This window comes from Leptosomus discolor, chromosome 10 (genome assembly GCF_034619465.1).
Source record: "Leptosomus discolor isolate bLepDis1 chromosome 10, bLepDis1.hap2, whole genome shotgun sequence".
In the NCBI taxonomy this organism is placed as follows: Eukaryota; Metazoa; Chordata; class Aves; order Leptosomiformes; family Leptosomidae; genus Leptosomus; species Leptosomus discolor.
This window is the reverse complement of record NC_141400.1, coordinates 8,927,013-9,071,191: the sequence shown is the minus strand read 5'-3', so window position 1 is coordinate 9,071,191 and position 144,179 is coordinate 8,927,013. Positions and strand designations below refer to the sequence as shown.

The following is a 144,179-nucleotide window of genomic DNA, read 5'->3' as shown; positions in this document are numbered from 1 at the left end:
AACAAGCATTTTATTGTTTAGGGACTGATGACATGAAACCAGATGAATTTCTACGGCCAGTGTTAGGCTGGAGATTGAACTCAATGATCTAATTGTCCATCTGCCCATTAAAAGTATGATTCTATAAAAACACAAGATGTTTTTCAAAGAGAGTTAAACAGCCACTGTTTGAGAGCAGCTGTAAAGGGCTCTCATCCTATCACTCTGAAGAGATCAATCAAACAAAAGGGGCAAGAGACCATCTTTTATGCTGCACCCCAAACACCTCCCTAGGTGAAGATGAATCCGGAGCTGATGCCTCTGAAACTAACCTCCTCTGCATTTCACAGATACCAGGACTGAACCCTAATTTTCTGGTTTTGTTTTAAACCACAGCATAAGGTAGTGTTTGCTGTTAATAAAAACCAAAGTGCAACAAGCTTCAGCAGTTCATTGCAGTAATTCATCCCGAATGGTGGATGCTCCTAGGTTAGCGCAGACCCAAAAGCATTACAAAATGAGCCTTCCTCATGAGAGTCCAAAACTCCCTGTCCCAGAAAGTGGGGTCCAACCAGGAATGGTCGTCTCCTCCCTGAAAACTCTTCTCAGCAAACTGGTATACACTTGAGAATGGAATGGGAAAAGTTGATATAATCGAGTTTCCATTAACGGAATGTTAACCTCCTTGCTCATCAGAAAGAATGTGGATCATGACTTTATAAATACATGTCTGTAATTATAATCATAATGCTTTACAAAAAAGAACAACCATTCTGGCTGGAAATTAGCCATAAATTTCTGCACAAACCTGAAATCTATTTTAAGTAAAGTGCAGTATGTGATCTAACAAACGTCAGTTTGGTACATGCCTGCAAGAAGTCAGATATAAATTTGGGTAATGCTTTCAAGTAGTCATTTACTAGAATTGAATAGAATATAAAAAACTGGGGGAAAAAAGCAAACTTTCCCTGGGACTGACCACAATCCCAGCTCATTAAATCCTCATTTTTTTTTAATGTAATGTTTTTTCTTATTATTTATCTTCATTTCATAACAGAACACTTGTTCTCATGAAAACATAACTTTGTTCTCACACCCTTTCACAGTTCATGCCAAACTTTTTTTCTGACATATTTAGTTTTGTTGGTATTCCACTACAACTTAGAAAAAGTAGTTACTGAATAACATGAGGGAGCCATAAACTTTAGCACAAGATGATCGCAATGCCAACGAGTTATCTGTAGGATCTGTTACAAAGTTAGCTGAGCTTCTGACCATTTAAAAATAACCACTGATGAAACTAACACAAACACAGCATACATTTACTGTTCGCAGAAAATCTTCAAAATTTAGACAGGGAAACGACCTCAGATTTACAAGCACTTTCTCACAGTGCAGACCTTCGATTCTTACAAAATGTAGTAACCAGGTATACTCATGTTTGTAACTTAGAACAGACGTATTGGTGTTCACAATTTATACCAATTAGAACAGTTATTCTTTTGTGGAACCACCACTAAAAAGATGTACTTTGGGAAAAGAAGTGGTTAAAACCTAGCTGACGATTTCCAACAACAAAACTTCAGCTCTGCGTAGCAAACTCTGAGCTCTGTAAGTTAGTTGAAGAGCATCATTTTCAACACTCCCAAGGCCAGACACTAAGAAGGAATCTCAGAGAACCTCAGTTGTCACTACATTTCCCAGTGTTGTTAGTTCTTCTCGTTCCAGTTTGATGAATTTAGACTCTTTTTATTTGTTTAAAATCTGTAAATAAGTAAAACTTCACCCACGCAATATGCAATACCCATGAGATATAACTGAGGCTAGCGATTGAAGATAAGCAAATCTAACCAATATATCATTGCTGACCTCCCATACATTAAAAAAAACAAAAACAAAACCAAACAACCACAAATCAAAACAAACCCAAGAAACTTCCAGAGACTTTAAAAGATGCTTACTTTACCATTCCAGAGTTCTTTCTAAATATAGTTTTAGGTCACTTCATAGCACCAAAAGGAAAAGCAGCAATGAAGGTACCTCAAGAGTTATCTTGTGTACCTATGTACATTAAGTACATAGCGCCAGGTTATGTTTCCCTGATTTGCACAGCGTAGTGATGCAAAACCGTTGTGCAACTGGAGGGACATGAATTATTGTTTCTATTCAGAAATAAATACAGGGGGACTGAGCCAAGCTCTCATTGCCAAGTACTGCTGATCCATACCAAACTTGAAGTCTTCACTCTCCTTTTTAGTCCCCATCTTTATCTGAACCCAGAAGATGAATAAAAACTATTCATTTCTCTAAAATTTGATGTTTAAAATTCAAGTCTCATTCTTGTGTCTCAGCCCATTTCTAATTAATATCTGTTTTACTGTTTTCATGTTTTCCATTTCACTGAGCAAAACAGACCTCTGATCTGTCCATCTTCTTCCTGAAACAGTTATGAAGCTGAAAAACAATATGATCCTCTCATTTATTCAGTCACCCAAAAAATGATAGCCCTGCACTCTGTCTTTAAACTATCATTGAATTTTATTCTGGTTGGAACATTTTAATGATAACAGATATTGAGATTCCTATAATCAGTGAATATTCATTAATGCAAAATCACATAGCAATTCCTTACAATTATATGAAGCACTGACCATTGAAGGAAACGATAATTAAAGTTACTAAAATTAATTAGAAGGGAAGATAGTAATTAAATACCAGTTGCTGGAATGTAAAACTGCTCTGAAATTAAATAATATGGATGGCTCCTCCAGAAAGGGGAATGTTGGTAACATTTCTTTCCTTATGGATATTAAAAATTTAAGCTAAATGGTTAGATTTTTAATACAAATACTTGAATAAAATTCTTTACTCAACAAAGTTTTTCTAAGATGATTATCCTGCTATTTTTCAAGTCTTTCCTTTACAAGAGAGACTACTGCATTAACAAGCCTAGTAAAATTTCATGGTCTTACCATGGGCTGCAAAAGTAACAATACAGTGGTAGAGTTGGTGCTGAAAGCAAAGCAATTTCTCAGTGAACTGCTCCTTTTTTCAAATTAAGTGGTAACAACTAATAATCTTATCTTCATCTCACCAGATTTACTGCAGCAAAGATCTGTTTTCATTTCCTCAGTAAACATCCCCAGTAAACACTCACAGTCATAGGCTATCTTTGCCAGTCTCCCTCTGGTTCAGTAAATAAATTTTCTTGTAGCATACAAAAGCTCAGGCTGCAGCAGTGGACAGAGAGCTTCTCCATGCTAAAGGGAGGGAAGGGCAGGCAATTCTGATGGGAGGAAATCCAAGGACAACTCCCAGGCACAAGAGTAACTAGAGCTAGATTTCTCCACTTTGCTGAGAGCGCAAGCTAAAATTTGCCGGCTCTTAGTGGGCAACCTCCATCCACTGATGCAGATCTCTAATGTTCTCCTCCACATCAGGCACCATTTGCTCTCCTGAATGTTTTTGCAAGGTAGTTTTATTTTCAATTTGGATCTGCTCAACAGAAGATTCAGTCCCGTATATATTATAAGGAATTTTAGATCACTACTTTTAAAAAACATGAGTGCTTCCTTGTTTGTGATTCCAACTGACAAGTTACTCCTAGCTATCAGAAAACTCTGCACTCCATTCTGAACCTCTGAGAAGAAAGAGGTGTATAAACAGAAGCTATGTAAAGCATTTTATCTTCCTGGTTATAAAAGAGTCGGTCTGCTAATTTTCAAGAAAAGACATCCCATAGTTGCATAGACTAAACCAGTAACTTTCATATAAAACCAGGAATTAACTGTCTTCTAAGACTTTCTACATTGATGTTAACTACCTGTAACATAAACATAAAAATATGAAACTCATTATGCTGCAGTGCCATGAAAGACTGAAGTGTATCTTTATGATTAACAAAATCACTTTAATGTTATTCTTGTGACTACTGATGGAAACACTGATTCACTGTCCATTGTGAAAATAATATTGGAAAAACATTCCTGTTCAGAGGATAAAAAAAACTTTCCCCCTTCAATCTCTTTCTCAGCCTGGAGTAAAAGAAAAATAAAATAAATAATACAACCGTCAACTAACCACGCTGCACAACAAAGCTTAGGATTTGTGTTTGGCTCCTGTATCAATACACTGGAAGATCCGGTCTGTGCTATGGATCACTCAGAAGCTAGAAAACACACGACTCGGAGACACAGAACAAATAGGCATTAATATTGAAATTAGTACAGGTCTAGTTTGACGAGTTTTGTTGCAATTTCTTGGGGAATAAGAATTTTGAGTGATACAACTTTTGGAATAAACTGATGCAAACTTGTCTGAAGTCCTCACTGAGCCACAAAACATTTTAAGGGGAACATTGTATGTCAGCACCTTTAATTTCTTCATCAATGAGAACACGAGGAGTGCTATATAGTCCAAAAGCCACTTTGGTACTGTGTGTGTTGCTGTTTTAGACCCAGAAGTGCACACAGCTAAGGCAGAAACTAACTCATCAAATAGCCAAAGATGTTCACGGGAGCCCTCCACGAGTGGCTGGTCATCTTAAGTAACAGCACAGTATCTCGGGTTTTGTTTCTCAGTCGGATTGGTAAATGCACAGGCAAAAGCAGTAAAATGGAGGCTGGGCTGATGAGGACCAATGGGCAGGTTTGAACAGCTATAGAGAAGTTTGTGGAACAGCTTTATCTATTCTGTGCTCACATCCTTATCTGTTCCTTATCTCTGACTTGTCCTCTCACTCGAGCTTTAGAATTTGCACGCAGATCTTCCCACCACTCCTTGTCTCCCAGGGCTTTCTCCTTCCTCATCTCTTGCTCCTCCCAAAAAAAGCGCAATGCTCTCATCCTGTCCGGCATCCCCTCACTTGAAGCAAGGCAGAAGCAAAGCAGAGCTCTGCTTCCTTGGAAGAATCAAGCACAACCAGCCTGTGTACAGAGTGCTTCCAAGGGGAAGCTCAAGTCAAACCATAACAGCATTATATAGCTGTCCTGGGAATGATTTTGTGACACACACAACCATTACCCCTGCTGTCACACTTACCAGCTGACCAATGGCTTCTGAAAGCCTGAAGAAAAATGCTAAGCCTAACCTTGTTCAGAAATAATCAATTTCAGTAGGGTTATGTCCACAAATTACTCTGAAAGAAACCAAATGCTCACCAAATTATGTGTGTTTCATTGGGATTTCTTCAATAGGTCTAGTTGCCTTTTAAACTTCCTTACTTCGGCTAGATTTGAATGTATTTCCAAGACTGACTCTCTCTTCTTAGCAATGCTATAACTTCAGAAAAATTATCAGGAAGGAAAAAGCAGCCCTTGCATTGGATGGATTATACACGGAATTTTATGTGGAAGGAGGAAGAAATTGCTCATTTTGAAACCAGAAATCCCTAGCACTTTTCCAGGCAAGATTGCTGTACTTACTGAGATTACATGTCCATGTTTATAGTACTTCACCAGCAAATCAGCTTGACATAAGCCTGAAATTACACATCTGAAAGTATGTCCCCTCTTCACAGTAACCACTATTATCTTGCAGCCAATGAAAAGGCATTCAGACACTATAGGCAGTTGTGGTTACCTTGCCCTGGAATATCAGCTTGAAGAACAAAACATGGTCAGAAGTTTGCTTGGCTTCTAGATGCTAATCCAAAGCCTTTGGAAGCGCAGCTGGCATCTTATTGTTTTGGAAGACAGATTGCGCTCATACTCCCTTACCAAAACTGAATTCTGACCACTTTGTAGCATACTCTCTGCTGAATGTCAGGCTGTGAAGAACAATCAATTTTTCTGAAAGTTAAATGCGCACAGCAGACTTCAGAAAAGCTTTTACTGTGACTGGCATATGTTGCAAATCCACTGTTTTTGCTTTAAAGTCAGTAAAACATGTTCAATAGATTCAATGGCAGATGATATGCCATCCTTAATACTAAATTACTATGAAAAAATGTTTCATCATCATTAAAGATGGATTTCCTGTAGTCTGATATTGAAAACATCTTAGCTACCGGAATCAAATGATTTCTAGTATTATACCAAACATTTTGGCAGGATCCTTTCTCTCCTAGGAGAAGAGAGATTCTATTAGCTATGTTCTTGATTATCTTATATTCTTCCTTTTTGGAAAATTACGTGTATCCCAGTTTATGGAAAAGATCTTCAGTGAAACCCAGTGGCTCCTATAGCAGTGGAAACATCCTGGCTTGAAATAAGACTGAGTGATAATATACTCTTACTGTAGACCCTAAAGCTGATGTAACAATGCTGTAAAAAAGTAGTCTTGCTAGTAATATGTCATAACAAATGCTCATTTTTTGAGCCTATTAACTTACATTTTTCCCATTGGCTTAGACTGTTTCATTCTTTGGAGAAGATAAATTAGTGCCTATGAAAACAAAAGCAAATAAATGTTCATGTGGTACTTTGCCAATAAATCTTTCCTACTAGGCTTTGTATTTCTGCAAGTAACTTATTTAGAATATCTAGCATGGTCATAATACATCTGACTCAGAATATTGAATAATATTCTTGATTAGTTTGAAAACCAAACTAATTCTTTCTGTGACGTTTCCCCCATCCAGTCCCATGACCTCATCCTGATATTCAAAACAATATTTTCCCACAGGTCAGGGGACACAAAAATAAGTATATTTCCACAGACGCAAGTTGAAACCATTTCAATGATTATACCTCACTTTAGAGACATGCTCCAACAGAAGCTTGCACTGATCACTAGAACAAAGCAAAAACACTCTAGCTGTTTTCAGCTGTTGGAAGAACAAATGCAAACCCACACCTTAGGTTAACTGTAGCAGCAGATATAGGGAAACACCTAGTGAAACTATAGTTTAAAAAAAGCTTTTGACTCTTCAGGTGACTTTCTTACGTTATTTCTAGCAGCTAACCCTCTGATACCTTATTCAAGTTTGGGTAAAGAAAAGGCTAAAATTACTAACCATTTTCTTGTAATGATCAAAAGTGTTTCAAACACAGCTAAGTTTTAAAAGCAGGTATTTTACTCTTTGGCTCATTTGTTAGACACAACACACTTTGCATGTAGTAAAACTGCAAAAGTTCTCTCTTCGTGACATTTGCATTGAATCCAATTGTTTTACCAAGCTAACAGATGATTTTCCTGTTCAGCTCTGTCAAAAGCACGATGATGTGAAAAATAAAATGAGATCATGTTCCCTGTCATAAGCAGTGAGCCCTCTTTCTGTCAAGGGGTGAAGGTTTGGAAGCAGTAGTCCCCAGAAACACATCATCAGCAAAGCTTCTGTAGGTCCCTTGATGCCACTAAGTCCAAGAAATAGCATTTAGGCAATGAACTTCCACAAAGGTCATGAGATATCTGTGGGTTTACAGGCCAAAGCCAGCTTCTCTTCCTATTCAACAAGGGTCGAGCAGATCCCAAAGGAAATGACTGACATGTGTTGCCTGGAGCTATTTACTTGTACTATTAATCCACCTCGAGCTGTAGCCTTTCTCCCACATAGCCTCCCAATTTAATACAGAATTTTTATAGTATTTTAACCACTAAGGATTTCGTTCATTCAAATAAAGCCAGCCTGAGGGCAGACCACTCTGCTGGATAAGGAAGAAGCATCCACTAACTCTTAGCCACAAACAGGAACAGAGTTAATAGTTCTACTTTCTTCCACTTAGATTTCTTTTAAAAACCTAGGCACTGCTGGTCCCTGGGAGTTTGCCATTTTAGGCGTAGTGGCAAACACACAAAGGAAAGGCAGCCACTACATAAAAGGTTCTAGCAGAGTAGCAACAAATTAGTAAAAAAACCTCCCTGGTTGCATTCCTTGATAGCTTTGAAAACTAGCAAGCTTCCTGCAGCAAACTTGTCCTATCCACACTAGCTCAGGCCCACCAGAGCCAGTAAGTCCCTCTGCTGCCTGCAGTAAGCATCACAGTAGCCCCTAATCATCATCTCCAGCATCCATTGTTCCAGGAAAGGGTCTTTCTGAACACAGCACCTACATAAAGTGAGATTAGCTTTCTAAGACCTACATCTGTAACATGTAAAATACTTTGAATACACTCAGTGCTCTCAAATCGGAATATCAACAATAGACAAGACTTACCCTTCCCCATGAGAAAGCACATCCACCCAGCCCCAGATTCAGCCTGCTAACAGTTAACACCGCCTCAGGTACTAGACTGATAATTGGCTCCTCAGGTGGAGTGAATTTGAGGAAAATCTTTCCTGACCTCTGATTGTTGGGCTGTGGTGTAAGCCAGGAGGGTTTGTAGCCTTTCAAACCTCTGCTTTTTCATTCCAGCATCTACTATCACTTCCTCATTTCCTATTTTCATTATATTCCATTTACAAACATTGGCTAAACTCTCATCCATGCTGCTTTTATGCATTTTGAAAATGTGAAAATCGCATATGGGAACAACAGTGAGTGTCTGCTCTCAGCCTTCTCCTCAGTTTCTTGTTACCTGTAGAAGAGAATCCCATTTCTTGCTGTCACTCTCAGACCCTTAGTTTTGTCACCAGTGGTGTCAGCACAAAACTTGGGGATGTTCTGGCACTCTGAGAGCTTCACTTCACATCCTTTGACACAGATGCTAATGTACCACTCTGAAAAGCTGCACGCCTACTGAACTGAAGTACAGAGAAATGTGGTGACTTTCCTCAGAGCTGCAAACAGCATCACAGTTTACACTATAGGTTGGATCCCAGACCTGACTCCCAGTCCTTCATGATAATTAGTAGTCTACTTTTCCTCAGCTTATCATATATACACTGAAGATCAAATTTAAATTGAATTCATTTCGAATGCCAAGTGAAACTCCTAAAGGTTAGAAATGCTACATGTATTGAAGTTGGAGCTTTTTCTTTCTTTCTTGATTAATTTTGAAAATTGAAGGAGACAAGGGTATACACTAAAAGTAAATGCAATTGCTGCCACACGAATATGATAGACTGATAACTCTTCCTATGACTGCTGGAACTGCATACGTAATACAGATACATTAAAGGGGAAACATCCCACCTCACCCGCCTTAATTTGTTCCTGCTAGGAACCCCTGCTTCAGGTGGTGTGCCAAAGTGCAAAAGTGGGAGGCTGGGAATGCAGTGGGTGTATACTGCTGGTAAGACTATCTAAATCAGGTCTGGGCTTTCTCTGCCCTTGTACCCCTCACTGCAATTTGTACCACTGCTGATCTCAGGGGAGGGGGACCCAAGTCTGTGTCTAGTTTCAGTGTTTGTAGTTATCAGCCTGCCAATATCCTCCTGGAAATCTTAAGTGAGAGAAAGGAATTTGTGGGTCTTTTACTGTTAGTAACACAGCCAAACCAGAACTGCCTAGATGGTGGAAGGATGCAAGGGCTTTTCACCCTGCTGAATATCAAGCCTCATCTGCAAACAGTGGAGATGTTAGAAAACCTTTTAAAAATAAATCAGTTTGCAAAAATATTTCTGTAATCAAGACTGTCAGAGACTTAGATGCTGACAGTATGCTGTAGCACTGCCTCAGGAAGATGGCTGGAGAGCACTGGTGAGTAATTGTACAGCAAGGAGCAGTCACCCAGCCTGTCCAGCATGTACCTGGGGATGCACATGAACACATGCCACAGTGTAATCCACTCTGCTGACAGATACAGATCTAGTTATGTGCTAGAGACAGCACCTTGGGCCCTCAGCAAAGAAGCCAGCACCGAAAAACTTGTAGGACACCAAAGGAGTTTCCATGGGTTACTCTTTCCCATGCCCCCATTGCAGGCCTGCTCTGGAGAGTCCTCAAGATGAAGGGCAGCCAGCAGCATAGCTGTCACTTGGCTCAGTTGCTTTGGGAGACCCAGTCCAGTTTAGACACTGGGTGGAGTCTGAGTATAACCTGGGCACTTCTGTTTACAGAGAGAAAAATATACCCTCTCCCCCAAACTGCAGTCCTGCATCACCAATATACTGTCTGCCTGTAACACTGACTCTTACTTCTGTCATTTTCTGAAAGTCCCAAAATCTTGCAATCTTTTTCACTTTTCCCAGATACTGTCTTGGCATCAGCACAAGATTTCAGTGTGCTGAAATTTCATTTATCTTTCTTAACTGATCAACAGTGGATAACAAATGTTGTTCCTCACAATTGGCTAAAATTCTGCACTATATTCTCACTTGTAAAACAAGCATTTAACTGCATTAGTATTCTTCTGGCCTTATGTCATGGTGCTGAGAAAGAAGGTCCTATTTTAGGAAGAGGAAATTTGCAATGAACTTCAAGCTATTCTGACCGCAAATTTGTAGAATGGTTATAGCTCTATGCAACCACAAAACATTAACTAAGTTTATTTTAATAAAATGTTCATTAAATTGCTATTAGATATAACCCAGAACATCCATACCCCTGTCAAAATATCTGCAATAAGTCTGCTGAAAACTCCTCTAAGTAAAAACCCATCATGCTCATTATTCAATCCATAAATGTCTAAATAAAGAGTGGAGGAGAATGATGAATCAGAAACAGAAGTCTGTTGATATAGCAGTGCACAAGCTGTGAGTTGCACCAGCAGTCTCCTCATCAAATGTAAATCACTGCTGTGTTAAAGCAGCTTGATGTAGCCATGACTTGACTGAAGTAATAAGAAAGAAAACAGTAGTCATTACAGCACAGAATGGGTAAAACACATGAATGAAACAATGTCTAGAGAAGTTCAACCTCAGGGGTGTAATAAACTTGAACTAATTTCATTAAACAGAGTTTGAAGCTCTAGGAAAGGAAGCAAGAGACAGTTTCTAAGTTACAAGAACAGAAGGTTGAAATGACACTGTCTTTTTTTTTTTTTTTTCTGGCACCAGTTCTTAAAACAACCTCAGTTTCTGCCAGTGTGTCCACATGAGCTCAGAAAGCTGTCATGGCCTCTCCACTCCATACTCTGATACCAGCACTTCTAGCTCTCCCAGTTCTAGGATGTGTTGAGTCTCTGATGATTTCATTCAAAGTGCATCTGATTTTCTTGGCTGCCACCACATCAGCGTGCTCACAGACTCAGACCGAGAGGCCCAGGGCTCATATTTTTTCCTCGGTAGCTGCAGAGTTTGGCACACCCTGATCTGGCCTACACATATACAGGCAGCCATGGGAATGCATACTACTTGGGATGAGACACAGGTGACATTTTCAGAGGATCAAGTCCTTCAGGGCACTGACCTATGTGAATGCCAAACTCTTCTCCATCCAGATGTTCTGTATCAAAAGTGCTACGTTTGTATCTTAAAAGCCTGGGAATCAGAAAGCAGAATGCCTTTGCAGGGTACCTCTCCCAGCAGCATTGGCAAAGCTCTTGAAAATACTTCTCATTTTTGGCTGGCCTTTCTCAGCAGCAATACAGGTCAACCAGCTGAAAACCCCCCAGCCAGATTCAAGTAGCATTCTTAGCAAAACCCTCTGAAATGTGGGATGGCTCATGCACAAAACAAGCAAAAAGCAGTCTGCATCATATCCTTTGGATGAACACGAGCGAAGCAGACCATTTTGGAGATATCTAGTCTAGTATAACTTCTGATTCTGTCAAACCAAGTAGGTCAACAGCATGTCTCCAGATGACATGACATGTTATCATAGCTTAAACCTCCATGAAACATGGGACAGCTGGCATAATGCTTAAGAAAAATAAATATGGCATGAAATGCTAACATTGCTGCTTACCCAAGAACATTAATAATGCTTTGTACATATTCTTCCAGGTCTAGGAGGCAGGAAACATATATGTGTATCTGTTAAAGGATGAAAGTATAAACTCAGTAACAAGAACTTAGCAGGGATGACGGAACAGAGCAACAGGATAGGGAACAGACTTTCAGTATTCATTAAATGCTGCACTGCAAAATTAAACTGAAAGCATTTTGAGATACAGAAAAGAAGCTACCACATATATGGCGTAGTATAATGTTACATCTGAACGTTGCTTGCAATTCTTTACACTCATTATCATATCTACTTTCACATAGAGTAATCTCATTTCCTTGACATCTATAAGAACACTGAGAAGCACTTGTTCATTCATACAGATTCTTTTTTGCTTGTAACCTGTCTATGTGGTATTTAGAAGCAATATTGAAATCATCATATACAAATAAAATACTGCATCTGCTTACTGATGGGCATAAAGAGATGAACAACACAGGTTCCAAAATCATCTTCTGATTAAGAATGCTTCCTATTCAGGAAGCTGTATAGAAGGTGACTCTAGTCAGAACGCGAGGTTTACATATAATAAAATTATACCATGATGTTCTTTAATTTGTCTAATACAATTTTATAAAAGATTTTATTGGTAGAACCTATACCTGCCATATTTAATATATAGTATTCCAGCTAGTCAATTGCACTCACATAGGTGGCAAGGAAGAATGAAGGAATAAAGCAGACTTCCATATGACATGGATGATAGTCATAAGAAAATAGCTTTATTATTTACTACCAGTTGTGAAAAGACTCCATCATTTATGATTATTAATTTCATGGAACTTACCCTCATTCTACCAACTAAACTTGCTCTTTCCAGATAAGGCCACAAGAAAAGCAGCTAACAAGTAACAACCACACCTTTCTCCTTAAAATGCATTTCACATGTAACTGTTATACTAAGGTATTTTTAGGGTATGGAGGGATAACATTTGTGAGTAGAACAGTAACAAATGCGGGCCAATTATTTAGTTGAAGATAGTGTGTTCAATTAACTAATTTCATATATACAGGACCAATTGTTTTCAATAAACAAGCAAAACTCATTTACTGTAGAAAACTATTCTTTTTCTAGGATGTGCAAGTACACAAATAAGATCTATTTTTCCTATGAAACTGTTTTCAGCTAACAAATAAAAGATCAAAGACGCATAAGAAAGCCTTGTGTCTTCTGAAATGAAGGTTGAGTCTGATTTATGGAAAGTGTGGCTATATACAAAAGGAAAAAAAAACCATTGAAATGAGTGTAATGACAGCATCACAACAAAAATTAAATAGCTGATAAAAAAAGTTCTGCAGTGAAACTTTTTCTTTCTGACCTCTTTAGTTCTATTTGTGCAATAAATTAAAACATTAATTCCGTTCAATTTCCATTTACTTACAGGGCCAGCATTTTACCTGGAAAACTGGCGTTAGATTATGCAGTTAGAAAAGTTCTAAGAAAAACAAAGAATGTATTTTATGATGAGTGTCTATAACCCCAAGATTAAGGAACATACAGAGTGGCATAAATTCTCTAAATACATCTCTACATCTCAAAGCAAAATTAACACTATGGAATAGTACTGCTATTTGTAAGAATGTCAGGAACTGAAGCCACATCTTGTCATTTTTGGAAGATCATTTTGGGTCAGACTGCTCTAAATCATCACTGCCACAGCTCTGTATCTCCATGTCCACGTGGACAGCAGCTAAGGAAACTTTCAGCTAAACTTTCACTCACCAAACAGGGAAGAGCAGTACCCGACTGAGAACTCCAGCACTCATCTCAGCAGTTTAGTCAGTCCAACTCCAAATAAATGCCAAGGAGAATTTTACTAAAGTATTGTTACTCTTAATTTCACTTGAATAGAATAAATAACAAGGCAATCAAAATAAGTCCATAATGCTATCCTAAGAGCCTCTATTCCTGTCTGTGTCCCTGCATATTACTTCCTTCCGAAACCTGTAACAACATCAGGCTAATGCAGTCCTATGTATTCAGGATATATGTTTAATTTGGCTTTTTTCACTAGCATGACTAAAAAGCTCCACTCTCAAAGATATTTATTGAACATGTATGTTTTGTGAATATATCCTTATTAATGTTTGCAAAATACTTTCAGACTCTTGACTAATAATGGCAAATAAGAATTTGGGAAATGCAGAGCTTCAGAAAATTGGAATATGCTTTAAGTCCTGAAAATTTAATGAGGTTCTTTATTACCACTTACCAAAACCTCAAAATCAATCAGGTTCATTGTACAATATTTAATGATCTTCTATGCTACCGTTTTTTAATGCAAGTTCAGACATGGATCTGCAAGTTATATGGTGTTTCTGCTTTCTACTTCTCCATTTATAATAAGGGACTTTTTAGACAAATATCCCACTGCTCTTAATTTGCTGAAGACATGAATTCAGTTGCTTCCTCTGGGGCTTCTCTTGCTACTGCAAGAATAGTGCCTGGACCACCATTTAATGGATGATGGAAGATCACACTGAAGGTATTAGAGGCATAGATGTCAGACCTCCAGCAACAGCAAAACATATTAACTGTCCGTCTGAAGTTTCCCACCTGAGGAGTAAGGGTTGCTGTCAAACACTACCCCGCAGTGGGAGTTTCTAAGCCTCCCGCCCAGTAGGCTTCGCCCATTACAATCCCCCTCACCCTGTTACTTCCCCTCGATGCTTTCCACAGCCCAGGGCTTTGCCTCACTTGGAGGTAGCAGCTCCTTCTCAAAATACAGCAGACACATCAGGACAATCCTTATGGCAACCTAATGGCAAACCCCTGTGCACTAGCAGTGACCTCCACTCCAACCCTTGCCATGATCACGGATCAGCAGCCTCCACCATCTCTGGAAGTCCCCAACAGCTCCCTTCCAGTACACACCCTCCCATATTCCTGGGGACATCTAGCTATTAACCAAGCTCTAGGATTTCTTCAGTCTAAAAGGAAAAAAAAGCCCTAGTTTTCACCTTCCTCCAGGTACAGCTAAATGCTAAGCTACCCTTTATCTACTTGCCACTCCAACATTTAGCCAATCCTTCCGCCAAGCATGCTGGAGACTGCATCTACTAGCCAGGTACCCAACTAAAAGCGTCCAAAGAACCGTTCCAGCCAGGAAAAGGCAGGCAAAAAGAAGAAAACTGATGTAAGGAAATATGAGAGCCATACGAGTGAGCAGCTGGATGCCCCACTTTGAGACAAGTAGAAGAGGAATTTGAATGCTGGCTTACCCGTAATTCAGATGAATAACTTTGTCACAGAGCTTTCTCATGATAGGCCTTTATCTCTCTGATACTGATCAGAACTTCCACCCTGACACATAACAGTAAGTAAAAGTTTAGCAAAATCTTCATGTTCCTATGGAAAGTTTGTATTACAAAGAATTAAAAAGAATTTGTAAAGATTTCAAAGAATTTGTGCTGAAAATCTGTTTCACTGGAAAATTCTGATCAGCATCTCTAAAATGTTTGCTTACCAGAGCCACAGTTTAAGCTTCAGACATATGGAAACCTCTTGTGGTACAATCCATCAGTAAGCAGTGAAAAAAATAGCTATTATCCCCTACTTGGGAGCTACCTTCATTTTTTCTAGTGGCAGTTTACATTCATCATGCAGCTGCTGCAAGCGAGACTTGCAGTTTGAGACGCACCATATATTCGGCAGCACTGAGATCACAGTGACGTGCAAAGCAAGGCAAGAGAATCACCCCTTCATCCATTCCAAAAATACTCTGTTACAGCCAGCAAGAGCGCACGCTGCAGCCGATCTGTTCACCACCAAAAAGACCCAAGTTGTATTTCCAACCGCTCCATTTTTCCAAGACTGCAGGACATCACAGAGACAGGTACATCACTAAAGTTCTCAGTTGCTCATTTATTTTTAAACATTGATGTTATTTCTCTCCGTAATAGCCTCAGAGTCACACAATAAACAGGCACTCACCCTGTTAGTATGCGTAAAAGGCTACAGAGGCTCTGTGAAAAATTCACTCTAGCAGAAGCAGACACAGGAATCATGATTGTAAGTATAAACAGAAAAAAATCACACTTGTACTAAAGTGGGTCTGAATATATGTATAGATATAGATATGCATGTGGGAAGGGGGAAATCTTGGGTGTTCACAGAATCATATTTTCCTTCCAGCTAGTAATAGCATCTTTCTGATATATCGCTTTTCAGCTAAATGTCTGAAGGTGTTTCACTTAAAAGATAGGCATCACCATTTCCTTGTGAAAGGCAGAGAAACTCAGGCATTGGGAGAGTGCATGACTTGTCTAAATTCACTCAGCAACCCACTAGAAGAGCTCAGACTACAATTACCATCTCCTCACGCTCAGGCCAGTGCCCTACCTACAGCAACACTACTTCTCCACACCAGACCCCAGAGGTGGGCTGTATCAGAGAATTAGTCTGATCAGAAGAGACCGCAGTCCGAAGGCTGAGGAATGGTGTTGTGACATTTGTGATATTCTTAATGTACATTTTACAGCTATTAATGTGATAATGCCTTTCTGTTACATATATGCTCAGGTGAATGATTCACATAAAATCGTGCGAGTCTTTGTTTTCATCAAATAACATGCATGACAGGGACTTTTCTCTCCTTCATCAGCTCTGGAGAAGCCTATTTTCTGCAGTTTGTTTATGATCACAGTCAAGATGAGAGTGACAGACATATTACATTGAGGCAGTTTGATTTTATCCTTATAATTGTAAATACTTTTTGTCCCTGAATATATATCAATACATATATGGTAATATCACACTCTGAGGTGGTAGTACTGAAGACAAACAGTCACAAAGATGAGATGCACACCATAGTATTATTCTGAACACTCCCCAGATTTGTAGCTGTTTCTATTCTAGACATCTACTGCTCTGCTTAGATGGAAATAAAGGCAACAAGTGAAATAAAACATTTTCTTCAATGTATATTCCAAAAAGTCTTCCAGGGCTCCACAGAGTTAAAACTGTCTTAGCTTTTTCGCAGTTTTACTATCATAACGTGCTCGTTTAATTTGTGATTGAAATAGCACTTTCAAGTTACCATTATTCATTACTTCAGCTTCTTCTACATTTTCATTTGTCCTCCTGCAACTCTCCATTGAGTTTGCTTAGGCTATAAATAAAGATCTCTTGGGACCCTGGATCTTGCCTTCTGAACAAAAATTTCAGTGACTCATTCGCATACATATTTTCTTCCATTATCTTCATCATGGGCAAATGTTCATGCTCATTCCAAAAGGTCAGAAGGAAAGAAGCTGTGACTAGCTTCCCGTCAGAAGTAGGTCAGAATGCTCTTTTCTTAGATGTCCTTAAACAAAGGTGAGTTATCTTTTAACCTGAGACTGTTGGAGTAGTTGCTGGTTACACCTAAATCTCCTTAAGCCACAGAGATGCTGGGTGATTCCTACCCAAAAAAAGGAAAGCTACTAATCAGAAGAGTGGTGCCAGACTGCCTGACAAGTCTAATGACTTCATTTGGCATCACTAACTTGTAAGCTAGTCGACGCCTTATTAAATTGTTTTTTCTAATGGATATGTATGGTGCTGGAGTCAAGAATGTCATTCTTAAATACAACAAATATTAACCTCAGTAATAGACTTGGAATGGACAAAGTCTGCAGATGCACTGCCTTGGAGGGGACACAAATTATCCAAAAGACACTCCATACATCAGCTCAACAGATTATTTCTAAAGGATAATTTCCTATTTGTTTGAAAGGTGTTTTGTACAATTAAAAAACTCAGGGACCAGAAATCATTGGCAATATCTCAAAACATGAATTTCTGAGGATGCTATCAAGTGTATAGCCCTTTTTCATACATTGCAAGGTTCTGTACCCACTGGTGCATTCAGCTTTTCCAAAAGGCTCACATTGTATGTCCCTCCACGTACTTCTGACAGATTTGTGCAGACAGTTTCACTCACAGAGCTCTCAGGTCTTTCTCTGATCTTTCCCTGGACACAGTTACCCAGAGTCCTCCTTTGTCATTTAGTTCTTTACACCAAACACTAGCAAGATAATGAGATGTTCGTCAGGACAGATGGTTACAACTGATTGTGTATCACGCATGCCTGATGGGGGACAGCTTGTAGAATGATCTTGCAAAAACTCTCTGAAACTATTCCTGATGGGTCAAAACTGCTGCCTTTAGCTCACTTCTATTTCTGACTCACAGTGACTTCTGACACTTTCAAGACTATCTCTTGCATTGAGCATGTGAAAAATGTGAATTCCATCAAGATCCTACTTATTATCTCAGTTAAGCAACAGCTTGAAGCAGCTGCATTCTGCAGCACCACACTGCTTTGCTTTTGGTAAAGGAAGCCAAGAGTAGATACTCGTGCGGTTATAGGCCTTTTCAGGAAAAGGCCCTTATCTTGTATGCCTGGTGTTACAACTGTATTGTTTATGTAAGAAAGTGACAAATCGATAACTGTGTTTACCTTTAATAAATTATTGATAGCTCTGTGAGGAATCTAGAGCGCTACTGAACTATACACTCTCTGCTCTACTCTAAGCTCTACATTGCTGCCAGTAAATATCCAGGTTATGGTCAAGGTGCTGGTTACAGACTATAAAGTTCTTAATAGCTTGAATACCATCAGCTTTCCTTCCCTGTTCTATTGTACAATCTGCATTTAGTGCTAGAATGCTGGGAATTCAGAGGGTCTGGGACATAGGATCAGGCTGCTCACAGGAGCCAGCCATCCTGCCTGGTGGCATGAGCCAGAGTTGTCGACTGGAGCATTGTTCATGCTTCTGGCTAATGATCAGACAGTTTTTCTCCTATTGGAGAGTATTTCTTGTTGCTGCCTGGTTTTAGTTGCTGATGCTAAAAAGGATTGTAAAGCATGAGCTCTGTGTAATGGTGAATGCTTCTGACTCCAAATTATGTATAATAAATCCGGGCACTGCACTGGTAGGTACAACGTACCTACACAATCCATAATAAACACTTAGACTGCTTAGGCACCTGTCGAAGTAGTTAAACAATTAAAGTGAGACCTGTAAAGGAGGTTTGTGGGTTTTCCTCTTTCTCTGCTTTGCAATATGGAGGGATCAGGCGATTTCCCTGGTTTCAACCCATTTATGCAACGATTCTAAAACCATGCGCACTCTCCCGATTTGCACTGCTACAGGACATGTGCGGATAAGCAGCAGCCAGATCTTGCATGTCCCCCTGTTAAACCACAGGAACATGAAAGCAGCAGGGTTTATTTTAGTTCTACAAAATAAAGCTGTTCTCATTGTTCTCTTACACTACCATCAACTATTAGACAACACACGATGCAGTTCACTTTTATATCTAATGCACACTTAATTAGAATCAAATAGAGTTAGATCTTTCTCAGTTGCTTTAATAGTAGATAAAATTATTCCAGATCTTGACAGGAAAAAGACAAGAAATTGATGTTTCCTTTCATCTAATTTTTCTCTGGAGAAATAAAGAATGGTTACAGATTTTTATGGCTACTCACAAGAACAAAATATGCAAAAAGTAGCAGATTCATGAATATTTAACATTAATTCAAAGAAGAGTTCAGTGTTCATTTTAACAGAAAATACAAACCAAATTTTTTCTTTTCTTTGAAGTTCTCCCAGTTCCACCTGTAAGTATGTGTTCTAGCTACTGAGCACTCGACTGTCACTGAGGCACCACATAATACTGAAAAATTCATTTATTTCTCCTCTCACACTCATCTCTAAAAGGAGGGGCAGCATGCACTTTTATTTGCTCTGAGTGGTGTGAAACTACTAGGGCTTATTTTAAAGTATTCTAAGGTCTTAATATGCATTCAAAACACCATTGAGAAGGAGGAGAATATGTAACACTTAAATACCTGGCTCACAACCTGAGTCTTAATAAAGTACTATGAAAGAAGGAACACTTTGATTCACTACTTAAGCAGGAGTCTCTAATTGTCCTTGTAAGAATAGACGTAAAAAAGACAGTTTGTCTCAGCAAGTTCCAGACTACAGAATGGTGCAAATTTTCTTCCTCCTGCTTAGATTAACAAGCTATTAGGAGTGGCACATCCGAAGATATGAAAGAAGTCACTGTTACAGTTCTTTTTGCTATGTTTGCTAAGAAGGTCTCTTTCTTTCATTCCCTCCTTGTGTAGTAAAAAGGTCTTTGTCCTTTACTTCTTTATTACCTTAATGTTTTCAACACTGGACCAAAGAAGCTTTCTGTCCATTTGCTATCCTTCTCCAAGCAACTCTGCCAATTAACATTATCATTTTTACAGCCACAAGTTCAGCAAAGGAAAGACTATATAACTATTGAGACATGAAGGAGAAATATAAGTTTCCAGCTTCTCTAGGTTTTTTAGCTAGAGCAGGGAACCAATAAGACAGGAAGCCTAGACTTGCTTCCTTTTCTCAGAGATATCCGTATTTTAACAAAACTAGAAGTCAAAAATACTTCAAGAATAGAACAATGGCTTGATTACAATAAATACATCCTGGAATATATCTAAATACCAACTTATGAAAAGGAACAGATCAAATTAGATGATAAATTGACATGGATTTCTTTGAATGAAGATCTAGGGTCTATATTTTAAGGCCTGTATTATTGCAAACATAAAACTCAGTCACTGACTCGCCCAGGCATTTTCATCAAGGCCAAACATCAGAATGGATTGGTATATCACCACAGCAAGACAAATTTCAGTATTTATCAGCAGTGAGTCCCCATCCACTTACTGGCAATAAGATATTTATGCTGCAACTGCAAATTCTGAATGTCATAAAGATGTAATGAAGGACCATGCACACCACAATCAGAACTTAATGAAATGAAGAGTCATAAAAAATAAGTTTCTGTTATTTTTTTAAAAAAGAAACATTGGTCTTTCACAAAAATATCCCAACCTGTAAAATTCAAGTTTAGATTTCAAATGCCCCAGTACTTTGTGACTCAAATTGCTATGACCTGCTAGAGGCAGAATAAACCATCTGGATATTTAAAAACGAAGGGAGGGCTATCATCAGGCTCAGAAGTTATCTCGGCTGTCATGCACAGATCAGGGGGGAAGTTGTCAGAAGTTTCTAAGGGCCAATAAGGTATCCTGGTGCTTAAAGATGAAGGTCAAAAATATAAAGACAGCTCAATTCCCTCTCAGTGCAACTACAGCATTGAGCCAGCAGAGATATCTTTGAAAAAATCTCTTTCCCAACCACATTTCTGTTTTGTTAAAAGTATTACTCTAGGCTCAGCACCCAATTAATAGAACAGTTCAGAAGAAGGCACAGAAATGAGACTAATTACTTATGACATAATCTGCCAGTATGGGAAGCTTCTATTCAGCCTGAATTTACCTTCGAGTTTATTTCTTGAGGCATGGAGATTTATAACACTGCGGTCATCTTAGCTAGTTTATGAGTAATTGTTTCGTTAGCCACATAAATGTCTAATCTACTTCTAATCTTGCACAGCTCTTGGCACAATGTTATTTTATGACAGTGAGTAACATGAGTTATGTGTTGTGTTCAAAATGTTTTTCTTCTTTCAACATTTAATTACTGTCCTTTTAATGTCACAGGAAATATTTTAAATGAAGACTAGTCCATTTAATATAAATAAATATATCCAGTCATGTGCCTTTTTTAAAGAAGACTGTACAATCTTTACTAATTTTAATTTTTATGATCTATAACAGATTATAATATGGAGATTAAAACCTCAAGTTCATTCCATTGTAATTCTGTTCTAAAAGAGTCAAGTTACGGGATAGCTTAAATGCATAGAAAAGGAAAGGATTCTTTCAGGAGAGCCTGGTATCCTCATCCTGCCTCACCACCACAATTCACCTGCTTTACCTAGGAAGCCCAAGCCAGCATCTGACAAGCCCTCTTGTTCACCAGTAGGACTTAATGAGAGGTGAAGGTGCTCAGAGCCTTGCAGAACAATTCAAATAAAGTGTGGCAACTTTCTAAATAAATCATGATGGCATTTATCATGGTGACTTCTGGGCAAGCATGGACAGACCTGTCTCACTCATACTTCACCTTGGCCAGGCTTTAGCTGCCTCTCTGAGAAGCCACATAGTTGTCTCTCTGAGGTCATTATTCAGGCTAAAAAGCCTTTCTAGGAGAAGCAGTGCCCTAGTTCAGCTATCACAGCTGTTCCACTGCTCGGCTGAGCAGGCCAACAGTCAGCCCATGAAAAACACAAGAGTTGAAACTCATCCGGTTCCCATAAATGTCCCTTTACTGGATTAAAATTCTGAAAGATTGCACATGTCAAAGATTTCACCAAGGTTTAGGACTCATCTCCATCTGGGATCAAGAAGAAATCCTCTTTACTCAGTGCAGCTTAGCACGGCGTTGTAAGGGATTTACAATTCCTTTTGGACAACTTCTGTCCAGGTTATCATTGCAGATGGGTTACAGGTCGGCCGTGATCAACCAGCACACTTTTGCTACAGGTCTATTTTATTACACTCACCAAAGACAAAATCACTCCTTTTGTAATAACTTCCTCATAACTCTGTGTTCTGCTGTGTTTTATTTAAAGTGTGAGTCCTTCAAATGGCCCAAGCTTTCCAGTCACCTGTATGCCAAGTGATGTGTGTCATTAGCTGGCAACTGACTTACAGCCAGAGTTTCTTTCAGGCTCCTGATCCATGCCAAATTTTGTAGTATATAATGTTTAGACTGCTGGAGCTTAGATTCATTCTTAGTTTACAAATCAATAGGTTTATGAAAGTTTCTAAACATACTTCAAAAGGTCACAGCTAGGATTGACAGAAAATCTGACTATTATGGAAGGATGAAATATGAGAAAAAAGGAAAGAAAATATGACTTCTGATCAGCCAAAGCATCAATCATTATTAGAAACTCATTACAGGGAGCATTGTGTACCCTGCACTGCCAATTAGCCGGTATCCACCATGGCAAGTCCATGGCCTTAAGTAAAGCTATTTAATGTAGCCAGCGTTTGATCCCTGTGAAAATGGCTCCTGAAGACAGGTAACGCACTTTCATCTCCCACTGCCCAGTGAGAATTCTTAGATTATCCCAGTGGTTTGAGAAGGCAAATAAGCACCTAACTAACTAGTAGAGTCTCGTGGAATTAGAGAGAGGTTCCTGAAACCTCACACACATATTCCTTTCACCCCTTTTAATTTCAAGGCATAGTTAATAAGAACTGTGGTCTCTATTTTGGAGTGGAGGCTGTTTTTCCTACAAGGCATACATATTTCAAGCGACAATTGAGACGGCACAAGAAAACCCTTTGAAAAATTTCCCTTTCTCCTCCTGCATTTACGGCTTTAATCCATTTTGTTCAGGTTATCCACACTGCAGTATAATTGCAACTAAGTGACCAAATTTCTAGATAGAGAAGAAAAGAGGAAACCAATCAAGACCGCACATTGTACAACCAGAGCAATACAGTGCAGGGGAAGCTCTATCACACCAGCTCACCAAGGACAGGGCCTTTTTGCAAGCACCTTTACATCGATATTCTGTGACAGATTTTCAATGTTTCACATTCACACAAAAAACGAGTACAACACTATAATCCTGCAGGTGCGAGACACAGCTTCATGGCTTTTTCTTATTTTTAGTAAGACATCCTATGCTTTATATGAGTAACTTATTAACTTTTTTTTTTTACTGCATTATTTTCCAATAGCTCTGTGATCCCCCCATAGTTTGCAATCAGCTTCAAGCCAGCACGACTTCCTGGAAAAAGTCAAAGGAGACTCAATAAAATGAAATTTTCTTCCATCACAAGAATCTCTTTTTATGCTTCCAGAAATGTGCTATTGTTCAATGCCAGTAGGTAGAAATGCTTAAGAAGAGACCTGCAATTTATAAAAGAACCACATGACTGACTGTTCCTATAGAAATATTTTAGGTTTGTTTTTTTTTTTTTTTTTTTGCAATAGGGATGTTACAGGACAGAACCATGTGTTCAGTTTCACTGATAGTCCCAGTGCAAACACAAGCAGAAAATAAGTTGTCTGCATGAATTGATAAGAGTGTCATAAATAATAAGAAAATTATATCCTGTACACCAGCCTGCCAGCAGATCATGAAGAAAAGTCAGGACTTAACGAGTTCTCACTTTTTTTCTCACCCTCTGGTGATATTTGTCTGATACTTATCTAACTCTGTAATAGTTACTTCTCCAGCAGTTTTAGTCCTCTCCTGGGAAGATGCCAATAGTATTACCTTGGAGCAGGGAGAAATGTCGAGGGTTTTCTTTCTGAAGATCAGCAACCAAATGACCAGTTCAAGCAGCCTGAAGGAGCCTATTTACAGCTGTTCATTGGTGCTACTGGCTAAGTGATGCTTTGTTTTTGTAGCAGGAGAGTGTGCAGGCTAGAGCTGCTTCTGGAGCTTCAGGAAGATAAGAGACCATCTTCTGAGTAGTATTGCTCTGCCCTCTCCTTTCTCCCTAACTCCAGGGAGCGGAGGGCAGGTGGCAAAAGAGAGCAAATGGTCATGGACCACGTGGTCAAAACATGGAGGTAGATAAACAGAAAAAATGCATTGTTTAAATAAAGCATAGAGAAAAGGCAGAGAGACTCAGATGTAGCATCTCGTTACTCTTGTTTTGGGGAGGATGAAACAGATTGCAGTCATCTGTGCTTCCTGGATCCTACAGTAATACTATATGTGATACACAAATTCCACATAAACATCAGGAAAAACATTTTCCCTGTGAGGGTGACAGAGCACTGACACAGGCTGCCCAGAGAGGTTGTGGAGTCTCCTTCTCTGGAGACATTCAACACCCGCCGGGACGCGTTCCTGTGTGATCTACTCTAGGTGGTCCTGCTCTGGCAGGGGGGATGGACTAGATGATCTTTCAGGGTCCCTTCCAACCCCTAACGTTCTGTGATTCTGCGAAAGAAAAACAGATCCTGGAGCCTGCTGAGATTAGCAGGTCCTTCCCCTGTGGGTGTGTTTAATGCATTGCTAAGTGTGTGCTTGGTGAAAGACAGGTAAGAGTCTCAAAGTAGAAGACACAAAACAGTATCTGTCCGTCTAAATCTCCTCCCCTCAGTGCACCTGCAGAATGACAGCAACATGAGCCGTGTGACAGGATGGCAGCCTGAGGGGACCCTGGGCATGAAACAGGCCCCACCGTTTCTGATGAAGTGCAGTTTGCATTAGAAGAGCAGCATCCCCCAAAACTGCCTGAGACCTATAACACCTGGGTTTGTCTTACAGAGGATGTAATTTGCAGCACTGTAATTTCCACAGTGGCATGTCTTTTTTTTTCTTCTTTTAATTCAATTGCTCATTGACATTTTTGTAGATTGGCAGCATTAAGTGGGTCCATCAGCTTCCCAAGCATTTTTAAACTGAAAACTACACACAGAGACATGCACTCCTTCCTCCTGCTGCTGGAGAGAGACGCTGTGTTATTTTCCTTCTCTTTAAGGCAGGGACATACTTTTTCCAGACTTCCAAATACTGATTTTTTACCAGACCTAAATACATAGTCCATTACACTCTGCCTAAAAAAGTTGAACTGACATCATCCTCATGCAGTCTGTTTATGAGATGGGGCCTATATCAGTAACTGGTAATTCTGGGAGTCTTCAGCACAGCTCTGGCAGAAATGCACAGCTAAAGGAGTGTGAGAAAAAACAGCTTTTAGTGTGGGAAATGGGCCTGCAAAACCTAAATGTGGAAGAAGATTTAAGAGCCAGTGACAACATAAAAAGCAGAGTATTTTAGTTAATTGACTACATTTTACTTAGAAAATGCTCTTTAAATTCTATTTACATAAAAATGACAAGCACTGAATCACTGCAGGAAAAAAGATTATTCAAAATTGGAAATGTTTGCAGTCTTCTTTTGGCAAGTTCAAGCTAATAACCTTAGCTTTTAATACAATCCTATGATACATATTTCTTACTCTGAATATAAACCCACGAGTTTTTAAACATAATTACTGGACAATTGAAAATTACCATTTTAAATATATTTTTTCTCTTCTTATCATGGAAATCAACCCTTTCCCAAGGCTCAGGGTTTGTGTTCACCGGAAACTAGCTTCCAGTTAATGATGAAATGTAAGGAAATGATAATCTTGTATATTTCCAATGTCCCTGGAAATTTTTCACAAATCTGTCTAAGCCAAAGAGGTTTTCTATGAAGAAGAAAAATTTGCTTATCAGCAGTTATAGAATGAAAGCAAGAAATTTTGTGGATCACACTGTCTGTAGATTTTAAGTGTTTTCCAGTGATCCTTAGAGAAAGACAGAAGACTTCAGAAAGAACACTTGTACCAAAACAGTAGTAACATTTTGCATCATCTGCAATTAATAAAACAAGGAATAAAATAAGTGTAGCTATATAACTAACATCGAAATTTCTAACAAAAACAGACAAGAGTTTCATCTTTTTATCAGTATATTGTTAATGACTGACACCATCTACAAAGCAGCTGTATTTATGAAGAAAATAATCTAGTGCCAAACAATCAGTCTCACATTTTCTCTGAGCTGCAGCTACATTTTATGCATCACATGAGTCTACATACCCATCCACAAGCATATGAAAAACCTTCCCCAAGCCCGCCTCCTCAGTCTACTTGGGAATGTTTTAGTATCAAAGACAGTGACAGAGAAGTGAGATATTTCTAAAGCTGCATCCAATGCCTTCCGCATTGCTTCTTGCTTTTCATACTTCTTTCACGGGAAGAAGGCTTTCTGGTTTGTGTTGGTATGACAAGAACACTTGTAGCAATTATTATATCATGTTCACAATACTGTTGAATTCAGAGGGAACAAGCTAAACTATTTCTGATAATATAGCCTTGTTTTTCTTCAGTCATACCCATTATTTTTATTTCTGTGAGTTATCAAGGTTTCTAATTAAATCAAATAATTAAGAGGAATTATATAAAACTGTATGTAGATACACTCATTTAAATTTTATATCAGTTCATATTCCCATGCCCCATTAGTAGCAGGCTGTGTTGCAAAAGTGCTCTGGGAAGAGCTTCTGCCATGTTTCTGAAATCAGATCAAAAAGCCAGTACATATTTTTAACATCACTTTGTAAAAGAAAAGTAAAAGGAACACAGCTCTTTACAAAACTGAGCCATGACAATAGGACTCCTTTTGCATCATTTATCCGATATAGCAACATACATTTTAAAAATTCATTGAATTTTTGAACCAGTTCAAATTTTGAACTAGTCTCAGAACACATAGAATCACAGAATGGTTTGGGTTGGAAGGGACCTTGAAGATCACCTAGTTCCAACCCCCCTGCCATGGGCAGGAACACCTTCCACTAGACCAGGTTGCTCCCAGCCCCATCCAGCCTGGCCTTGAACACTGCCAGGGAGGGGGCAGCCACAGCTGCTCTGGGCAACTTGTGCCAGTGTCTCACCATGTTTCCTCAAATGTATGTTCTGCGTCCAGTTTTCTGCTGCTTCAGCAAGCTCTCAGCAGAAGTACACTGAATAGCTAAAGGGCATCCTGTCTTGCTGTACATCATTATTGAAATAATATTGAGTAGAATCTCCAGGCTATTAGATTTACTTTTTCATTGAAAACTGTGATTCATCAGAATAAAAGTGGCTCTGCGATTGATACTATCCGCACTTCTCCAATCAGATGTTTTCAACTGCGCCAAGTTGAAGTGCTACCTTGAACTTGGCAGAAAAAGTAGCCTCTTTTTCATGGTACCTATTCTATCATTCATCCAAAGGCAGATAAATAGTTAACATTCATGTCTGGGTTTCAGTACACTCTGCTTTATTATAACACCTGCCACTGAAGATCTCAAAGCAATTTGTGAACATTAATCAGCTGAGCCTCATGACTATTCAGCCAGTATGTTATTACACAGACCGGTAAACAGAGATGTGAAAACATTCTCAGTAGGGCTGTAAGAGATGAGCAGTAGCTTTATCGTCTTCTTTGTGTGCTAGAACAGGACTTTTCTCTCTCTTGTTTCATTTAGAGGCGCACAGAAAGCAGCACAGCTAGGGGAGCAGATTGGTCCCAGTACTCCTGCCAGTAAAAGATACTGAGCAAACAAACACGTGTTTTAGTCTGACCACTACTAGCTAGAATCCCTATTCCCTTCCCTTCTGCCCTTTCCTGCCACCACTGTTGGCACAATATCCTGGACCTTGCCAGCAAGGTGGAACCAGCTGAATCCTGGAAGTGGCTGTTGAAAGGCTATTGAAAGATCTGGTTCCTCAGGGCTACAAAATCTTAAGTTAGCGCGGCCAAAGCCAGGGAGGAGTTACAGGCCGCTGTTATTCTTTGCAGGGTGGGCATGCCCCACGTGTTGCTAGCTAAAGAACTGAAAGTACCCCAGTTTACTCCTTCACTGATATTTTCTTATCCAGCCTCTCCACAATTTGCAGTGATCGTATTTTCATATATGCCAAAGGCTGAAACATCACTATGTCCTAGTAGTGAAACATCACTATGGACCTAATGATCTAACCAAACTAGTTCTAAACGATTTAGCTCAAGCACCAAGAGTGGGAAGATGCAGTCTTCACTGTAGGCTATGCAATCCCCTCAGGACACCCAGGCAAGCAGCTACTCCTGCTGCCCTTTGCACTACCACACAGAGCTGTAATCACACCGCCCGACAGCTGGGTCTGCACCTTCACAACAGGAGAGAGCCCCTTGCCTGAGGAATTAATAGTTTAAACAGACAAGGCAAAGAAACAAAATCAGAAATCGCAAACAAAACTGAGAGTGGCTATGTGGAGTCAAGCAGGAATGGTAAGTGTGAAGGAAACATGTCCAAAATCAAAGGCTGTTAACTGTTTTCATTAGCAATGAAAGCTCTGCCTTGGAGAGAGCAGAGGCAGAAAAGCTGAGGCTAAGCTCATAAATTGAGTGTTTGTTCCTCTTCCCTTCAGTGCCTCCATGACATGTTAACATGTCATTCTTGTAAATGTTTCAAAGAAGTTTTTGAATGATACTGCTTTGCTATAGTCGCTGCTGTTGGGGAGGGCTATACAAACATCTGCCACACATTCCTCAATAAAATTCAACCAGAGCTTTTGTTTACATGGTTTGTCCTTTAAACCAGCACTCAGCTGCAACTTTCAGCTATAGCTGCCTTATTAAAAATGAAGCTTTTATTTTAAACACAGTACATTTTGTAACAGGAAAATCAATATACAGTAACCCAGAGTACTGCAGACAACAGCTGTAGGACATAATCTGATGACAGAAAGTTGAGAACAGTATTTTGGCAGTTATATGTTCAGCTAATGCTTCACTTTTTGTTTTTAATGGCACGAAGCTGTAAAGATCTGAGATTTCTCCCCACCTGGCGACCCAAAGCTACACAAAATGAAGAAGCCAAGAAATCACAGTTTTCAACATTAAAGGCTATTGTCTAAAAAACAAATCAGTTGTTACTTACTTTTTCCTTTATAGTACTGTAAGAGGATAGTTCTTCCCAGAGCTACAATGAGTTAACAACAGTCTCAGTGATCTCACAGCCCTTAGAAAAGATATAGGAAGATACTTAAGCATAAAGAGTACCTTAAAAAGACTACTAAATATTTTTCAGTGTCTTCACTTTGGCTGTGGGTAATGGTGCTCAGCTCTGTTCAAGGCTGGGACTCATATTGCACCTATGCTTAGAAAAGTTACATAGGTAGAAAAGAGGAGATGAAGCCACAGATGTGCCTGGTACACATAGAACAAACATAAAGATCTTAATAGAGAATTTGGTTTTGATCATTTGTTGCTTTTTCTTTACTAACAGAAACTTTACAATTAGAAACAAACTACTCCATGTATGTTTTTATGCTACCATTAAATACCGAATATAAACTAGGGATTTTTAGAACCTACCTATTTGTCCTTAGAAGGTGGGAGATATTTGTTCTCTAAAATGGCATGTGATTCACTTTGATTACAAAACAAACTCCAAAACATTTCTTCGGTGAGCAAAAGGCAAAGGGCACTAGATCATTTTGTACTGAAATTGCTTTTTTACCACATCCCACCGAATATATTTTTCTCAGATAATGAAATTGTTTTTTTAAAGGTTTCCAATCCAGATTTATGTGGCAAATGCTTTAATTAAGATTGATATATTCCATTTGTTTAGCTTTCAGACTTTGATACGGAAGCTTTAACCTGAACTGCATTGCCCTCTAGCGCTGTGACGGGGCCGGCCGCAGTGATGTCACTAGCACATGCAGTGTGAGCACCGGCAGCCAGTTCATGCTGAGCTGCCTAAATGCTGACAAACCCTTCTTGGAGACGCATGTCACAGCAGCTAGACAGGGGCATCCTTCCAACAGAACCACAAATGCACAAGGGAAAACAGTAAACCTGTCTCTTATTTCAGGGACGTCATGATCGAAACAGCTATTTTCAAGCTCCAGCCAAGACTTCTGCCTGCTAATTTCTGTTTAAACGAGTTCGTATGAGAAATTAAGCAAGTTTGAACAGCCTATTCCTTCTGACAGGCTTCAGAGGACTTCACGCTGTGCAAGCTCTACGTGCTCGTAGCTGACAGCTTGCGGGGGAGATGAGTTCTCAACCTAAAACTGGCCGGGGCTTTGCAGCAACTTCTTTGGTAGAGGGATAACTTTCAACTGAACCCAAACCATCTGCGTATTATGCAAGGGATCCAGTCATAAGTTGCTATGGAGGATGATTTTTAAGATGAATACCTACCTTGGTGATAAATCAAATTCATCAATACCTGGATATTTGAAAGTGTCTGCATTAAATAATGGCAATCTTTCTGCAAACAGCTCCAATGAGACAGCAAGCAATCTGGATTCACCTGCCTTGGATACCAGTAGGGCAATAATTGTGGGGCTTATCCTAGGTGCCTTTATACTCTTTGCTATTATAGGTAATATCTTGGTAATTCTCTCTGTTGCCTGCAATAGACATTTAAGAATCCCTACAAACTATTTCATAATTAACCTCGCAATAGCAGATTTGTTGCTGAGTTTTACTGTCCTTCCATTCTCTGCTACACTGGAAATCCTTGGCTACTGGGTTTTGGGGAGGATATTTTGTGATATCTGGGCAGCAGTTGATGTGCTATGCTGTACAGCTTCCATTTTAAGTCTATGTGCAATTTCTATAGATAGATATATAGGAGTACGTTATTCTCTCCAGTATCCGACTTTGGTAACAAGAAGAAGGGCAATTTTAGCTCTCCTAGGTGTCTGGGTCCTTTCCATGGTGATTTCTATTGGGCCTCTTTTGGGCTGGAAAGAACCAGCACCCAAGGACGATAAAGAGTGCCGTATCACTGAAGAACCATTCTATGCTTTGTTTTCTTCCTTGGGGTCATTTTACATTCCTTTAATCGTCATCCTCGTGATGTACTGTCGGGTCTACATAGTGGCAAAAAGGACTACTAAAAACTTGGAAGCTGGGGTTATGAAAGAAATGTCCAACTCCAAGGAGCTGACTTTACGGATTCATTACAGGAACATTCATGAGGACACATTAAACAACACCAAACCCAAGGGTCACAATCCCAGGAACTCCTTAGCTTTCAAACTTTTTAAATTCTCTAGAGAAAAGAAGGCAGCCAAGACGTTGGGAATCGTGGTTGGCATGTTCATCTTGTGTTGGCTACCTTTCTTCATTGTTCTGCCGCTAGGTAAGTTGGTAATCAAGGGATTGCGAGGGGAGGGGGAGGAAGAGGGTTGGTTGTTTACTACAAAAATACCTTAGAAAAAAAACAGACGAACGATAAGTAGGTATCATTTTGAGAACTGCAGTGAGTAGATGAAAAGAAGGGAAGTAATTTACTTCTGAATTACTTCAAAGAGTCATGCTAAAACTTTGTAAAGTGTGCAGCCTGCAGAAAGTCTGCTCATCTGGTAGTCCTCAGTGATGGGGCAGATGTCAAATCAGGGGGCAATATCTTCAGAGTTTATATATTAAATCCCCCTTTATGGTCTTTGTTTGAAGTAAATTAGGTTTCACAAACATTTTTATAGGATACTTTAACAAAAATCTAGATAAGAACACAAAAAGGGTTTCAGCACTGAAATGTCCTTGGTTTAGTTTGCTGTTAGATGTTCAGACCTCATATATATAACACAGTAGGTCTTTTGGCATTATTAGGTGTCTTAAATGGAAACGAACCTGCTGTAATGATGAGATGCAAAACTCCCCTGAGCTTTAGGAAGCTGAAAAAGTTCTAGTTCTCGGTTCAAACATCACTGATCAAATCTCAAAAGCAAACACACGAAGCCCACTGATCCCCACAGATCATTGGTTTCAATAGGTTTTGGTTCAGGCATTTCAGGAGATGGCCATGTGAGATTTTGGCAGCCACTGTGCTCACTTTCAACTTTAAAATATTATTAAAGCATTTGATGCAGCCCTTTGTTTGCTTTTTTGATTTGCTCTGTGTCCCCAAGTCCTTGTGAAATTTGCTTGAATTGTCTTTAATACTAGCATTAGCTCTGAAGTGGAGTATCTCAAGACATTGAATTACTAAGCTCTCAAAAATATCTGTCCAAATTTAATTTATCTGAGACACAGACAATCTGGCAGCCTAAATATGGAACGAGATGGAAAAAGAAAAGGGAGAAAAAGACTTTATTAACATTCTGTATTTGTATTTACTTCGTTAGCCTACAAAAACATTTCTAATTGAGTGGTAGGCAAGTATTTTTAGAGACTGTTGTAGCAAACAAACTGAGTTCAGCAACCTAGTCTTGGTGAAGTGTTAAAAAATTATAATTTCAGTGAAAGTGTAATGTTATTTAGACTAGAATCTTTACCGCAAGACAACTACTTAGGCTATGGCAGGGCAACTTTATAATCTCTAGCTTACTGTATCATAAACTTAAAAATCTTTATGATTCAAGATCTGCATAAAGCTAATATTAAGGATGTGAAAAATTCCAAACAGAAGGAAAATTGTGAGCAAAGTTCTTTTTGGCTACTGAAGTTTAAGTCCATGTGCCAGCTCTTAAAGAAAGTTTATAACAGAGCAAGTTTCCAACTATTGAAAAAATATATACCTGTGGATAGAAATATATTTTCACTGTATGGTACAAGTAGTAGTACTAGATATGTAGCTAGTAAGTCACGATCCCCTGACAAAGTAGATTCCCTCCTTGATTTTGAATTATTGAATGAACTTTGGAGAAAAAAAGCAAATGTGCAGTAGAGCACATCCTTAGGTAGCAGAAGCCAGTATAGCTCCTGACACTGTTCAACGAACACAGATGCAGAGCAGTCCATTAAAAACATTATGGTCACAGGGCAGAGGCAATGTGAGAAACAATAAAGTTTCTCGAAAGAGTGTCATTTTTCCCTTCAAGAAGTTATTTCAAAACTCCTGGACTTTCCTGGGAGGTTTAATGAGTCATTGCTTAAGACACCCGAGTGGAAAATTCATTGCTTGTCACAATACAAATTTCTCTCTCATAGAAATTGTGTGCAAGGCATTGGTGAGGTGACAGGCTGAGAGGCTCCACCACAGCACACTGTGTGCTGGCAGAGGTACTGAGTGGGCTGAGGGGCTAAACCCACTGCTGTGGGCTCTGACCCAACGCAGACTGAGTGCCTGTAACCCCCAGCACGCTCGCTTCAGCGCTGTGAGCGCTTGGTGCCCCGCAGAGCTGAGGTTCAGAAAGAGTTGCCATTGTGTCAGAAAAATAAAAAACCAGCATCTTGGTGTTGCAATATAGACTGCTGGCTCTCCTGTCTGTCTAGAAATCCTTTCAGGGACCCAGCTCCTAACGGACAGCCTTTAGTCTAAGAAAGGCAGAAAAAAGGCACACATATCCAATAGAGTATCCAAATGCATCTAAATAACAAGCACTTAAATTTATTCAGCACACTACAGAACCTTGCACTTTTCATCTCTGTGTATCAGTTAACTAACGATGTTAGGCATGACTAAAGCACTGCTCACTAAAACAGGTGTGGAAAAGACCTTTTCCTGACACGCAGCCATTCTTAAGTGCAGAAGAGGGTAAAGCAGTGGAGAGACTTCTTAAGGACCTTGCTGTGCGCTGCATTCTTCATAGAATCATAGAAGGCATTGGGTTGGAAGGGACCTCTAAAGGTCATCTAGTCCAACCCCCCCTACAATAAGCAGGGACATCTCTAACTAGGTCAGGTTGCTCAGAGCCCCATCAAGCCTCACCTTGAATGTCACCAGGGATGGGGCTTCCACTGCCTCTCTGGGCAACCCGTTCCAGTGATCCACCACCCTCATATTAGAGAACTTTTTCCTCATGTCCAACCTAAATCTACCCTTTTCTAGCTTAAAACCTTTACCCCTCGTCCTATCGCTACAGACCCTTGTGAACAGTTCTTGCCTTCTTGTAGGACAATCTCAGGTGCTGGAAGGCCGCTATAAGGTCACCTCGGAGCCTTCTTTTCTCCTGGCTGAACAACCCCAACTCTCTCAGCCTGTCTTCACTGGAGAGGTGCTCCAGCCCTCTGGTCATTTTCATGACCCTCCTCTGGACCTGCTCCAACAGGTCCATGTCCTTCTTGTATTGAGGGCTCCAGAGATGGACACAGTACTCCAGGTGGGGTCTCACCAGGGCAGAGTAAAGGGGGAGCATTACCTTTCCTGATCTGCTGGCCACACTTCTCTTGATGCAGCCCAGAAATCTTTTGCTTTGTGTCTTGAAGTCACAAAATTAAATGGTACAAAAAGCACACAGTGGTACGAAACCAATTTCAGTGACAATCAAACCATAGAATCCAAAAGGTACTGATGATTCACAAAACTCTCCATAGGTGCCCTGAGCTGCTTTAATCACAGCCCACTGGCTCATCATTGCAGGACTGCAAACTACAATACCTTTTCTGCTACTGAGTCCAGACTAGATACTTACCTTCACTATACTGGAACAATAGGCTTCTTCCTCAGCCTGTATTTTTCACGCCTTATATCTGCACCATTACCCCAATAATATCCTCACATCCACATCTTTACTATTTGATTTTGCTCCCTGTTTCACTCAGTAATGCTGTGACTCTGTAGAACGGCATTAGCAGAACCGGTCTGGATTTCTGAGGATCCAACCACAAAACATTTGACAAGTCGGTAAACATTATTTCTGCAATACCCCAAAACCATGTCTTAACGAATCTGCTCATATGTAGAGGAGTTTCCTTCATGTTAAAAGCATTCTCAGGTCTTCTACTAGTTTCCCAGACATAATCATAATTCTTTCACTCTGGCATTTCAATACATTCTGCAGCTACCCATTTTGATAGCCCAGACAAAGGATTATTGCATGAGGTGGCAGATATATACTGGGAACTGATGCAGTGCTGAAAGCAGGGATATTGCTTGAATAAATATTCCATGACAAAGGCAAAAAAATAATATTAACACTTACAGAGTGTTTTTCAAGCAAGAATCAAAAGGCTTTGCAAAGAAAGCTCTCTGACAGAGCTCTGTATACAGCTACGGAGAGGAATTATGGCGCTGACACTATGATGTACTGAGCACCGTGAAATGATCAGCACGAAGAATGACCCACAATCTCTCTTTGCAGGACTGAACCATGCTGCCTTTAGCGTTACTGCAGCAAAACTGGTATCAAAGAGAATCATGTGAGAAATTTGTTTTTATTCCAGTAGCTACCAGATAGTCTTTCCAGATAGCAACAGAGCCTCAGAATATCCTTGTTGTGCACATTCAAAGATGCTCAATGGGTTTGTAAACAGGTGTGTTGCCACTCAAAATTTATTGTGGTACAGAATAAAAAAGAAAATGAAGACGTGCATTTTGAAACAATGTCTTGTGCCATAAATTCAGTGACTTAGCTTTGACAAGTAAGTAACTTGCTTTTTTAAAATAAAAGTTTCTTCTCTTCCCCCTCATACAAATCCTTTCTCAGGCATCAGGACTATATTAAGTATGCACTGCTGAAAAATGCTCAGTAAAATAGATTACTTTTATCTAAAGACTAGAGCACTGCAGAAATAAAACTCCCTCCTTTAAACAAAGGAATATGCATTTTTTTGCCAATACCTTTATTTAAAAAATTAATCCAAAACAAAGGTTCATATGTTTCCCCCTGGCTGCCAGGTAAAAGTTTAGTCTGACTCCTGTTAACTGAGATACCAGAATGGGCTTGCCAGTCTTCTCCCAGACACCCACATCCACACATCCCCAGCAAAGGGAAAACTCACCACCTCCAGTACTTTAACCAAAGCCTATTAACTTTCCCCGCCCATTGCTTAACTCCAGTGGAGATCAGCAGAGCTTTATTCACTTTCCAGTTCAGAGCCTAACTCCCCCTGCTCCCACAAAACCTGTGACCTTATCCACTGAAATCAGAAACAAAACTCTAGTAACTTAATTGTAACTTAAGGTCCCAAGAGCCTCATAATGAAGATACAACTGTTTTGACTATCCTTAAATATTAAGCTTTTGAAACCTCTCTATAAAATTATAAAAAAGAACATAAAAATACTCCGCATACTACAGGTCAGCCAATACAAAATTATTCTTAAAATAAAAAGTTATTCAAGTACAGTATGTAGATTTATGTTACATCAGCCCAACCTCTGCATCTCTGCACCAAGAATATCAAATTAGGCCACTTAGTTTCCCATGGGAAACACTTCAAGGCATGAGGTCCAGTGCTGTCCGTGCTACTGGGTCCTGCTTTCTGCAAGGCTTTAGGCCTAGTCTGTCTTTCATCTCATTTTGGTCTTGCCCTCTCTTCCCCTCTCTAACTAGCCTAGCTGTCTAGATTTGATGCCCTCAAGTTAATAGTTACACAGAATTTGGACAAATTAATAATATATGTGGCAACCTGACCCTCTGCCCAGTTGCAGGTCAATCTTTGGTACAATGTTCAATTGCACTGGTGATAGCAGGAACCTGCTCCTCCTATTTTCTAGCCAATTCCTGTAAAACTAAACATCATAGGGGTATTTCTTCACCAGCAAAGCACGTTTTGTCACACATGGAGGACTAGATTATTTCAAGATGATTCATTTTACTACTAAAATAGCCTCCCTTAAGCCCTGGTTTAAGCCGTTTGGTTTGCAAAGGATGCCAATTATCAGTTACTTACAGACTTCTATTTTTTAGAACAATTTTGTTATCAAAGCAATGAAACTGCGCAAATTCTGGGGTTCTTCCTACATAGGCTTTTCATTTGCAGGTCAGAGGAACAAACGGAGATCTTAAAGTGTATGGTCTTACAAATACAAAAAGCAATACAGAAAAAATACAAAGAAATCAACTCATATTGACTACTCAACCTCAGGGATTGCAGCAACTCCTATCTCAGGTGATCAGAAAGCTCCAAGGAAAAAAAAAATTCAGGACTGAGCCACTGGGCAGCAGTAGGAAATCTCAAAACTACTGAAATTAAAGACAGGAGAGAAGTGATAATTTCAGAGGAAACCCTGCTTTCAGCACCCAGCAAAGCAGTGGACACAACGTCCTTACGCCAAAGGCACTCGCAAACACACGTGCTATTGCTCAGGTCGGTAGTCATGTTGAAAGCGCTGAGTGAAGTTATACATGTGCATATGGTCCTAAAGCACTGAGGCCATACCTCAGGATCTCAGCTCCATCTTCTCTAGTGTACCTATCTATGAAATACAGACATGATCAAAAAGTGATGATTTTTTTAATATCTTCACTAAAGTCTTTCTCCACAGCCCACTACAGGACTTTGAGCTATTTTATCATAGAATGCATTGGGCTGGAAGGGACACCCAAAGGTCATCTAGTCCAATAAGCGATACCTAGAAACCGAAAAGCAATAACCATCCGTCTCTAAGTTAACAACAGAGAAAAAATATAACAGAAGTTCATACAACAACTTTGTAGCTGTGTTATTCAACTCCTTGTTAGAGTCCTATTATTTACCAACAATGTCCAAGACAGACTGCTTCAGTTATAGAAGCGAGGAAGGGAAAAAAGACACCAAAGCATGCCCAGTAATTGAAGATACAGAAGTATAATAAATGAAATGTCAGTAGACTTAGATTAGCTTTTCTAGGCTCCCTTAATCAGCTAATCCTTTGCAAAACAAGCATAAGCTTGGCCCATATTCCTTCTAGTTAGCAAGCTGCAAAAGTCTCTAACTGTTTTGGACAAAGTAATAATAACAATAATATCATGTCTCTGTCCCTATCTTACTAAAATCCTCTTTTATGTGAGGGCAACGCAATTTAAACACAAGTGAATTCTCTCCACGTTGTGAGTCATCATAGCTATTCTGGACTAAGAGGTGGTAGACTAGTATCACAGACTCACAGAATGGTGGTGGTTGGAAGGGACCTCTGGAGATCACTGAGTCCAACCCCCTGCTAAAGCAGGTTCACCTACAGCAGGTCGCACAGGGTCGTGTCCAGGCGGGTTTTGAATATCTCCAGGGAAGGAGACTCCACAACCTCCCTGGGCAGCCTGTGCCAGTGCTCTGCCACCCTCAGAATGAATTTTTTCCTCATGTTCAGGCAGAACTTCCTGTGCTCCAGTTTGTGCCTGTTGCCCCTTGTCCTGTCACTGGGCACCACTGAGAAGAGCCTGGCCCCATCCTCTTGACACCCGCCCTTTAGATATTTATAAGCCTTGGTAAGGTCCCCCCTCAGTCTTCTCCAAGCTAAAGAGCTCCAGGTCTCTCAGCCTTTCCTCGTAAGAGAGATGTTCCAGTCCCCTCATCATCTTCATAGCCCTAGTAGTATATACAAGGATACATACGGTTTGTGTCCAAAATATAAGTTCTTGATGGAATTTTTTCATATCTCATGTATTTTCCATATCTTGTATCTCCATATTTTGTTATTTAAGATACACTCAGAATTTTTGCTAATATGACAACTATGGATGAGGCATGAAAAAACCTTAATCCCATTGCTTTTTTTTATTGTTCTTTTTTAAACTACAGCTTTCCTCTTTCTTTTTTTTTTCTGGGCAAACAAAGCTCATGTTTTTCTTTTCCAAATGGTCTGTTGTACCATAAGTTTTTTAAAATAATTTTCAACTTTCAGTGCTTTAAACATCAACATCATCTTTTATATGATGCTGTGGAAGGACGGTCATGGACTTCAGACCAGAGCAGGAATTCTGGAAACTTCTGCCTACCAATCAGAGACAATCTTACTATGGCAGGAGTGCCAATGTTAGTATCTCTGTGGTTAAATATGTCAGCACTGTTCCTTTAAAAACGCAAATATAGCTCTCTGCTTTGCAATTGCTTGTAATACAAGAAGGTGTAGTTACCAAAGCTCTGGGTTTTAGTAAAAAGATCTGATCCCTATCTGTACTACAACTTCCATCAGCAAAGCTTCAAGGGAGGTAAAGTCCTGGTTTCATTTTGGCCATTCTAGGTAAGTCTCTATTTTTGGAGTCTTTAAAAGGCTCTCAAATTTGAGCCATTATGAATGAAGTTCATGCAGGTCTCACAGAAATGATTTGTTTGTCTGAAATATGAGGAACCCTTTATCAGAGACAGATAGTGTGGATGATAAGAAATCATTAATTTTATTTAGGATAAGAAAACAGAAACAATAATTTTTCTCAGCCTATGAGACAGAAAGGAGAATGTTTTCCTTAGGCTTTGCTCTTACTCAATAACATATCCATAGGGGGATGTACTCTTTAGGGTCAGATTCTGCATTTGTGTATGTCGGCGACATTCATTTGCCTGCTTAAGAAATTGTCTACACAGGCTCAGGCCTTAGATTGGTAGGAGTTACTGAGTTTAGCTAATACCAATAATATATTGGTTTGCAGACATTCATTTTCCTGTTTGAACAGGATGGAGGCATGAGTATAAACCGCTTTTACCCTATCAGGACAGTTAGGGGAGATTTCTCTGTGTCACTTCCTTAACTCAACTGGAAAACAGGGAAATGAAAGCCTCAGGGGCTGAGGACCAGTTGAACGATACTTTCATCACCACTCACAAGTGGTTGCTCACCGTAGGGCCAGAAGGCTCCAGCAAAAAGAACCCCACAACTGCGGTAGGTAGGCAGTTCTAGGACACAAATTCCTCACAACCAGATGACTTTCCTAGTAGCTGGCCTAGATCCTTGGACATACACATAACTTACCTATTAATACAATGAAGAATGAGAACTGCTGTACTTGCAACAGCATCGTATTTGGATTTGTATTTCTCCCACATTATTTTCTGCAATATCATTGTCTACTCAGTTATTTCTTGTTTGATACTCCTCCTTCCTCAACAGCACAGTGCTCTCCCCCAGCACACACACACAGAGGTTACCCACAAACACAGGAGTGCCGCTGTGCACCATGTTGGTGACTGCTGGCTTACTGTGATTCCCACGGTGTCCCCCAGCCTGGCAGCCCGGGCACCACTGGGAGATGCAGCCCAAGGCATCCCACAGAGACACCAACATGCTCGACAACCATAACCAAATACTAGCCATCATTACTTGCTTGTAGTAGTTATAATTTAACCATCTTTCCTTTCATTTTCTTTATTTTATTTTATTCTATTGATTTTGGATGCTCTTCCTATTTCTCAAGGTCTTTTTTCACTGCTATCCTAACCCTCTTCTCTAGAAGGCCTGCAGTCCCTCCCAGCTTGATCAACTCTTAATTTTATAACCATACTCTCTATTTCATCCTCTACTGTTTGTAACTGTGAGGGTTTTCCCATATTAAATAAGTCCAGAGAACTGTAAACAAACACTGAATGCTGGAAGGAAAGAAATCAGGAGCTTTAGAAGTCCAATTAGCTTTAAAACCTTGGCATGCTGACTCGGTAAAAAGGACTGCAGAAAGCTTAAATGAAAGATGAATACATCCTTTCCGCATTCTTTAAACTCATATTCATAACAACTCTGGTCAGAGGCAGCTTATTACTTTTACAGGGAGAATTTTATTAGCTATATGCATGGAGCATTTGAGCTTTCCCTGTTCGTTAGGAAGCGGCCATCACTCAGCCATTAGCCGCTACCAGAAGTTACGGGTGCAGCAGGAATCACAGCATGAAGCGCAGGGGTGAAGCAGAGGTTCCCAGCCAGGCCATTGGCAGCCATCTACTGCCTAGCACTGGGAAAGTCTCTCACTGAGCACATCGCAAATCTGATCAAGTCACTTTTCATCGGAAGGCTGAGTTCCATCATAAAACAAATTTCTTGCAAAACAATACTCATTTTTGCAAAAGAGAGATTGAGACAGAGTTTGATATTGTTGAAGCTTCCTGTTTTTCATGTTTCAGAACTCATTTGTTATCATTTTGTATTTTGCAATGCTTTTCATCTGTACAACAGTCTTTAAAACATTGGAATTTTCCCTCATGTGGAATGTTGAAAAGTTCAGATTTAACTCCAGTCAGAAATATTCCAATTACTCCATACCAAAGTGGAAGCATTCTCTCCTCTGAATGCAGGAGGATATGTTTGCCTTCCAAGGTTATCTTAACTATTTAAATTTGACGAGACTCTACAAAAAAACTTCCAAATACTTATTACCGATTCTCTATTTCTGGTTTATGGTATTCAAACAAGAACGTGGTTTTCTCTCTGGAACCTCCCCACTCTGTTTCAAGTTTTGAAACACTTCATTTTCTACTTGTTATGAGTAAAGACAAGTAGTTTCAAATTTTATGGCTTTTCTTTAATCTTAAGACAATGACAAAAACTTGTGCAGTGAAGCTCTCCTTCTACCCTGTTACTGCTTCACAACATATTTTATTGTAGCTAGTTTGCTATTACTGGAACATCAACTGACACACAGTGAACTACTTAAACAACTCCAGACCATTTTGTTTCAATAAAAACAAATGTTGTATTTGTTCCAGTAAACAGGAACACACACTCATCCTAGGTTGGCTCTCATCTAAGCAAAATTGGATTTAGAAGATTTTGAAATGTGATTTTTTGTAACGGGCAGAAAACATGGAACCTGATAAATCAAAATTCATCCACAGAGACTTTTTCTCCTTAAATCCAGGAAATTCACAATACTCCTGCCCAATTATTATATAATCTAAGTATCAAATACTTGATTCTGAAAAGAACTGATTCTATGAGTAATTTAGATAAATTGATATAAAATACACAGCCTAATAAAAATGGATGTTTAATTATTAGAAAGTCAATTATCACAACACAAAGTGATTGGGAAAGAGATTAGCAGTTGGAGTTAAAAACTAAATAAGACAAAAGGAGTAGAAATAAATATTTAAACATTAAGAGGAAGAAAGGAAATACGTAAGTGAACATGTCTGGACAGAGATATTAAAATGAAGGCAGACAGTGAAGGAGAATGTGATTAATTTTAGATTAAAAAATCATTAAGAGTTTAAAATTTTCCTCCCACTGGGTACAAATAAAAATATATGTCATTCTTGAAATTACATACACAGAGAATACCCTCTCCCATGAAGCTGACTCACACAAACATTAATATAGGATGTAAAACTACGCCAATGGCCCTGTCAGATGTGAGCTGCAGGTCATTGGGCTGTGTAACAGGAACGGAATCAGTAGCTGGAGCGAAGTGATTGGGCAGTTTTAGTCCACACTCATTAGACAGTGTCTGGAGTACTGCATCCATGCAAGGAAGACGACGACGAACTGGAGTGAGTCCAGTGGAGGCAACCAAAGCGATCACAAGGCTGGAGCACATTGTGTGAGGAGAGGATCAAGGAACAGGGCTTCTTCAGCCTGTAGAAAGGAAAGCTTCAGAGGACCTAATGCAGTGTTGACCCTGCTTTGAGCAGGGGGCTGACAAGAGACCCCACAACATCCCTTCCCACTGCACTAATTCTGTGATTCTACTAAGTTCTTGGCTTTCAGTCCCACCACGTATAAATATATATATATTCTTTGCATGAAGGATGAAGGGAGGAAATGAAACCACACAATGGAACCCAGTGATATTTCACAAATGACTGTCATCACGAACGACCCTTGGTCACTTATACATAGTTGTTTATTTCCTCTGTGTGGCTGAGAGTAGCACACAGAGCAGAATGGCACAGAGATATCAAAGGCACTTTCAAAAGTTTTAGCTCATAAACTTTATCTTACATGTTATTTTTCAGATTTAATCTCCAGCTAATTACTATAGTATCAAGAACTACCTTGCATATGCACACAAATGGAGTAGCAAGCTTTCTCCCTTCTCCTGGAAGTAGTTTGAGAGGTTTTGTCTGGTTGGTTGGTTGCACTGGCGGGTCTAATTTTGATGCAAAGTTCTTTCTTCCATAATGTGCAAGTGGAAACTCAAACACATCCTCTGTATTACACTTTTGTCGAGAAGCTTGCCAACTATTACATTAAGGATCCTTAAATAGAAGGTCTTAACTTTCCCATCCTCCTTTCTCTACGAGTACAGCCATCAGTTGTGAGACGTAGCAAAGGAGCAGATATTTAGATGGAAGAAAAATAACAGAGCAGGAAAGACTATGAGAGTAGTGTGTGTGTGTGTGAGTGTGTTTCTCCTCTGCAGAGGGCTACAACAAAACCTCCTTCAGTGAAGGGTTTTCCTTAATCAAGAGTATTGGGATTAAGCCAGTCCAGATTTTCCTGCTGCTCACTCTGCTATTTTAAGGATGCTTCCAAAGTCCACTGAAGTCCTTATGAGCCTTTACAAAGACTTTCAAAGACTCCCACTGACTCCAGTGGACTCTGACTTTTAAAGTCTCAGTGATGTTTTGGCCAGATATTCTGCAGAATATGAGAAGACAATTAATATGGCAACTTGTTTCCCACAATGTTCCCTAATTTTATTGAGGGTGCTTCATTTACTTTCTGTGTAATAAAGCATTCATTTTAAAGAACCAGGCCGAATGTAAATGAAATTAGCTTTTTCTAAATAAAATACTTCTTAATTCCTTTTTATGATATTTGCTGTTGCTCAGTGTATTTCCAAACTGAATAGCTCTATGAAGTCTTGTGAGCATGGTCAAAAAACAATCAAAACTGACCAAGTTGATTGAGTTTCTGAGATATTTCCTGTTCTCCATTTGTGCTGGACACAGGCTTTGCAAAAACTTCATTGGTGTCAATGGTGTAATCAGAGGTAAGATTGTGGTGCTACATTTAATAAATCACAGTGTTTAGTGCAGAAAAAAAATCACAGAGAATAGAAAATATACATTCCCTTAGAGCGAAGCTGTTAAACATGAAGCATCAGGAGAGCAATCAGTTTGAGTAGGGAAGTCACTCTGGCTAGCCCCGTCACAAATAAATCACTGAGGAGATAATCATATGTAAATTTTCCAGCCATTTTGAAAAGCAACCTAAATCAGGACAGGGAAATATTTAATCTGTTTATCAGACTGCAATGGGAAAGTAGTTGGAGATTAGGGGAGGAAACATGAGCCTGATGTTTAGAGAGTGTGTCTAGTAGGCTTAGCTTTATCATTTTATCAAAGTACCAAAATAGCCTGCAGTTGTTTGCTCCTGACAGGTTAATTATGAGGAAAAGCATGTGTGCAGCTAAATAAAAGGTATTGTTGTTAATTCCAAGAACAAGGTAGGGAAAACAGTAATGTTAAAAATATACAAGCTAATCAAAATATTTTTCATATCTTTATATGGTGAAAGGCAGCAGAGTTGTGCATAACGGACTCAAGCTGCGCCAGCGTAGGTTTAGGCTTGACATTAGGAAAAATTTTTTCACTGAAAGGGTTGTCAGGCATTGGAACAGGCTGCCCAGGGAGGTGGCTGAGTCACCATCCCTTTATGTGTTTAAAGGTTGTTTAGATGTGGTGCTCGGCGATATGCTTTAGGGGTGTGCTTGGTAGAGTAGGGTTGATGGTTGGACTCGATGATCTCAAAGGTCTTTTCCAACCTGAATGATTCTGATTCTCTGATAACAGTCACCAAACTAAACCATACTTAGAAGCACACAGCATGTATGGTGACATCCATCTAAACCATCTTCTGGATAATAAAGAACAGCTTTTCTTCTCTCTCTGTAGAAAACTCAGGCTGGGATGCCACCCAGTGAGGAAGGACTGAACACAAAACCTCGGAAATTTTCCATGCCCTGAAGAGAATAAGCGTCCAAATAAGTATCCGTCAGACATTCTGTTTTTCTAACAGTTAATCCTCAACCTAAATAATGGATATATTTACCAAGGGAATCTAAGACTACAGTGTCAGTGGGATTCCAGTGCTGCAGATGTAAAACTCTGCTGGGCTGCCAAAACTTAAGCCATAAAGTTTTCCTGATGAACACAGTTATATTCCGCAGAGTTAACCAGAGAAAGAAGGACTAGAAGGGATTCGAAGAGGTCATTCAGGGCATCCTCCAACCGAAAGGCTGGGTCAGCTATACATAAATCAGTAGATGTGTGTCTACTTTTTAAGGGCCTCCAGGACTGGATTTTCACATCCTTCTCGGGCAGTATGTTCCAGAATTTTCCTGTCTTGGAAGACAGAACGTGTTTCCCAATCCTTAATCTCAGTCTGTCTTGCTGCAATTCAAATCACTGTGCTTCATATATTTGCCACTGTGGACACGGAAAACAATTTAATTTCCTTCTTCTTTGCAGGTAACTTTTATGTTTCTAAAGACAAATTGTCATGTCTTTCCTCAGTCCTTTTTCCTTCACCATGATGAAAGTTGTATCACAAAACTACTACACTTCAGAGCATCTGTAGCTTTTGGTGGTGAAGGATCCCTTCATTGGCCATGGATCCCTTCATAGGTGGAGTCCTGCTAGTCATGGCCTATAGCTTCTGCAGGACCAGCAGTGTATCTGATCACATTCGTATTCTTGAATTCTACTTTTTCTTAGGTGGTGGCGAATGTAGCAGGACCCACCAAACACACTACTTGAATGCACCGTACTACCCACTGTGAGTTGTAGCGGTTAAGAGAGTTGTGCCAGGTCTCACAGTTCTCTTCCTGGTAAAACAAAAACTTTCTTACTGGTGAAAATCATTTAGCACATGACCTTCAGCTGATTCCTTTTACCTTCCCCCAGTTCAGATTGCCCACTGGTAAAACCAGAAGGACAGTACGAAGCCAGGATGACTGCCAGATGAAATGTGCTATCTGAGAGCAACTGAGTTGTGCTCCTATATATGAACTTATTCTCACTGGGACTGAACCTCTCTTATTGCTTGGGCCTTCTTGGAATTATAATCTACCACCAGATTTTTGAAAAAATCTAGGAAGTAATAGCACACTATACCATAGCAAAAATTCATGGATGGAATCCATCTCCCTTCAGAACGGTTCCATATACATATATACACACACATATATAAAGAAGGGTAGAGGAGTTAAGAAGAATTCTATCCAGTTTTAATACATCAGTCTGAAATAAGAGCAATTAACACACTAGTCTACAAACCAATGGCTTATTTATCAAACTAATATTTTTTGTTCAGAAAAGCATACTTCCTCACCTTCTTGTAAAAACTCTATCTACCAGTTTGTGTATAATTTAAGAGCCAAGCAACACTTGCATTATACTGTTTGTAGAACCAGGAAGAAGTGGAGAATAAAGTAGTGTTTAATGATCAGTGTTTTCATTAACACTTATTCCCGAATTTCTTAGTTTGTAAACTTTTCTACTATTGTAGCTAAACGCTGATCTTTATTTTTAAATCACACTACCACATAACTTTTCAAACTGATCTGTTTCCCCATTTTCTGTTAATGACTCAGCTAGGGTTATGATAGCTTTTAAATGACCGATCGGGGCTCAGTGACTTTTCTAGAATCAGGCCTGAACAGAAGGTGCCTCCATCAGTCAGGGCTGCTATGAGGAAATTCTCTGCTCTTTCGTGTTACTGCCCTTTAATGTAAAAGAGCTTTGAAAATGCTTGCTGCTGCTGCTGAAAATGGCCTGCTGTCATTTTTTTCAAATGGCATTTGAAAAACAGATAGTCATGGAAGATAAGCATAAGCTCCTTACTTCTTTTCCTTAAGGAACACACACCTCTTGAAGCAGTTTCCAAAGATCAGCGATCTTTCAGCACTCAGCTTTTTACCTTTTTCCCAACTTGGTCTCTTAGTCTTTACTGTACGTAGTTATATTTTATTCATGTGCAATATAGATTACACAAGCACAACTCATTTATCTGCATTGGTTCTCAATTTTCTTTTTTATAGCTTGGCTCATTTTATTTGTCCTTAGAGAATTTCACAAAAATTGTCAGTAAACTTCCTTAATATTTTTTTTTTAATTATTGAAAATTATACCGTAGCATTTACTCTGTCCATATTTAACCTGCCTAAAAATATTTAAATCTGGTAGAGGAATGTCCTGTAGACTTTCAATTGTTACAGTACAAGAGGAAGGCAAGCCAACTGATCTGGAAAAATTCACCACTGCTAATTCAACATTCACACATAAGAAAAAATGGGAGCTCTTTAGCCACTTCACGAGGTTTACTGGGCTTTAAGAGCTAAAAATCATTTATATTTTAAGCAAGCTCCAGAAAACAATTCAAGAAATTTATCAGTATGAGCTCCAAAAGTTCCTTGTTGTACATAACAATGCTTTGTACTTATTTTGTAAAGTCACAAAGCTTCTCTTTTCCCTAAACTCTAGGGAAAATATTAGCAATTATTATTTACAAAATGAATCCTGAATGGTTTGCAACTGTGCATGTAGGAGATTTTGGAACATTTTCCTCATCTTAGCTGCAGTTAGAAACTTAGATCAGCTTTTCCTAAAGCTTTATAAGAATTTGACACCTATTTAACAGCTTATTCCATAGAATCACATGAATTGTTGCTGGATCTTTCATCAGAGTATGTAACACTCACAAGATAGTTTTAAGTGCTTGCATTGATTTGACTTACCTGTTAGAAATTTATCAAATACAATTCATAGTTTCTCTGATGTTAGACATGTTGTACTCTCTACTTTCTGTAGTATCGATCAGGACAGATGTAGGATCTCCATCAGATGGACAGAAGAGGCATTGGTCAAACCCTCCAAATCATTAGCAGCAACAAAGCAGTAAGGGACATGGGTTCAACTTACAAGAGCCTTGCACATGGAGGAGAAAGTCAGTAAAGTGCAGGAGCCATGAAATAAATCCTATGAACCTTGTAATTTAAAACCTCCATTTTACCCCTAAGGGCTAGCATGTTGCTTAGCTCCAAGACAGTAGGTAGAGCTAGTGCTAGCTGGCACTAGCCCAAACCACTGCCATGGAAAAAATCTATTATTCTGGATTCACAGGATCTTTCCTGACTCCTATTGCCCAAGTGAGGGGGAGGAAGAGTCTCTCCAGGAGCTGATGCCATCTCAGTGTCTTATTTTCTCTTCTGAGCCAGCTCAGGGACTAGCTGACACACTGAGGAAGGCAGTGGATGTGAGGAATGACACATACTTACCTCCCTTTGGCTTTCTTGTGAGCTAAGGAGACTCAGACCCTATAGTCAGCACCAGGCCAGCATTGTCATCTACATAACCAGTGATATCTGCTGTAGCACATAAAAGCTATTTACTCAAGAAACTAGGAAGTGCTTTTGCATAGTTTTGAGACCCAAGTCATGGCCTCTACATTGCTATGAGATGGGAAACATGCCTAGAATCATATCCCTCCCCACTAAGGCATCCTGGCAGTCACAACTGACTCAGCTGCTTTCACAGGCCAGGGAATCTGAAACCACACCAGCGTAAAAGGTCGCTTTTCTCAGAGATGTGACATTCAGGCTTGGATGTCACCTTTCACTTGAAAAACTCTTCAAAACTAACTCCAGTTCTTGGCATAAGAATTCTCTCCTGATTCCCCGCTCTTTGATTACTTGAGCCAGACACAAAGGTATTTTCCAACTGGGTAACTGTTGAATGCCGGTTTTGCTTTAAAAATGCCATACATTCTTTTATAAAGCCCTATTTGCTAAATTTAGGTGATCAATTGCATGGTTTTAATACTAAAAGTACATCAAATTGATTTCCCAGTATGACTGTTTCATTCGGGCAGCCTCTTTAGGGAAATTATTTGGTTGTGAACGGAAGAGGAAGTATTCATAAAATAACCCCTTTGGGTTACACCATTTTTCTGAATGTGTGAGATATGGGAAGTACAACAATTAACTTCAGGCTTCAAGAGGTTTGTACCATCACAATAATCTAGATAAAAGGGGTGATGTTCAGGAGCTGCCAGAGAATGTATTAGAAGTTATAAGGTATGTCTGAACACACTCCTTCTGAGAAGCCTAGGAACAGTTAGATCTTTTTCTTCAAAAATGACATTCAAAAGGTTTGAAGACAGCACAACCTTATTCCATATGTGCATTGTGCAACAGCTTGGACAGCAGAGGTTTGATCTTTCATTGGGATCAACAGATGTTAGTGCAACAGATGTGTACATATAAACACAGGACTGCTTTTTATTTTTTAATTCTATATTATGTGCTCCCTTAGCTTTCAGATGGTGGAAAGCATTTCCTTATTAGCTTTAAAAATAACAAAAATAACATCTTATTAGCAAAAGACCAAAAATGAAAGCAACATGCATTAAAGATTTCTGATAAACAGATTCTAACAGTGATCTGATGGGACATTTACTCTTCCTAAAGGCAGAAAAACCAATTGTCTCAGATATTGTCTCTGCTTGTTTCTTCTGGACAGGATCACTGTTTTCAGCTCTGAAGCCCCCTGAAACGATCTTCAAGGTGATTTTTTGGCTTGGCTACTTTAACAGCTGCTTGAATCCAATCATCTACCCTTGCTCAAGCAAAGAGTTCAAGAGGGCTTTTATACAGATCCTAAAATGCCAGTGCCACCGTCGAAAGCAGTTGGGGTGGTGGGCATACAGCTACAGAAACTGGAATCGGTGCTCCTTTGAACACCCCAGGAAAGACTCTCTGGAAGACAGCGGGAGTTTCCTAAGTGGCAGTCAGAGGACACTATCTTCAGCATCTCCCAGCCCTGGCTACCTGAGCAAAATCACTCACCCACATATGGAGATGTGCACATTCCAGGAATGGAAAAACTCCAGCTCTTTCCTGAGCCCCTTACAGGAAGGCAGCAGACAGAAGGACCCATGCCAGTTCTTCACCTTCAATCTCTCAACAGAGCGCAATGGATATGTTCCTGCTGGCAGCCAGGCTTCCAGCAATGGGGACCATGAGGCCATCTGTGACACACTGAATGGCAAAACTGACTGTAGAGCAAACCTGACGCTGGAATGAGCAGATTCGAAACGGTCTGTTCTCTTTGTACACCAACCTGTTTGATGTTCAGCCCAGGGGAAGAAATGGACCTTTGCACAGGTTCTCAGTGTAGCGCTAGAAGGAAGCCAGGGAGGAACAGGCAGATCTGTGTCACACGAGCGGTAAGGGCAGGGGCTAACCAAACTCCCCGTCGATTGCCGCAGATGCTACTGAAGCAAAAACAGAATGCAGGGAAAGTGTCGCATAAACCCAGGGAAGTGCATATCCAATTATTTAGCTGTTGTGGAAGTGCTGTGGAACAGCCAAACACATATGTATATAGAAAGAATGTAGAAATATGGGGGTGGGTGGGGGAAATGTGTATGAATGTGTGTGTGTACCTGTGTGCTAGCTGCATGTATGGATGCCTGAGAGTGGAAGTGAGCAATGCAGAGTTGTTTGTACCTCTCCAGGGTACTAGCTGCCGCTGGTTTTGCCTGTAAATTCTCATTGTTGTTGTACTTCACTGTACATTAGCACTTTAGAAATGGAAAACAATGTCGAAGATTAAAGTAATTTCGCAACAATTTAAACACTTGCACCTATTACTATAGGTCTGGAATTCAGCCAAGTTTCCTTATCACAATTTTCACTTTTTTCGCTTCAAAACCACTCACAGCGGTTGTTTGCCATTGTAACTCCCGGGATGCTCTTGAATCTCTCTGCAGTTGCTTCCATTCCATGATTCCCTTATCACCAACATATGTTACTCCTCTATCCTTCACCATGTTCTTTTTCGAAAGTTTGAAAATCCAGCAATGATGAGAGCTCATCATCTACATTTCAGCACATTAGTAAGTGTTCTGTAAACATACAAGCTACCAGAGGATCTGATTTCTAAAAGCAACACTCATAAATCACTCCAAATAACTATAAACGGTATTGTGGACACAGCACAAAAGAGGACTGAACCCAGCTTTAGGACAAATATGCTGAGCCCCTGCTTCTTTCAGCACACTTCGGAAATAGTATTGCACATTTAGAGGCTTTTGCTTTGCCACTCAGATAAGAAGACAAAGAGTCAAAACAACGGAGTAGTTAAGTTTCACTGTCATTAGTATTTTTCAGCTCAGTAATATAGTACTGCAACAGAATTCCTGAGAATACCTTCTAGGACATTTTAGGTCATGTTTGGAAGGTATTTTCATCTCTTGCAATTAAGTGGGAATCACGAAACTAATGACTGACTTTTTTACACGGAGTAGTACAAACCATGATAATTGGTATTTACTCCTTCCTCAGAGACTTTCCTTATTAGGAATTTTAGTGGCTTTTTTTAAAGCTTGAAACAGAGAATGAATCATAAACAGATGTACTAAAACCACTTAGGGCCAATTTACAATGCTAGGTCCCAAGGGACAGCCATTTCTTTTTGTTCCCTTAAATGTGCACTCTCTCATTAAGTTGATAGGAATGGATGTGGCTTGGGTTAGATGAAATATCCCCCAGCTCAGTGAGCAACGACAGGAAAGTCATGTTCCAAGGTCTTCCCATGGTCCTATTTTATAGTAAGAATCACATGAGTATGTTTTAAGTCTTATCCAGATCAAAGTTATGGCCAATCTCCTATTTTAATAATTCCATTTTGATTGTGGGGAAGTCCATAATTTCCTCTTAAAAGGACAAAGCTTATAAAATTTAAAACTATTCTAAAACAGAAAACCAAACTCTTGTTGCACATATATTGAGGTTGCCATACAGAATATTCTACCTATCTGTGATACACTAGTATGAAGCTAACCTCTTTGGGCCTCTACATGAGAACTGTATTTCTAACCTACTGTTACAATTTTTGGAGGGAGCGTACAGTACCCTGTCAAACACTTTTGGATTTTGTGAAGCTTCTTCAAAATTACTGTTAATTGGAAATAAATTTGTTTAATCCAACCACCTGCCAGCACACTTCAGCTAAATTTTGAGTCACACATGATTTGTACACTATAAAGTAAATCCAAGCACTGTTATCCATATTTGAGAATTTCTAAGCGATACTGCAAGGTTTCAGAATAATATCATTCTATTGCTCTAAAGCCTTTAACTATGTAGCTCTCAGAGACTGATAATTCTTTTAATTAGTTTCTAGCCTTAACAAAGGCTGTGTGATCTCTGATTATCATTTAAGCTCCTTAAACAATGACATAATTCTCTAATTACCTGTGAAATCAGATAGGGGTTTATCCCATACTGAAGTGATCTCTGAGTATGTATCATCTTTGTATATTTTTACATGTAATGTTACAAAAACTGCAAGGAAAGCTGCCTTACTGCCTTTTTTAAATCTAGAAAAAGAGAATTTCAGGCATTTTAGTACTGAGAAAACAGCTTTCTCTAAACAGCCTTCTCACTGTAATTGATCAGGAGGAGAAGATATGCATTAAGATCAAGCTAGTCCATGTCATTTAGAATATCCAGTGCCTCTAACCTTATGAACCGTACACCAAAATCCTCAGAGAGCCAAAAACCCCAAGACAAACATCCATAAGCCTTAAAGAGTGGAGAGGAGAACGCATTCCACAGGCAAACAGTAATATTTTTCCCCAAGAGTTACACTGCTGTTCTGTAAGCTTGAGCTGGGAAGGCTGCTGAACGCTGCAGGGACAGCAACACGGACTCAGTCCACCCCTGCTAACTTGCCACAGCACTGCTGCTCATCCCGTGTCCTACCTAGTGTGGGAGGCACATTGGAACTGCATGCAAACCATATGCGGCTCATGAGCCACAGGATCCCCACCCTGTAGTGCTTCCCTTCCTCAAGTCCAAGCCCTGCAAGTATGTTAAGGGCAGCCGCCCTGGGGACTAGGTTACGCTGCCTTGCCAAGAAAACAGAAAACTAAGAGAATCGCTGCTTCAGAATTTCTGATACTAGGGAAAACAATAAGGGGAAAAAAGTTTATTCATCATGTTGAAGTTGGAAAACAAGGAGTTGGAAATAATCACAGGCAATCAAAAGAAATACACTCTGTTATTTCTAAAATGGACATTTACATCAGACCCATTTTTCATAGCATATTCATTAGGTCACGTCCTAAGGGATCATCTCATACAATCCCTAGCGTCAGACAGATGAAGTAACGACAAACTGTAGGCTCCAGCACAGCAACCAGTATAACAGAAAGAAGTGAGAACAAGTTCAGGCAATACCTGAGATATACTTCAGATATAATTTTAACAAACTGTGTCTCATTCTTCATCAGTACCCTATTAAATTTTAAGACTGGAGAGCCTACAACTTGTAGCTGTGACAATGTAAGATGAAAGTATTCCTAATATTTCTCAAAGATACATTCCTCTTCTCCAAGCTTTTTTCCGGGTCATGTACATATCTTGTCATGCCAGGCTCTCCAGAGCCATGCATGCTATTACATGACTTCCCAAAAACAAATAGATGACTGCTTTTCTTCTAAGCTCTTTACTTTTTGTGTCACGAATTCCCATTTTTGCAGGGTCCCATACAACCTTTTCTCACACTCAGCAACAACGTAGCAGTGGGGTGCCACTCATGCAAGTATGCTGAACTATGTAAGACTTCAAAAGAGTCACGTCACATCGGCTCATAAGTTGCCAACAATACCTATTTCACCTCCAGCCATAGCTTCAATGAAGGTACAGGCAATAAAACTGATTGTAAAAATGGAAAAAAAAAAAAATACATGGATCTGAAAGATGGATGACAAAGATTACAGAGGAGAAAGTCTGAGAAGCCACTTTCAAATATGAAACCTTTGCAAGGCCACCAGACTTGTCCAGAACAAATCTATTCTAAATCTTTATTTTTATCGCTGGAATCTTCTATAACCTCCACCATGCAAAGCCAGCGCGAATGAGGCCGTACAAATCACCCTCTTCCCTTTGTTAGACCTTCACTTGTTGCAATGTTTTCCTTTAAAGGAAAAACAATTTGCGTCAGGGCATCATCACCAAACCCTGTGGGACAAGCCCATACTAGCCCATTTTTCTAGTACAGCCAAAATTAATTTGACAAGCACAACACCCACAACCTAGTGAAATGGCAGCTGGCACACGATGGTGGTCTATCAGACGCAGCTATACTCCATCATGCATATTTTTAATGCATATTAACAGACCTTCTGATGAACCCATTTTGTGGGCAAATAGATTTGCCTCTGAAGAGGAGCTGCTGCCATTTAGCACAGAAGGTGTTCATAAAACACCGTGAATGTCTCCAGGTTAAGCTACTGTGTGGAGCTTAATCACTAACTAGGGGCTTGTACAAAGCCATTCAGTTGAGAGGCACAGCTGTAATGGCTCACAGAGTATTGTTACAGCCCAGCTGCACATAAATTAAACCTATTAGGCTTCAACACACTCAGCTATCACAGAAGTGCTTCTTATTTTTGACAAGAGTTATGGTAAAATCAATCCAACTGAATGAGACTGAAACTCTAAAGCATTCTACGTTCTTTACTCTTTGGAAATGCAGTTTTCTGTTATCTTTCCAAATGTGACAGGGAGAGAAGCGTGGACATTAATATTGTATAGTGCAGCTCTAGTTTGGAAAATGTAAAAATAGCAACTTTCTATTCAACAGATGTGCTCTCTGCTCTCAGCTTCTGTGCTTGACTTTCACCTGATACAAACGAGCATAATATTGCACAACACAGGAGATGATAAACTGCAGCAGCTATGGTATGAAAGTATGGGTATTTTAACAACTGCTTATTCCTGGCTGTGGCCACAAACTAACCAGCTCATTCCCACAAGAATAAACTGGATTCTGTTTTGATACACTCAACAACAGATAGGCCTACCTTTTTTTCCAAACCATGCTGGCAGTGCTATGGCTCACATACTTTGTAGGGCAGAACATGGCATCACGGGGATGATGCATCAGGCAAAGAAACACCACTTTCATCCTGAAGTGCTAAAAAAGAAATATTTCAGAATATGAAGACACATCATGCTAGTTTCAGTCACTTTAATGGAACTAAAAAACATTTCCACTGACTATGACTTCTTTGGGACTGGAAGGGGAATTAGTTACCTTCCCCATGAAGCATGTTACTTGTGCAAAAGGTAAGTCATGATTGCCAAGATCAGTAAAAACACCTGAAGCAGTAAAATCATGGTCAGGGCACTAACCCAGGAAAATTCCAGCCTCTACCTTAACTGTTTTTGTTTCACCTCCAGGCTGTATAATAATTGCACAGAATAGAGAATAGTACTCCTCCCTTTCAGATGGCTGTGCACAGCACTACGGCATCACATTCCCTCCACCTTCCACAATGCATCTTGAGGTCCCAGCTATACAGTGGCATGCCTTCTACAGCAATCATCCACCAAAACTATTTCTCTAGGGTTTAAGGCAGTCCCTAGAGTGAAGAGAAAACTGAACCCACGAGTTCCTCTTACAGAATGACTGCTATGCCAGTTGCCATTCTGTAACTGCTGGGCCTTCTCTGGGTTTTTTTAAAAGACTGAGCTTTATTCTTCCCTTCAAAGAGCAGCTGAAAGTGCCTATTCTCAGCAGATATATCTGGACTTTGGATACCAAGTATTTGAAGACACCTTCCTGGAGCATACAGCAGGGTCTTTGGACAGGTCCTTTCTTTCAGAATGCCTTCCTAGGACATGCCAGCAGGCAGCTTTCAGCTTAGGTTCTCCCAGGTAGTCTGTGTTAGATCCCATTGTCAAACACCTAACTCTCTCCATGCGTTGCACACAATCCACAGGCAACAATATGTTGTCTTTTGTTATCACCCTAGATAACCCTTATTTATGCAGGCATATTTTTTTCTTTTATCAAATATTTTTCCACATATTTGTCTTATAAGAATTTAATACGTTCTAGCAGACCTATGTATAGCATTCAGTGGATATGTTAAGTATGAAAGAAAACCTCCAAAGGCTCACAGAAGAAAGGGGAACAGCTATTTTACATATAAGTGGCTCACTGGAGCCATCTGCTCAGCTGACATTACAAGCAGACAGAAATTATATATCTTCTTAAGTTCTCTCTATCCATCACTTACTATTTTAAGTTTGCATACTTATACAGACAAACAACTCTAAACTCCCTCATTATTCTCTTGGGATGTGTAATTATTGGTTTGTCTATGAAATGGAAGAGAAATTTCTCTCTGAACACATAGTAATCAAAGCATCATTAACTGTGCTTTCTGTGCTAAAGTGTACAGAATTTTTTTACTCCATTCTCCTGCCTCTGTAGAGATATTTGTGCCAGCCAGCTGAGAACGAGCGCAATGTTTGAAAGGCTTCAACAAAGTTCATACATAATGGACAGTGTGTAACATTTTCTGGGAAACAGAGAATGCAATCTAGATATAAAAATAGATGTGGCTTAGTCTATTCATAGAAAATTCTAGACTCAGGAACAGAGACCTTATTCCAATATATTACGCAAAGCTGCTTTCACCTTTAATTGTTGATAAATATATGAAAATATATAAAAGTTTGTCAATAACATATTGCTCATTAACTTGCATGAATCTTTACCCTGGTATTTTAAAGAAATGAGGCTCACACAATCATTGTCTGTCCTTCCATCTGTCAGCTTCCATTTTCATCCTCTTATTGGCCTTTGAAACTCTTCGTCGATTTCTACCAAATTGAACAAGAAGTTAAATTAAGAAAGATAATCAATTCTGTATTATGAAAATTTGTGGCTGAATAGAGGGAAGGGACCCAAATTAGCGCCTCCTCTCAGGCAAAGACCTTTGTAAGTCTGTCCCTTGACAAAATTCAAAGCCTACTGGCTACTAAACTGGTTATGTGCTGACTAACTAGTCAGCATATACATAGCCCAGAGGCAGCTAAACCACACGCTCCTATTTGCCTGATAAGACAGGGCAATGTGGAACAGGGCATGTGGGAGGACAACATGGAAGACAAACGAGGGTGCAGAAAATACCAAGTGAAATGGAGAAGTGTGAAGAGATAAAGTTTGCAAATACATAAATCAGCCTTTATTCATCCATTAACAACTTTTTATACAATGTTTATCTGATTGGTTTATAACTAAAATGAGGAGATAAGCAAATCCTCCCTGTACAGAAAAGTAAGGCTATCATGTCAATTTATGTCACTACAACATGGACAGATGCATCTTCATTCCTCTGATCTCTTGCCTTGGTTGTAAAAGCATAAGGTTACGTCCAGTTTATACTCAGTTGTAATCTATGGTTTGGCTTTTTCCTAGAATATCCATAATTTCAGGAATATCATATTCTAATTTGAGTACATAGTCACAAGAAGTCTAATCTGAAACATTTTTTTCTGCTTTTTAGTCACTCACAATGATAATGACAATTTTAATACGCTTATTGCCAACTTTAATCAAGCACTAGCTTAATGTTAAAGTTGTATTTTTTTATTGATTCCTGTAACCAGTGAACTCCATAGAGATTACAAACATGTCTCAGCCACTTCACTTTTCCATTAGCATCGCTGAGGATGTAAGTTTGAAACCAGCCCAAGAAGCATCATGCCCCAAATGCAAGTCACTGGTAGGGCACGCAATCCCACCAGATGAATCAGTGACTTCACTACAGCAAATCCTACTTTAGATACACTAATGATGTGAATTGGCACTGTTTTGAGCTCAGATGAGACAAATTCATTTACACTGGCTGAACAATGAGCATCCTGCCTGTACAAAATATGTAAAGAGTGATAAAGGCAAAGAATAATCTTAATTAACAGGCTGGACCCTTATTTTATACCCTGTAAACTTGAGTCAAACTGATGAAAACAATGGAATGCTTGAAAAAATACTGGGATAGGGTCGTTCAGATATGTGAAAGGCAACAGGGAAAGGAAATCTGGTGTTGTTACTGGAAATTCCTTATGTCAAAATGTATTAGCTTGACCAATGAAGGACATGCTCCCTATCTACTAATTCCCATAAACTTTATAGGACTCCAGCCAAGATACGGAGAAAAAGAGAATGAATGTTCAAAATTAATAAGAATCCTTCATAACTTCTTTAATAAGTCAATCTAAAAAGCAGATGTAGTAAAACTTTAATTTATAGCTGTGATTAAAAAGCCTTTAATTGCCTATTTCACAATTTCCTTTAGAATGTTCTTTGGGAAGTGCAATAATTTGATTCCACTGAGAATTGTGTGCAAATGTTTAATTTAGCAAAGAAACTGAACTTTACATGACCTCTGAAAAATGGTAATTATTTTTTCTTTGCTTGATTTGTTGAGCTTTGGTTTCTTCACTGTGAAGATCAAAAATGCTGTCCTAAAAAGTAAATTTAGCATATGCTCTGGAGCCTGAGGTAATTATGGAACAGTTCATCCCTCTTCTTCTAGTCCTGGAGTCCAGTCCTGCAGTATTGTAAGACAGGGCAGCTTCAGCCCTGATTTCAATAAGAACTGGATCAGTTTCAAAAAGAAAGGAATGGGGACCTGGCTTTGAAAATCCAACATCGCCATCTATTGGATTTCTGTTCCGCGTGAGATTATCATAAACACTCTAATCCAGCTAAGAGTTCCCTGGATTTTCCACACCACAAAGTCAGCCTCTTTAACAGTAAATCAGAAAGACTTTTTCTTAAGGCAGCAAGAGAACTCAGATATCCTATCTTCAATTTCAATGAAGTCTCTTCCAGAAGTGATGTGTTCCCAAAGCTCAGTTTGTTTTGTTGAATCATTTCTTTTTTACAATAAAATCCATGAAGTAAAACTGACTGGCAAGCTTACAGAAAAAGAAGTTAACTAACTAACCTTCTGCCGTAAATATCAGTAGTTAAGAAAGTCTACAGACAGCAAAATTCAAATGCATATCCTCATAGTCTCTGGCTGTTTCAATCCCAGGTTTTGGTTCTGTCTGCCAGCAAAATTCAAACCTCCATTCAGGCTCGGATTTGAAATATCTTAACACCTGTAATAATTGAAACCAGAATGTTATGTGAGACTAAACAAGTTTAGGATCATGCCAAAGTAACATGGGAAAACCCACATATTCCTCAGATATATAAACATGAAATGTTCATCAGGGGAGCTCAGAACTGGAATAACTCACAGTTCATAGAAACATTTAGAAAAACAATGCAACTTTCTGGAATGAAATATTAGAAATTTGTTATCCACAAAGACAAATGAAGTATGTGGGTATCGCAAGTCTGCAGGAGGGACTGCAAGCTTTAACAAGCAAAGAGTTGCTTTTATTTATTGCAAGACCCAGGATGTTTTAAGGATGATTTTTTTCAAAATGCAGACACATCTTTTCTTATGCTCAGCTTTTTCATATAAATCAAGCAAATGAGCAAACACATGAAATTCAGCAGTAAAGTATCACCCAATGTGTCCCTGAAATCACTTTAATTACGCACACAAATTAGATGTCTAATTGTGTGCAGAGTTGTCTTAAAACTGTGGCCATAAATACTGAAGCTACAAACTCCCAGCGTGGGATTTAGTTGCCACGTATTGTTCTCGGGAGTTTGTTCAGCATACGATCAGCTGGCCTGTAATATTTAAACTATTGTATGTCTATTGTTACATTTCAAGAACATTTTATACTTGGAAATATGAGGAATTCTCATTGTTTTTGGTCGTGTTAGAAGATGTCTTAGTGAACCCAAGGGTATTAGGCTATGAATTTCCATAACTTTATTAAAAGACAAGGGTCATTTCACCAACTGCTAATTAGGCATTGCTGCAAAACAGGGAGTAACTATTACGAATTTTAAAAATATGTGCTTTTAACAAGCTGAATAAAATACCCTGCTCCTCCCAGTTGCCCTCTTGTCTTCTATAATTGTAGGAAGTCAAAATCTAAGTTTATCTTGAAAGTAGTATGAGAAAGTATTTTTATGCAATTTAGTAGAAAACTTCCATGTCAGAAAAAAAAAAAAGAATGTAAGTCGTCTTTCACATTAGTCCTCTCTCTATTTCTTTCAGAACTACTGAGAAAGCTAGAGTCCACACAGCATTCTTCACCTCCTGCAGCCTTTCTTTTGGCACGCTACATTGTACTTGAGTCTGTTGATCATGCCAGATAACATCATCCTCATCATCAAGCTGTGGGTTTGGGAAGAAACAGGAAAAATTCAGAAGGGTAAAGTAGTTCTTGCTGGAGCAAAGTTTTGAGATACAGACTCTTTCTCTGACTTTACCTCTTCAAGTTATGCCTGGCTCAATAAAAGTGTTGCAGTATTAAAGTGCTCTGCTTGAGGTACTCTGTGGCCCTGGACTCTGCTGCGTGCTTCCTCAGAGAGGTAAACCCGTTCAAAACAGGGAGTAAATTTCAACAGTACAAGCTAAGGCTTCCACCACTGAACTCTTATCCAAACATATCTACTTATTCAGGATTATATGTTCTTGATTTTTTTTCAACAGGTGTTCACTAAAACAAACATCAATGCTTTGAAAAATCCCTTAGCACCAAGAAGATTAAACAAACGATACAGAGTTTTCATTTTTTGTTTATACACAATCTTCATCTATTCATACATTTCCACTTACAGCAATGAATTAGAGGTTCTAAAAGACTGATTAAAGCAGTTCTGTGTTTGAACAAGTAAGATTTAGTGGTAAAAACTGGCAACTGCCCTATAACATCCAGGGTAAGTGTTTCTTACTAAAATGCCTATGTTTGAAAATACTGTAAGACAACTTGTTCTTGTATTTTCCAAACATAAAGTGACCCATCAACACAACACTGCTGTAAGGAAAGTTTAAGCGTAAAGAAGAGAAAGTGAGACATACAGACAGTAAGTCATGGAATCACAGAATCCTAGGTTGGAAGGGACCTCAAGGATCACCCGGTCCAACGTTTCTTGGCAAAGCATGGCTACACAAGATGGCCCAGCACCCTGTCCAGCTGGATCGTAAAAGTGTCCAGTGCTGAGGAATCCACCACTTCCCTGGGGAGATTATTCCAACGCCTGATTGTTCTTGTGGTGAAAAATTTTCCCCTTGTGTCTAATCTCCCCAGGAGTAACTTGTGCCCATTACCCCTCGTCTTTTCCATGTGACTCCTTGTAAAAAGGGAGTCTCCATCTTTGTAGCCCCAAGTCAGCATTTAGGAACCTTAAAGACAGAAGTCACACCCATTGACTACATTGATACTAATGAGTGGTTAGAAAGTCTCTGCCTCTTCATTTGCTAGCTGGAGGACCGGTCCCCTGATGGTGGGCAGAGCACCTCCGGTTCTCCTGCTGGGTCTCTATTCCCCGAATACTAGCGAAGCTTTTGGGATTTTACTTCATAGTGGCACTGAGGAGCAGTTCCACAGGAGAGAGATTCAGAGCCTTTCACTCAGCTGCAGCTTGCTCAGGGCTAACCTCAGGGGGAACCAACAATCCTAAACAGCAGCCATGAGACTCAGAGGTCACTCTGCTAAAAAGGACATCCCCATCTTTAATAAAGTGGGACCATGGGAAAGCTTGTCCTTCTTGCTAGATCTAGGGTAAAGATTCATAAAGGGATAATCACGCCTAAATGAGAATCGGGGACCGGGGTTATGGGGATTTGCATCTTTTCCCCTATGTTGTGTTGGGAGAAACAAAATGCTGGACAGACTCCAGTTATAAAGTTCAGGGAGACCCAAAGTGTTTCCAGATCAGGGGAGATGCAGGCAGAAAATTTATATGGTAAAATTTGCTAATTTTTCTCATGCTTCTTCCTATGAAGTCAATAAGATGGTGTGTTTCACCAAAGTTGAAGAACTCTATTTAAAAATGTGATGATAAGGAAAAATTGTCAGTCATTGTGGAATAGTAATCCCATGGGATGGGAGCCAAAGGCGGCAGACAGATTTTGGATGGTGCGCAACAGGGCTGGCCAGGGACTGGAATTGGGAACCACAGCATTCCTGAAAAGCAAACGTTCCTTGTCCTGGCTCCCACTAAGTCTGGAGCTGTGTGGAAGCTAGAAACTCCTGCCTCACAAGGAGGCAAGGTAGTATCTTGCCACTGATAAGCAGCAGCTCAAAACTTCTAAGCTTCCTAGAGAGCTTTTGCTGGCAAATAAACTTGCTTTTAGAAAAATTAAAATAAAGGCTAGCATACCACCCTGGATGGGTTGCTCACCCCTGATGTCCAGTATTATTTTACCAGTTCAGCTCCTTCTGGGGATGAAACACTGTGACTTACTCAAACCCCTGTGCTCTTTGCACAGCCAGAGGAGATTTAAACAGCATTTCGGCAAATTCAAACCTGCATGGATTGGTTTTGTACCACAGCTGTATTTTCCTCCTCCCTTTCAAATGACATGATATTTAACAGGACAGTGTGAAGGTTCGGAAATATTTTCTCTAAGTCAGAATAAATTACACAGTGCTAGCAGAACAGCAGAAAGGCGCATTTTTGTGGGCTAAATCATAGCAGCTGCGATGTTGCAGAATGCTGAATCTACTTTTTTATCCAGAGAGAGAGGGAGAAAAATCAGCCACAAGCTCCTGTTTGCTTTCATTGTAACTAGCCGTGCTCTTGCCAACTTACTGCAAAGTGTTCGAATCTCTCATTAATGTCCACATCCATCACTGGCACCAACAGATTCAGTCATCAGAAATGTTCATTCAGAAGCAGTGATCAAACAAATTAAGACCAAAAATTAATTTGGCATCCAAATCTTCATACCCCAACTTTGAAATGCCAAACTTCCCACAGGCCTTTTGGGCTTCAGTCAAAGCCTGGAAATGCCAATTAGAAGAAGTTCAGAAGTCAGGACACATCTCAAAATATTTCTAAAGACGCACCTCCTTCTCAGCACCCTCGTGTGGGATAGATACACTTCAGTCCACTAATGGAGTTCTGCCAGATTTAATACTTCCTTGATATCTTAACAATGGTGGCTGGTAACTTCAAAAGAGCTGACAGCTTTAACAGTCAGTGTATTTCCCCACAGTATGAGGGGAAAGAAGAAAGAGAATCACCCTCTCAATAAACAATTGATTACCTTCTGTTTTTAAGAACCCATGTTCTCTGAGGACAATCCTTGACCATGTCCTACTGATCAGAACAGTTTCTACCCAACCTGAATCTGGAACAGCCTATAAACTGCAGGGGCTTTTTGGCTGATGTTGGTTTTTCATACTGGGTTTTTTTTTTTTCCTTAAATTAGAGCATATAAGAACTTTAGAGGAACACTTGAAACCTTATCCTTCATCAGAACTTGCTTACTGAAAAGCTGTTTAGAGCAAGGAAAACCTCCTAAGAATATGCCTTAGCTGCCTCATGGCTTGGCAGTGATTTTCAATAAAAAGGCACTGCTTCACATGCCTTTGACTTCAAAACCCGTGAAAATTCAGTTTTGTTCCAAAATCTGGGGATTAACATTTGCGGGGTACACAAGGAATGTATTTAAAACAAGATAAAAGGGAGTTTTACTCCAGTGCTTGATTAGATAGAACTGTTTTCACATATCACTGGAACAGAAAAAACAAAACTGAAGTCTGTACTGGAAACAAGCAATTCCTGGTCCCTTAGAGGTGACACAGCAACCACGCCACGCTGGTCACTCAACTAGATAAGCGAACCGCAAGTTCTGAAGCACTGCAGGCATCAGAACCTGAACCAACATCACCGGTTTGCTGTAGCAGAGATGATCCCTCCTTTTGTCCATCTACAAAGACTTCCCCATTACCTTATCTTTTTCCAGCTGATCATGTTTTCACCTCGATTTACCTTTCCAAACCAGGTGGTATCTGCCCGAGATCGCACCTCTCCCCTTGCCCACCCGCCCCGCCCCTAGCTGTGCCCTGTGCGTCTGCATTTACCCCCCGCCACCCCTCAGCCGCTCCCCGGCGAGCCTGGGCAGCGTCCTTACCGCGGGCGGCGACGGCCCGAGCAGGGCTCTGCCACCCCAGAGACTGCCCACAGCTCTAACGGCGCCTGACGCCCGGAGGAGGCCCTGGGGCGGCAGCCCCCCGCCTCGCCGCGTCCTCAGAGCCACCCTGCGCCCAGCCCAGCAGGGGCCCGGCCCTGCGGCAGCGCTAGTTCCAAGGTGTAACTTCTCACCTTGCAGCGCGCCCCAACAACAACTGACCCCTTTTCGGCTGAGCTATGCAACCGGCCCGCCTTAAAACAACTCAACCGCAGCGCCCCACGCACACGCGAGGGCGGCCGCGGGCAGAGCAAGACGGAGGCACCGTCCCTCCTCCCTTCCCGCCCTCTGCCTGAGGGGAGCCCACGCCCCACCGGCGCGAGGCGCCCCAACGCCGCGCCTCACGGCGCAAGACTGCAAATCCCAGCAGCCTGCGCGCAGCCCCCTCCTATTGGTCGGTGGCGGCAGGAAGTGAGGTGTGGGGTGAAGGGTGAGAGGCAGGAGGCGAGCGGCGGCCGGAAGGGAGGGCGCAGGTCTCTGTCCGGGCTGGGGGCGCGCTGGGGTGGGCCCGGACGGGGGGCGGGGGGGCGGCGGGGAGGAGGTGTCATGGGGGGCGCTGGCGGTATCCGGGCCCTTATCCCAGGGGGCGGGATAGGGCTGGGGTGACAGAGCCGGGAATGGCTGCCCAGGGCCTGGCTCGGGGGGGGTTGTGGTGGGGCTGAAAGGGAGCGCGGTGCCGGCGGGGCCCGGGGCTGGGGGCAGCTGCACGCAGTCTGCAGGGGGCCGGGATGGGCGAGGGGGTGCTGGGGCCTGTGGGTAGGCAGGTGTGTGACCTCAGTCCCACTGCAAAGGAAAAGCAGTGTCATAGTGCCGTGCTGCGCCGGTCCTGAGCTTGTGGTTTAACGTCTTTATGGGAACAGTGAACTGGGCCCAGGCCGCTGTTCAGTGCGTAGAAGAAGCATTTGTAAGTTGCTCCCTCCCCTGAGAGATAATATCTCCCATCAGGTGATGTGAAGAGTACTTCTAAGTACTTTAGAGATTCATTTGCTCACAAGGCACTTATATATTCTGCTTATTGAGGGTTATTTCTTTCTCGTTTCTAAAAACCTAACCCCTCCAAGGAGTCCAACATGGAAGAGTTTAAAGATGCAAGTCCACCTGAAAAGTTACTTGATCACTTAAAGCTTTCTGATGAAAAGTCTTCAGAGACTGGCCCTAAAGATGCACAGAATTCCCAAAACATTGAAAGTGGATGTACGCCATCTTCAGCCAAAGACCCCACAACAGCAGATGAGTGTTTTCATGACTGTCATGACTCCTTTGAGGCAAAAGCAGCTGGGCTGGATGATGAAGGGAACTTACAGAATGATGAGAATAGCTCAAGGAAGCAGACAGAACTAGATGAAGAATACTTACTAGAACTAGAAAAAGATATGCCCGAGGAAGAAAAACAGGTAATGCAAAGTACCAATGTAAAAAGGTGTATTTTCAGGGTCACATTTCTGAATGGTCTGTGGGTGGAATGAAAATGGACCTTTAAAACTGTCTTAAGTTTCTAGTTTTACTGTTCTTAATTTCATTTGTTCCTTTAGGTAACAAATATTTTTGCTTGCTTTCCTTGCCGTTCTTAATCATCACATTCCGTTGCAGATTTTTGTCTAATTTCACTAATGTGAAAGGTTACTTTGACTCAAGAGAGATTATAAGAAACAAAAATCTCCCTGTTTCACATTAGTTAGTTTGTGTTCATTCATTGTTTTCACCTGATTAACTGCAAGGTGCTTTCCAAAACTCAGAGCAGGTTTCAGGATAGTTTTTGTATCTGAAAGGCTAGTTTATGTAATACAACTAATTTGGATTAAATTTGAAAGTATTCCTATAGATTACTTAAACTTTAATCAAACAGAACACATTAAGTGTTGGTTTTGTTTACATTCAGTTGGTTACATTGGGCAAAGTGTTTGGATAACAAACTGGATAATGTGGTGAGGAGTAACGAAACAGGTCTCAAGGGAAGTCCAGCAGCCTCTGTAACGGTGTTTACTCCCCTGTAAGTCACTGTGAACTGTTTTTTTTTGACCCTCAGTCAGTGGTGTCATAGAATTATAGAATCATAGAATCATTTCGGTTGGAAAAGACCTTTAAGATCATCAGGTCCAACAATTACAACCGTTTTCAGGGTTCTAAGATGGTGGTTAGAAAAAAAGAACTTATTTTTGTTCTAATTTTGAGAAGACTTGTTAGATCACTTTCAGAGCTAGACTCCATTCGCTTGAGTAACGTGGTGAATTTCTGCTGGTAATTAGGTTCTCATAGCAAGTGGTGGAAGGCTTTCTACTGATTTATGGATTTATTTTTTTCCTCATTTTTTTCAACTTTAGTTTGCAAGTGCTGGGGGAGTAAAGGTACTAAACTAAAATCTGTGTCCCAACACACAGCTCTAGTAATTTTTTTAACTTTTATTTGAACACTCTATTTTTGACAAGTTTTATAGCTTGGCCTCTTGAACAGATCGTGTTTCAAAGAACTGATGATCCAGCCTCTTAAAATCTGATTGAATTATCCAAGTGAGCGGTTTCTTGTACTGAAAATTGAAATAGTGATGAAAAGTACTACTGTATTCTTTGGCAGTCGGGGAAAACATGGACGTATTCTGACGTAACTTAGGGAAGGGAAGACTTCAGCGAACTTTATTTTATAGACCTGTAGGCATGAGTTAGATCTTATTTTAATAAAGGAAATGGAATCCTTACTGGAAAGCTAGCTGCACAATTTGGATCATAGGTAACACTGAATAACTGATGATGATGGGGGAAGGAGAGAGTGGAGTAAGGAATGGCAGCTGACAAGAGAAGGTAGACACCATCCTAGGAAAGCATTACTTCACAGGGGAAGGTAGTATATTGTGTAGCTGTATAGATTTTATTCTGGAAACTCACAAATCACCGGGAGCAGTAGAAGAAAATACTACTGTAGCGGACAAGTACTGCTAAAATGAGGCATTTGATGAAAGAGAAGCAATGAAGGGTCAAATTATTTTTTTTTTTAAATGCTTAAAATATTATGAATGTTTCAGTGAATTTATAGGGGCTTATTACTCTTTTGTACAGGCAGGCTGATCTTTTCTAATTCAACTGACTTGGTAAAGCTGGACCACACAGTTCTTAACTGTTAGCTAGCTCCGCTTGTGTTGTATAAGTGAATAAATGCTGGCTATGCATGGCCCCAAAAGGTTGTAAGGAGGCGGGTGCTTGGCAGTAATTGGACCATGCCATAGTCTTACTGTCAACTACTGTGAATAGAGAATGAGGGGCAGAAATATGCAGAGCTAAGATGCCAGAGGCAACCAAACATCTAAATTGTTTGTTACAAATCAGTATACAGACATTAAATCAAGTTGTGGCTCAAATGGTTCCCTTGCTGGTAGGGTGGGATTTCTGACCAAAATGCATCAGTGAAAACAAAAAGATAGTTTTTTATCTGTAGTACAGATCGTCGTGCTAATGTAGAAGTTCTTGAGGTGGAAAAGCGATATGGGACTAGTGGGGAAGGAGAACATGGAATATAATCTCCTTGTAGTAGGAACAAGACTAGATGTTAACACTTGTCTGATGGTTGTCTGGTGCATCCTTTGCCCCCAAAAGAAAAAACATCACATTGTCCTTGTATCTTTTCCTGTTTAGAACAAACAGTCCCCTTTTCTACTTGTATTTGTTGCTTCTACAACAAGTAGCGTTGTCATCATGAGTCACGATGAGGCTTCTGCAGCAGCCTACAACTTGAAGGCAGCTTGAGAGTTTCATAGACAAAATGCTAAAAATTCTGTCCTGTAATTAAGCTCTAGAAAGAGCAGCAGGCCTGGAAATTAAATGGCTTGGTTTTAGTGCTGCTCTTGTTTCTGTTGTATTGTTGGGTTAGAAGTTCATTTTGCACATCAATTTTTGCCTTCTGTAAAATGAGCAAAAAATCATGAATGTGGAATACTTGCATTCAGCTTTGTGCAACTCCCTTGACGGGTGCTATGGGAGTACAAAACAATGCCTGTTTACAGCTGGAAAGACTTCCTTAGAGAAAGTATTAAGACAGCTGCAGTCCTCATCTTTCTGTGGGTCTGTTTCCAGTGGTATTGAGCAATTGAGCCCTTCAGCTTGGTTTATGATTGTACCTAACTAAATGGAAGGATTCCATCTCTTAGTATCACCATAACTATTAGATTGGCAATATTTATGTTGTGACCTTTGTTTATGTTCCATAGAGAGCTTTCTAAGTGGATTATATAAGCAGTTTTTAAAACACAGCTATTATTTTCTCTTAACGAAATATTGTTGGTATCGCTTACAAGCAAAGCCTGAGAAATCCAGGAACCAGAGAGGAATTAGAAGCTTACAGCAGTTGTTATAACTATTGAGGTAGCCCTTTTGCATGATCTTACCCTGCATCACCTTACATTGTCTGTGTAGTAAAACCATGGGGATGTGTCATTCCTGGATTGCCACTCCAGCTGTCCTCATAGTACTTGGAACTGATGGCTACAAATTTTATTTTATTTTTATTTTAAAAGGTTAACTTTCTATGTATTTTGATTATGAAAAGAATCTGTTATGTGGTGCGTCCTTTAAAAAAAAAATACTGCAGTTGTGATCTGAAAACAGCTGCTGTAGATCCATTTATTCAGAGTTTTTCAAACATTTTAAACTTCCTGCCAATTACAGAAAAGGTTGTTTTTGAGAAGGGCAACATGGGTTTGGTTTTTTTTTGGGGTTTTTTTTTGTTTGGTTTTTTTTTTTTTTTGTAGGATAAAATGAGGCAGAAATATTCAGAACTTGTTTATTTGGCTGTTTAGGTTGTGCCCAGACACCCAGCAGCAGTGCTGTGTTTGCTACGTAGGCTGTCCTTGATCAGTTATTCTCAGCCCCCTGCTGCCTCTTCATTGTGCTGGCACACCTCTCTGTGTGAATGTGCAGTGAACCAGTTATGGGGAATGATTCAGATGAAAAACAATGCTGTATGTTTAGATCAAGGGCAGTGCTGGTAAAAGTAGGCATCAAATGGCAGCCTTGTGATGGCACACAGGGGTAGATGGATTTTCTTCAATTAGACGACTTGCCTAAAGAAAAACTTCCTATGAACTGTGGTTGCAGCACCAACCATAAACTGTGCACTCAAGTTGTAAGGAGAGCTGGATGTTAGCCCTGCTCAAAACAAATTTATGGAGCTACACCTTCATAGTTGTTTGTTTTTCTTAAACTAAGCCCATTGTTATGTTTTAGCAGCTCTAATAAATGAGTTCTTTTGAGCGATGCCCTCCAATAACTAGGCTGTAGAAAAGAAAGTCTCTAATTTATTCCGGAGATGCAAAGACAGATTCTAGTCATTGCTCTGTGTATTTATGTATGTCCTACGTGCAAGCTTTCATGGTAGCAGCTCTGAGCAGAAATTCTCACCCATGCAGAAGCTGCTGCAGAGATCAAAGTGAAGGAGCAAGTGGCTGTGTATTTTCTCTCAATTATATTTCAAGAGATCCATACAGTGAGATTTCTAATTTTAAGCAACAGGAATTACTTCCAGGGAAACAGTACTGGTACTGTAAGAAGTCTTCTCTGCACAATGAAGCAGAATAAGAACTTGAAGGGATATTCAGACACAAACCTGCAAGAAGTATTCTTAAAAACAGATGTAGCGTAGAGCCTGGTAGCTTGCCTGGACTTGCAGCTTTGAGTTTTTTAAGAATTAAGCAGCCTGAAACAAAATTCACTTTTATAAGGTTTTGTTGTTGTTATTTCAGAAGCATGCTGATTGCTGCCTCAGCAGAGGCCCTGAGCAGTAAATTGCTTTTGATGCATTACAAACAGATTTTTCTGGTTAGTTGTCATTGACAGTGATGGCTTTGACGTTGGTCTAGTCTGCAGGATTAATCAGAAGACACCCAACAGCTGTTACATGGTAATTGTTTCAGTCTGACCCGGTCCTCTTCTGGAGAGACACCCATTAATTATGAGTTTATCCAACAGCAAGATTCTGAATCCCTCATGCTCTTCCATCATGACAGATGTTGTCTTGTTCTTTGGGCCTTGTCTGGCAAAGACTTAAGCACCTGGTCTAGTAACCTCTTATTTTGGATATAGAACACTGCTTTCTAGCTGCTGTAAAACCCTGGAATGAATATCAAATATTCCTCAAAAGCGATTCCCTTCTTTGGGCTGTTGCGTGCGCGTTAGAGCTACAGCTGGCTGTGATCATGGTGCCTTCTATTTTAACACTAGGCAGTGTGTCAGCGCGATGAGGAGCACCGCTGTGGTAGAGGAGGTTCTTGATTAGTATCTCGTTAGCAGCTCTGTAAGAATTAACTGAAACTGATCTTTGGGAAACAGTATTTTGGAGTTATACCTGAGATTTTTTTCAGTTCTGGGCTAAACAGTAAAACTTCCTTTTTTTTTCTTTTCTGTTTTCTCGAGAAGTTCTAGGATGTGTTAGAGAACACTGTCTTTTTCAATACATTTCTTTAAACTGCTCCCCTCCTCACCCTTCTTTCCCTGTGCTTAAGGTTAGTCCTATTGTTCTTCCATAATTTATGGCTTCTGCATAGAATTTGCTTTTCCAGGGACTGAAGAACTGATCTGGGATTTCTTCTGAGGTGGCTTCTCAGGTGCAGCCATTCATTTCAGCATTTGGTGTTTTCCTAGTTCCATTTGTCCAATGTAGTAACCTTGAGTCTGTCAAAGTTGCTGTTTTTTCAATAGTATTTACAAAATTTAAAGTACAAGATAGAAGATGGGATACAGTGAAGCGAGTCCTCAGGTGTTGATCACTTAGAGGTGGTTTCAGAACTCTTTCCAGGAAGAATTACGTGGTTGAACCAAAAAAAATCCAGATTATTAATACATGAGACAATTCAACTGACTGCACAGCAGTAGAACTTATTACATAAATTACTGACAAATACCTATAAGGAATATGTCTGTTGTTAATTCTTAGCAGCATTCAAAATTATTTTTTTATAGTAATAAAACTTGCATGAAATTGGGTTTTGAAGGTTTCACAATGCAATCCTGTGAAATATAGTAAAAGGTGATCCCCTCATTCAAATGACCTACTTTAATAACCTGAGTCATGTGTACAGTACAGCACCAATACTAAATAAGCCATTGTTTTGGTCAAATTGGAGGAAAAGATGGATTGCTAGACTAAAACTGCCCTGTCTTATTGCTTCAAAGTAGAACAAAACATCCTGTTGTATTTTCTGAGTTAATCAAGGCTTGGACAAGTACATTTGAGAAGTATATCTGTATCTCCTAGAGCAATTAATTCCAAAGGCTGGTAGGAAGAACCTGGATAAAATCTGGAGTTATAACCCCCCTCTGTCATTTATAGTTCTTTGAGTTATGTTTTTAAACAGACATAAAAGTCTGCTCAATGGCAGTTTAATAGAAAGAGTGAAAAAGTATACTTTCATCTTTCTTTCAGTTCTGCTATCTGATTTTAGTCTTATATTCATTTTTGCATTTCTCTGGAAGATGCTGATACTGTCAAATTGAGACCTTTTTGACTTGTGGTGATGGATTAAGTGGTCAGCTCCACTTTCCTGCCTGAGGTTGTTGCCTCTGGAACAGGAACGACTGGATGGCATGTATTGTCACTCAGTCTGGCATGTTAACTTAAACTGACTGTCCAGGATGGATGTGACCTATTGTCTCTGGAAGCGCTGCTTATAATTTCAAGAAAAGGTAGTGATTTGGCAGTGGAAAGACTAATATGTCTTTACCATGAAGTTCACCCATAAGCAGGGATTGGGCAGAGTCTAGCAATGGTTATTACTCTACCTCTTGAGTGGAGCAGGCAGACTTGACACAGTTTTTGAGTGGCAACTCTAGCAAGATTTGAAAAAGGATTTTTTTTGGGGGGTGACTACAACCTTAAATTGAAATTCAACTCCTTGGGTGCATGGTACAGCAATAGCTTCACAAAACTGCAGGGGGAAGCAGATGACTACTAACTGATGACTTAGAAATAGAATTGGTATTTGAAGCTGAAAAGTATATTCCTTATCTGTTTAAATTCCTTGCTTCTGTGCACCCTTTGAACTCCAGTAGCTTTAAATTGACAGCTACTTGGTGACCTTACAAAAGGGTATGTGAGATGCAGATGTGCATTGTCACACTGTGTAAGTAGCCTTGCAGAGGAGAGAGAGTACACATTTGCTGCTCTTGACAAAACTAGAGCCAAGAACGGTTCCCTAGCAAAGTTAAATCAATTGATCAAATAAAATGGATAGGAACAGCCAGAGGAAGCGTAGTTGGAAGCATTACAAATTGAGGGTGTTTGTCCTTCAGCTCTCACCAGCTATATTTAAAGGATTTCACTTCCAATACTTTTATTATATTGGTTCCTTCCAAAAGAAACAGTGAAAATGTGTAGGTTGCTTACTTCTCTAATAGTAGAATAATGCTTTAATGCTTTTATTTTTAACCCCGAGGTTTTTGGCAGAGTAGCTGACATCCAGGGACTGTATTTGATGGCCCGGCTTTTGAATTGTTGTACTTTGCTGTCAAAAGGCCAAGCTGTCTTTTCTCGTTACTTCAGATCAGGCCTTAATCTTCAGTACTTCTTGCTTGCCAGGCAGGTTTATTTTAAGATCCTAATTTCTTCAGAATATGGACAACTGTAATTCAGTATCCAAATCTGTAAACATTTCCAATTGGATCCTCTAAGAATCATGTTACTGGTTAAATGTAGTTATTTCTTATAATTTTTCTTTTACTTTGTACTTCAAAAACGAATGCCTGCCACTTGGAATTTGTTGTCTTTGTGTTAATAAAATTTGCAAAAAACAAACCTTAAGATTTGCTGACCTTGAATAGCAGAAAATCCTAATGGAGTGTAAGTTGGGGAAGTTGTGCCTGACCCCAATGTTGGATATGAGCAACCTCAGGGAATGTAGTGGGTCAAGATATCTTTTCCTTAGGCAGAGCATTCTAGGAGTTCAGTCTGACCTACTTCCCTTGCTGAGGAAAGGGTAGCCTGCCCTGCAGCTACTTAAATCTTTTTCTGAAAAATGAGTGGGTGGGGACAGTGAAATGACAGTGTGCAAGATTTGTCCCAAGGACAAGTCACTTGCAATTTTTTCACTCTGGGCTGATATGATCACAATAAACTGATGACCAGTCTATTTACAATTGTCCATCAAAGCTGGAAATATAGCATGCTGAGTGAAGAGGTTATGTCTCCTAACAGCAGTTTAGTTTTTGATTGTTCTGGGTTTTTTTCCCCTGAATTTGAATAGAAGACAGATTCTAACAGCATCCATTGCAGCAGTCCTTTCAGGTTAAATGTAAATTCATCCAAAGTAGTTGACTTTCCACTGCTTTTATGTTAGGATTTTCTGTTAAAGAAATGTATATATGGAGGAATAAATGATGTATTTACTTCACAAATACAGAGGTGCTTTAGATGGCAGTGTGCTTAGGACGTGATGTGGTAATACATATGCTTTTACATTTTGTGGAGAAGCCAGAGGAATTTGCTTTTAGGATGGTCTGCTACTGTATATCGCTTATGGGTCACACTTGAAGTGCAAACCCAGGATGATGTAAGAGGTGCCCTATAGGCTTTACCCTTTTGAAAAATACTGTGAAAACTTGTGCAGTTTGGAACTTAGGGACAGCCTGAAACCTGTAATAGAGGGATGTCTTAAAAATAGTGATCGAGCTATAACAGAAATACTGGTTTTGAAGCAGGACTGCATTGCTGCTTTCCAGGGAGCTGAGTAAGCTGCAAACCCATATATGGTGTTCTTGACAATGCTGCTGGCTTCTGAAACATGCTTAGACAACACCTTTTCTGGTCAAATAGTCAGAAGTGACCACAAGACTGTCACTGACACTCGTATGTCTGTAAGAGTTATGTGACTAATAGTCCTCTGTGCTTCAAGGCTGTGCAGTTTGCTTCCCAGGCAAGAGGACGTACCAAGGAACAGGCTTTTGGAGGAGGAGAGTTGTATGAATCATCAGCTTCCCAGTGTGACAGTCCTTAAACTCTTCAGTTACTCAGAACTTTCATCTGGCCGTGTTTCCCCAGTGAACATGGCCATACACCCGCCTTGGTTGGTCTTCTGTGCTGTTGAGAGTCTATGTCACAATCCTCTTGGCTGCCTGAGAAGGAATCTCACAATTGGAGATTTTTTTTTGTTTCTTTTACTCTTTTTTTTTTTTTTTTTAATATAAAGCTTATTCTCCTGAACCTTTCTTGCTGCAAAACACTTTTTATATTAATATTTAATACTTAACTGGGGTAAACATGTCATATTTTGTAATAATTTTAATAAAATGAAACGAAATAATGATAATACCGTAAAGCTTTTCATCCAGTATTCCTTGATTTTAGGGTTTCTGTGTCAGGAGTACTGTGACCGTGCTGTAGTTCTCATTTTATATGAAAAAAATTCTTTTGTATTGTAGAATTTTAACTCTATCTTATGCAACAGTGAATCAGTTAATGGCACTTAAAGGCCAGTTCTAAATAGGTCATGAGCAACGAAGTCAGTAGGGCTAGTGTTTCAAGCATTCTGTTCTCGAATGAGGGTTGTCTGTGTAGATCTTTCATGTTTTCCAGTAGGATCATCATCTCCAAACCTGTTCTGTGCTGAAATCTGGCTGCATTGTTCACTGGTATCAAAATTACTTCTGTTGGGCTTTCAATCTATATGCATTCAAGATGTTTTCAAAATTTCTTTCTGTGGAGGGCCAGCTGTGTGCATGGCAGTGACCTTGCTGGAGGTGTTGTGTGTGGTGCTTTGAAAGTGTGGTTCAGCTCACAAATGTAGTTATGTGCTTCCTGTGCTGAACAGCAGAATCCTGCGTATACGCAAAGAATTCGTGCTTTTAATGTGGCTTGTACCTTAAATGCTTAAATTTGTTTGTATGCTTGTATTTAGAAAGCACCAGCTGGCTTGTGTACATTGGTGCAAGTGAGGTTGAGGAAGGGCTTGTGTAGGTTTCCATCCTGGAAGAAAGCCAGTTTCTAAAGACCTGTGTTTTGTTTGGGTTCTTTAAAACATGAGGAGCAGTGAGTATTAGAAAACATATTTAATAGATGATAGGAAAAACTTAGTGATCTAGGCATCTATTGGAAGGGTCAGATTATATTTTACTGCATGATTTTGTGTGTCACAACTGAATGCCATTCCCATGACCCTAGTTTTCAGAGTCTGCAATCTGGTTTTACTAAGATGGTGACAATGGTCAGGTGAATTGCTTTCCAAAACCAGTAAAAGCAAGAGGAGAGAACCACTGACTTTGTATTGTTTGTCAGCTGCTTGACATAGCTGGGAGATGGTGCAGCGCTCCACAAAGAGTACTATATTTAGCTGTTTCCAAGGAGATGTTCTGTGCGATATTGATAATCGCATTAATCCTTGATTTACACAATCTGCAGGAAAGGCAACTGCTCCTTTTCCTGGAGTTGGCTTTTTAATTGCTCAATGATCTATAACTTACAGACACCTTGATTTAAGTCCTTTGTGTATGCATATGTGTTGGGGGCAAAATCAGTGGTCAAATGATCATTTTTCTACCATAGAAATGATTCGTGAACTTGAGCATTGCTTCCTGATGTTAGTGTCTTTCTTACACTGCTTTGTTTTTACTTCTGTGAGGTATGTCCGCATGTGAAAGGTTTCCACTGTAAATAGGTTGAAGAGACGGCTTGGTGACACCCTGTGTTTTCTGTGTCAAAGGCTAAGAGCATTCATGTCAACTTCACTGGTGCCAAGAGTACTGTTAACATATTCATGGTTGAAAACACAACTCTGCTCAGCACGTGCAATTTTCACTGTATAACAGAATAATCTTCCTGTCTCTGGGTCTGATGGTTTAGTCACTCTCTGCATAAGAAATCTTTCAGGGTGGTATTGTCCATGGAGCTGTTTCTAACGCAGTCAGCTCAACGTGCTTTGTCCATCTCTGAAACTATGAATTTCTGAGGTGGAATTATTTCAAGCAAAACTTTGAGACTTTATATCTAAAATATATTCTACATAGTTGACCTGCACTGGTTGAATAAAATTGAGTCAGAAAGGAGGCGCAAACAGCCAGCTAAAAAGCTAAAGTATTAGTTTAAACCATGTAATTCACTATTAATGCTCTTTCTGCATACTGTTGTCCATTAACTGGAGCTTTTTAGTTGCCTTGTTATACTCTAGTGTTTCATGGATGTATAATGTATATCATGTCACAATGACTACAAGCAAGTGATCTTGGTACTAGTTAAAATTCTTCAGGTTGGATTTTTTTCTCATTTCCATTCATACTTTATTTGGAACTGCAGCTGACCTACTTGTTCATTTCAATTAAATACTTTGAGACATTGTCTTTTCTTTTGTAGAAAAGAAGAAAGGAGAGCACAACGTTGAAGGAGAAAGGAAATGAGCAGTTCAAGAAAGGAGGTGGGTTGACAATCTTTTAACACATTATGGATGTTAGAGAATCTTAAATTAATACTTAGCCATCATGGTGATATTGCAAAAAAAAACCATAGGAAGATCTCACACCTATCATTGTTCAAATTTACTGTCTCTATCCATTTTTCATCTAGCTATAGAGAGCAGAAGGAGATAGCAGACCTCCTTAAGATTTAAGTTTAAATGATGAAGACTTGGATTACTAAAGCAGGATTCTCATGGAAGCGAAGTGTTTAAATCCAAGAACATGATACAGAATTGACTGCCTTCCAAGTGCCATGGTTTCTTTTACTAATTAAGGAAGGCTTCTGCTGGGCTCTGAGTTTTGCTTATGCGTGTGCTTAGAATTGATGCAGGACTCGGTGGCTCGGTAGATCTCTCATACCTTTGCACATTTGCATGTTTCTTTTTATCCATGGACTCTATCTGTTACACATTTTATTCATGTATATGTGTTTAGGTGTATATACAGACATACATATGCATACATATGTGTACATCTATGTGCACTTACATGTCCATCTATATACATATATGCATGCATGTATATACATATGTGTATATAGAGATGTACACACATACATGTGTGTGTATATCTAGAGATATACACGTACATACACATACATATATTAAAAAAGTAATAATCTAGAGGAATATCTTAACAGAACTCTTGGCACAAGTGAGGTTGACGTGAATGCTCTTAGCCTTTGACATAGAAAACACAGACCTTTCACTCTGCCCTGGTGAGGCCGCATCTGCAGTACTGTGTCCAGTTCTGGGCTCCCCAGTTCAAGAGAGACAGGGAACTACTGGAGAGAGTACAGTGCAGGGCCATGAAGATGATGAGGGGACTGGAACATCTCTCCTATGAGGAAAGGCTGAGAGACCTGGGGCTCTTTAGCTTGGAGAAGAGAAGACAGAGAGGGGACCTTATCAACACTTATAAATATCTAAAGGGCGGGTGTCAAGAGGATGGGGCCAGGCTCTTCTCAGTGGTGCCCAGTGACAGGACAAGGAGTACCAGGAATAAACTGGAGCACAGGAAGTTCCACCTCAACATAAGGAGAAACTTTGAGGGTGGCAGAGCACTGGAACAGGCTACCCAGGGAGGTTGTGGAGTCTCCTTCCCTGGAGATATTCAGAACCCTTCTGGACACGATCCTGTGCGACCTGCTGTAGGTGAACCTGCTTTAGCAGGGAGTTGGACTCAGTGATCTCCAGAGGTCCGTTCCAACCACCACCATTCTGTGATTCTGTATGATTTCTAGCTTATGCCAGAACTGGACATTTCTGAACATAGTTAATACATAACAACAGGGTTGAGGTCAGTAATAAATAACTGTACCAGTGCTTTAATTAAAAAACATAAAGGGAGAAGTGATTTTGACACCTACCTTTTGTTTAATGTTCTGGTGAATCCTGCAGAGGTTTCACAAAGAAGCCAGGAAATGCAGATTCATGCTTTCCTCAGTCAGCAGGGACACAAAACAAGTAACTTCCCAGAAATATACCCTGATAACCAGACAGTGGCCTTCCTGTTGGAGGTCTCTTATTGTGTGCTAAGAAGGCAAGATTCCTGGGGAATGATTCAGGCAAGCATCAGAGCAGGCAGAAGGGAACTGCTCGGACTGTGAAAGCAGCAAGCCTGTAATGTTGGCTGAATCATTCTTATTCTGAAGTCTCATCCATAGCCTTTTCTTGACAAATTCTTTGGCAGAACTTTTCAGTGTGCCTGTGCCTGCCAAAGTGCTTACTAATCAGAAATACACAACTTTTTAAGCACCTGGATGGTCACCCGCTAATGTGCACAGAAAGAATTGCTCTGTTTTGAGGACAGTGCACTTGTCAGCTGGCAGGGCATTGTTCAGTCAGTATAGGGCCTTTTCAGTCTTGACTCTACCTTTATTAGAAAATGAATAACTTGATAATCCCGTGTGGTTTACCATTGGTCCTTGCGTTAGACCAGACGTGATGGCGGATGGCCTTCGAGTGATAATGCCTTTGTGGTGACGACCTTTAAGTCGGGTATTGAAGGTGATGTGTCAAATAAAATATCTCCATAGCTGCTTTGAACAGGCACCAATGCAGTGATGTGTTTCAGCACATGCTTCCTTTCAGGATTCGCTTAACCTAAAGTGATTCTACTTCTAAGGCTGGTACTCAAATAAATGAAATCATTTCAGGGATGAGAATTATATGCACATCATGCTGCTCTTGTTACATTAAGTTCCAGACTATATTTCTGCTTTTACAAGGGTGTTGATTTTAAAATAATTGTCATTGATCTGTGTACTGCTGAGCAGCTGAGAGCAGCTACTGGTTTAATATTGCATTACATATTGATAAATGTTTCCAAAGAAATCTTAGCCATGTGGTTCACTGACTGTACGGTTTTGCTTTTCTTTGCTGTTGCATCTGCAGACTATGGAGAGGCAGAAGACTCTTACACGAAGGCTCTCCAGATTTGTCCAGCCTGCTTCCAAAAAGATAGGGCTGTTTTATTTTCAAACAGAGCTGCTGCAAAAATGAAACAGGTGAATATTCTTTTTATTTTCTGAAACAGCATGTATCCATTATATGACAAATGCAATAATGAAGCCGTTAGGAGTGCATAAAGGAGGGCAAAGGAATAAAGCTGTTTGCAGGTTTTGCTGCTTGCTCAGTCTGTCATGCTTCCAGCAGAAATGCTGGTGTGCTCGGTTTTACTGAGGGTGAATACAAACCTGAAAGTTGCAGTTGGAACAGCTGTTCAAACTTGCTCTGCTGCATTATGTTTAAAACTCTTCTCTCATTCTCTCTATTTTAATGAAATTCAAAGTTCATGTGGAACAGATGTTTTTAAGCATGTTTAGTGTATGCAGACCATGTGTTAGAATGTTTTGAATTGTAGCTAGTTAGGGGTTTTTCTAAAAGCCTGGATTGTCATATACTTGTCTTCATTTAATTGGCTCAAATGCTTTGGGGCATAAGCAGGACTTCCTAACTATGGCTTTATTAATTCCGTTAGTCTGCTTCCGTCACAGTTGCTGTACAGTAGGACAGGCCTATATAGTAGGGCACAGTCTGGAGAGGATGGCTGCAGCTTGCTTCATGTGTTTTCTGTTCCTTGACCAGGGACAGGTGCCCAGCTGTTATCAGAGTCAGCAGTATACTTGTGTAGCATGGAAGGCGTAGAATCCAGTCTGTCTGAACAGAAACTTTCACTTCTTTAGAAAGGGGAAATGCTAAGAATTCAGGAGAAATACTCCCTATTTCTACCTTTGTTTTTAACATTACATTATTATAGAAAAATAGCACAGTAACTCCTGTCCTCAGTTTTCCCTCCTGCAAAGGGAATTTTCTTGCAGTTTTCCTCCAATATTGAGACAGATGCAGCTCTGTTTAGAAATGTACCTTGCAGCCATATTTAGGCGTAAATAAGTTTTTACTCGGCGTAGAGCGTTCTTGTTAGGCTAGGGTTATCTAACTGGCTGTGGGGATACTGAATTGTTTGAGCAGACAAGGAAAAAAAGTTAATAAAATCTGTAATAACAGATACTGGAACCTTTCAAATATGAAAGCTGTAAACTGATTAACCTCCTCATAATCCAGATGTTAATTTTTCATATCATTGGGAAAGTAATTCAGTAGTCCCCAAAGGAGCCCAAGTTGATAAAAGAACTGTGCACAAACCAGTGTATCTCACGGGTACAGATCAGTGGAACCTGACAGACCACTACATTACTCTGAAGATAGATTCATATTGTTAACAACTTCCCAATTAAGTTTGTTCTTCCGTACCGGCTTTGCACTACAATAAAAGCTCGAGAGGCATCTTCTCTGAGACAGCTTCTGTTTTATGGAGGAGAAAATTGTTCTTTGGGTGTAGAAAGATTACTACTACTTAGATCAACAATACCAGCACAGAACAGCCTGATTTTTTAAATTTTTTTAAAACCCTTTTAGTTTGGATGAAACAGGATCTGTGTCTCAGCTCCTTTGCTTTTTTTCTTGTATCATTGTAAGCAGATTGCCTGGTTCTCATCTTCTTACTATGGCTGTCTGGGTGCACTAAAATCTTCTGGAGGTCTCATGCATTGTCCTTCATAGAGAAAGCTTTATTAGGCTAAAGGCAGTATCTGCTTTCCGCATGTCGTAGCTCGTACGGACGAGAATTTATCTGGGACTCGTGGGAACCATCTATTCCAGCCCCGTAACTGACAAAGGTAGAAGCGCTGTAGCTGGGTTAAGCCAAGGCCTGCAGATGTGACTCAGCCTTTTGCCTGCAGCTCGCTGCCGCTGCTCAGTACAGAGCCATTGGCTGGGCAGCCATGCAGTCTGAACCCTGCCAGCCTTCGCCGTAGAGAGGAAGCTAATCACTGGTAAAGAGCTTTTCATCAGAAGCAATGGTATGAAAAGCCTTGATTACATGAGCATCCCAGTTCCTTGGAATGCCAGACAGACCTTTTTGCTTGCAAGAGTAAATATCAGTTTCCCAAGAAATGTGACTTAAATATAACACGAGTGGTTTGTGTTCTAGGACAAGACGGAAGCTGCCCTAAGTGACTGCAGCAAAGGTATGGCTTTTTTTTTTCTGTGCTGCTCTTGTGCCAGTTCTTTCATGCATAAATTATGCCGTTTAGTGCCTTACTGCAGAGCTGGAATTTTCTGCTTAAGGGACTTTAAAGAGTTTAAAGAAAAGCTGTGATAGAAGACACCTGAATCTATAATAATTTACATTATTTATTTTTTTAATGTCTATCCATCTTTTCCTGTCTGTAATAATTCACTTTCTATACTCTTGTGCTAATAAAGCTGCTGTTTATACTTCTTTGTAATAGAAAAATCTTTTTATCATGGAAGCTGTTCCGTTACACCTACTGTTTTAAACCCACTTCCACCTGCCATTCCCCAAAAAATCTTGGTTTAATCCCGGATTCCAAAGAACCGTGGGGCCTTGTAGAATTAAAAGTGTTATCAAGTCCCTTTTATGCAAGGCTTTTGCTTTGTCACGAGGGCTTACGCTCTCCCGTTCTTGGCCTGCATAGTTTTCTCTGCAACTTCTGGTGAAATCATTTCTGCTGTGCATTGCTTTATTGCTTCCACCCACTCACCCGTGCTCGAGTATTTGTTAAACTCCCCATGACAGCTGGTGAAAAAAGTCCAAATTACCAATGAGAAAACTAATCCAATGGCTGCGTGCCAGTACTGCTTGTACAGTAAATATGAGTTTGTACAAGGTAAGAGTATTCTGGAAGGTAACAAATTCTAGCTGGCCTCTGTCACTTGTTTTGGGGGTGGTGCACTTTGAAAAAACACTTCTGCTAATTTTGTAGTGGCTGAAAGGGAATCAGTCTGCTCTGCAGCAGTGAGACTTAAACCTACCATCGCTTGACACTCCCCAGGGACTTGGCTTACAAACTGCAATGCAACACTGGAAGCACAGCAGAGCAATTCACACTAACCTGCAACTTGCTGACTGTAGCATTGTCTTTGTCCTTCCAGGACATAGACAAGAAATAAGGTGGAATATTTAGCTAGATAATCCTAGCTTTAATTGGCCCGAGAACCATTTTAATGGGTTAGTGATTATAAAATGGGCAGTCTTTTGTACTCCCTCTTTCTATGATGAAAAATGGATGAAGAAATTCTTGAGAAATTACCATTTGCAGGTTACTGTTAAGTTTAGCGTACAGTCTTAACTGCCTCTGTAAACATGGTCATGGCTGCCATGGGAATAAGGAGAGGAAAAGCTTAAATTTGATCAGTAACGCCCCTCTGCTAACTCGTAGAGCTACTATAACCATTTCTGGATTCCCAACCCAATTTTGACTGCTTGATACTAAATTCAGAACACCAGTAGGTCTCCTGGAGTTTGTCTGAAGTTGAACTGAGATAAGCAGAGAAATGCTTATTTTCCCTGCTATGTATATCTTTAGCGTATCTAACTTCAGCTGTAAGGTAATCATGTACTCTTATTAAATATACAGAAGCTGAAAAACATCTTACAGGTCCTTTAAAGCATCACTTGAATCTCTGCATATACACTATTGCAAAATTAAATGTTTGTACATTATGAATCACTTCTCTCTGTGATGGATTGTGGATGTGAAATGAAATATGATAATTTGCATTAGACTTTCACAGGCAGATGTGTGCCTTTTCTGAACTATGACCTAGCTTTTAAACTATGACTCTGCTTGATTCTAAGCTACACTATAAAGATAACTAATAAGAATTTAATACACAGTTAAGAATTAATTTAAGGGGTGTAGAAATGTTTCCAGTGAAATACTGTGCTTTGTTTTGTTTTCTAGCAGTGGAATTAGATCCTAACTATATTAGAGCTTTGCTGAGGAGAGCAGAACTATATGAAAAAACAGAAAAACTAGATGAAGCTCTGGAAGATTATAAGGCTGTCTTAGAAAAAGACCCATCGGTTCATCAAGCCAGAGAAGCTTGCATGGTAAGTCTTTCTAGTATACCTTGGCTAACTTTAAAGCGAGGCCTTTTCTTTGCTGTTCTAAATATTCAATGCTGTTTATGTGAGCAGCTTCATGTGCAGTGGTGATAACTTTTTTTCTGAGTCTGAAGATGTAGTGGTTTTCTCACTTTTTTTTCAGTCTGAAAATGTAGTGGGGTTGGACTAGATGACCTCTTAAGGTCCCTTCCAACCCAAACTATTCTGTGATTCTATGGTTCTCATTGGTTTTACGAAGGAAGATTACAGGAACTGCCACAACTTCCATGACAAGTCTCAGGTCCTTAAAGCACAGACCTGATACCTCTGTAAAATGAGTGAAAGTAAACATGTGTGCTGAGCTGTAAGCCCCTAATTACATGTTTAGCTGTTGAATAGCGCACACGCACACACTTCATTCTAGTTCTCTGATTGAGGCTGTTAATTGTATTTATGCATGGGCTAGAAAAGGTTGCCTGAACTACTGCTGCATTTTAGTAGTCATCGTTTCAATTCGGATCTGCAATTTGGAGATCGGAATACAAGCACCCTATAATACAGTTCTTGCTAGCTGCTTAATTAGTGGGAGTCTGGTTTCCTTTCAGTAGAATTATTTTTCTGATTGGTAAATTTGCACTTGAATGCCTTTATGGCATAATTATAAAATAATTACTTTTTTGATTACTTGATTATATCACTTTGAGAATGGCAAAGAGACGGGATTCTATCAGTTTGTATCTATGTTTGTATCTACTTTAAAATGTCGATATTTTTGCTCCTTGATTTAGCTGTTTTATGTGTTTGTTCTTTCCTATGCGTTGTGTGTGTATTGGCCACTTTGAGTTATTTTACAAGTAGTGCCTGAAGTCTGCTATTAATCTTCAAAAATTTAGCCTTTCACTTGAAGAAAAAGGCACCTTGTGGTTGCAAACAGCACTCTTCTGATTCAGTTCCTTTCTTTGTTCTAAAAAAAAAATAAAAAATTCTGCAGTTTACCATGTTCCTGTCTCCACTTTCACCACTTTCAATGAAATTACAAATATTTCAGGATTAAACATTTCTTGAGAATCTCTGCCATATCTCTAACTGTAAGGAAGTGCTTCAAAAGCTTCCTTGCCCTTTAGGATGTGTCAGCTTGAATGAAAAAAGGTAAACCCCTAGCACTTCCTGAAATCCTGATCTAACATGTAAATAATCCCTGCTCAATGGGGATTTAAAGTGACTGCCACAGCCTGCTGATTAGAGGTTTTAAGTAACTCTTTGTGTAAAATACCAGCAGGAAGTGATTTTTTTAGTGATATTTAGTATGTTAATGCTCATTGTGGAAAACAGCTGTGGATCTGACAAGTTCAAGGGTCTTTTCACAAGGGTAGCAAGGAGGGAAATTTATTTTGTGCAGAAAGCTCCTCTTACAGGCTGCTTGCTGCTCTTGTTTTTGAAAAGAGGTTATGAAGACTGTGTTGAAAGGACAAATGTGGTAGAGATGTAGCCAGACACTGTGTGGTTTTGAAGGAGCATGTGCCAATGAAAGGTAGCCACTATAAAAAGTACAGTGGTGGTCACTTTTTATCAAAGTCGGAGCTTCAGGTCATGGTAGGTAAATAGTTTGCAAGCACCAGAGAGCCTGGAAAGAGCTGACCATCTTCTGCAGGGGAAACAACAGCCTCACTACTCTTTACTTCCATTTTAAGGTGAACGGATGCAATTTAAAAACATAATTCTTACTTGGGCACCCAAATCTTTATGGCCAATACTTGACTTTATTTATATGAGGTTAAATTTTCAAAGGGCATCATTATTTTAGTTCAGCTTCACATCAGTGAACCTGCCATGTATTCTGCCCCATAAATTAAAATCATTTGCTTCCCCCCACAAAGTTATCTCTAAAACCACTTTAAATATGTCAATGCAGAAATATTTTTGAAAGGCTTAGGTTTAATTGTTTTAACTCTCCATTTGGGAAAATAAATCATTAGTAGTGATTCCCCCCCACCCCCCTTTCCCTGTACTATGGTGTTGAAAGTGACAGATTAGAAACTGCTTTTATAGCATATTAGACAAGAAGCCTTGCCTGAAATTACTTCCTTTGGGACTAGATCAGTTGCACTGATGGCAGAAAAATATTCTGCTTAACTGTGTAACTCCTGTTAGTGGTAAGGGTATGGTTTCACAAAACAGCTGAACTGACCTGCTAACTACCTGCAGCTTACAAAGCTGTCCAGTTGCTCTCTTTGTGCTAGCACTGGTACTAGCTCATGTCCGACCTTGGGGATGGCTGGTTCTATATGTGAATCTGACAGACAACTAACTCTGCTAAAGGGAAAACTAGCAACAAGCCAGCAAGCAAAAAGCCTCAAAGTAAATACTTTTGTATTGCCTTGGCCTTTTGCAGTCAGACAAGTCCTACTGCAAATGCTAGTTGAGAAGGAAAGAAGATGTGGTCAAGGCAGTGCAGGAATTGGGGCCGTCCCTTTTGGCAGCACCCGCTGACAAGGTCAGTTTACTGTACTGTGAAACAACCGGCTGATGCTTGTTGCATGCATCTGGTTGAGAGCAGGAGAGCACTTTATCACCTAGCTCTTGGCAATGGCTTAATAAATGACAAGCTTGTCAAACATCGTTACTGCATGGGTAGTGAATGTGATGGGTCCATCACAGTCTAGAGAAGAGTATTTGTGTTGGCCTTGTGTATAATCTCTTAGCTGAGACTATGGTTTATTTGATCCAGGAATTCAGCCAAGGAGTCTGCTGAAGGAAGCGACGGAGTTGGCGTTTCTGTAGCTTGTAGTCTTTTAGCATTGGTCTAGCTCCAGAGTGAGGCCTAGTGTGATCTAGCCAGTCACTTGGTAAAATAGCATTAGTGTATAAAGGAGTGCATTTCAGCAGCTTGTCATACAAAGAACTGTGAAAATCAGATTGTTACGAACCACCAGTCAGGACTCCATAGATTATAGAACCACAGGACAGTTTGGGTTGGAAAGGACCTTAAAGACCATCTAGTTCCAACCCCCCTGCCATGGGCAGGGACACCTCCCACCAGACCAGGTTGCTCCCAGCCCCATCCAGCCTGGCCTTGAGCACTGCCAGGGAGGGGGCAGCCACAGCTGCTCTGGGCAGCCTGTGCCAGTGCCTCACCACCCTCACAGTGAAGAACTTCTTCCCAGTATCTAAGACTTGGGAACGCTGTCAGTAGTTGGTACAAAACGTATGGAGTTCAAAATAGATATATTTTAGCTGATTGGAATGCCCTGAAAGTATAGATACTGTGCTGTTTACCTCTTGCAAAACAATTTTCTTTCAGTGAGTATGCCTCCGATAACCTCACAGAAGAGCCCTTGCTCAGTAACCAGTGGAGATTTGGGCTACAAGATAATCATAAACAGCGCTGCTGTTCTTCCTTGACCCTTTCTCAGGAATGTTTTAGAACGATCTGTAATTTATTCTTAATTTTTGTAGCTAGGAAGTACCGAGGTTGACTGTTACATGTACCTTCTGCTCCTTGACCTCATTTTACTAGGCAGAGGCTTTAGGCTCACATGTGGTGCAGAACACATTGTACAAAATGCCCTTAATTTACACTGCAGTGGGATTTAGGACATTCTGCCCTGAGTTGGTCCTGTTCTTTGTCAAGTTTCAGGGTAAAAGCAATCTTTTGAGACTGAAGCTTAAAACTCCTCTCTTGAAAAATTGTTAAGTAAAATCTGACAGCTAGTTTTACACTTTTAAAAATATTCATAATAAAGCTCTAAATTTCATAATAATAAAAAAACCCAATTCCAGTTGTAACGTTGACTCCGCATATATGGTTAACATATCTAATATGTAGGAGACTAAAAAGACTTTGCTGTAGTGTAAGGTAAAGTGCATTACTCTTTGCAGAAATATCGCAGCATTTTTTCCCCCTCACTGGTAACGAAAATGATGTTTCAGAGAATCTGAAAATTAGCTCCATTCAGTGTTCGAGCAAATGCTTCTCCTTCCTATACATGGAAAATATTTCACATACTGCTTTAGGGAATGTCATGATCTTGTTAAATGACAGTTTACAAATATTAAATACACAGTAGTTCTTTGCTTTGATTCCTGATTTGGTAGCTGCTGTAAAATTTCAGTACTGTTTCTATTTCAGGAATACAGTGCTAGTGTTTTGATTTATATCCTAGTGTCACACACTTTAGTTGTCTTTGACATCTTCAATGCCAAATCAAAAAGTTTGAAATGATAATGTTTTGTGGTCAAATAATCCCTATTGATGCTTTCCCATAAAATGTTTAATTATATGGTATCAATCTTCAGGTTTTCTTTTTTAGCAGGTGTGTAACAGTGTTGAGTGAATTTTAGCTTCAACGCAGTTTTTGAGGGATTGGCAGGCCAGATAAACTTATTTACTGGAAGAAGCTGTACTTTGAGATAAGTATTATAGACACCAGAGGTAAATAGCTGTCCTTACAGACACGTTTCTATAGATAACTAACCTTGCAAATACATTTCTGGAGTGAGAAATGCTGAGTCTTTGGAACAGTAGTATTCAGATAGACAAAATATGGAGCATGTATTTCAGATCAAGGATTTGTGTCTTCATTTCCTACGAAAGCCTCATATCCAAATGTGAGACACGCATGCTATATATGCCAAACTCATCCAAGGTTCAGCAAATCCAAACTGAATTTAGAGCCTGGGGATATCCACACATGTTTTCCTGCAGGCAGCTTAGGTCCAGATCTGCACCCAACTTAATAAGCCCCTCTGGGTCAGCAGGAGTCAGATGAGGTCTGACTGGGCTAATTAGATCTGGCTCACTGATGGTGATGCTGGGCCTGGGCTGGTTTCAAGCTTAGCCATCCATGTGTATCTGCATTCTCTTCCTTAGTACTCATTTTTCTGGTCTTTTTCTGGGGTATACCACCTCTCTTCCCCATCACTGTAGCAAATGAACAGTATTTGCCTGTGTTCATTCACCAGCGCATCCTGCATTGAAGAGGAGTAGCCAAGCAGCCTTGTCAATGGGCTTTTTCTTGAGGTGAACATCTAATTTCACTGTGGCAATGGTATCAGGATGACAAACCTATCCATGATGACTGGAGCTGTAAATGACAGGAAGGAACAAGATTAGGAAATGAATTCTTTAACTATGTTCAGAAGCCAATTACCCCAAGGGAAGTGTATCGGGAGTGAATTCCACACCTGTTACCAGAGTCTGCGACTGTAATTAATTTACTGATAGTGCCATTACAGCAGATCTGTCTTATTTGCTCTGACCTCCACGAGAAGAGACAGCATAGTTATGCATATAATTGCATGCTGAACTGCCAGAATTATACACTAATAAGCGTAGCATAAAAGCTTGAAATAGTACTTCTGAAAAATACAGAGGTACAAAAAGTGACTGTCATTCGTAATGTATTTTGTTTTAATGTTGTATTTAACTGATGTATAGAAAATGCAAAATTTAAATGATACAGTGGGAAATTTAGTTGTAGTGAAAATAAAGTTCTAATTAAAAATTATCATTACAACCATATAGCAAAACACCAACACTCTGTAAGGGTGGAAGGTGTCACAGCTGTTCTGGGCATAAATGGGAGTCTCGAATCGTTAGGAATGCGTAGAGCATGCACTTGTATAATGCTCGTTAGAAAAGTGGTAAGTTAGTTTGTGAAGGTGCAACAGATCTGAACAGTGGTGCTGGTTCTGAGAAGGGAAGAAGCACGGTAATGAAGCGTTCCTTGGACTAGCACCTCGCTCAGGAGGAACTGTTGGAGTTTCCTCCCGGTGCTGAGCTGCCAGATCAAGGCCCTCATTTATAATACCCTTGCCTCCTTAGAACCGTATTGCGTAATAAGGTGCTGCTCATTAAACTATGTCCTGAAGTTCATACACAGTGAATTCAGCGATGTTCTGACAGAATGTTTGTATTTAGGTCTTCATGTTTTCACAGTGAGGATTTCCCAGTGATGCCACTGAGAACTGACCTTATGGATGTTTTCCTCATTACACCTGTGTTTACCTTCAGATGTCAAATGCTGTGCTTGCTTAGTTCTTCTAGCCTCTCTTACCAAATTTAATGCATGCAGCAGAGGAAATAGGGCTAAAATAGACTTTTAATTGTATGTCTCTTATATTCCATCAGCTTTTCAGTTAAAATTCCAAGCACACAGATCAGATCTGGTTTTCAGCAGTAAAAATGTATGCCTATATGAAACCTACACTTAGAAGTTACGACTTGCTGTTTATGTGAACTGATGTCATAGGATGAATTACAGGTTTCCAAAATAAGATGAAAGTGTGGTTTGACATAAGGATTCCTTTTAAGCCATAAAGAGTGTATCCTGGGTATCTCCATGAAAACTCCGTTAGCGTAACCTACAGTATTATGGAAAGCATGGGTCTGATTCCAATTTTTATCTCTCCCCACAGCGATTACCTAGACAAATTGAAGAGCGGAATGAAAAATTAAAGAAAGAAATGTTAGGTAAGTAGTGTGTACATATAACTTGCATAATAATCTTCATAGTCTACTAAAAAAATAAAAATGCATTAGTAGAATTTTTTGCATAAAATGTAAAGAAAGTAAATCTTAAAGGAAGTATTTATTCTACGTTAAACAAAACTCCTGATTTCTTCTGTATTGCTTGTTTTCACCCACACTAAGTAGTAGCTGAATAATTCTCGCATACAGAAAAGGCTATTAGTTAAATTTAAAGAAAGAAGACTCAGGACCTAAAACAATTTAATATTGATGCATCTAAAAGGAGGGGGAAATGGTCTGAAACAGACCAACTGCTCTGCCCTTTCTCTCTGCAAGTAAACCTTCAAAGGAAACATTCCCGTGAAAGGGATAAAACAGGGTTTTCACTAAACCTTTATGTAGAAGTAGTTAACCAGCTGTACTACCTGAGCATGTTTGATCTTGTGTCTGAAGAAACAAATTTGGGGTGTTTTGTAGCACTTCCAACCTATAGACCTCCAAGTCTCCATGTTTACTTTGATTTATATAGTATAGTATTGCAGTTCTGTTTGTTTGGAGGCTGAATTAGACCTGCCTAGTGTTACAAACAGGCATCTGGCCTTGCTAGGAGTGGAATTAGATTTCCAAACTGTGTAGTTCATTGCGTCTTGATGTTTTACAATTCTATACCAAAGGATACTATTGCCTCTACTTGTTTGTAGAAAAGATAATTCGGTTAATATAACTCATTTGAATGCATGTGTCCCCAGCATAGTGTTGTATGGTATTGCTTGGATAATATCTTAACTGGATTGATGTATTTCAAAAGCATAACTGCTTAAATAAATGTGCCCAAGCAAGATTGGTTTTCATGTGAAATATTAAGTATAAAGCACTTCCTTTGCACCACTCGGAGTGTTAGGGTTAAATGTTTGGGGGGGGGAACCTCCTGCCCAAAAAAACCCTGCTGTCAACATTGTCTGCTGCCTCCTAGTTAACAGGGTTTGTTAGTTCTTATAGGTTCAGACACTGCATAAGCCAATGTGACCTTCTGGGTTTTTTTAAAATGAGTTTTTATTTTTAGATAATCTTTTCATTTGTACTGTTTAGAAAATCACACAAGGAGAGTCTAAGATAAAGGGAAACTAGCTGTACTTAACCAGTTTCAGAAATAGTTTTCAATAGTTATCTGTTTACTCATTCTAGGTGTGACAAGTAGTAGATGAAATGCTATTTTTAGATGAGTAGGCTTTGAGGTTTTGGGATGGGAAAGGGGAAGACAGTGTTTTGCTATTCTGCAGAGAACCAGGTTAAATCTTGCATACTGTAACACAGATTCTTAAAATATTTGGGAAGAACAGACTGTTTCAAGGGCTTATGCTGAAGCTGATGTTTATTTTATTTCTTGTTGTGCAGGGAGTCTGATTTACTCTTGTTTTGTGCCTGTTTTGACCTAGTAAAGTTGCAGCGAGGCTTTCTAGAGCTTTACGTGATCAGATTCTGTTTCCACCATTGTACTTGGAACAAGACATAAATAAAGAAGGTTAAGTGTGATAGTGCTATAAATAAATTACAAATGCAGAAAATCCTCAGGAGGATCATGCCCATTTGTAGGACATGGGATAGGTTTCAACACAAAGTAATATGAAGACAATTCCTGATCTTTTTTGAACTCTCTCTTTGTTGCCAATGTCTAAAGGGCCTCAACGATCACAAGGGACTGTACTGAAACAATAAATCTCACTCTGTAAACTGTCGTTACAAACCTCGTTCTGAACTGCTAATTTTTGCCTAGATTTCAGACTAGATGTGATCTTTTTAAAAAGTGTTAATCCAGAGGGAGTTAGGATTTCAGAACTGAACTTGTCTTTTGGGAACCAATTCAAGCTGTTTATGTAGGTTCTCGAGAAAGGAATCCCTTCTCAATGATGTCACATACGTGCAAGGTGATACACTGGTATTTACTGGTGTAAACAGCTGGGAAAACCAGGCTAAGAGTGGGGTAGTACAGCATATGCCCCTGTGTTCATCCACAACCTTTGCATGTGACAGGATTCATATAAATTGTCACATGCATCTTAAAATTATATGGTGTCAGTTGGGCAGGTGGCACTTTATTCTTAGCACTGCTTGTGATCACTAGCATAACACAATTTGAGGATTTTCTTCTGGGCTCCATTCTCTTAATAGAACACTTGAAAGTAAGTTAGGAATATGGGCAGTAACCAGAGTAATTTTTTTAAAGTTGTAAAATTCCCTGTATCTTGTCAGTAAGAGAGATAGCAGTGATGTCATGGATCTAACAATGGAGGCCTGGGAAGGAAATCCTTCCCAAGGTTTACGAAATGCTGCTGCTCTGTCTGAGGTCAAGGAAAAAGCCTTGCAATTGAAGAAGAGGGATTAGATGAGAATCCTGGAAGGAGCGAAGGCCAAACTTGCTATAGCGCAGTGGTTGAGAAATTTCTTTGGACTGGTTTTGTACAATGTATTTGGTTTAAGCTGTTTCAACTTTTCTTTGTTAATGCTATTTACCAACTGAGAACTGTGTCAGGGTAGACAATCGCTTGTGGTCATCTGTTAGGAGGTTACGTGACTACTGGTTAAACAGTGCCAGGCGTGCAAGGATTCATTCTTGCCTTCTCACGGGGGAGTCAGCTCAGGTGTCTGGGTTGTACCCCAGATTTTTTTGGTTCCAGGAGAGCAAGTCCGATGCATCCTAATAGTTCCAGGGTAGGCCTGGTCCAGGAGCACTAACTCTAAACTTAATCACCAACAAAATCTTCAGAAAAAATGTCACAGGTCGTGCTTTGGCTCCTTTGAAGTTTGAGTATTGAATTTAATTCCTACTTTAGTCAATGAATCAGCCAGTAACGTTGTTTTTCTAGGCTTTTATTCTTTCAACTAAAGCTTAATCCTGGTATACCCAGCTGACTGACACTGTCATGAAAACTGGAGCTGTGTACAAACAAACCAAAATAAATGGAGTGCATCTTCCTCCTTCCCCAAGCGTGTTTCCTGTTTTCCAGTGCTACAGCTCATTACCACATACTTTGTCAGAAACTGAAACCACTTCCTAAGTGATTGCGTGTAAATAAATCAGAGTACGCATTCTTGGCTGGATTTTTCTTCCAGACTACCTACCCATGAACTCTGGTGTGCAAGTGGTAGCGCATGTGATCGATGAAGTTGATGTCACTAACAAAAGCATGTTTTGTTGCCAAACCAAGGCCATTTCTGCTGCGTGTTTGGAAAGGGTCTAACTTTTCCAAAGCTGACATTTGTATTTAAATTATTTTTCTGTTTTCCATTCAGCCTTTGCAGGTTAGTGTTGCCACTTGCCACTGAATTATGCTCGGTATGAACTAACCTCTGAGTTTCACATTAAAGAAAGCTGAACTTTTAGCAGACTTTGAAAGTAGCTTTTAAATCCACATGGTTCTTTGCCTTTATGCTTCATAACGTCAGCGTCCTCTGCCTTAGTAATTGCCCAAGATGTGAACCTGACCATTTTCTGTGTTCTTTCTTATTTCTCTTCTGACTTTAAAGCCAAAGATTTCCAGCTATTGTGCAACAAGCTAGTCTTGTTTAGAGAAACTATAACTATTGTGATAACTAGAACCAGCTCCTTTGGGGAGAGGGTGTGAGAAGAGGGGAAGTTCGGAATAGTTTTAGCAAGGTTTAGCAGCTTGAGGGCTGTGATAATACAGTTTTCTGTGTTGCTACAGGGGAGACAAGTATATTGGATGTAAAAAAAAAAAAATGAGATGGAATACATGCCAATCTGTGTAACCTATTTTATACACACAGGTTTCATCAAATCTAATTAAAAACTATTGAGACTTTGAGCTTAAGTTATAAATGAGTGCATTCCAGAAAAGAGTGAGATGTACTTGATTATCAATGTGATTAATGGGAAGGCCTATCAGAGCATATCACCTGGGCCTTTCTGCCAAGAAGAGATTTTTTCCAGTTACTTGAGATCAGCAAAGACATTTATTAGGCTTAGTGCCTAAAGAATTAGGTGGGGTTTTTATACTGAAGTGTATGTTGTATTTGCAAGTAATCTGCTAAAGCCCAATACTGTATACAGGGAGGTCACTTTAAATAGTTCAAACCAGAGCTAATACGCAGTTACTTTTGGTTCAGTCTTCACTTACCGTTTAGGGAAGGGAAAAGGATTTGCCCTTGCTCTTTTAGTTGCTTGAGAAATGTCAGTAATACAGAAAGTTATACAAAGATCAGGCCTCATCAGGAAATTTGTCTTATCAAAAAAAAAAATCTTAACATAAACAGTACCTAGCTTTTTAGCTTCCAAACACCACATTAACACTAGTGACTAGACTAGAAGTATTGCCAGAAAGACTGAATAGCAATTCATTCGGGCTGTTACATCTTAATGTAAATTGCGAGAAATCTTTTTGTGCATCTGCCTTTCGCAGTAGGATGTTACATAGCAGTTTAGGTGAGTAACAAATCACAGACTTCTGAGCCCTAAGTCGTTTTTTACTAGTTAGCTTTCTTGTTAACCTCTGAATATTGCTTTGCTGAAGAAACAACATGTTGGAGTTCCAGGTGAAAAGCGGACATAGGCTCTCTAAAATATAAAGAACAAGATTTATGAAAATACAGTCTGAGAGGAGAATGTGACCCTGCTCTGGGACAAGTGGGTGTTTAATTGCTGAGAACTCTTTGCAGCTGAGTCACAGCTCCACATGCCTTTTTCCTTCCTTCAAGCACAGTCTCTGTTTAAGAGAGCTTTTCTCTGGGGGGAGGGGGAGGTTGGACTTAACTACAGATCTTAATTTAGGGATGAAAGGAGAGCGGGGGAGGAGGAAGTAGTGCTTTCCTACAGTGATGGGTTTATGTGCGCCAAGACAGCAGGAGCGGTGCTTTGGGCTTGAGTTCCCGGAAGAGGCAAGGCTTTCTTCTGTTTCATTAACAATTTATTGAATGTGGCTGCACCAAAAGGCGTTGCTGTATGTGGATTTAAGTGATAGAACAGGAGGGTGACCTATGGCTGTATTGTATCAATTATTCAATCCCAGTGAGATGAGAATAAAGTATTAAATGTATCGTATGGCCTTTAGCTTCTCCCAAGGAGCTGGCCTAGCTACAAGCAGGAATACCAAGGCAGTTGTTCTGTGTTTATTGGCTCCAGCGTGACCGGGAAGAGCCACTGTACGAACTCCGATTAGAAAAGACCTTTCACAGTTTCCGGAAACAGGCAAACTCGTCTGCCGGCTCCTGCGCCAGCTGCCGTGCCGGGTGGCTTGTGAGCTCTTTACAACTGACTCTAGCGATGCCAGACTACACCAGTATTCTTCCACCAGTAGACAAAGACACTTCTCACACGAAACCTGAAGCTAAGCAATGACCAAATGTTTGTCTAGAAGTACAATAGCAACTATTCATCCCAGTCACAGAGATGCTATGAACAACTTCACAGTTTTATAACCAAAATGCTTTTAGGATGCAGTCTAAAATTTATGAAATTCGTAGTTAACTCAGCTTAAACAGGGGGTAGCTTAAAAAAAGCCCAACAGGTTGTCTTTTATCCTGTGTAAGGCCACGGAATTTCCATGTTGACTCTCAAAGACCAATCTTGCTATAAAACAATTACACAAATCTCTGAAAGATACTCAGTTGTGAACCTGTACTTTGGTGCAAGATCTTAATTGCTTTGGCATGTTTAGCAGTACCATAGTAATGCTGTTAATTCCTTTGGGCAGGACTGAGTTGTTCCTTAGAATAAAATGTTTACAGTTTTCCCCAGCTATTGTTTCTTTTTGTATTTTCTGTGATTGTGTTCAAAAAATCTCCAACTCCATTTTGGAAATGCGATTGAAAAATCAGCGCAGTTTGGTTTATGGGGGTGGTGTTTAACTGTTGCCGGATCGTACGAGACCAGGGGCATGCTGCTCTGGGATGGGTTCAGGCTTGGGCACGGTTTCTGCTTCGAGCCCGGTCACAGGCCTGCAGTGTCACGCCAGGCTAAATCTCTTCGTCTGTGGGTGCTCCGTTTGTGCAACATAAGTACTGCTTGTCTCTTCTGCAAAGAACTCACGCAGGGCTTTGCTCCGGAGGTTTCTCTGCTGCTTTATCACTGCTGCAAAGTTACCGTTTCAGTAGGGCTTAGCAACAAAGCCCGGACGAAATTCTGGCTGGTGCATTGTCGTGAGGGGAGTTACGAACAGCAGTAGTGAGGCTTGCGCTGCTGGGCAGAAACAGCGTTTCCAAACTAAGGAAGCAAGCGAAGAAGCTAAATGATAAGTGTTCACGTGTCTCTGCCCTTAGATTCCAGTATGTTAGTTTAGAAATAGAAATACCGGTGAGGATGACTAGAATAAGAGATGTTTCTCACGAGTTAAGATGGCTTTGCTGAAAGCACACGCGTGCAAGCAGGAGTAGGTGTGGCATTTGCGTGGTTTAGTTACGTGACTGTGACGACTTCAGCTGCTCAGCTGCATTTCCTGCGTGCCAGCGCCCGTGTCGCTTTTTCCCCTGCCGTGTGCACGCGCAAAACTCCCAGCACAACAAAATCTGTTGCCTTGAAGAATCTAGTGAAGGTAGAATGCTTTTTGAAAGGTGGTGTGTAGCCTGTGGATGCAGACCTAGGGTAGGCTTCAACTTGTCCAAACTTCTGTTTGTTCTTTGGGAAATCAGTCTACAATTCTGCATCGCAGTCAGGAGGAAAATAATGTTTTTCTTGGAAAACAGACCATCTTCCTCCTTTGTCTTGTCATGCCAGGGGCTCAGTTAGCTTGTGTTTAGCCAACATTGAAGTTCTTACCTCTGCTTCTTGTTTGGTTTTACGTGTTTTATCTATTCTCTCTTCTCTATATAGATAAGGTTTTTTAAAAAGATATCCCTTTGCTGCCCTTCCCCTTTTATAGGTGGTAGCGAGATTCATGTTCTAGAGCCAGAGAGCATGTGTGGTACGTCTCTATTGATAGAAGCCTTTAGATGTTACTAACTGTCATACCCTCTGTATATTTAACAATGCTTGTTAAATAATAGTTGTTTCGAGCTCTTAGCAGTGCTAAGTGGAGAACTAGTTTTGCAAGTGAGTTAATAATGACATGTCACGTGACATCATCACGCTGAGGTTTTTTGCATTTGTAAAGTTGTGTGCTTCAGATGGAACTGCTTAGTTTGCAGGTGCAAACACAGTTGCAAGGATTCATGTGTTTTATTTTTCTTTATATCAATATATAGATTTAGAAAGGGATTTTTAATAATTGCAAATGAGCAGTTTGAACTTTGTGTTTCATTGTGTCTCTTGGTAGTTTAGGAAACTGGGCAGTTACAATATTCTTGATTGATTGTAGAGCTGTAGCTGCTGCAAAATTGAGCAGAACTGAAACCTTTGTGTGAGAAGACTGAATGTTGGCAGCTCCAGTTATATCCAAGAGTTAAGTATAGGGGAGGCCAGTACTTTGTTGTGAGCTCTTAAAACTCTTGTGCCTCAAGAGCGTATAACTGAGGAAATAAGGTGCTTCTGGATAGCTGTAACCACATAGCCTGACTGTCTGCAGGCACTGGCTCGTTGTCAGGGCTGCCTGACAAACTGTTCAGAACCAGCATCAGGTGACCTGTTTTCAGCCCCAGAGCTTGACAGTAACTACATCACAACTGGGATTTTTTAAAATTCATGTTGGAAGCCTAAATATTCAGCAAACGGCAGATATTTCCACAGCGTTTACCTTGAATTAGTAGAGCTGGACTGTGTGGACGGGCCTAACTCAGTGGGAGTTTTCCCTCTGCTTAATACTTAACAGGTTCTCTCTCTTTTTCATTGTAGGAAAACTGAAGGATCTTGGGAATTTGGTTCTCCGCCCCTTTGGCCTGTCAACAGAAAATTTCCAGATAAAACAGGATTCATCAACTGGTTCATATTCCATCAATTTTGTTCAAAATCCGAACAACAATAGATAACATGAATTCAATCTAGCTCTGCTGGCTTCCAGGCTTTGTGACCGTGTGCTTGCACCTACCAATAAAAGGATTCAGCAAACATTCTTCACGCTCCCCAAGTGAAGATAAGACTCGAGCATATTCATTTCCCTGCTTGTGAAATTATTTGCAATGTGGATGTAAAGCAAGTCATTTGACTTCTTAGTGATAACTGTGTCTATTGTGTGATTTATTTTTTTATTTATTTTTTTTTCTTCCCTTGCGGTGTTTGGGTTATCCAACAGTCAGGTTCATTATTTTGGCCCATTCAGTGCTGGCAACAAAATTCTAGCCAGCAGGTCAGTTGAATCAAAACGCTCACCCAGCTGTAGCCAAGCGTCGTGGTGTAACCCCAGTCGGCAACTCAGCCCCACGCAGCCGCTCGCTTGCTCCCCTGTGGGGGGCCGGTGGAGAGAATCAGAAGGGTAAAAGTGAGGAAAACTCTTGGGTTGAGATAAAGACAGTTTCATAGGTAAAGCAAAAGCCACGTGCACAAGCAAAGCAAAACAAGGAATTCATTCAGCGCTTCCCCTCAGCAGGCAGGTGCTCAGCCATCTCCAGGAAAGCCGGGCTCCGTCATGCGTAGTGGTTACTTGGGTAACACCCTCACTCCAAACATCCCACTCCTTCCTTCCTCTTCTTCCAGGTTTATGGGAGAAAGATGCTGTATCGTATGGGATAGCCCCTGGGTCAGCTGTCCCAGCTGTGTCCCCTCCCAGCTCCTTGGGCACCCCCAGCCCACTTGCTGGTGGGGTGGTGGGAGAGGCAGAAAAGGCTTCAACTGTGTCAGTGCTGCTCAGCAGTAACAGAAACATCCCTGTATTATCAACACTGTTCTCAGCACAAATCCAAAATACACCCCGTGCTAGCTAATGTGGAGAAAAGGAACCCTGTCCCAGCCACAGCCAGCACACCAAGGACGGAGTCCTGGGGAACTAATGAATCTAGCAGAAGCACTTGCTCCACTCAGCAAGTTGATGTGGCTGACAGCAAGCATGGAAACAAGCCAACCTCGTCTGTGGTATATTTTTTCTTTGTAATAAAGGCTGGTATTTCTGTTGGTTTGGTTTGTGAAGTTCTTGCCTTGTTTGAGTCCTTCCCATGGTGGTGTTGCTAAAAGTGCTTATAGCCACCCACCAGTAACGTACTTGCAAGATGTTAATTTTGAAGCATTTGATTTTATTTTTTTTGTCTTGCTTATAGCAATGTCAGTAAATTAACCTCAGACCACCCTTATGCCACTGCTTGTTTAATTTTTATTAAATTTTCTGAAGGCAATGAAATTTCATACCTCTATATATGTATACCTACTCACTCTGTAATGATACCATAAAACTAGTTAAATTTGTTTACCTGAGATTCATTCTGTTACAGATATCCATAATGGCAAACAAGTGATGTTAAAGTTGATGTGCAAAAGATCTTCCTAGTGTACTAGACCTTGAAGACTTTGAAGTACTTGCATATAGGGAGGTGCCGTTGAAGTAGTTCATTCAGATTTTGGAGAAGAGGTGTCTTTGGTCATTACCGCTAACTGGGGTTTATATTGATGCTGAAATGTTTACACTGAAGGCAGATTTTCAGTTGCTTCTGTGCAGGTTTCAATACATGATTTAATTAAATAATTAGCGGTGGCTGTCTGTTGGCTATCGGTTGTCATCTTGAATTTATTTCAGGAAGTCTCTGTGTGTGTACTTAAGGACTGAAGTTATAGAGCTCCAGTCTTTGCACTAATGTGCCTGAAAGGGATAGTCTTTCAAGCTGAGGTGTTCTTGGTGCTTTATGTTTGTTTTTGTCTCTGCAGCTGCGGAAGGGTTTTTTGATTGTTGCTTAACTCCATCCTGCTGCATTTTTAGTTTTGACTTTGTGGTTACCTGCTTGTGTAAACCAGTCTGTCCTGAGCATGTATGAAGTCTGGGAGTTAAAATGTCACTGTCGGAAGAAGAGAGAAGCCCTGATTCGCAGTGAGGCCCGTGCAGCCTTTACCGTCTTCTGCCTAATTCAAATGTCACTTAAGTAAATAACAGCAAACAAACAGCCTCTAGGATTTCCAGGTGCTGAAACTGCAACTGGGCCGTGCTTCACTGGAGTGACGTTTGTAAGGTGCAAGGCTGGATGGCCTCTGCTACCGAGGTTTGGGCAAAGGGGTAGGTGTCGGGGTGGGAGGTTTTAGAGACAGATTGTGCTCCTCAGAGCAGCCCCAGTGCTGCTGGGGAGGGGTTTGCCAGCTGAGGCTGGGTGTGTCAGACCCCGGTACCCAGGCAGAGGGGCTGAGCTCACCCGGGCACTGGGGGTACGAGGGAGCGCACTGGGAGAGCAGTGTGCTCCTGCCCAAGGGGCTGGGCAGGCCCAGAGGGGTTAGTTAGCTGTAAAACCCCGCTGCCTCCTGAGCTGAGCGCTTTGGGTTCAGGGAAGGCTCACGGGGTTGGGCAGAGTGTGGGGACTAGTATAAGTGTTTATGATTTTCCTGAAACCTGGGACGCTATGGAGCGAAGGGGCCCAGGCTGCTCCAGAGGCGCCCCGGCCGGAGCTCCCAGGGTTGGGCTGGGGCACTCGGGTACGTCCCAGTCATGCTGCCCCAGAGCCCCTCGTTGGCACGGCCGGGCAGAGGGGCCAGTTCTCGCTGCCAAAGGCTCCGTGCTGGCCTGGAGTGGAGGAAGCGTTCCGGCCCTGGAAGCGGTCCAGCCTGCTCCTGGAGCCGGGCCGTCCTCTGGCTCCAGCTACAGCAGCTGGCGCTGCCCAGGGGCCGGGACAGGAGCTGAGCTGGGCTTCTGTCTCGCTCTGCAGCCTGAGCCCCAGTCCTGCACCGCTGGTCACCTGTGCCCCGGGCTTCACCCAGCTGCAACATCCATACACACCCTTAGGACATACACAAATGGAACCACTTTGAAGCTACTATGGGTACTTTAAATTCTCCATATATCCTTGTTATACACACACCGTGTGTGTAGAGATAGCAATTAAATGGTCATATCGATTATATCTGTTATTCACCAGCATGTGGCTGTTGTGCAAAGTTACGAGCAGGGGCTTTTAGCAACCGGCTGCTTGTCTTACAAGTGAGTTCAGTGAGAGACTCTCTTTCATTCTGCTGCTTCACAGCTTTGAAGGGCTGGAGGGCTGCAAATAGCCTTCTTGGGTGGAGGCTGGTTAACTTATTCTGGAAAATAAAAGCACAATAAAACTTCTGAAATTACTACTGCTGTGCAAACGTAGCATCAAGCAAGTGTGCAGCTTCCCTGCTGGATGCCTGATGTGTGCGAACCTCCAGTTTCAAAGAAGCTGAAGGGCTGCAGCTGATTCGCTTTGTGTTTGTAATTTAATTGCATTGTGTGAGAGCAGCAGGTTAGTGCCATTGGAAATTGGGCCCACCATTCCTGAGGATCTATAGGTCACACCTACTTAAGGGGCTTGGAGGTATGGTTTAGGGGTGTACTTGGCAGAGTAGGGTTGACGGTTGGTCTTGGTGATTTCAAAGGTCTTTTCCAACCTGAATGATTCTATGCTTCTCCAGCTAAACCAGAAACCTCTAAAATGTTTTACCTGCCACTACAGCAAGTTCTCCTCTAGGTAAAATTCCAATTAATTGCCTGAAAGAAGTCATTTTGCATTGTCTGAATCCTGAACAATTGCATTTATTTTGCTTTTTATTTTTAAGGGATTTATTTTTTTTAGGTCTAAACTAGTCATCACAGCTGCCACCAGAAAGGCAACTACTACTTCCTCCTGGTGTGAATGGCCACAATTCCACCACAGTGCCAGGGTGTTTTGAGTCACACGTGTTGGGCTTACAACCGCTAATCAGAAAAAAAAGTTTTATGAAATATAATCTTTAAATATAAGTGCTCTTAAACCACAAGTTCTTTGCTAATTTGTTCCAATAGTTACTCACCCTTATTGTAACAAGCATGTGCCTTTTTTCCGCTTTGAGTTGTCTGTCCTCAGCTTCCAGCCTTTGTTCCTTCTTACTCTGCCTGCGAAATAAAAAGCCTTTTAGTATCTCGCCTTTTCTCCCTGAACATGTTTGCATCATAACAAAGGGGCCTGTTTATCTTCTCCATAAGCTGAAGAGACAGGGCTGGTTTAAGTCTCTCCCTACAAGAACTTTCTCCAGGATTTCCATAACGTTTTTGTCTTGGACCTCCCATTTTTTGACACTTAGGAAGGGACATCAGAACGGACACTGAGATGTGTCTCCCTTCTCTATACAGAAGGCATGACATTCTCACTCACTTCTTTGTTTATACCCTCAAAAACTGTGTTAACCCTTTTGGCAACAGATGAGCTAAGCTTCAGGCCTCTCCTCAGCCTTTTCTGGGATAGCTGAGGTACAGCCTGCCCTTTCCTGCAGCTGTGGACATTTTCTTCCTTGTGTTAATGCAGCTAAATGCAAAATCAAGTCACGCTGTTTGGCAGGCCTGGCTTACCAAGCAATGTATGTTGTTCTGTGTGTTCTCCCACCATGCTGTTGCTCACCAGCGTTTTCAGGAGTGACTTTAGATTTGCTTCTGATGCATGTGTCAAACGGCATGAGGTCTAGCAGTGATCTGAGCAGAACCTCCCAGGGAAGATCCCTGTCTGAAGGACGGTGACAAGCTGAGCTCTGTCAGCGAGACAATCGTGACGCGCACGTGCAGCACTGGTACTGCAGACAGCTACCGGTGAACGCTGCGCGTGCCGTGAGGAGCCGTGCCAGGCCGTGCATCTTTGTCATTAGGCTTACTGAGCCTGCCTGAATGACCAGGTCTGTTTGTGATGATGGATTTTAATTGCATGTTTGCCTTTCATTCTTTATTAATGGATTTCTGATCCTGTTTTCAGAGCCCTGTCCCTGATGCCAGATTAACCAGCCTATGTTGACCTGGGTTACCATCTTGGCCCTCTGCCACCCCACTGGCCTGTCTCTGCATCCCCCACACGTTAAAGGCAAAGCGGGTGAGCCAGCTGCCGCTTTGGCTGCCGCACCCGGGCTTATTTTCAGTCCTGCTACTGCTCTGCCTGGCTGCTCACAGAACGGCAAATACACCCTCCCTCTTGCTTTGAACTGAGAAATACCAAACACCAGGACTTTTATGGTCAGCAACAGGCCACCTCTGCCTTTTGAGCACTGCTTTTGTTCCCAATAGATTAAAATTTCTCTTGTATTATCCTTGTCTTTGTTAGTCAGGCCTTTTTTAAACTGTCCTCATCAAGATTGTATTCTTTTCCATCAAGTTTATACCAACTACTTATTTTGTCTTCCCATATGCATTGTTTTCATTTTTTAATTGCTGCCATCATTGTCGAACCTCCTGACCACATAGCCAGAGATTACCTCATTTTGTAGTTTTTAAAATAGTAAAATAATAATGTAAAATATTAAAATATTTTGTCGTATTTAAAATATTTATATTTCTTTTGTCTAGAGTCAGAAATTTACATTTTCCTTTTCCATTTTCTTATTTCTAGTCACATTTACCCAAGTTTTTCTTCTAGTTTTAGGTTTTTCAAAGCAGTGGTAGAAATAGAAAAAAATTGTACATTGATCAGTGGGTAGATGTGCATAGACCTGTGGGTAAATCCAGACTCTGTTGGTCTGTAACCACCAACTTCCAGGGCATCGATTATTGTCTCTAGACATTATAATATGGCTCAAAGTAACATATCCAGGATCTTATATTAGAAAGCCCTTCTGGAAATAATTTTAGGAAACTCGGAGTGCCCAGGATGTCTCCAGCCATTTATCTTTCATTACAAGGGCACTTGAAATGTAGCTCATCTGTTTTCTGGTGGGCCCATTAGTCCTGTTCCCTGAGCTTTATCATCATGCTCATTGATATACGCTCGGGAGCCGCTTTAGTCTGTAGTATTTAAAATTGCTGCTGCTTCTTCCTCTACTAACTCTACCCTTCCCGAATACGCAATACTCAGTAATTGCCAGTCCAGTCATTTAAGTCATTCCACTACATTACCATATTCTAAAGCTCTATCGTTATTTTTTTCTCATTGTTGAGACTGTGCACACCATCTTATTGTACAGGAATATTAGTAGTAAGAATGAGGAACTGCTCTCTGATAATTCAGTATGGCTTCTTTGCAACACTAAATGTCAGATTATATCACTTTTGTTACCGCTACCTCTTCTTCATGCGTGATGGCAGTGGGATACCCACCCTTCACCCTCCACTTCTTTGCCACCACTCCAGCCAGCTCCACCTCCTGAATCAAACCTGGACACAGAGAAAGTTCAGAGTGGGTGTTTGGGTTAGCACAACACCTAAATTACTAAAAATCCAGCAGATGGGCTGCCCCAGCAGGGCTGGGCTCAGCCCACTCAAGACAACCTTCCCCACGATGGAGCCATAAACCCAAGATGTGCAGTGAAGTACGGCCGTTTCCCACGTCTGTCTTCATTTATTCAAGGGAGTGGAAGAATTGCTGAGGTTTTATAAATAACTTTACAGGGTCCCTGCAGCGTCCCATACTGGGTAATTCAATCTGTTCTCCTTCCTGTGGTTACCCCCGGCAGCAGACACTTGCTGGGTCTCTGTAACCCACCCAGCCTTGTAGCATTTCTACCCTTGCGCCACCATGCTCAGCACAGACCGACCCGCAGGGCTTCCGAAATCACCATGTCACAGAGCTGCGAGGTGCACACGCAGGGGCCCGAGAAAGCAAACCTCAGTTAGCCCCAGAAAAAAACCTTGCCTTACCATCTCCTCAGCAAAGCACAGCTAACCACCCAGCTGGAGAGGGGCTCCACAAACCTCGAAAATCCGGTTTGTTTTAGTTGCTGTCCCTTTGCTGCAGCGGGGGGGCCTGCCCCGAGAAGGCCTCTCCCCGAACACCCACCCTGCCCCGCCTTGCCACACGCCCGCGTGAGCAAACCCACCGCACACCCGACCACGGCAGCAGAGGAGCAAACCCAGGCTCGTCTCCGTTACCGTGCAGCGGACACCCTTTCGCTTTTCGCTCTTTCTGCCCTTGGCAGCGCGCAAGGCCCCGTCCCCTCCTTCGGCCACCACCTTGCTCCCTCCCGCCTCCTCTTGCCTTTCGGCTCCTCGGTGAGGAGACATGCCCCATCTGTCCCTTTCCCCCACGTACGTCGTGCAGCCGTGCTGCTGCCCACCTCTGCGTGCTCTCACCTCCCCTCGACCCCCAGCATTAGCCCACAAACTGGGGTGGGCTCCGTCAGCTGCGGCTGCCAACCTGCCCGGGCTGTGCCAGCTCCGCACCCCAACGCTCCGCCGCCATCGCCCAGCATCCCGGGCGGCACGTCCCAGCTCGCCTCTTGCTTCTCCCCAGTCTCCCCTAGGACCAGCCCCTCCGCTAGCAGATTAACCTGGCTCCCGGGAGCGACCATCACTTCAGCCCTCTGGTGACCATCAGCCCGCGGCCCCTGCCCTCCCTGGCACACAGGTGCTACACAGCACAGGACAGCCCAACACGTTGCAAATCAGGAGTAACCAGCAAAGCAAGGTCCATCCGTTTCCTCTAGGGAAAGAATAAAATCAGGTCCCCAAGATGAGCTCAGCTTGCAGGGCACCCTCAAGGCGCATAAACCATCAGTGCCCAACGCACACGGGCTCTGCCAAACCCCCGGGAGCACGGTGCTTCTGGGGAAGGCTGCTTGGGCGAAAGCGGCTTTTTCCAGGTAACTTTGGATTCTGGCTGCGAGAGTCCTGAGGCCTGGCCTTCAGAGGAGCTGAATGCCTGTAGGTCCCTCAACCTCACCAAAGATTTGGGGGATTTAGCATCTCTCAAAATAAAAAAAAAAGTTCTCCATTCACATCATAAGATCTGTCTCCCAAAACACCAGCCCCCAGCAAGGCAGCAGGAGGCCACACTGGAGTTCAGAAAAGAGGCCGTGGGACTGACGTGTGCCGTGCCCATGACTTACCGAAAGCACAGTGCTGCCACTCCCCTCCTGCTTGGCTATTAAGCAGGGATCTGAAATCTCTCTCAGCTCATCACGTTGGGATATTTAGGATTTGACAAAGCACCAAGTTTTGAAGCTGAATCCTTCCTTCCCCAATTAGCACATTTCAGCACAAAACTTCCTTGAGATCTACCTACCTCTGTTTAGCACAGACAGAGCTGGAGAGAAAGGAGAAGCCGCTGGTCACCATTCCTAGGCTTTAATTAGCTGTGTTATTCCCAAGGGATTATTGCAACAGCCAAGCTCTGTTGCCGGCTGCTGCAGCCAAGAACCAATTATATCAAAGTGCCACCTCTTTTCAACAGTAGGTAAAGACGTGTAGGGGCACATTTAATGTGCAGCATTAATATGTCGCTCATTCACAAGCTTTCCCTGTCTGGAAGAATCCCAGCATTTTCTTGTTCAGCAGCTTAATTTTTTTTTTTTAAGCCTGTGCAGCCTCCTGCTCAAAAGGATGTTAATTGCTGGAGAGTATCTTTTATCAGCAGAGGCTCTGGTCAGCCCGTTTGTCTGCTGAGGCACAGTAAATTGTCAGGCTCTTGGCTGCTGTGGCATTTACAGCCTACCCCGACAAAGCAAAGCCCTTTCTAGATTAAAGGTCCTAAACCAATCGACAACTATTAACCACATTTTTCCCATTCTGCATGTTCAGTGGTAATCCCCCCAGCTGGAAACTTCACCAGCTGCAGCTACGACTCCAGCCTGGAGCACCCGTACCCGCCCGTTTCTCATCCGCCGGTTCTCGAGAAGGTGATTTACAAAGCCAGCATGCCTTAAGCGGACGCAGCAGATACAGGTTTGCCTTTCCTAGCCCGACTGAGGCTGATACTCTGGTCCTGGCTCCCAGTACTGCCTGCACCGCATCCCTCAGCTCCCAGCAGCGACTGGGCGGGCGCTGGTCTCTGGGTGCGCAAGCGTGGGTCCCTCTTGGCTGCCAACCGAGGACGTGACCCTCCACCAGCCGCAGTAAATGAGACTTGGAGTGCTCAGGCATCAGTCCTGCCCGTCCATCTGGGATAAACACACACAGGCGGGCAGGTTTTCTCTGCTCCCTTTCCAACTCTGGCATGGGAAACGCAGCCGGTCCCCGGTCCAGCCCTGAGCGCAGCGGTGCAGGAGGTGTCCCTGAGCAACACCCTCCCTGCAGGCTGACCCACCGGTGAAGTGAGATGTCAGGAAGGGGAGGGGAAAAGGTATTTTCTAGTCTCGGCGGTAGCTTTGTGCCTGGCTGCTGGAATAGCTTCCTAAATGCGTTCCTGGCGCGGTGCTGGCGAGCGCCAAGCGATAAAGCAGGCCCCTGGAGAGGCTGCGGGGCTCAGGGCTCTGCTTGCCTAATTGCATTTGAGCACAGCTTCTCACAAGTGCACCTTCCTTTATCTTGGTGAAGGCTTATTTGGCTGTGGCGCTCCACCGTGGGGCACTTTGCTACCTGAGGAAGGAGGAATTGCTGTATTTGGAAAGTTTGGGAAAGGAGGAGGCTGGAAGTTGATGGATTTACTGCCTATGGCTACAGCCCCCAACCTGCCCTTGAAGTGACAGACCTCTCTGTGCCCAAATGTACTTATGTGTCCCTGCTCCAAGCTCAAATACAGCTGAAGCCATGGGACTTGCAGCCAGCAGCAAGTTTACTAAGCCAAGATGCGACCGATGGCTTCTGATACGACTTTGCAGTGTTAACGAAAAGGTGTATGATGCGCAGCTACCCCGGCCGCTGTCCTCACAGCTCATTCGCAATGGTGTCTTTCTAAAGGCAAGCAGAGCAAACTGAGTGAATCTCGAGAGGATTATCCCTATCTATCTGTGCAGTATCAGTATTTCTGGGATCTGATATTCAGCATGGTCCAGTATTCATCTTTTACTCTCTGGAGCCCCCAGCCCCTTCCTCTGATGGCTCAGAGTGCTTCAGTGTTTGAATGAGCCCTCCAGCAGGCACAGCCTTAGTTTAATATTTAATGACCAAGACAACCACATTTGGAAATTCCAGTCCCTAAGCTCCTAAGACGTGGAGCTCTTAGCTGAAAATCTGGATTTCAAAATTAGAACTACCCCTCCTGGGCTTTGAATATTTACCCCAAAATCAGAACTCCCCAAAAATGTCCGCAGGGCTGTTCAGTCTGCACAGTGTGGAGCGCCCATGGCTTGTGCTCCGAACCCAGCAAGGGCATAAAAACAAAGACCACAGAAACACCCAGGGGAAAAGCAGGAGCAGAATCATAAACCCAGGCTACAGAATGTGAATAAAAACCAGCTGCCAGCCCTGTAGGAACCAGCAAACAATGTGATCCTTTTCCTGCTGCCTCCCAGCACACGCTGAAGCTCCCCGCACGCTGCCTTCGGAAAGCCCTGACTCCACTTGCCCTCCCTGCGTGAAGAGGAAGAACGACGGATCCACCTACAAAGACTCGAGCAAGGACAAGTGAGCAAGAGCAAAAAATTGACGACAGCGAGCGGCAGTTGATACCAAGGCCACGTGCACGCTGGCTCGTTTCTGCCCCGGCAGTTGCTTAGAGACCTGCTGGTGCTGCTGCTGGTGCTGCTGACAGCCGCTTTGCTCGTTAGCATTTGGCAGTTTGAGCATCGCTTTGCCTTTGAGCGAGCAGAGGGATGAGCTGCTTTTCAAAGCGCCTCAGGTTCTCTGCTGCACTACGGGTGCTCCTTGCAATGCCCCACCGCGCCTCACGCGTCAGAGTCGCTCCAGCCTCGGTGGCACTCCCAACTTGCCAGAAAGTGCAAAAGCACGGGAAGGACCTCACCATGCAAATCGCAGCAGCCCCTTAACTCTCTTAGCAGGAGGACACCGTCAGTCGGGGAGATGAGCCCAGGGAGCGCACAGGTAGCGCAGGAGCATCCCTTGCGTGACTTCCTTGGCCGCAGATGAGGCTTCAGGCAGGTGGCTGCTTGCATCGACACGCTGCGCTCCTCACCACATCATGCTAAAAAATAACGAGTGTGTGACAGTGTCTGAATTTACCACATCATCTCTCTGTTACAGACCTCCCAATTTCCTTAAGAAATCTGCCCATCGGTTTCACCCTAAAAGAAATCTTCTTTCTCTGTACCAATCCCTCACGTTTTAGCCGGCGAGCTGTCACAAAACCCTCCTGCGCCAGGAGCTGCACGGAGCAGCTGCTCCTTGCACTTTTGCCCTCATTAAGTATCGCCCTTTTGATGCTTCAGGGCAGCAGTAAACACTATTACTGAGCGGCATTGTGTAGGACTGGCTTCATCGCTGAAGGCTGGGTTACTTTTATATTTTGTCACCAAACTACTGGAGTGAAGATTAATCAACGGAGTAATTGCAAAACTCTGAAATCTGTCTGGCTAACCTCTCTTGTGGGCTTCACAGTCACGCAGCAAATCCAGCAGACTCTCACAGCGAGACGCTACCAACACAGTGCCACAAAGGAGAAGCCATTAGTGAGCAATTACATTTCAGCAGGATTTCCCCTCTCCACCACAGCCTAATGAGGATAACTAATTCAAGAGGAACTGCTGCAAGAATGAATGAATAACGAGAGAAAGAGGATGGGAGTTCCTGTAATCCAGACAGAGTGAGAAACAACCCCGTGACAGAAAAGAAAAACACATATGTTGGGAGTCCTGCTCCAAGCAACAGACAGATGTGGGCATTCGCTCACGGTTACAGGGGGCACCAAGTGGTTTCAAAAGCACGACCGAGGCCCAGGGCCAAGATAACAGTCACTACAGACGGTGTACACGCATATGCTTCACTCCAGAAGTTAATTCCATTTTTGGGAAAGAATTCTGACTATCACCAACAGGTCACTGCAACAAAACACCTTACTTACAAAAGGGTTAGTACCTGGGTATCACCCACTGGTTCCTGGCACACTGTGCACCATACAAAAATTAATGCTTCCTTGAAACAAGAACTTCCTAGAAATCAAGTTTACCCGAGCAGCTTGTTTTTTTGTTTAACCTAGGAGCTCAACTAAAATTAGGATATTGTTTCTTTACAGTAATAAAATTGCAAGTGGAATAAATCCCTTCTAGTTAGCAGGAGAGTGCAACTCTACAGATTCTGCCATTTGAAGGAATATTTCCTGATGTGGCCCTCCTGTGACCGCAGTGCCGGCGATGCAGAGCTCCGGTACAGGAGTTAGCTGTTACAGCACAACTTGCTCCCCCTCCTATAGGGCACCACGGCAAGAGAACGCAACTCAGCACAAGGCCCTTCTTCCCTAAATGGAGAAATACCCAAGGACACTTACCTGCAATGAACAGACGTGTCTGAAACTGTCAGGACTGCTGTAAAAACCAGCCAAAGAAAAGATCAGCAGGCAGCATGCAGGTACGCAAGGGCCCAGCGCTTTTCCTGTAGTTCAGCTGTTTTTCTGTATTTCAGCTGCTTTTTTCTGTATTTCAGCTGCTTTGTGCCTTGCTCCTGCTGCAACAGCACGGACCTCGTCTGCTGGCAGTGAGATTTGCTCTGCCCAGCGGAGCCCGGAGCTGACCCCAGCTCTGCAGCTCGCTCGGCACTCACCGACTGCGCTGGAATCGCGTCTGCCAGGAGCGGCAAGCTCTTCCCGTGACATCCACCTTCCTCCTTTAACCGGGACTTAGCACAGAGCAGAGCCATCAGGGCTTCTTTGTATCTGTCTCGACCACGTACGCCTAAGTTTTGCTTGCTAATTACACGAGAAAAAGAAAAGGTTTTTTCCTATTGCTTGTGGGAAGCATCCGGCTGGTTGAGCATGACTTGGTATCTTTAGGCCACTGTGGTGAAAGGTAAGGTTGGATAGAGATTTGTCCACATGTGAGACTTCCAGCAGTGGACTAGTAACCTCAGTTTAATCTTTGTTTAATTCGTGAAAAAAAAAAAATAATAACATAAATCAAAGGCTTTTGGGTCAAGGACTAATAAAACGAGAAAGTGAAGACATCAAAACATTATTCAATATTATTTCCCTTTAAAAGAGCACTGAAAAAAATCAAGGCTTTATTTGAATAAATGTTACACAACATTCTTTATCATTTACTTCTCAGCAAACCTTAAAGGGTGAATCATATTGTCCTCATTCAAGTCTACAAAATGAAAGAGGCATAGTGACCATTCAATATACAGACAAGAAGGTAGCACGGAGCAAAGCTTAAATATTAAGCAACTAAAGCAAAAAAGTGAAAAGCAATACATTACTGTAATTCTCTATCATTAGAATATCCCTGACAATTTCATTTCAAAATGAAAATCTGGTTTCAAACAAAATGGCTGCAATACTTTCTGTGAAAACAAACACAATTACAGTTAGCTACCTTGTCTATTTTTATGCTATTTGCTTATATACCCATATTCTCCAATGCAGAGACCTGCATCTCTCTTAAGTGTATTTTTTATATTTCAGCTGCTGTGCACAAGTGCTCACGAAGGTGAGGAAATAAGAGCACTGGTAAGAGTCAGATGTCACACAGGCAGGCACTACTGGCTTCTACTTACATCAATCAGTTTTCAATCCAATGTGCAATAACCCTGCTATTACAGTCCTGGGCCTTTTTCCTGAGCAGAAACTGTTTTGTGCCATGTTGTTTGGTGGCTTCTTTTTTGTTTTGGGTTTGGTTGTTTGGGGGGGGTGGGGGCGCTAAAAATGTAATTTATTACACCAAGACCCTGATTCATTGTCAAGACAATCGGAGTTTGCTCTCTGGCTGGAGGTGAAAGGCTGGCACATACATGACATCAAATTGCCTCCCCTTTCCTCAAATCGGATGTCTTCATTTTTCTAAGCTGTAGTCAAATCTCGCACCACAAACAGGATCAGACTGCTGATCCTCTTCGACCGGTGAAAAGGAAAAGCACTATAGAACAAACCTTAATCTCAGATTAAAAAAAAGAAATTGTAGTTTATTACAAAAAATGGTACAATTTCAACCTACGTTCTAGCGTACAGCTATACAGCTACTTTTTAAGAAGCAGGGCAGTTAAGTATTCGGTTTCTGGCTTTATAAATAAGTATTTAACGCTGAAAAACAGAAACTGAAGCAGCACGAAGCATGAACCGCCTCATGTGTGTATTGCTGATGCTCCTAGCCTGGATTTGGATGTCTGTCCCAGCCTCTCACGTCCCCCTCTCAGATTGTTTAACAAGCATAAACCTGTCGCCAATATCAAAGCCAAACGATAGAGTTGTCCTCACTTCAGATTCTTTGTGATCAATTCAGGCTGTGAAACTGCCTTTGTGCTGATACAGATGCCTCTCAGAAAGGTATCTCTGTTTTTACATGATCTAGACAAAACCACTATTTTCTCCCATTGAATCAGGAAATTAGTAAGGAGGAAAAGAATTTACTACAAGTCTTTCCACTTCTATAGAAAGAAAAAATTGACTTTTAGTAGATTATGTGCACATTTTCATTTCTTCAAAACAAATATTTATCTTCCCAGGTTATGTGACAAAACCCCTGCTAAGAACTTTGTAAGAAATGATACTGCTGAGAAAGTGTGCACATAATGTCAAATAATTAGTGACAAATAAATTAATATTTAATAACGCAGTATTTCAGCAGCGTGTCCAGCATTCACAAGCTCCACTGAAATAAGTCTTACCAAACACCTTTGGGGGAGGGGAATAAAATGGATAAAACCCACTGGGTTTCCTTTTTTGATTTACAGCTATTCAAAGAAGTCAATGCAACTCAGATCAACAACCATCAGAAACACTAATAAAACCTTTGCTCTACTAGTTACCTATCTGAAACATATTTATGTCAAAAGGAAAATTAACCCATGATTTGAAATAGAAATGCCATTCCATTTAATCACTCTCCACTCATGATTCCCATCCTGTTATAGTATTATAAGCAAAATGCTGCTCTCTGCGTTGTAGCCCTTCTTGACAATATTCCACAATCCTCGATTCCCTAAGTGTTACAATAGCATAAATAAAATGCAACCATATTCACACAGAAGGAGCTTTCCCATAATACAGAGATACATGGAGTCTGTGGTCACTGTCCTTTCCATCACCTCTATGGGAAATATTGGTCTCATATAGCAGGACTGTTCATATTTTACAATACAATTGGTTTTGGACATGCTTTTGATCACAGATCACAGCTCTGCTAACACCTGCACTAAATACTAACTAAGCCTCATAGAATGGAAAATTGCAATGCTAAAGTTAAGAATTAAAATAAAAGTTCAAAAGTTACAGTCAACTTCCCAGGCAATTGGCTCCATCACTGGCACCTATCAAAACATACAAACGTGACTGTCACATTACAAAAAAACCCCAGTTATTTGCAGTGATTCTTCATACTAAGAATTCAAGTGGTTCCTTGCATGTGTCATATAGTCTTTAATTATTTCATGCGTCATTTATTGCAAAAAAGTTTTATAAAATATTTCCTAACATCTTTTTAAATTTTAAAGAAAATGTACATTAGGTACAGGTGCCCTAACAGGGTGCGAGGGGGAACTTTATCATATCTACCCCCTTTCCGCTTCAAAAAATGTTTACTACTTGGTGAAGATTTCAGAGGAAAAATAGGACAATTCAGTCTCAGATTTCTTTCAGTCCTGATGAGCTGGTGCTCTTCGTGGCAGTGTAGTGAGGTTCCATAAAAACAGCAGCTGACTAGTGTCTCTGAGCTGAAAAGGGGAGAGAAAGGGAAAATGGTTAAATGCCTTCCAGTATATATCGCAAAAGTAGGTAAGCAAAATCTGAGGTGCCCAGAAAAGTTACCAGTTCACCTGCTTTGTGCATTGTGTGCAGAAGACAAAAAAAAAAATTAAAAAAAAAAAGATTTACATTATGACAAGACATACACAAGTGAACGAACTCCTCAGTTGACTGGAGTTTTGAAAGGAGCTACCATACCAATCTATATCTCACCCCATTTCAGCAGCCAGAGAGAACTTCCATTTTTAAAGACGTTTAAAGATAGCTAACGAAGCAGAGAGGTTAATATACAAGTGTATGCAACGATGTGTGGTTCACAGTACAAAGCTAAATCTGACACTGTAATGCCATTCCAAACGCAAGACCGAAGGGTGCATGGGGGCACTGAAGTATAAACCTGCTAGTCGTGTTTCTTTTCCGTTACTGCTTATGTTTTCCCATTTGCTCCACTGAACTGGAATGAAATTGTGATAAATCAGACAGAAGCAGTCCAAGTACTAACCACTGCATGAGACCACCACCAGTCAGTGACCATTTAGGGCAGCGCAGAATCAGCACAGTCTGCACTGACCTGCCTCTTGCATAGTGCGGAGAGGACGTTGGTCTAGAACAACCTACGTTGGAGGAGACCTCTGGAGATCATCTGCTCCAACCCCTTTCCTCAAAAAAACACACAGGAGAACAAAAAAGATTCCAACAGGACCAGACCAGTCTCATTGATTCCTTTTACCATTCTGTTGAGCTTTTGACTGCTAGGATTATTTGAGAGATACATACACATTTTCCAGTACTGACAACAGCATTGTGAATAACACAACTGAATTTAAAAAAAGAGACTCATAGCATGGGCAGGGAAATCTTAAAGTTCTTTCTAAACAGAGAAATCTTCTGAAAACTATCCAAAATATTAAAAAAATGAGAAGTAGGAGAGATGAGTTTGTGAAAACAGTCCTACCACAAGAGGAGGCAGGGAAGACAAAGGGGATAACTATGGAGTTTCTCATTTGCTCAGCTGCTCACTATGCCACAAAAGGACAACATAAAACACAGAATAAGAATTCATTGTATATCCTGTGCAATGCAGCAGTATTAAAATAGGAATGAAATGTTGGGAAAGTTGAAACAGAAGCAATGAAGGCTAATTATGGAATTTAACAGGTCCAGCCAAAGATGCACTGAGCTGCTATATGCTGGCAGTAGAGTAGCAGGCATTCATTCCAATACCCAATAGGTCTTCATTTGGGTATGATACTCAGAATCGATAAATAACTAAACCTACTTCAGCTATGGTCCACTCCAAGATGCATGAGATAAATCTGTAGAGCTTCTACAAAGAGAAGGATGCTAGACAAAGTTCCACCGTGTTCAACAGTACTTACTGTTGGTGCAGGTAACTAAACACCACAGTATTCCAGGCTGCAAAACAACCAACATTGGGTATTAAAGCATACGACCAATAAGAAATTCTCCAAAATAAGATTAATATTAAATTAGCATCATGTATCCATGAAGTCTTGCAATGAGAAGCTTTTATAGTATGTCAGAGGACCAGCCTCTACTTAGAAATATCAAAAAGCCCATAAAAAGTTGGATGACAGCTCAGCCACTATGTCCAGACACCCACACTTCCAAAGTCAAGCCTCAGTGACAGTGTCTCTAGCCAGCAAACTTCTGTGATCTACAAAGGAGTAAACGAGAGCAGCATTTGGTTCGGTTACCTGAGCACGCACACGACTACCGCTAGCCCTAAGGCAACGACCAGCTCAAACAGGGGCGGCCCCTCACTCTGACAGCAGACAGTTTTACTTTTCACAACCCATCCACCAACCTAGCGATCGATGCAGCTGAAGTGATTTTCAGAATCAATACTTGGCAAAGTCTGTTCGTTACAAACCTGGCACTCATGTTCTTCCCCAAGTCAGTTCCTCCAGCTCTCTTTTGCTCCTTAATTCTGACCGTTGAGAGCTTCCAGAACACCATTAGTGAGCACCAGGAGCTTTGCTTCTCCCACTGATGTTTACACGGCATCGCTAGTGACTCCAGAAACCTTACTACTCTTATCCTCTGTTATAGTCCAGTCTTTGTTTTACCAGCAGCAAATCTGTTTACAAAAACTGAAGCAAATGGATATTGAATAGCCAGTCCCAGACCTAATGCAATACTATAGTACTGGATCAAACTTTTTAACATTAATAAAGTAAAAATCATAACTACTTCATGTAAATCAAGGTTCCTCTACAGCAATTGTATGTTCTCACTGCCCAATTTCCTCTCCATGTCAAAAAAGATACGAGACACCTGCAGATCTAAGTAGTAAATACATATTTGGGCTAGAATTCCCAATAATGTTCAGTATCTGCTTGGCTTTAAAAACGTACTTTACATTTCCTTACAGACTTAGGCAGGCACTGAAAGTTAAGCATGCTTGTTAAGTGTTACTCCCTCAGATCAGGGCTCTGAAAAAGAAAAAAGAATAACAAAAATAACAAAGAAAACAAACTTCATTGTCCTAGAAGAGCAGCTCCCTAACTCTCATCCATACGTCATCTGTGAGTTTCTCACTGAGAGCTTCCTGCTCATGTTTTCAATCCTTTTCCTTGTTTTAGGTACTAAACTTCTTTAAAAAGACTAAAATGTTACTAAATTCTTTCCTGATTTTACTTTTGCACATCAGCAAAGGCAGGAAGCCTTGCCTACAATCACAAACAGCAGATGAACCGCCCAACAAGGTACATCCTACTAGGATGTGACCCACATAGCAAAAATATTTGAGGATTGCTGGTTTAGGAGACAAAAAATCTTTTTTTTACCTTTACGTTATACCTGTTAAGTTACTTAATTTGATCATGTCATACAATCTTCAAGAAGCAAGCCTAAACAGAAACTCAGTGCAGATCTTTTCGATGAAATAGATATCAATCCTGCCATCAGGTTAGGTCAGGGAGAATGGCTGTATCCGAAGTGTTCAAAGAGAAGGGGGAAATAAAATATAGGTAGCTCATTACGTCTGTCCTAACCTGCTTTGCATGTGATTAGTTGATGGCACAGTGCAGCCCTCACTTAAGGCAGGGCTTAAACCAGACAGACAGGCCAATTTTACTGCTAACTGCACAGTGCCCCCAGTCTGAATCCACACCGGTCTGTCAGACACTAAGGGAGCAGCAGGACTCCTCAGCCTGGCGTAAAATGTTGCCATTTGTTGAGCCTATGGTAGAAAAAATCCAGTTAATGAGAGTAAGGAATTGACAATGGTTTAAAAAAGAAAACAATTAATCTCCTTGCCTGCCTGAACTCTTACCGGGTGTACTACTTTTGGTTTCCAAAACACAGTATACCATGTAAAGATGCTAAAAACTTACAGAAAAATGAGATGTCAACTTTTTTGAGCTTAAACTGGACTCTAACAGCAGAGTTAAAGGGAAATTACACATCATTTTGCAAACAAACTAGCAGATAGCAAACCAAAGTACCTACGTGTACAAACACCTCTGCAAACACTGCACTGCCCACTGAAGGGCTTGGTGCTCAAAGCCAGAGTGATACAGTGAAATTTTGCCAGACAAAGTAACTACCTAGAGTAAGTGGTAACGGAAGCAATGGATTATAATTCACACTGACCATGACCTTTCTGTACTTTCGAGTAGAAGTAGTGAACTTAGGGCACTATCTATTCAATACTGACAGCATTTTACGCTCATTGTGCAACACAGCCTGTGATAAACCAGATTTTTTCACATACTGAGAAATGCAAACACGTGTGACAGTGAGGCAGCAAACCTACCACTGCAGCAATACAACTGGCGGCCAATCATCACTTTCTTCCACATCTTAGATTTCTAAAATATTAAAACTACCAGCTATTCCTCCCCGGTTTAGGACATGACTCTGATGAGACATCAGTTTTGCCCTCCAGGTAAAAACCATGAGGATGAGATTGTGCCTTCTTTTGGCTATTTCACACAAAACAGTGCATGTACACTGCTTTCATTATGGTCAAACTACCAAGAATTTCTTTATTATAATAATTAAATTTACTTAAAAGCAAAGCAGATGACTCACAGTTGCGGAGTACATTGGAGTTTCTTTGTATTTTGCTTCTCACTCTTTATCACAGGTACTATAAAACCCGTTCCCATTTGGTCGCTCGCACAGTCTTTAAACTGAAATTCAAAAGCCGTCCTGCCAGCGGCATTATAATCTTTGTTGAAATTATTATAGGATGGAAGAAAACCGAGACAACAGAAGGTGAAGGAGCAAACGAACCAGTTGCTTTCATGGATGTTATGATCTGAAGGCAAAAATCCAGGGTAAAAAGTAGATTTAAAAACACAGGTTTATTAATTTCAAGTGTTTCTAACTATTGCAGAATCTCACTATTCCAATACATACCAACCTTACACTTGTTACCTGCATGTCTGGCAAAATTAATGAATAGGAAATATTCTGTGTGGGAACCTGTGTATTGTGACAGTGAAGCTGACTTCAGAGCGCTGCACGTGGATTTAGCCCAGATCAGTGAGGAATAATCTTGGGCTGATTGCTGTAAGGTATGAAAACTAACTGGGGGATGTCCTGTCTGCCCAGTTAAAGTAGAATTGGTTTTTACCAATTTTACCAATTGTTTTATTTGGATCAATAGCAGTGTTTTGTACAGAAAAGGATTAAGGCAGGAGTATACAAGATTAGACTCCTCAGATATAGTGTCTGAAAAATAAAGCCACACACGTGCAGTCACATATCTTGTTCTCCTTGTATTGTGGAGGAACATTCCTGACCCTGGGGATTTCCCTGGTGAGAACCATGGGGAGCGGGGACTGGCAACCCAGAGAACAAAAGGTACAAAGAGCGGAGCTGCCACAAAGGATGAAGTGTCCCTCGGTGCTCTCGGACAGAGCTTCTACACTTGCAAGCCGCCTACATCGGCTCAATTATGTGTCATTAAATTCCCCGCCCCTCATGAATGCAGCAAATTGTCTGTTTTATCAGTTACTCACGGAGTTCGTTCGCTTCATCATGTAATCCATGATCTGTAGGTGAGTGATAGCAAAGCCTGATTCTGAGGGTACGGCTCTCCAGTGATGTACAGTATGCTCACAGCAGTCTGGACCCTGTTTTGAAGCAGTTTCATTCAACTGCTGGAGACTGTGGAGTCATCGTAAAAATTACCACCAGTAATAAATGTAGCATGTGTGTTAGGACAAGCACTGACGCCGTTTAGGGCCTTTCACCACCGATGCCATGAACGTCTGCCCCAGTCAACTGCATTTTACACAGCCACTTTCCTGGGAGCCAACACTGTAATGTGGATTCTGATTTTTTTAAATGTGAAAATTTTCACAATTCTGTGCATTCACTAATGTCCGAAGAGAAGCACTGCCTTTGAAAGTATTTGTTTTTCTCTTCAAAGGAAAAGCAGAAAGACAACAGGCAGCCATCAAGAGGAAGAAAAGGCAGCCCAGAATGACAAGGCAAGTAAAACCAGCAGTATCTCCCATCACATACTGTGAAGGAGAAGATACATAGCTCTTAGAGAGCCCAAATTTAAAAACCGTTACCGTAACGTAGATGCAGTTCCTTTAGGGGACTAATACTTTGTCTATATGCAAAGCTACGTAACAGAAGAAACAGCACATATTTTATTGCTACAGAAGAGTAAAAATAGGCTTCTCTTCCAGATAATTAATTACTGAAAAGCAAGCAGAACTGTTGCATTCCTATACAGCCCAAGACAATCTTCAACAATAGAGCCTCAACTACAAGGAACACCAAGAGCAGCAACATATTCTTCAGTTCACACGCCTAATTCCCTGAAATATATAACACAGTATCAAGAATTTCTAAAACCCGGCCAAACCCAGCTTTTTCATAGAAACATATCAGAAGAGATTAGGTCCCTAAATCCCTCAACACTTGAAAAATCTCATGGAAAGATTTTCTTTTTTTTCCCCAACAAATAATCAAATACTGCTAATGTGATATTCCAACCAAAAAATACTCAATGCTCAAAACCTTCAGCTATGATTTTTAACAGCAATTTGTAGAGAGGAAAAAAAAGGTGGGTTTGTTTTCATTTTTGTTGTTGGTTTGGTTCGCTTTGTTATTTTTCCCTAGCAAAAATACAGGAAAACAGGTTTGCTTTTTTTTTTTTTTTAACATTTGGGGGGGGGGGGGGAGCAAAGGTAGAGGGGGGAGCAATTTTTAGGACTAAGTCTTCTCTCTCTTGTTTTTCTTGAAGGACTCAGGAATCAGGAGTGATTTGGGAGCTTTCATAGACACATTCCATGAAACCAGTAAGAGTAACCTGATAATAATTTTCTCCTATTGCTCAGAACTTCAGCCACTTGTTACTATAAGCCCTAGGAAACACATTTATTGGTATTTTTACCAAAACAAAAAAATTTTGTGTCCGAATCAAAATCTCTGCCTCCTAAACAAACTCTACAGATGGCCAGAAGAACGCAACTTTGTTGTCAGTCACCTTTCAATCGGGGTTCCACATGTGTCACCAACAGGAGGGTAAAAATAACTAGACCATTCCTAGGACTAGCAAACGTAAGGACCTGTTCCTTACCACGTTCATCTGTATGAAGCATTAACTGGTTTTAGGGCTGATTTTAGATCTTAGAAAAGCTGACACGATACGCTCCTTACTAAAATCAGTATCAAGATGTCTTCAGTTTTAGATGATTGAAGAACCAGATTACATGAAACAGCCCACAATTACTTACGAAATGCTGTTTATAGATACCTGTGTCAACTAAAGCATTTAATCAGGTCACACAGAGCGGCCTGAAGTTCTAACCCTAACTAAACTTCTTTGAAAAATCCAGGTTTTATGGATTTAGTTCCTTTTCACCAGAGCTACTAATGACCAAAGCTGGCACCACATGCTTTAAAATTCTGAGCCCTGCAGAAATACAATTGAGCACTAGTGTTTCCTAAAGCCAAATAAAAATCCTAAATCTTACTAAATAAAAAATGATGCAAAATTAGCATTTAAGTAAATATTTGCTTGGAATTTATCTGCTTACTTTACTGACAAAGCAAGCACCCTCTTCCCCTCTATGCACCTGTTTAAAACAGGCAAAGACAATTCTGTCACCAGAATTATTCTGCGTTTCTGCTACAGAATCTTTTAGTGATGGTACCAACGCAGTGGGAACACAGCTTGCCTTCCAAATGACAGATTCATAGCACGTGGCTGGCACATATAAGAGTATTTCTTATTCATACTGCGTATTTGACATCAAAACCATTAGTAAGCAAACATGAAAACTGACCTAGATCTATTTTTTAAAAAATAAAAAAATCCCCTCTAATTTAAAGTTGGCATGTTTTATAACCGATGTCATCCAAACACGATTTTGCATGGAAGAGGCCCCTGGCAGGAGATGCAGTGCGGTTTTACTACACACGGAAGCTAAGACACCATTGTTAGAAGGCCAGGCTTCCATCATACCAAGCGTGACTCCTGCAGGACTGAAGAGGACGCATGGGGCAGAATCCTTCATTATATGCATATTTCTACAAAGATCCTGTTTTTCCAAAATCAGAATTTTTAATAACAAAATTACTGAAAACAGAGCTGTGACCCAGTCAGGACAGATCATCTGTTCTATCCCATACCCAAATGCTGGATGAATGTAACTACACAACTCTCCAAACACCCTGGGTTTCACTATAACAATGGAATATATATTGGAATATCACTATAACTGAAATAAATATTCTAGCACCTAATCTTAATTCCCCATTTTATAATTTTAAGTATTATTTCTTGGCCCAGTTACAACTAAACAGAAGCGTGTTTCCCCTTTGCCTCTACATCTATCCTGCAGGTATTTGGAGACCTCGAATATCCTCAGTATATTCTAATAGTCCTTTCCTCCTTCTCCGGACTGAGGAATAAAATCACTGGCACAGAAACTGCATGGTCCCAATTCTGAAAATAACTTCTCGAACATGTAGCCGAGATAAATCCCACAGATCTTCGCACATTGAACAAGCAAAGCCCGAATTTAAACTTGCAACAGGCGATCCTGATTTGTCCTCTGTACCAACTTATACCTGCAGCCTGTGTTGTTAATGTGATCCCCTCAGACCATGGGTAGGTAGGTAGAGAAGATCAAAGACCACATCTCCATCGGCACAAGCAGGAAATCACAGTTTCTGTGCGTACAGAGACTCTCTGGGAAGGTTATGCAGGCACGCGAGACCATCTCTTACTGCCATTTGTCTCCCTGTTGGATGTCGGGGGTGAGTTGGGTTTTCTAAGGCATAAAAATCCTGATCTTACCAACGACGTTCATTTTCCATGCTGCTGCTTATCCTATTTTACACCAAGAACATAGATTGCTTTTTCTTGGGGAAAAAAATGGAGCCACGGATCTGAGTTCCCTTCAACCACTGGTACCTGGCACTAAGCTTGCCAGTGCTGCCCCAGGGAGAGTTATCCCCAACTGCCAAATCTGGTAGCTCCAACAAAACTGTGCAGGGAAAAAGCGTGATAGCAAGCCAGTCACCAAACCACTGTCTCCACAGCCATGCCTGGGAACTACTATTTTGCCTTGTGTTCACGGAAGGGCAGTTGTGCCACAGTTTAATTCAAGAGAACAATCCATAAATCAATCTAAATTACAGCCTGGATTGGTACACACATCCCAGGTATTACAGAAGACAGACTGAAATGTACGAGTAAATCACAGGAAACTATAAACTGCTATTAGGTTCCATCAACTAAAAACCAATAATCGGAGATATTTCTGACCTAGAGAAGAATCACTGCCATCCAGTAAGAGCTTTGCAAAAACCTCATCTAAACTACTGTAAACAGTTCTTGCCACCAATGTCAGAGAAAGGCGAGTTCAAACGAGAACAGGTGCATAGCAATGCCAGTAAGATGAGCAGGTAACAGAAAAGCCATCTTACAAGGGGATCTTACTTTATCTAGTTAAATGAGGGTGGTGGATCACTGGAACTGGTGGCCCAGAGAGGCAGCGGAAGCCCCATCCCTGGTGACATTCAAGGTGAGGCTTGATGGGGCTCTGAGCAACCTGACCTAGTTAGAGATGTCCCTGCTTATTGTAGAGGGGTTGGACTAGATGATCTTTAGAGGTCCCTTCCAACCCAATGCCTTCTATGGTTCTACAAAATGGCCGCACTCTATAAATACACTAACAGGATGATGCCATAGGAGGGAACTATTTAAACTAAAATACAAAGTTATCACAAAGAACAGTAGTTGATGTATTTTAAATATTGAATAGGAACTTGGCATCACGATTGTTAAGGACATGTATCAAAACAAGGTTCTTCCCATTACAGATTAAGAATAATTTGAAGCTAAATACTTACATCCACATTGCACAAGCTTGGATCTAGTGGATCTTTAGGTAGCTTGACAGGTACTACAAAAGTTTTCAACGCTACAGGACTCTACCTGTCCTGATGTTAAGTGTGGATGATCTTTGATCGCTACAGTCATGTCGGAACAAGCTTTAAGGATGTTATGCAAACTCTCTGTTGTTATTGATACTTTACTTTATTTATACAGATAATTTTACTGCATTACTGCAAACATAGCCTGTCTACATCCCCCAAAGGTATGCTATTACACTCTATCCTCAAAAAAAACAGATACACATGCTATGTGTATAGCTTATATATATAGCTTAAACTGACAAAATACTGTAGCAAGTCATTCCATTTCCATGAGTGTGAAGCAGATTCTAGATGAAGTTCAAACAGTTGACTGTGAGACAATGACATACATTTCACCAAAATTCTCCCACAAGCTCTCTAAAACAGGAGAGCACTACTCCCTTGTACTCAACCTGCAGAGTAACACATTACTCTCAAACAGCCAACTCAGAGTTCTCCTTCCAGTACCACATTAGCCCAATACACCAAGCTCCTCTGTTTTCCTTCAGGCTCCCTACGAGATTTCTATTTTACCCTTAAGAAGTAAACTGAAAATAAGAACAGAGAGCACCTCAGCCTTTGACCACTATAAACGCTGTACTGTAAGATCACTTCCAAGTTGTTTTTTTAATAGCATACCTACACTTTTACCAAACGGTTTACGCCACAAAATACAACCACCTTACTAAGCTTTTAATCCTAAACTCACTCTATTTAACTTCCAGTTCACAGTCTTTATGTACAAGTTAGTGTGGTGATCCCATTGCATTGACTGAATTTGCTTATTCCTGTAGGCATTTATTAGAACGCAATTATAAAGAAAGGGAGATGAACTGAAATAGCCTTTCACTGATTGTCAGCCTCCTACTTTCCACAATTCTTCAGCCAAGAAGGCAGCTCTATTTTTTTCACTGTACTTTGGAAAACATGCATGAAGGCAGATGATAATACTACGGAGGACTAGCTACCAAGATTTATTTTCCAAAATTCATGTTCCTGTTCCACTCTGACAACTATAGCAAGAGCTTATAGAACACATGAATGGAAATCAGTTTCGGGATTTCAGAGTTAACCAGAAACAAACCTAAGGCTAGCAACGCAAAAAGCAACTCTTACCCCTTCCTCACTTCCACTGATGTACTATTTCTTAATCACGCTTAGAAACTACTTTTTTTTTTTTTTAAAAAAAAAAAAACAGTATCTTACAACATACTGAAAAAAATGTGTTCTCAACCTTGCACAGTTGACCTCAATTCCACCCACAAAACACAACTCCTGGTGAGGTAGCTGTTAGTTATGTAGGTTTCAAACTAAAGATAGCACCACCTAAAAGAAAATACCATATAATCAGAGATTATCTCATTTGAATGTTGACATAAAATTACAACTCTGATTAGAAAAACAACAAATATTTGTTCAATTTCCTGTAGAACTCCACTTCAGAGACACACAAGCATTTCACATTTGCTTCTAGCTTCAACTCATGAAGCAATCACACCTTCAAACACTCCTGTTAAAGGCAATCTTTATAAGTTTTGGAACAACTATTCCCTCCCAAAACATTTTAAGTGCAGCTAAAGATCTTCAAAGGAAAGGTAGGCTTGTACTAGAAACTCATCACCACCTGTCATGTTTTCTCCCCTAAATGGAAAGGCCATACATATTCAACAACTACACTGAGGAATTTCATTAATTCAAAAAGACATAATTTATTATATTAAGCTGATAAAAAACTGACACTCACTCTTTCTACTGATGTTTGTCTTCTCAAGACACAGGCTGCGTGCAACAGTTGCACCGCTTAATTACACAGATGCGCTACCCTGGCACTGTACAGGCGTGCTCCTGTCGTGAGTTATTTGATAAATCACTCAAACGGTCAAGCTAACTCAGATGGTAGCTGTGTGCCCAACTGCAAGAACAATAGTCCGCACTCAAAGTGTAGGCATTGCTGGGAGCAGATATGCACAGAAAAGTGTGGGGTTTTTTGCAGTTCTTAGCTAAAACAGCACTAAGCTTTGTCCGTCTTCAAAGCTAATCTACGTGCAGCATCCACACTGCCATAACCAAGGTTATTTACTGTAACCAGACTTTACATCAAGCCCAACGTTTTTTCCACTGTAAACTCTGTTTTAACTACAGCATTAGCCACTTCAGAGTGAAAGGAAAATCATGGACAAATATGAACAGGATATTTTCAACCTAATGTAATGTGGTGTTGCAAAAAAAAAAAAAAAAAAAAAAAGTCCATTTGCTTTGAGACCTGTTAAGTCTGAAGTGATAATGCACATCCACTGTAAAACTTACAGACTTCTTAAAAGACAGATCAAGTACAAATGAAAACTAAGACTTTTTAAATGCCTTTCATAAATAGTTCTTTCGAACATAAGACAATCTAAAGAAACCCCTCTTTCCAGTGCCCGCCCTGCTCTCCCATCTTACCAGCGAACACCCGAGCAACCTTTGACTAGGTATGCTTTAGTGCTGTTCTAACTTCGTACCTATGAAGAGGTAAGAGTACAAAGCTTCCAAGTCTTTTAAAGAAAACTTAACCATGTAAATATTGATTTCACCACTACTTGGCTTAGAACAATTAACTTACAACCAGTTCACTTGAGCTTCTAAACCTCAAGGAACTAGTGGAGACATCTAAACCACGTTGTACGGGTTCTTGACTTCAAAAAGCAGTCTGCTTTAGTAACAAAATACGGCTTATTTACTTAAATCGAGCAACTGTTTCTGTTTGCAGGAAAGAATACATAGAGGTGAAACAGGAATATTTTTTTTTTCACATTATTAAATTTATTGTGTGTTTATCACATTCAAAAAGCATTGACCAGTGGGGTTTTTTAGTAACCGTTAGAATGCCAAGTTAAAGCCGGTATTTGGAAGCTTAATTTGCACCTAACAGAGATGACTGTAAACTCAAAGAGAATTTGATTTGCCACATATTTGACACTTTAGACTTCCAATACTGTGGGCACAACAGAATAATTTAAAAAGGTAAAAGAAACTGAATGCTTTGGAAAGACCAGACAGTATCATGAACATATGAAATTTAATCTCAAACTAAAAAGACTTTAAGGGTTTGATGATTAAATCCTTACCCCCATTTTCATGTCTGTTTAAAATCTAATTTCAGCCTAAGCTTAAATTTTTACATTTGTCATGATTGCCTACATGGGCAATTATGGAAAAAACAGGATGAAAACTGCTTTGGGATGAACACTGAGAGACTCTTCACAAGGCATTGCAAGGCTGAAGCAGGAGTGGGTTGGAGAAGAGACAGCAATTCACATGGTCAGATAAGGACCAAAACAAGAAGAAAAAAAAAAAGTAAAGTCACTTGCATGAGAATGCCCCAACACTGAGCAAAAGACATGCAAGAAAAGCTGAAGTAGCAGTGGAGAGTGGGTCCAACTAGGTTTTGATAGATGGAGAAAACTGAAAACATTTCCCCACTGTATAAGTGACATTATCCACAGTCTTTTATTCAAATATATGGAACAAAATCTAATTAAGGGAGAAATTTGATAAACTTTACAGAAAGCCCTTTACAGAGCCAGTTTTGAAACAAAAGGGACAGATAATTGCTTAGCCTCAAAATTGTTACTGAAGTATAACAATAGTACTTTACATCAAGCAGTTATCTTTAGGAATGGGTGAAAAAGGACAATTTACTTTTTAAAAGGGTGTCCTCTAAATACGGCATACATAAAGTACTCTAACATCCTGGATTTTTTTCAAAGCTTTTTGAGAAACACACACAAATAATTCAGATTTAGTCAATTTTATTTACAGTTTGTTTTTTTACATTTCAGAGCATTACACAATTACATATTCTCATTTTCTGACCTGCAAACAGATACCTTAAACGGAAATATTAAAAAAAAAAAAGAAGTTAGATACATCCAAAATGCAACAATTACACATCTGACAATTCACAAAGTGTAATTTACTAGGACGTATCCTAAGAATTTAGGAACAACCAGTCAGGAGAAAATCTGACCAATTTCAGCAATCAATTATTTACACATTCAAAACAAAGCCTCTCTTAATCTAAACCTCCAGGCAAATGGCCTGAAAGATTTCTTCAGGAAGAAAGACCAGAAGTTATGATTCACACCTATGCAGCATTAACAGCCCTTGATCCCAAATACTGAGCGACTTCTCAGCTTTGTCTTAGAGCTACAGGCATCCTTCTCAGTTTCTCAGACCCTGAAGTGTTATATTTGTGCCCCATGTGCATAGAAAGGCTGAGTGTTTAAGTGGTCACTACGATAAAACCCCATTTAATCTGGTCTTTAAGTTACATGAATTCTTCTTCCTTAAAAATTTCAGCAAGTCTTCTAATGCCATTTAAACTGGCCTAGGTGGATCGGGGCATGCCTCCTTAAGATCTTTTGAGCACGCTTTGAACCAATTTGCACTGGCCAGACTAAATACATTAGAGACTATTTAAAATAAATCTTTAAAGACCATTTAGACAAGGCTTACAGTTCTACACTTCCCTGATGGGCCACCTAATTAAAAAAAAAACAAAAACAAAACCAAAAAAAACCCAACCAAAGTCACAGCTACTACTTTCATCCCTTGTGTTAACCCTTTGCCACACAGCAACTAGTTATATACTGGGTAGAAACTACTAAAAAATTCCCTGCAAATAAGCTGCCTTTCAGCTGAGGCTATGGCTCCTATGCATTGGGTGTTTGAGGAGTTTTTCTTTAAAAAAAATTCTCACTTGAAAAATACTGAAGTTCTCACTTTAGGCTAATTCTGATTGCATGTTCGATTTGTTTCACTGTCAAGAAACCGCTACAAATGGAACAACTGTAGTATAAAAAGAGCAGTCAACCGAGTGCAACTTCTGACTTGGCAAGTCCTTCATGGTAGTTCTCTAACTAGGCTATGAATTTTGTGGAGCCTCCAAATTTCTTGCCTACCTTACTTTCCATGTTCACGTTTCAAACTGTGTCAGCAGGGCCCGAACTTCGGGAGTCAGCTGCTTAGCAGCCTTAGCTGCCTCTGTGACGGCCTTGCGGTAAAGACCCTTTCTCTTCTTGTTAAAGCGCAACTGGAAGCTTTCTAAAAAGGGGGATAGCTGTGCAAGAGCAAGAAAAGATGTTGTTGTGGAGCCAAACCATGAGATACGAGCCTCCTGTCGAACTAAAAGGCCATTATCTTTCCGGCTCACAGTTATGGTAAGAATACGGCCTGGCCACCAAGGGAAGCCATAAATCTTGGCCCAAACAATGTCCCCTACACATACGGTCCTGCCATCTGGTGTGACACATTTAGAGACGTTTTTGGAAAAGACTTCTGTTTTCAAGGAATTACTGAGCTTTTTCTCTTCCTTTGAAGAGGAGGAGGAGGAAGGTGCATGCATGCTGCCTGGAGGAAAATCAAAGCTTTCAGTAGAGCTACACTCAGAGTTGGTAGATTTCAAATCATCTGTGCTATCACTACTACAAACTGATGCACTGGAAGAGTCAGATTTCTTTTGATTAAGGGTCATGTAAACCGTTATATTGCTTTTGCTGCCTCTCTTGCCCAATGTCTGGTGTTCATCCTGATCAACAGTTACATGCACTTCACTCGTGTCCTGAACCTCACTGCTGGCCTCTTCAGGGCCTTCTGAGGGGCTCTGATTTTCTGAAGGGGCCTCACCTGCTGAGCGGGTGGAGGAGCAGCGAGACTGGGGCTTAGTTGCCATCTTGCCACTCCGTATTTTCTCAAGTCCTGTCTTGAGAGAAGAGTCATTTTCTTCATTCCGATACCTTTGCGGCTTTAAACGCAATCGGGGTGGGAGGGAACCTGAGCTGGTGTTCTGAAGACGCCGTGTGAAGTGGACCTTTGAATGTGCATTTTTGGAAGAGGAGGTTGCACTCTGCTTCTTTTGTGCCTTTTCTTTGGCCATTTTCAAGACTTCCCGAGCTTTTGCATGATCCATGTTTTTGCTCTGGAGAACCTTTTTTGTATTTAACTGCGCTTTTGAAGTATTTGCTTGTGCGGAAACTTTAACTACTCTGCTTCTGCTGTGGGCAATATTTGAAACCTTGACCACAGCATTCCTTTTCTGGCTTTCGTTTTGGCTTTTTCCATCCACTTTATGGTCAGTCTTAAGTTTTTTATTCACAGTAGTCACACTCTCATTTCTTCGTTTTTTATTATCCTCATATTTTGAAGAGTCACTTGCATTGCCACCTTTTTTTATTTCCTTTTTTTCTGCAACAACACTGTTTTTGCACTTGTCACATAAGACCTGCCGAGGTCGTAGTTTGATAGCATTCATGATAGAAGTGGGTTCCTCCCTGTACATTTTACGCTTGGGCCGCTTAATTTTCCGGGGTGGAGGCTGAGGTATTGACTGGTTATACGTGTCCCTGATAAACAAAGGAGGAGGATATGGCGCTCCCTCATGAAAGAGAGGAGGTGGTTTAGAAGTCCATAGGCTTTTAGCTATGCTAGGTTCTGATGGCTGCGTGAGAGAAGAGTCCTCAGGGACTGCAGCATTAGATTCACACTTCACCTGTGCCTCATCTTGGAATGGTTTACTTTGGAGCTGCATAGCTTCAGGTTTATCCTTGTATTCCCTTTTAGGAAATATGGTCACAGGGATTCCATGGGGTCCAAACCTTAAAAAGAAAAAAAAATTAAAAATTAAAGGTTTTGAGGGATCTTTTGCTGCACTTACTAAAAAAGCATTTGAAACCCTGTCCACATTATGTAGCCACCATTTCAAAGACATGAGTCACAGGAAAGTTAAAGCTTCATATCTAGGTTTACTGTAAGCTTTGAAAGAGCAGGACACCAAAACCCAGTCAGTAGAGAATATGAAATACACAAGTTCACTTATTATCAATTTCTCTTGCATCAACAAGATGCCCTGAAAATGTAACAAGAAATATCACCTACAGACAGCAGTAAAAGAATTAACTTTGTTCTTTTAGAAAATGCTTATAAACATACAAACAACACACTCATCCCATAGACTCCAAATCTACCCAAAATCAATTTCCATAGTAAGTCAACTTACGTGAAGAAGGCATCCTCATAATTTTTACAAAATTCTTCCATTTTTAGCATAGCACAAAAGGCCAAACGTGTTTCAGATCTGAGGCAAATACAGACTGTATAAACACTTGCATTGAACAGAGAGCGACATCATTCTTCGTCCACAAAAGATGAGCACTCAATTATCTGAGCATTACGGCCCAAAACTTTCTGGCTTATCAGCTGGAGTTTCTTCCAGCAAAACTACCCTTATTTCAACACAGTACAAACCATTCCTCCCTGATTTATAAGCAAACAGTATTTTAAACCTTTGTCTATTTTTCTCCACACAGCTCTAGATCTCTGCTGCCCCATTTGACTCACACAGGACTTCTCACTACCCTGAGCAGCTCTGAGAGAAGAGAATGAAAGATCCAAGTATGACTCAGGCAATAGCTCAACTTTCCTAAGGTAACAGAAGTAGCATGTTGCCTAAGAGGTAACCAACACTTTCTGCAAAGGGCTGTGCTAAGGAAAATATTTTATTAGTCTGCAAGGCATTATGCTTGCCTTCTCCCAGAGGAAATCACAAGATAAAAACATTCATTTTACAACAACGTATCTCTCGGTTCCCAGAACACGCAGGCAGCACTACAAAAGCCTTCTGTTCCACTCCACAACCTACCAGCCGAGGTACCAGACTTAGCAGAGCTGCACTAGGCTATTCACTGCTCTGCCCGCCTCCAGCTCCCATACACACACTCGTGTTTGGCTTATTTACCTTGGTATTTCAATAGTTTGACCTTAATGCAGCAACAACATGACAGACAAGGTTGTAATTCAAATGTCAAATCTTCCATTTTGAGTCACTAAACAGTTTATCCCACGCCACCTGACAGGAGAATGATTACCCCAAGACAGGGACAACACAGCAAGGCACAAGCAATCCAAGAGGTTCCTGGAATGCATTGATGACAAGGTCCTTCTCCAAGTGACAGAGAAGCCAATGAGAGGAGGTGCTACACCAGACCTTGTTCTAACCAGCAAGGAGGGGTTGGTGGCAAAAGTGAAGCTCAAGGTCAGCCTCGGCTGCAGTGACCACGGTGGAGTTCAAGATCCTTAGGGCAGCGAGGAGGACATGCAGCAAGCTTGCTACCCTGGATTTCAGGAGAGCAGACTTCGGCCTCTTCAGGGAATTGCCTGTCAGAGTACTGTGGGATACAGCCCTGGAGGGAAGAGGGGCCCCCAGAATAGCTGGTCAATATTTGAGGATGACCTCCTCTAAGCTCAGGAGTGCTACATGCCAACAAAGAGGGATTCAGCAAAAACACCAGGAAGCCTGCATGGATGAACAAGGAGCTCCTGGAAAAACTCAAACACAAAAAGGAAACCTACAGAGGGTGGAAGCCAGGACAGGTAGCCTGAAAGGAATATAGAGAAGCTGCCTGAGCAGCCAGGGATCTAGTTAGGAATGCCAAGGCCCTGATAGAATTAAATCTGGCCAGGGACATCAAGGGCAACAAGAAAAACATCTACAGGTACATTGGTGATAAAAGGAGGACTAGGGACAATACAAGCCCTCTCTGGAAGGAAACAGGAGACCTGGTTACCCAGATATGGAAAAGGCTGAAGTACTCAATAACTTTGCCTCAGTCTTCCCCAGCAAGTGCTCCAGCCACATGGCCCAAATTGCAGAAGGCAAAGGCAGGGACTGGCAGGATGAAGAACCACCCACTGTAGGGGAAAATCAAGTTTGAGACCATCTAAGGAACCTGAAGTTGCACAAGCCCAAAGGACGTGACAAGATGCATCCACAGGTCCCAGGGGAACTGGCGGATGAAGTGGCTAAGCCACTACCCATCATATTTGAGAAGCTATGGCAGTCTGGTGAAGTTCCTGCTGACTGGAAAAGGGGAAACATAACCGCCATGTTTCAAAGGGGAAAAAAGGAAGACCCGGGGAATTACAGGCCAGTCAGTCTCACCTCTGTGCCTGGCAAGATCATGGAGTGGATCCTTCTGAAAAATACACCAGGGCACATGGAAAATAAGGAGATGACTGGTGACAGCCAACATGGCTTCACTAAGGGCAACTAGTGCCTGACAAATTTGGTGGCCTTCTATTACGGGGCTGCAGTGTTGGTGGATAAGGGAAGAGCAACTGATGTCATCTACCTGGACTTGTGCAAAGCATTCAACACTGTTCCTCATGGCAACCTTGTCTCTAAACTGGAGACATGTATTTGACGGATGGACCACTCGTGGGTCAGGAATTGGCTGGATGGTCACACTCAGAGAGTCAGTCAACAGCTCAATGTCTGAGTGGAGACCAGTGACAAGCAGTGTTCCTCAACGGTCGGTTTTGGAACCAGTGCTATTTAACATCTTTGTCAGTGACATGGACAGTGGGATTGAGTGCACCCTCAGCAAGTTTGCCAACGACACCAAGCTGTGTGGTGCGGTCGACACGCTGGAGGGAAGGGAGGCGATCCAGAGGGACCTTGGCAGGCTGGGGAGGTGGGCCTGTGTGAACCTCATGAAGTTCAACAAGGCCAAGTGCAAGGTCCTGCCCCTGGGTTGGGGCAATCCCAAGCACAGACACAGGCTGGGGGGTGAGCGGATCGAGAGCAGCCCTGCGGAGAAGGACTTGGGGGTGCTGGTGGGTGAAACACTGAATATGAGCCAGCAATGGGCACTCACAGCCCAGAAAGGCAATGGCATCCTGGGCTGCATCAAAAGCAGTGTGGCCAGCAGGTTGAGAGAGGGGATTCTCCCCCTCTGCTCTGCTCTGGTGAGACCCCCCTGCAGTGCTGCGTCCAGCTCTGGGGCCCCCAGCACAAGAAAGACATGGACCTGCTCCAGCAGGTCCAGAGGAGGGACATGAAGATGTTCAGGGTGCTGGAGCACCTCCCCTGTGAGGACAGGCTGAGAGAGTTGGGGTTGTTCAGCCTGGACAAGACAAGGCTCTGGGGAGACCTTATAGCGGCCTTCCAGTGCTTAAAGGGGGCCTATGGGAGAGGTGAGGAGAGACTCTTGATCAGGGAGGGTAGTGATAGGACGAGGGGTAATAGTTTCAAACTGAAAGAGGGGAGATTTAGATTAGATATTGGGAAAAAGTTCTTCACTGTGAGGGCGGTGAGACACTGGCACAGGCTGCCCAGAGCAGCTGTGGCTGCCCCCTCCCTGGCAGTGCTCAAGGCCAGGCTGGATGGGGCTGGGAGCAACCTGGTCTGGTGGAAGGTGTCCTGCCCATGGCAGGGGGGTTGGAACTAGATGGTCTTTTAAGGTCCCTTCCAACCCAAACCGTTCTGTGATTTGTCCTCAGGTTAACACTAGTCTAGGTTGCACTGCAGCTGCTTACTGCAACATCCTCTTAACTGATTGATCTGAAGTGTATTTACGATCTACAGTTGCCTCTCAACTGAAGATAAATGCTGGATAACAGTCTATTTTCTATTCACACCCCTGCAAGAAACATGCAGTTTATACAAGTTCCTACCTGTTGGCTTTATTTCTTCAAAACTGGTTTTGAAAAAACATCATCAGATGTGTTAGAAGATTCTTTACACTGTCACCAATGAAAGCTGTCACTTGTTTGTCCCTCTACTTATCTGTGAAGCTTCTTTTTACACTTAAAAGTTGCATTTGAAGCAAACAACCCATCCAAGATTAAATCATCCATCCAGTTTGCACCTCATTACAAAAGGAGAACAGAAACAGCAGACAACCTACATAAGGGGCAACCAATCAATTTTGTCATCATAAAAAGAAGGGAAGTTGAACACATGACAATTTACAGTTTGATATCAACATGGGCACCATTGTTACCCTACACCTAGGTACTGTTACACTCATACCTTTGAACTCTGGAAACAGAGGCAGGAGCCCAGGTGGGCAGCTAGAGCTGTTCTGTCCTTAGCCATGGGCTGATGTGTGCTCTTCAGCACAAAATATCCCACCATCCCACAAAAGTTCATTTCTGAGGTTTGGACCCACTCCAGTTGAATTCTACATGTCCCTCCAGAAATGAGCAGCATAAGTAAGTGCAGTCTACTGCACTAGTGAAGGCTACAGTGAATTATAAACACTTAGCAGCTGATACAGGCATTTCTCCAGTCTACAGTCTGGCACTAAACCACAAGGGACTTACTCATAACTAAGTTTTAAGTTCCCTAAAGTCCCAGAAGTCCATCATGTGTAAAGAAGTTGCTTTTCCACAAACAGTTTTCCTTCCACTAAGGATCATGAGTAAGTTATTAAATTCCAAGTAGGGCTCTAAAAGAAACCATCAGCTGCAAATAATTAAATTAGCAATATTTTCAGCATTACTTGCATCAAGAACCTCAGCTTCTTTAAGAGCATTAAGATCCAAGATCCCATCTTTCACCTCCTTGGTGAACGAAGTTCTCCAGCTATGCAACTTGGAAGAATGATATGAAAATTAAGGAGAGAGAACAACAGCAGAAAAACTTAGGAAAGAAACAGTAAATGCTACATGAGAGAATGAAGACAAAGCAAGAAGAGAGTGAAGGCAAAACAAAGAACAGCCTATTTTTCTTAAGAGAAGAACCAGAATGAAGATGTGATCTTAACAAACCTATTGAAGACAAGGCATGACACAGCATCTAACTAATTCAACAGTGAACACAAGTATTTATTGCATATACTAGAATTTCAAGCCCTACTTTCATATGTCTAGCTGGTGGACCTTGAAGACAAGTGCTTCTCATACAATCACAATAATTTGTTACACCAACTACACATTTGAAATAGCTAGGACTGCCATGTGTATGTACGTTAGACACAAAGTTGCAAAAGCTAGCATTCAGTTCATCTGCTACAGAGATGAAGATGGACTAAAAGGCTACAATATAAAAAATGTTGAAAAATCCAAGCAACATAACTCAGTTGTATTGTGATATTTACTGATCCACACATCAATCAATGACTGGGCAGCAGCAGATCACCTCTTAAACCATTTCAGTTACGCTATGTCAGTGAGACTAACTACATGTTTTGTTTGTCCATGTTTAAGTACTATAAGTGATTGCCTTCTTTATTCTAACAACAAACTACACTTTAAAAAAATATATTGATCCTGAGTGTCACCTCTCCCTACTATATTACTACTTTCCTCCAGAAAAGGCTGTTCTTGTAAAGACATACTCCAATTACTGTTTGCTTAAGAAAAAAAAAAAACAAAAAAACAAAAAACAAAACCAAGCCATTTGTGCTAAAGTTCCAGCTGTTCACTGTACAGCCTGCTCATGCATAACAGAATACAGTTCTACCTCAGCCTATCACCTGAAGGAATCAAAGGATTCATTGATGGGGGATCTAAAATTGAAGTGTAGGGAAAAGCAAAGTAATAAATACGTATTTTAACCTAATTTAAGTCAGTTCTAGAAAGCCATGCACCAGCTGCTTCACACATATTCAAAATCAGAACCAGTTTTCCATGTTGCCAGCCTCCTCTCCTATAAAGGTGTCCTGACTCTTTTTCTGCTTTGAAAAGGCACCTCAAAAAGCGAAGATGGTTGAGAACCACCGTAAGAAACTTATCTCCAAGAAATCTGACAAGTAACGTGAGCAATCAGTAGGATCTAATCATATTTCTGCTATACATATCACTTAAATACACACATGCATTAAAGACATAAGTAGCAACTGGGATCAGGAACTGTATTTAAATAAGAGACTAATGGGGTAGACAAGATCAATTCTGGCAGTCCAGAGATCTTTCCACTGAGAAGAGCTTTCAATTGACTAGGATATGCAGAGACAGAAATATGATAAAAACAGGTTTTATTTCCACAGTTTGTCAACTGCAAGTTAATGAATAGGTGGTCATGGCATGTTTTGTAATTATGCCAAAGCTAGTTTGGGTATCAAACCTAGAAGCCTGTCACTTAAAGCCATACAGATTTGTATTACAGATATGTAAACTTAAGTACTTCAAGCAAAGTAAAAACACTTTTTTCAAATCTAAATTCTATAGCAGAATTACTACAATGAATGCAGATTACTATTCAATTTGTATGCAAAAGACAGCACCATTAAAGAGTATTTTTTTTAAAATAAACATGAGATAAGGAACAAACCCTATTTAAATTCATACTGTACGCATATGAACATCTAAACATCCTGGGGCAAAGTGTTTTTACATCACTATGTAAAGTCTTAAGCTCTCACCTTTAGCCTCTAACGCCTGACTTTTACTTCTCTATTAAAAGAAACAAAAATCGAAAAGCACTTTGTTCTGCCCAGAACAGCCAAAGGAGAGAACCCACTGAACCGGTTCAGAAGTATTTCACATTTGTCTACAAACACACTGTATTAACATCAACAAAGCACAGTAACTTCCAGTGTTGTGATAAGGCGTAAATCAAGTCTGTTGCAAATTACTATGACCAGCACTGATCTTCACCACTAAGTCAAAAAGGTGATCGGAGATTACTGTAGTCTATGCATTGTTCATATACTCAATATCATCCTTAGCGTTTTCCAAAAGTCAAGACAAGCATCAACTGAAGCAACTTTTACTGCATGGATAGAAGTTCAAAGACTCTGAATGACGGAAGTATAATAATATGCTGAAATAACGCAGAGCTCAGTATATATATTTCATGCATGTATCTAAACTGAGGGTTTAAACTATAATAGTCAATGTAATATACAATTAGATCATAGCTATTTGAACATCAAGTATTTCAGAACTACTCAAAATAACCTGTATGCAAAACAATTATGTAATAACCTATTTTTAATATATGATTTACTTGGTGTGATAAAGCGATATTGAACACACTGCTTTAAGCAGCAGGCACCTTACTGAAAAAGCACACACACAGAAGCCAAACTATCAAATCAATGGTTTACTCATCTCCAGAGCAACGTAACACTAGGCTAAATAGACTAGAAAATGCATATTTCACTTAGAGCTCTAAAAACACGGCAAAGGACTGCAGTCTAAGAGACTCTTTGGAAATAACACATCACCAAGAATAGATGTTGCCTCACCACGACACACTCAAAGTTTGGTTGAAGATATGATAGTTCTAGTTCAGTGTGACAATCCACGTCTAAGCAAACCAGTAGGAAGCTTACATATGGAAAGACTTTTGCTAATCAGTGTTAAGCTTAGTGGTTTTCAGGCAGGTACCCTTGCCTCAAATCCAAGCTCTTGTTTCTGGCACATTTTCAAGGAAAAGGAAAGAGAAGTGCAGGGTAGGTGTAGAATTGAGTTTGAAAGAGTATCTCAGGAAAGCTGATTAGAAGTATCCGAGGTAGCAGCTGATTTTAATCATTCCTAGCCACTGTGACCTGGGTCTCCTACTGCAATCGGTACCCAAGTGGAAACCAACTAATGGATACCAAACAATATGCAAATATATCAAGGGCTGTACACTAGCTTACAGTACACCTCTCCATGAAGTCAGAAGCCCTTTGAAAGGCTTCAGCTTCCAGGAAACTGAATCACAGAAGTGCATGTAGTCAGGATGCTGATGCAGACTTTGAAGAATTATCCACTGTAGAGACAGAATAATCTCTAAGTTGATAAGCCTGAAGAGTATGCAGGTGGTCCCCTAATCACTGCTTTCCCCCCACAGAAGTGGAAAGGACTTACAAGTGAATTCACAGAATATCCTTCAGTTTTCTGTAACTTGGAGTTCTATTAAGGATATAAAAGTAAACTTTAAAAGATAGAATGCTTTAAGTTTAGGCTTCCTACTACCTACCACAATTTTACTGGCATGCTTATAAAGCTGAAGGTCTATTGAACTATCCTTCAATTTTTACATCTATTGTCATTATTAGTTTCAAGTGCCAGTTGCATTTTAAAGTAGATGCTTTGGTCATATATTTGAAAGTGTTACACAATTTCAAAACTTTATGATTAAGATAAAATACCCTGAATATACACTTCAAGACAATCCACACAGCAGTCAGACTCAAGACACATGGAAAAGAATAATAGCATTTATTAATGGATGAACTTTAAGCCAATTCAGTACAAAGATGGACAAGATTCATCAGTCCTGTAACAGTGTAAAGAAAACAAAATTATTTAAAGCATACTGAACACCTTCACCCTGTCTCTCACACTTCAAGCCAGGTTAAGTCAAGCTCCTCTTAGAAAGCAATGGCAACCAAGCTGCTGGAATAGAGAAAAGCATACCATAAGAAGAAAGGACAGTTTAACCATCATCGGTCGCATCACAGTCCAACAAAGAACAGTAGTAGACTACAGCTATTTCAGGCAAGGAAAGTTGGAGGCACAATCCAGAGATGTCCTATTTACCAGCAAGATTAGGGTTTACTAGTCTGAGAAAGGGAAAAAGTCACACTCCTTGTCTGGGCTCAAAATCAGAAGCAGACTGGCAAATGTTTTCAGTATAAACAGCAGTTTAACATGCTTTCTACATACACTAGCAAAATCCTAAAAGCTAGTCCAGTTTTGTGAGCCATTTTCACTTTCCAAGCCCTGTCCTCTAAGTGAAGCTAAATTTGACACCATGCCATTCAATATAACCTCTGTCAGTCACAAGAAAAGTATATGTGATTAACTCTCTTAACCACACAAGCACTCACATCACACCTATGCTTTCAGCATTCTGGGGATAAACGCAAATATCAAAGAGCTGCTATGGCTGTTCCTGAATCTAGAGTTTCACCAAGCTCCTTCACACATCTGAGAAACAACAAAAGAGAACAGGTGATGAATTGATGAACACCTTGCAAACTGAATGCAAGTAAAAAAACCAAACCAAAACACAGCCCACACACCCCTTGAGTAACAGACATTTTCTGTTGAGAACATACACCATAGAACAACAGTGCTTCTACAGACTGTAAACCTTCCCCAGACAAGGACGACCAAATGTTGCCCCTATTTATTATAGGAAGTTAACAGTAAAAGAGAACTGAAAGGTAGGGAGAAACATGCCACATTTTTTCAAGTATGACTTCTGCTGTTTTCTTCTCACATCAGATCTTGAATTTCTCAACTTGGGAGTACCTTTTTCTACCCTACCACCTTTCTTGGTGTATATGGTTACAAGACACTAGATTCACCCTGCAGAGTGTATACCAACAGAATGTGAGCATACGTAGACCACAAGTTTCAAGAAGGGCTATATGTAAAATATTTAAAAATCTAACAGACGTTCTGCAGATTAAGAGAACACAAACTAGAGAATGGATGCAACAGTTCATTATTTATCCTTATTCTTTTGCAATAGTTTGCAATTTTTCAATTAATAAATTGGGAAAAGTGTGGGATTCAAGGACTTAAGAGAAAAAGACAATAGGAAGACACATGTGTCCATCACATCTGTAGGATTTAGATAGACAATTTTAGTCAAATGATAAAAGAAAAAAAGTCCAAGTCCTGACTGTTGGCAAAACAAGAAAACATATATTTAATCCCCCTCAATCTTTGGGAAGGGGGGGAAAAATTGCAGAAATAATTATCCTGTCTCCTGAAGAGCAAACTGAAACCAGGACTTCTTAATCCTATGTTTTAAGATTCACAAATGTTAGGCTCATCAGGTATTTCCTTACTGTCTGCTTCCTCCAGGTGCAGAGCAAGATCTACACTAATTCTGAGCCAGCAGGTGGCATTAACATCTCACACACCCTAAGCAACTAACTACGTGTTAGTCCAATGCTGGGTACAGGCAAGCTTACAGGCAAGCTTACAAGCCCTATTTAAGCCTCATATCTAATGAGTAGTTTTCAAGGACAATTTGTACACTGGCATGGGAAATTAACTACAGTCGTGCATGAAGCATTCTACTCTCCACTCTGACAGAATAAGACAGGACTGCCTTCTCCTCTCTGCCTGATGGTTGGCTGCATTTTCCATCTCCCCTATCAGCACAACTTCATCAGGTATTTGTTGAGTAGCTCACATCAGAACCTTATCCTAGCATGCAATAAGGCACTTAAAAGGTAATGGCAACAGTAGCAATAAAGTTTAACAGTAGGTTCACATTTTTAATTTGTGCAATAAGCCTTTAAAGTAACAAAAGTGGGATATGTCCCTCTTTAAATGATGATTTACTGCATAAGAAATTGATTTGGGACTCAGCAGATGTGAGTTCCTGTTTCCTGCTGATTTTCAAGACTTCCTGTGCAGCCGCTGACAGGTAGACAAGACTGCCATTAGTACAGGCAGAGAAAAATACTTCCTTACCTCAAATAAATGTAGGAATAAAGTCCACTCAACACAGAGGTGCTTGTGTTCTTGTTACAAACTCCTAAATGAACATCCTAATATTTACACAGGGTAGGAGAGGAAGAGGAATAATAATACAAACACCACTGACTTCATATCAAAGTCCACAAGAGTAAAATGCAAAGTCAGTGCATCATTTCAACAATGGAAACAGAATTCAGAAAAAAGAAAAACACAAAACAAATCAAAAAACCTGCAAAGTCAGAAATATACGGGGACATTTTTGCTTTTCTTTCATCTTGAAGTTCAAGTAATTCAGAACATGATTTGAGAAGGCTAAAAAGAGCCCAGTGGGCAGGTTTTTAAAACAGTCATTAAAACTTACTCTTAGTACTGTACAGGAGTAGCACCTTCATTGTCCTGGCAGGGAAAGCAGAAATTAAGATCCAACAAGGATTAGGAATTATTTTCTTCCGAGTACACAATGAAAAAAGTATTAGCACGTGCAGTGAACAGAGCAGCCACTTTCTGAAGCTATTGAATGAGTAAATTCTAACACAAAATTTCACTTTTATTTAATAAGAACTGGCAGTCTTAAGATATTGATCTTCTTTGCATTAGGAAAGTTATAAGATTATTCCCATGCACCTGAACTAGCTAGGGGAGACAGCTTTCAGTAACCAGCCATCTTCCATACTAGAAATCCCAATGTTTTCATGTAAATGCACGCTGGAATTTAGGTGGTTTTGATTTAAACCTACCCTTCCCTTTTTTTTTTCCCTCCTACTCTTTTTCGTGTTCCATTGGAAAAATTTGTTATAAGAATTCCAGGGCCTGCCACAGATAGAGAAGGAAGTTAATGAGAAAAGTTAATGTTCTACAAGTCAAATCCACATGCTGCTACACAAAACAATTATAACAGATAAAAAGAGAAGCTGATACCTAAACAGTACTATTATTCAGTCACTTACAACCAAAGTCATAAAGTCTAGAATAAAATTTAAATCTTGGGTATTCATGTAACACCTGTTTTCTGATAATGCTTCAATTCCTTACAGGTAGCAAGTTCTTGGACTATTTCTAGAGTTTGCTTACCACTGCATTTCCTGCTCTAAGACATTTGAACAGAGACTCATCATCTACAAATATTTACCTGTCACCAACCAAATATTACCAACATTAAACTCAATTTTTGTCCAGGCACTGCAAAGAGCTTAGCTTTTAGAATTTAAAATTCACCTTCTGGATTTCCACCTAACAAGGACCTCTGAAGGAAGTCTAAGACCATATGAATGGAGAGAGGACTAAGGGGTTCCACTGCATGCATAAGAGAATCTGGGAGGAATAGCATAAGCCTTCATTTATCACTTTTCCACAGTTCTTACTGTGAAGACTTGCTCCAGGGCCTGTGCTTAAAAACTGGGGAAATGGAGACGCATGCGTCCACCGAAGCCACAGTGCAAAAGCAGCAGACAGTGCCTGCTATAGATGACCTTTACTGCAAAGGGCTGCAGTAGATCTGCTATATGACAGAAAGATCTTCAGTGCACAAGAAAACCTCAGGCAAATGAGGGGATGTTTGTGGTCAATGTGTGTTTAGTAAGACGTGATCTCTTTCAGGAGTAAGGGAGAAGCTGATATTTTCCATTTTCATACATATAGACCCCAGAAGCACGTGCTTTGTCACCCTGTTAACCAGGACAAAAATATAATTTTGCTGGGATAACTTCAGACCTACAAAAGAATCAATATTAACTAGCATTACAACTTAAGTTGTAACACCTTCTGGCCTGCTTTGAGACATTTAATATTTCACATTAGAAGTACGTACTGTTTGTAGATCCCATTTTAGTACTTGGCTTCCAAAGACAAATTGATAACTTAGGATTTCAAAGCACGACAACGGACAAATTTAAAACTTGCTTCCATGACATCACCTAAAACTTGGGTTTCAGAAAAGGCCTTCTGTTTCAAAAAACAACCAAGCAGCTAGGCCCAGGATAAAAGTGCTTTTCTTTTAGAAAGCATTGACAACACTGATATTACAGGAAGTTATTAAACTGCTATTAATAAAAGTGAGTGACAAAAGACATATGACCATATATGCAACTTAAATTTCAGGGGGAAAAAGCGCTGCATTTTTTGCATACCAGTTATTTTTAAGTAATTACCCTGGCCAAATCTCACTTTTCTCTCATATGCTTGCATAGTCCTTATGCGCCTAGAAAACAAATACTAAGACAAAATGTTTTCACCTGTAGATAGCAGTTAAGACTGTTTCCAAGAGATACAGTATCACTTATAACTTCTGGCCTCCCAAGAACCCCCTGCTATAGGAAGGCAATGAAAAAAGTAAACCCCAAACCTCACAGTCTGATAAGGCTTTAAGTTATTTTACCACACATAACAGTCGTTCCCCCCCCCCAAAGGGAATTTAAAACCCATTAAACTTCACCTCATTCACTGCATACAAGGAGCAATCAGTACTAATAACTGCACTTCAGGACTGTAATAGCCTAGCTTGAAAACCATTATTCTGAAAAGCAGTTATGTACTGAAAAATAAGATTACCTAGGCAATGTCAGACAGAAGCCAAGAGGAAAAACGGATCTCTGGGTCTGTACGTTTGTATGAAGCCTGCAATAAATGCCAACATCTGTAGCTCAGGCCCTTTTCACCCGGCAGATAGGGATGCTGGAGGCCCGATGTGAATGCCAACCAAGTTAAACGGATGTGCCCATGTGCTCGCTACCTACCCTCCCTCCCCCCCCCCGCCCCCAATTCTCTCATTCCCACTCGGGACTACTTTTGTTAAGGACTGCACTATAAAACGGACGGCTGGACAGCCGCCGGCCACGGCTCACACCCGAGAAGGGCCCGCTGCCCCTCCGCGCCTTGAGGCCGGGGTCGGGCGGGGAGCGCGGGGCTGAGGCCCGGGCGGGAGGGGGGCCCTGCCCGCCCCGCTCCCTCCATCCCCGTGCTAGAAGGGTCCAGGAGGAGGATGCCCGTAAGCTACTGCCTCCGTTCCCCGGGAAGGACACGGGGACAGGAGCCGTTTGCCCCCAGGCGGTCCCGCTGTTTCGGGAGGGGGGGAGGCTGCTGCCGTCGCGCCCCTCGGCCCCTGCCCAGGCCGCTCCCCGCCGCGGGGACCGCGCCCCCACCCCCCCACCCCCCGAGGGCAGGAGAGGCGCAGGCGGCTCTGAGCGAGCTCCTGGCCCCACCGCTGGGTGGGGGCTCGGGACTGCTCCCCTGTGAGATCTCACCTTTTAGAGAGGTCCATGAGGACCCCAGAAAAAAGCTTCTCTCCCAGCCGGAACGAGACCACCAGGGCGTCCTCGATGATGTGATCCAGGGTGACCCGCACCTCGGAGCCAGGCAGCAGCGGAGCCTCCGACTCCCCTCCGGCCGGGGCCACGGGCACCGGGGACTTGGGCTCGACAGCGGCAGCATCAGCAGCATCCGGCTCCTCCTCCTCCGGCCGGGACGGCTCCTCCCCGGGCTCCGGCTCCGCGGAGCCCCCAGTAGCCGGCGGGCAGGGCTGCGGCTCCTCCTCGGGAAGTTCAGGGTGCCCAGCAGGCGGCGGGCAGGGCTGCGGCTCCTCCTCGGACTCCGGGCTAGGCGCTCCCCGGTGCTCGGCCTGGGGCGAGCCCACCTCCGGGGTGGAGGGCGGCAGCTTCTCCGTCCTCTCAGCTTCCGGCTCCCGAGTCCCGGCCGGGCTCCGGGCGAGCTGCACAGGCGGCGGCTCCTCGGCCTCGCCGGGAGCAACCTTTCCCCCGTCGGCCTCCTCCCCATCAGGCACCACCGACTCCACGGCCTCGGTGACGGCAGGGAGAGGGTCCGCGCCGGCCTCGCTGCCTGGGATAGGCTCCATCTCGGGCTCAGCTTCACCAGCCCCCCCGTCGCCCGGCACCGCTGCAGTCGCTGCCGCCTCCGCAGCCATGGCCGCCATTTTCTCTGCTGCTTCACCGCCGCCTCCCTCCAGCAGCGGGATCGATAACCACGGCCTTCCCCGCCCGCCTGGGAGGGAGAGCCCGCCCCCTAGGCTCTTATCCGGCAGCCTATTGGTGGGCGCGGTGCAATTTTCTACTTCTACTGGAGAGCGCAGTAGTCCATCAAGCCCAGCGGAAACTTCTCGTTGGCCAGCGGGGGCTTCATTCAATGAAGAGTCGGGAAGAGGAAGAAGGGGTGTGGCTTAGTACTTTACAGGCCGTTACGGATTAGAGGGGTTGGGCTTCTAGGGCTGTTCTGCCAGCTCATTGGTGGAAGGAGGAGCCGCTCCTGGGGGAGGCTGGTAATTGGCGGCGCCAAACGTCCGTCAGGAGGGCGCGAGGCAGGAGCCGCGCGGTGGCCGGCATGCGCGCTGCGGGTGGCCGGGAGAGGGCGCGAGAGAAGATGGCGAGGGCGGGAGGGCGAGGGGGCTGTGTCGGCCGGGAGCAGCAGCCCGCCGCTGCCTCCCAGCTCGTCCAGCGCCCGCCGCAGTGCCTGGGCAGGCGGGGGGTGCTGCTGCTCTGTGGCGGTATCTGCCCCCGCGGTGCGGGGGCGAGCGGGGCCCTTACGGAGGGGAGGGGGCGAGTGGAAAACCGTGTGGTGAGCGGGCGGGTCGCTGGGGAGAGGGAAAATGTGAGGAAGGCAGAGGGCCTGGCGTCTTTTGTGAAGCAAATCAACACTTCAAAAGATTCAGCAGAATTGATTAGGTATGTTAGATAAAGGTGAAAAGGCACTGTTGAAAAGGGAGAAAAAAAGAGTTAACGTTTTCCCTTAAGGTGTTCTGAATCAGTGATTTTTCTTCCTATGGGATCAGTTGTTAGCATGTGGGCATTCCCCCTGCCTGCCCTCCCAGCCCCCCGGTAGGATATCTTGTATTTCCTAAACAAAAACTAATGGAAAAAATATTTTCGTTTGTTATGTGCATAATTTCACATTTTGGGAAGCCAAATCCTATGTAGAAAGGAGGTATTTGTTAGAAGGAACGGCGGATGAGAACGAAAAGTAGGAGCAACTGTAGACAGAAAGACAAAAGTGATATTAAATCATGCATGGTTTTATTCTTCCTAGTGCTATTGTGAGGGATATATTGTTCAGCAGCAAATGAAATTTGCTGAAAAGTAACAAGTCAAATCTATAAGATCTTCTTTAAAGTATTCCTTTTCTTTCATGTGGGTGACTTTTCTCGGCAGACTTCAAAGTTGCTACAAACCATATGCTTACAAAAGAAACAGAG

General features: G+C 41.2%; 3 protein-coding genes across 5 annotated transcripts; 2 read left to right on the top strand and 1 right to left on the bottom strand.

Moving 5' to 3' along the window:
• The first annotated feature begins 30,313 nt into the window (after nucleotides 1-30,313).
• ADRA1B (adrenoceptor alpha 1B) lies at nucleotides 30,314-49,739 on the top strand. The gene is made up of 2 exons (XM_009948969.1): nucleotides 30,314-31,286; nucleotides 49,177-49,739. The coding sequence occupies exons 1-2, from the start codon at nucleotides 30,314-30,316 to the stop codon at nucleotides 49,737-49,739; spliced, it is 1,536 nt and encodes a 511-aa protein (XP_009947271.1).
• A 14,284-nt stretch (nucleotides 49,740-64,023) lies between these two features.
• On the top strand, nucleotides 64,024-96,983 carry TTC1 (tetratricopeptide repeat domain 1). Of its 3 annotated transcripts, none has more exons than XM_086470959.1 (8): nucleotides 64,024-64,050; nucleotides 64,639-64,971; nucleotides 75,896-75,956; nucleotides 78,393-78,505; nucleotides 80,491-80,527; nucleotides 82,268-82,416; nucleotides 88,828-88,882; nucleotides 96,660-96,983. In XM_086470959.1, exons 2-8 carry the CDS (start codon nucleotides 64,648-64,650, stop codon nucleotides 96,791-96,793), a joined length of 873 nt encoding a protein of 290 aa, XP_086327085.1. In that variant the 5' UTR covers nucleotides 64,024-64,050; nucleotides 64,639-64,647; the 3' UTR covers nucleotides 96,794-96,983. The 3 variants fall into 3 exon arrangements, with proteins under 3 accessions (XP_086327085.1, XP_086327086.1, XP_086327088.1); XM_086470960.1 differs by lacking the exon at nucleotides 64,024-64,050 and adding an exon at nucleotides 64,452-64,481; XM_086470962.1 differs by lacking the exon at nucleotides 64,024-64,050 and adding an exon at nucleotides 64,495-64,522.
• A 14,978-nt stretch (nucleotides 96,984-111,961) lies between these two features.
• On the bottom strand, nucleotides 111,962-142,907 carry PWWP2A (PWWP domain containing 2A). Its single transcript, XM_086470890.1, has 3 exons — nucleotides 142,222-142,907; nucleotides 126,730-128,421; nucleotides 111,962-112,335 (listed from the first exon to the last, which is right to left on the bottom strand). Exons 1-2 carry the CDS (start codon nucleotides 142,905-142,907, stop codon nucleotides 126,744-126,746), a joined length of 2,364 nt encoding a protein of 787 aa, XP_086327016.1. The 3' UTR covers nucleotides 111,962-112,335; nucleotides 126,730-126,743.
• Nucleotides 142,908-144,179: the final 1,272 nt, after the last annotated feature.

Bases quoted from the DNA above. Each gene is read 5' to 3' on its own strand.
- ADRA1B (XM_009948969.1), top strand. From the start codon at position 30,314: ATGATTTTTAAGATGAATACCTACCTTGGTGATAAATCAAATTCATCA. The intron at 31,287-49,176 runs GTAAGTTGGTAA...TCTTCTGGACAG, and splicing joins CTTCATTGTTCTGCCGCTAG to GATCACTGTTTTCAGCTCTG.
- TTC1 (XM_086470959.1), top strand. From the start codon at position 64,648: ATGGAAGAGTTTAAAGATGCAAGTCCACCTGAAAAGTTACTTGATCAC. The intron at 78,506-80,490 runs GTGAATATTCTT...TTTGTGTTCTAG, and splicing joins CTGCTGCAAAAATGAAACAG to GACAAGACGGAAGCTGCCCT. The intron at 82,417-88,827 runs GTAAGTCTTTCT...CTCTCCCCACAG, and splicing joins AAGCCAGAGAAGCTTGCATG to CGATTACCTAGACAAATTGA.
- PWWP2A (XM_086470890.1), bottom strand. From the start codon at position 142,907: ATGGCGGCCATGGCTGCGGAGGCGGCAGCGACTGCAGCGGTGCCGGGC. The intron at 128,422-142,221 runs GTGAGATCTCAC...TTTCTTTTTAAG, and splicing joins CTCATGGACCTCTCTAAAAG to GTTTGGACCCCATGGAATCC.